This window comes from Lynx canadensis, chromosome A2 (genome assembly GCF_007474595.2).
Source record: "Lynx canadensis isolate LIC74 chromosome A2, mLynCan4.pri.v2, whole genome shotgun sequence".
Lineage (NCBI taxonomy): Eukaryota > Metazoa > Chordata > Mammalia > Carnivora > Felidae > Lynx > Lynx canadensis.
In genome coordinates, this window is record NC_044304.2 from 25,550,231 (window position 1) to 25,661,975 (window position 111,745).

At 38.0% G+C, this 111,745-nt stretch overlaps 1 protein-coding gene and 1 pseudogene across 1 annotated transcript; one reads left to right on the top strand and one right to left on the bottom strand.

Moving 5' to 3' along the window:
* Positions 1-1,349: 1,349 nt before the first annotated feature.
* On the top strand, positions 1,350-1,892 carry LOC115501175 (annotated as a pseudogene).
* Positions 1,893-3,582: 1,690 nt separating this feature from the next.
* Positions 3,583-67,420, bottom strand: DENND6A (DENN domain containing 6A). The gene is given in 25 exon segments (XM_030307086.1): positions 3,583-5,921; positions 6,600-6,674; positions 7,829-7,872; positions 7,875-7,930; positions 8,825-8,906; positions 8,909-8,933; positions 9,037-9,090; positions 10,290-10,379; positions 10,958-10,974; positions 10,977-11,018; positions 11,117-11,155; positions 11,158-11,181; positions 22,736-22,830; positions 24,941-25,033; positions 25,560-25,682; positions 34,109-34,137; positions 34,139-34,165; positions 35,148-35,210; positions 36,264-36,343; positions 37,553-37,658; positions 38,997-39,077; positions 41,086-41,198; positions 52,844-52,886; positions 52,987-53,025; positions 67,166-67,420. Coding segments are annotated over 25 exon segments (1,809 nt in total). The 5' UTR covers positions 67,403-67,420; the 3' UTR covers positions 3,583-5,789.
* Between the last annotated feature and the right edge of the window lie 44,325 nt (positions 67,421-111,745).

Sequence of the window (111,745 nt, forward strand, 5' to 3'; positions counted from 1 at the left end):
AAGAACCCACAGCTAATATCATACTTAATTATTAAAGGCTGAATGCTATCCTTTTAGATCAGGAACAAAACAGTGATGTCCTTTCTCACCAGCACTATTCAACATTGTACTGGAGGTTCTAGCCAGTGCAATCAGGCAAGAAAAATAAAATTCATCTACTGGAAAGAAGTAAAATAGTCAATATTCATAGGTGTAATAATCTTCTAAAAATATGATGGAATCTATAAAAAGAAAGCTACTAGAACTAGTAAATGAATTTATCAAGGTTATGGGATACAATATCACTATACAAAAATCAACTATATAGGAGTATTTTGAACTAAGCTTTTGAATGAAAAACTGAAAATTGAATTTTAAAACTGATATCATTACATCAAAAATAAGACCAGCTTAGTGATAAATGTGACAGATGTAAAACATTTGTACCCTGAAAACCACAAAATATTGCTGAAATTAAAGAAGACATAAGTAATGGACAGATATATTTGTTCATGGATCAAGGGGCAAAATTATTAAGGTATCACTTCTCTACCAATTTATCTATAGATTTAATACAACTGCAATCAAAATCCCATGAAGATTTTGTGTAGAAATTCACAAACTTTTGCTTCTTCAAAAGATGTTGCTATGAAAATGGAAAGACCCGTCACAAAGTAGGGGGATGGGAGGGGAAATGTTTGCAAACCATATATCTGAAAAAGAACTTGTATCAAGAATATAGAGAGAACTCTCAAAACTCAACCATTAGAAATTAAACAACTCATTTTAAAAAGAGCAAAAGAATTTAGCAGAAACTTTACCAGAAAAAAAAAAAAGTATGTAGATGAATAAAAAGAACAAAGATAGATGTTCAATGTCATAGATCATCAGGGAAATGCAAATTAAAATCCCAATGAGATAAGATAAACCAATTAGAATGGCTAAAATTAAAAAGGCTGCCATACTAAGTGCTGGGTAGGATGTGCAGAGAATGGAAATCATACACAGCTGGTGGAAACAAATTGGTACAACCACTTCAGAAAAGTTTGGCAGTTTCTTAAAAAGGTAACCATTCACCTCATCATTCAAGTCCTAGGTGTTTACCCAAGAAGAAAGGATATATATGTCTATACAAAATGCTAATACATGAATGTTTATAGCAGCTTTATTTGAAATAGTCAAAAACTAGAAATGACCCAAATGTCCATCCACAGTTGAGTAGATAAGACTTTTTTGTTAGAGCCATAATAGAATACTACTCCAGCAATAAAAGGAATGAACTATCAATACATGTAACATGAACAAATCTCAAAACAATTATGCTGAGTAAAAGAAGTTAGATCCCTCTCTGCACAAGGAGCAGGTCTCCTGCCACAGCCCCTTACTCTCTGAAAATGTACATACATACCAAATTTGTCTTGACCCCTTCACAAGTCAGGAGCACGTCTCAGCTGCTAAGTTGACCACTTTTTGCAGCAGTGCTAAAACAACCAGAGAAACTGCCAATGAGACTCTCAGGAACTGGGCAGCCTCACTTATCACTAGTCATAAATTCTAAATGAGTGCCATTTCAAGGGACATTGACACAGCAGCTAAATTCAGTGGGGTTGTGGCTGCCACAGCCAGATGGCTGGCTCTGGGGCTGGGATTTGGACTGTGTTCGGGAGCCTTATCACTGGTTATGTCAGGAACTTTTCTTTGAAGCAACAGCTCTTCCCGTATGTCATTTGGGCTTTGCCCTCTCAGAGGCCATGGGGCTCTTTTGCCTGATGGTAGCCTTTTTCATCCTCTTCACCATGTTAAGGAGTCCTCTCCACCACCCAGTTCTTTCTCCCATGTCTCATCTGCTCTGTATATTCCTTTTCCTGTATATCACCAGGCAGGCTGGGGAAAGTGGTTGGCTCAGGGTTTGACAGAGGGAAGACAAATACCGTATTAATACATGTTAAGAAAAAAAATCAGATCAAAAAAAGAAGTACATACTATATAATTCCATTTATATCAAACTCTAGAAATACAAACGAACATATGTGACAGAACACACATCAGTGGTTTGGGGAGAGGGGCAGGAAGGAGTGCGAAGGAGCATGAGGGAATTTTGGGAGGTGATGGGTATGTTCCTATCTCAACTGTGGTGATGGTTTTATGGGTGTATTCAAATGTCAAAACTTATCAAATTGTACACTTTAAATTTTAGTCTTCAGTTTATTATGTCAATTATACTTCAATAAAGCTGTTTTTTTAAAAACACAAATTGCTGGGTTCTATCACCAGAGCCTCTGGCTATAAAAATATTTACCCATTTCATTAGATCAAAATCAATCATTTCAATAGTTTCCTACTGAAGTCTAAAAATCTATTCACTTAATGGCAAGTGTGACAACTCTGGAATGTAAAGTTAACTATTTTTCTAAAGTACCTCAATCATTCTACAAGTAATTTATGCTACAATGTATTCATACTGGTTAGTATGGGGAAACATGAGGAACAGGAAAAAAATGAAGGATCTATGAAGGTTACCTTTCTACTGGCTAAACAGAAATGATATTATGACATAGAGAATGGGGAGGCAAAAACAAACAAACAAACCCAAAAGACAAAAAACAAAACCAGAAGAACCAAAGCCGAGTGGTGACACCAGTAAAATGGAACGAGAGCTCTAATTATTAGAAAACAATAATCTTAATTTGATTAGGCACAGCACAGCATTCAAGTAATGGGTAACAGAGAAAGGCTGGTACTCAAAAGTGGAAGTAAACCTTCAGAACAGGATATAGCTGAATTCTCCTGCCATGCTTTAACTATTTCAAACAAACTGGGAAGTGTAATTGAAAAAAAAATTTAGGAGCTCTATCTTATTAACAAGTACTAACTTCTATTGGCACAATAATAAATACCACAATTCAGCCAAGTTGTAGATGGCATATAAATATTATATCTTGGATACATGGAAAGATATTAAATTCTTAATGATAATTTAGTTACTAATACGAGTTAACATATTTTGTTATTAGATATTTATCCATAGTTAGAGACTTTTTTTGTCTTCCTAAACTGTTTTTAGAAGACTAATATTGGGAAGTTAGTAATTAAGTTTTTCCCCAAGTTCTGTTAAAAGGAGAAAGTTAGTAAAATTCAGTTGTATACAAACAAATGAATTAAGTTATGAGCAAATGAAAACAAAAGGACAGATTTTAATGGAATTTCTTTTAAATGACCTGAAATATTTCATAGTGTACGTTCAAGATATTACCTAGTAACTTCAAAAAAGAGTAACATCCAATATATTTTATTAATAAATTAAAATCCAAAGAATAGTATCATATACTTTAAAAAAGGAGATGAGAAATAAGTATTTGAGATTAAAAAGAAAAGGTAAAAAAAAAAAAGGTAGTAAATAAGGAGAATCTAACAATAACTATGTAGATTACTAAGCTAAAATTTTTTCATCAGAACATTTCATGAAATCAATACACTTACCACGAAGGATATGAAATCACTTAATTATCTGTTATTACACTGGACTGTCCACTTGCTCATAGTAAACAGAAGAAGGTTTTCATTTGAATTTTAAAAATAAGTTAGGAAGTAAAACACATCTCATAATGCACAAGTTTCATTTATTATGTGTTTTTCAAGCATTCCAACCTTACTCAGAAATAACACAAGATATCCAAGTGCTTTAAAATCCAAGGCCTTTAATTCACTTTTCAGTAATGGCCATAAATGCCTTCATAAAACCTCTTTTCCCACTGAAAACAGAAGGCACTAGGCATTACATAACACCCTGAAAGCAGTGATTCCTTCTGATGCTGGTGGAGATAAACATTAAACTGTAGGTTTTAGATCTTAACAATGTCTCCTCAAAAAAAAAAAAAAAAAGGCAACACTGAAAATCACACAAAAATTGTTACTAGTCAGTCTTTCTCAGGTTCCCAATCCAATTTTAAGTTATTTTTACAAATACATAATTTGAAATTAATAGATAAACCAGGTAAGTATGATAATGTTTTCAACATGTGTTACGTTTTAGTTAAATATGAAGATATTGTTATTGTGCTACTTGGCATCCTTTGTTACTCATTAGCTGTGCAAAATAAACTTGAAATGATACATCCTGTAGTGGTAAAATTTAAAAGATCCTTGATATGACACTAAGGACTTCCAAATTCTGGTCACAGACTGTATATAAATTGTAAGATTATTAAAATACCCCTTTTGAAAAATAATAGATGACCATTTATACCTAAATAAGGTTTCCCAGAAAGATATGAAATACTTTAGCATATAAAAGTAGTTGCCCCTTTTCCATAAGACAATGTTGTTTTCACAAAATAACTCATATGGATCCAAGGCAAATGATTTCTTTCAAATGCCATATTCTCTCTATGACTTTGAGGTATGCTTCAAGAGACTGTATCCATGAGAAAAGGGCACATTTGGGTATAAGACCACAGTTACAAACACAAGGAGGCTTTCTGGGTCAGAAGTGTCCTTAAGAGTTGCATTAACAGAAAACAAGAGATAGCTTCTGAAGTCATTCTATTAAAACACATAACAACTAAATTTGGTTACTTAGAGGGTAATTCAAGACACAGCTATTTACATATGTGCTATGTCATGTGTGGCTATTTGAAATAGTGGCTTCTGGAGGACACTCCTACTCAAACACAAACCAACAACTGTACTCTACCAAACCACAATCTTCTATTTTTGGCAAGGTAGCACAGTTTTAAAACAAACAAACAAAAACAACAACACAACACACAACAACACAACAAAACTAGCTCTAACAGCGAGTTAGGCAAAAATTCCCCATGTCTAACAACAGTAGGGAAAGTGTTCAGAGGAAATATGAATCTGGGGGGAGAAAAGTTCCATACTAAACAAATAATGCTGAAAATTAATCTTATAATCACCCAATGACTATAACATAAAGGTTTATGAATGCCTTTGAAATAAGAATAGTTCAGTTTTAAAAATAGCTGATTATGAGTTTTACAATTAGAGTGTCTCTGAAAAAACATACAAGCTAATTACTTAAACAGGTCCACCAGTAAATGACAAGAGGAAATAAACCCTTCCATAATTAATGCCAGATGCTTTCTTGCCTTTGGAGAAAGTGGTAAGATTAAATCTGAAATGGTATAGAATATACTGAAATTAAACTTACATGACCACTGAAAAAAATCACCCACCAGGGCACTAACAATAACATGACGGGAGGCAAGAAATGTATTTTTAAGCAATGATTACGCCAGGAAAGAATGCCTTATAAAATTATGTATCATAATGCAAGAAAAAGCTTCAAGTAGCAGCTGGGCTTGTGAAACATGGACAACAGAAGGCACTACAAAGCATTATCACTTCTAACTACAGTTGGGACAGTTCAGTATTTTCCTTCTTCTTAAGAGAGAGCCAGTGTGAATGTTATTTTTATATATCCCCCTGAGTTTAACATGATTGGGCAAGCACACCAATTTAAAAAAATATCTGCAATGCCAGCACTGCAGTTGGAATCACTTATATTGATGGCCCCACAGGTCTCTCATAAGAGACTTTAGAACATGATGAAAAATAATGAAATGCCTCTCGGTGTTTCAATATTAAAGTGGAACCAACCACCGAAGATGTCCATTTTTAAAAATAATGCACTAAAAAGGTCTGTTTAGTCAGTATAGTCTTTCCACCCTGTAGCTAGCATTCACGGCTATTTTCCACGCTGAGACATCTCCTTTGCGCGTCGGGTTGAAAATGTCAGTATGCTTCATGGGGCACAATCCTTTTCGGCTGGAAAATCCTGGCAAATATCATGTCATGCCCGTTTTGAGCAGTATGCCTTGTAGGTCCTCTGGCAACGCTAAGATAATTGCATCTATGTGTGTCCGTAACTTTTCCATAGTGTCAGGTTTCACAGGTAAATGTTCTCGATCAGCCTGCAACTACATAAGGAACATTTGGAAGCTTTAAATTATCCTCTGAGTCTGTACTAGGACATTATATTCTCTAAATGAACAGTTTTATGATCTAATGATTGGAAGATTCAAACTTATACCAAAGTTATAGAAACTGTAAAAAGCAAAGAATATGCCATTTAAACAATATATTGCTGGCTCAATAAAAGACTTCTATGTAAATTAATAGATAATACCTATAAGTACAATGTGGTATTAAATTATAAATGACAATTTTTTTTTCTTAAGTTTACTTATTTATTGAGAGAGAGAGAGAGAGAGAGAGAGAGAGAGGAGAGAGAGAGAGAATCCCGAGCAGGCTCCATGCTGTCAGCACAGAATCCGATTGTGGGGCTTGATCTCAGAAATTGTGAGATCATGACCTGAGCAGAAATCAAGAGTTGGACGGATGCTTACCAACTGAGCCACCCAGGCGCCCTGACGATGTTTTTTGTAGAGCTCAGTAGACCCCTTATAAATATTTTTAAAATAATATGGCACCATTATGATCTGTTTGAGTGACCAAGTATTTTCACTCAGATCTACCATCAATTGACCAAGCTTAAGTCCTCTCATTTAAAAAGCTACTTCGGCAACGTATCATGAACTATCACCTCAGCTGTGAGAAAAATATCGTCATGGATCTTTGCTGTTTTGGCTACGTACCAGCTTGTTTTTCAGCTTCAATACAAGGTCAACTGTTTCTACCTCTGTGTGTTTCTGGGTCCAGAGAAGTAAGTCCTAGAAGAATAAACAAATCCCAATCAGCAAATAACCAAATGACTTCTCAAACTGCTCTATTTTAACAGGCAAGGCTACTGACAAGGAAGGATAGGAAGGAAAAGGAGACAGAGTATATAAATCAGATACAGCATTACAGTACAAGAATAATTCTGTAGATAATATCTAACAACAGTAATTAGATCATTTTTGGCATTAGCTAGAACAACTGTCTAATACTTGGAAATAAAACAAAATATAAAACTCGTGTCTGAGATAGCCCTTTTAGATCAATAAAGAAAAAACTGCAATTCAAAGTATAATACTAATGGCCCATCCCTACTAAGTAGTGCGTATTTCAATTATAAGGAACAAATTAAGATACTTGTGAACATGAATATATTACTGGATATAAGCTTTATATCTACAAATAAGTTCCTCCTGGGCTTCTCTGTAGTGGTCTTCATGTATTCCTTCTCTCAACCACAGTCACTGGGAGTTCACTCCAAGACTAGCCCACCTCAAGCTAAATAAAAATTAGGCTATCCTTTATATTTTCACAAGTAGCTTAATTTAAAATAGTCTGGTAACAAATTATAAACAGTCAAATACAGGAAAAAATTGTTAATAATAAAAATAAAAATTGTTAATAAGGTGCTCAGATCTGAATCTTGATTCTATCCAGTGGCATGCTAGTAAATATTAACCACCAGTTCTCCAGGAAAAGTCTCTGGTTTGTAGCATTTGCCAGTGTGGTGTAATACTCCCACTATAGCCAGTTTCAATCTACCAACCTGAGATCACCGAATGCAAAGCTGGGAAGAGATGTACACAGTCAGCTCCTGTGGGTCAGTGCAAGTGGACTCTAGCTCACTGCTGACTCCACCACTTAGCAGTGATATGATCTGAAGCAAGTCACTTAACTTATAATCTTTGGGGATCTCATAATGAAGATCATAACACACCCACTTCAATTAATTATTGTGTGGACTAAAAGACATTATCCATATAAAACACCCTATACAGTCCTTGGCACATAGCACATGATCCAGAAAAGTTAGTTATTATTATTTACAAAGTAGTGGATATGGGTATAATCTCCCAGCTTCTAAGGATAATGTTATCTTTATTTTCAATAATTGTTAATCATCACAACAAACATACTGTCTTCTAACCTCTTCACAAAGAACTTCTAAATGGAGTGCCTCCAATTTCTGGTCATTTCCTTCCGCCGGGTCTTGAACCAACCATCAAAATTCGGAGATTTTAGAAAATGCCTAAAAAAAACAATTTTAAAAATGCAAAGTTTGATTATGACTTACTTGTTCTCCTCAATACCTTTCCTAAACTACAGCTTGGATAACTGAAACAATGGAATTTTTTTTTTAATATAAGTTTTAAACCAGTTTTTTGTTTTATTTTTTAATGCTTATTTATTTTGAGAGAGAGAGAGAGAGCGAGAGAAAGTGCATGCAGCAGAGAAGGGGCAGACAGCAAGGGATAGAGAGAATCCCAAGTAGGCTCTGTGCTGACAGCAGAGCTCGATCCATGAACCATGAGATCATGACCTGAGCTTAAATCAAGAGTCAGATGCTTAACTGACTGAGCCACCTCAGGTGCTCCTTTGTTTTGTTTTTATTTAATTTTATTTATTTATTTTTTAACATTTATTTATTTTTGAGAGACAGAGAGAGACCGAGTATGAGCAGGGGAGGGGCAGAGAGACAGGGAGACACAGAATCCGAAGCAGGCTCCAGGCTCCAGGCTCCGAGCTGTTAGCACAGAGCCCGATGCAGGGCTCGGACTCACAAACCACGAGATCATGACCTGAGCTGAAGTTGGACACTTAACCGACTGAGTCACCCAGGCGCCCCTGTTTTGTTTTTAAATAAGGCTCTACAGATGGGTGAAAAGAAGAAAAAAAGGGGCGCCTGGGTGGCGCAGTCGGTTAAGCGTCCGACTTTAGCCAGGTCACGATCTCGCGGTCCGTGAGTTCGAGCCCCGCGTCCAGCTCTGGGCTGATGGCTCAGAGCCTGGAGCCTGTTTCCGATTCTGTGTCTCCCTCTCTCTCTGCCCTCCCCCATTCATGCTCTGTCTCTCTCTGTCCCAAAAATAAATAAACGTTGAAAAAAAAAAAAAATTTAAAAAGAAGAAAAAAAAAAATGACCAACCGGTAAAGTCCAATCCAATCGCCTTTTATTCTAGAGGTCAGCTGAGGTCCTGTTTTCTCAAGTGTTTTCATAAATTCTTCTGAAGGAATTGTCTTAATTGGGGTGGACTCTAGAATTAGGACATACTGATTTAAAAATCAGAAATAGATATATTCACAAAAGTTAATTACAGTTAGAGAACTCAAATAGGAATTTAACTGAATAAGTTATACCTTCCATGGAGAGATGCTTTTCTGCAAAGGCATCAAGCTTGCCACATATCTTTCCTAAAACCAATAAAAAAATTCATCAAAGTTAGGCATTCTTACCTAGAGAGTCTTCAAAACCATTTAAACAGACCGACCTGAAAGAAATGGGGTTTCTAAGTTTTCCATCATGTGCTCTTTCAATGGACAGCAGCAGTGCCATCACAGCCCACGACAGACATAACAAAACTTAGATTGAATTGAGAAGTCAGACTTTCAGTAAGAATTTAACTAAATCTTAGATAATCCAAGGGTCTGCATAATCATTAGCCTTAATGGGGGAGTATGTGCCAGAAAATGTACTCAACATTTTACATGCATGATCTCTTTTAATCCTTGCAAACATCCCATGTGGCAGTAATTACTGGAAAACAGGCTTTGAAAGGCTGAATAACCTGCTCATGGTCACAGAGCCTGAACCTGAATTCGGGTGTATTGACTTTAGGCCCATGCCTTTAAGGACTGCAGTAAAGTTCATTTACTTAGACAGACAGATTTAAATGGAACAAAATTAATTAACACGCATAGAACAAGAAAGACTATTTCATCTCAAAATGTAATAGCAAAGATCTCCATGTTGCTCCCATATAATATTCACAGATAATTATGTTAGTACTACATGACTCTCTCTCTGATGCAGTATCCAGACTAGGACCACATTATGGTACTGTTGGATACTGTGAATCATCTTTTAGTATTTTAATATGTTATTCCATTAAATTTCATAGAATACCCAGTATCATCTAGCCATTTATTCCATATTGAGTGCTATCAGATGCCAGACTGAGGAAAAGATAATGACAAGACAGACAAGGCCCCTGTCATCATGGAGCTACCAGTCTCATGGATATCGTACCAAACTGTGCTCAAGAAAATACATCAGAGAAAGAAGCTCCAGGTTAACTTTCTTTTAAGGTGCAATATGCAATAATCATATAACATTTCACAATTATCTCATTTAAGATTCACAACAACCCTGAAAGATATTTAGGAAAAGTGGAATAGTCACTTTACAGTAAAGAGAAATGAGTGTCAGTGAAAGGAGTGACTTGCCAAAGTCCCAAAGGTTAATATTAGAACAGAGTCCAGGTCTCCTGCAAATCACTCTATTTTTAATCACCAAACACATGAGCAAGCCAAACAACTTAAGGTTTTGTGAATGGGAAAAACATGCATATAGCCTTCAACAAATCATTAAACAAATATATATGTTAACTTACTAATGGAATGATGAAACTTTGTGTCAGTTCCAAAAAATAGCGACGGAGAATAACACTTTGAGCCTCAGAAGGACGTTTCTGTTGTACGCCCTTAAAAGAAAAAGCAATGAGAACATACATTCTAGTATAAGGGAATATAAAACAGTGGATAATATAGTAGCTCGACTGATATGTAAATATGTATTTTACTTGATTAAAAAAAAAACAAAACCAGAACTTCACCTTGAGTAATTTAACCTAAAGTTCATTGTGCAATATCCTGTGGAAAAAAATCCTTAGAGTAAAATATCACATGTTCATCCGGTACTTAAAAGTATCAGTTTACAATGAATGGTCTTTACTTCATACTTGCTGTATTAGTATTATTTACATTTCCCCAAAAAATGGTAACTATCTCCTGTTAGGTGCTAAACTACCTCATGGAAGAAGAGTACATTACTTTTTCACTGTAACTCCCAAGTTTCTAGAAAGACTGGCACTGTTTTGGTAACTGCAGCCCCACATTTCAAGCCCATAACTTTGCTTGCTTAGTCTCCTGATTTTTATGAGCTTTGGTTCAAAAGAAAGACCTCATTTCGTATCATTTACCTAACGCACATGCGTGCCTAACTGGATATTGCATACCTGAACAAGGAAAATTTAAATTAATAATATGAGCAAGTAATTACCTTCTGTAATTGTTTATGATCTCTTCATCTCTATTTAGATATGGCTTATAAGAGTAAACTCCTAAGAAGTAAATGAAAGAAAATAAGGTGAACAGTAAGACCCAGGTACTCATTTAAGTATATATTTAAAAATAATTAAAAAAAAATAAAAATTAATACCAGGTTTAGAATCCAGAGTCTTTAGGTTCTTCAATTTTTCACTTTAACCTGCTTAGGAATTTCACCTGAAGGAAACATCATAAGATTCTTACACTATTCAAGTTTTAACACATTATAAAACTGGAATTTTATCAGATTAAGAATTGTCTCTTTATTACTTAGGGGATCTGTAGCTAAAGCATTCTTTAGAGTTTTATTTTATTATTTATTTATTTTTAAGAGAGTTAGCAAGCAGAGGAGAGGGGCAGAGGGAAAGAAAGAGAGAACCTTAAGCAGGCTCCAAGCTCAGCACAGAGCCCAACACAGGGCTTGATCTTATGAACCCCAGAATCATGACCTGAGTCGAAATCAAGAGTCAGATGCTCACCTCAACTGACTGAGCCACCCAGGCACCCATGAAGTATTCTTAACATCAAATAGTATTGAAGAGTTTATTCCTGGTACTTTAAACTGGATAAAGGGAATGTGGGATTATTATAGTATCACAGAAACAATGTGTGTAAAATTATATAAAATGGGTATTTGATCTTTCATTAATATCTATCATTACTCAAAATTTTTCCTTTGTCACTCACTTATAATTTAAAATCTTTGTGCCAAATACAGAATTGAAAATCTACGTGCAAATATTAATAAAATACCCTTGAAGAGTAATGGAATTATAAGGAACTCCTCAGGTAGTATGCAGATATAGTATTCAAAAGTGTTTTTCAGACACCTCCCCAATTGTTTTTGCACTGCAGAAACTTACACTGCCACCAGGTGGTGACAGTGTATGCCACAACCACAGGTCTGAGGCACAGATGGACAGGACTCCTGAGCGAGACTGCTGTGACACTTGCACAGCATAATGCTGTGGTTCTGGTTTTGGGGTCAAGGGAAGCTGGCAATCTAAATAACCCTCTCATCAGCAGAAAATGCCTCAAGTTAAGCACTTAGAAGAGTCAACAGCACACTAGACTTATCAGACTTTTCTTTTCCTTTCTCTGTCCTCCTCTCTGCCTAAGAGTAAGAAGACCTAAAACTGAAAGACAACCTAGAGATTATCTAATTCAAGGCTCTAAATTGACACAATATTTTGTTTACATTGTTATGTACATCAAACTGCTATCTAAAGTTATCTCTGGGGTTGAAATTACAGGAACACGAGCATTTTCGCTTGTAATGTTACATCATTAAAGAATTTTTAGACCAAGTACTGTGGTAAAACAGGTATTCTATAAACTCTCTACTTTGAAATAATTTCAATTTTACAGAAAAGCTGCAGTATGATAAAGGTGATACTCTAATTTTATCAATTGTCCCAATAATAACTTTAAAACAGACCCTTGTTATAGAAGTCATATCATGGATACACAGGCTAATTTTTTTTCATTGATTCAGTAAATGTCAGTAAACCAAGAGTACTGGAAATAAAAAATAAAACACTAGTTCCTGGCATCAAATATTCACAATCTAATGGCAAAGTAAGACAAATCGACATACATGACCAATACGAAAGGATATACACTTGGATGAAATTATGAACAAGATACGATGGAAACACAAAAGAGTGTTTTGGCCAAACAGAGCGAAAAAATTATCAAGGTTTCCTAAAGGAAGTGATATGTAAGCAGTCTTATAAGAGAAATAAAAAGTTATCCAAGGGAAAAAGACCTTTTTAGGTAGAGTTAAGTCCAGAAGCATAAAGAGCAGGTTGCCTAAAAGAGTTATACATATAGGTAAGGATAGTAATAGCCACCATTTACTCAATCTTATCTGTGCCAGTCCTGGGCTCTGAATACTGTACGAATGATCGCATTTACCTTCACAAAGAAGTATATTTTATCATGCCCATTTCACAGATGAAAAAACTAAGGCATGGATAAACAAACTTGGTAGGCCACCAACACTGGCTCTTTATTGCCATTATCCACCCTCATTGGTCAATGTCCCATTTAGACAGGTTGTTAGCTCTAGAAAACAACTTGTCCAAGGACACACAGATAACATGCTTGACCAGGATTGAAATAAAGCAGTCTAACCCCCTGAGCCTCACTCTTATCCACTACACTACAAGGTAGGAATGGAGAGTATGCTAAGAAGGGCAAGAGATAAAGCTAGAGGGTATTCAAAGGTCAGATAAGAGGAACTATAAAGATGGTCTGACATCTAAGGTGACTGAGAGATTGAAAGCATGGCACGGGGGATGGTGGTTAGGGACATGAGCTAACAGGATCAAATCTGCACTTAATACGCCCTGACCCAGGTGGTGATAATGTAAGCCACACTGCATATCTGAGCCACAGATGACAGAACTCCTGATCAGTGGCTGCTGTGTTGCACAAGGGAGTTTGAGGTGGAAGAGAAAAGCCTATAGGATAAAATAGCATTGTGGAGTACTGCTCCTGGGTAGAAACAGAACCTGAAGCAAGACACGTGCAGCCAGGAAAGAGAAGAGAGGGGAGCTACTAGAGCTCCGTGGAGGAGGTAAAACAAGAGCTATGGGGACAGCCTGAGAGAACAGCACTGTCCAGAAATGCCCAGGTTTCCAGAATATTTTTGATTCATTAGCCCATAGTTTTACTTTGTCAACATATTTATCTATTCCCATGTACTAATTCTTATGAGAATGTCTCTCATCTTGAATCTTGTGGTTGTGCTTTCCAGAGTTCAGAGTAGCTTCTCACCACAAGATCTGTAAAACTGTTCATAGAAGTATTGTTTGCAATAACTCAAAAGTAGAAGTAACCTAAGTGTCCACTGACAGATAAATGGATAAACAAAATGTGGTGTGTATATATATATATATATATATATATATATATATACACAATGGAATATTATTTGGTCTTAAAGAAGTAAATTCGGACACATGCTACAACATGAATGAACCTTGAAGACATTTTGCTAAGTGAAATAAGCCAGTCACAAAAGGACAAGTAAAATTCCACTTACATGAAATACCTGAGTAGTCAAATTCTTATCGACAGAAAGTTACTAAAGGCTGGGGCATGGTGGCAGAGAGAGAAGTGGATGGCAAATTATTGTTTAATGGGTATAGAGTTCACTTTACAAGATAAAAAGGGCATTGAGTAGATGGTGGTGACTACAGTTCAACAATGCGAATGTACTTAATGCCACTAGACTATATACTTAAAAAATGGTTAAGATGGTAAATTTCATGTTATATTCATTTTACTTTTAAAAAAAGAAATGCAATTCTTATGCACACTACAACATAAATGAACCCTGAAACAGTGAAATAGGTCAGACAACCAACGGGCAAAAAGTCAACTTCACAGAAACAGTAATTAGAATAGAAGTTACCAGGGTTTGGGGATGCATTAATTGGGGAGTTATTGTTTAATAGATTTTGTATTTGGGTGAACTAAATCCAAATCCTTCTGTTTGAGATTATGAAGAAGTTCTGGAAATGGACAGTGGCAATGGCTGCACAGTATGAATATACTTAATGCCACTATATTATTTTTAAATGAATTACATACTTAAAAATAGTTACGATTGTAAATTTTATGTTATGTTTGTTTTACCCACAAAAACAACTTTTAGGGTAAGTGGGGGAAAGTATCATAAACACTCTAAACGTAATGAAATTTTGCACTTCTGTTAAGACTTGTGCTCCTATACTGGGGCGCCTGGGTGGCTCAGTTAAGCGTTGACTTTGGTTCAGGTCATGATCTTGTGGTCTGTGGGTTTGAGCCCCGTGTCGGGGCTCAAATAAATAAACATTAAAAAATAAAAATAAAACACAGAAAAGACTTGTGCTCATATAAGACCTGTGAGTCCCAAAACAGTCAGACATTAAAAGTCTTGACCCAATCAGTGAACTACCTCTGGTGTCTTTGTCCACAACATATTTTCTCTACTAATTGAACAAGGACCAAACTGAGGACACTGACAACCTCTAGCATTCACTCCTCACTGACCACTAAGGATCTATAAAGCATAAGTTTTCCACACACTGCCATCACTTTCTACAGAAAAAATGATACCTGATGAAGTGGTCCAAATAAGCTCATGATAGAAATAATGAGAAGAATACATCAGCTCTCTCTAAAGTAGGCTGCTTAAAATGAAGTCTAATATTCCATACCTGCCCTCATCCCCACTTTGAAAAATAAATTCAGAATGTCCCCTCCCCTACCTTGGTCCTAGGTCTTACTTTTATTTTTATTTATTTTAGTTTTTTTAGAAGTTGATAGTTTTTTAAAAATTTTTTTTAAATGTTACTTATTTTGACAGAAACAGAGCATGAGCAGGGGAGGGCAGAGACAGAGAGGGAGACACAGAATCTGAAGCAGGCTCCAGGCTCTGAGCTGTCAGCATAGAGCCCGATGTGGGGCTTGAACTCACGAACTGTGAGATCATGAACTGATCCAAAGTCGGATACTTAACCAACTGAGCCACCCAGGTGCCCAATTTTTTTAATGTTATTTAGTTTTGAGAGAGAGAGAAGGGGGGGTGGCGCAGAGAGAGAGGGAAACAGAATCAGAAGTTGGTTCCAGGTTCTTGGCTGAGGGCACAGAGCCCAATGTGGGGGCTTGAACTCACAATCTGCGAGATCGTGACCTGAGCTGACGTGGGATGCTTAACCAACTGAGGCCACCCATGCACCCTGGTCCTAGATCTCGCTTTTAAAACGGTTAACTTGAGGGGCGCCAGGGTGACTCAGTCGGTTAAAGCATCTGACTTCGGCTCATGTCATGATCTCACGGTTTGTGAGTTTGAGCCTTGCATCAGGCTCTCTGCTCTCAGCACAGAGCCTGCTTCGGATCTTCGTCTCCCTCCCTTTCTCTCTGCCCCTCCCTTACTCGCTCTCCTCTGTCTCAAAAACAAACATTAAAAAAAATTTTTTTAATTAAAAAAAATAGTGACTTCACTTGCCTGAAGAGGATTCTCAGAGTAGCAAGAATATTAGCTGGCAAGATATCACAAGAAAAGAAAACTACAGACTGCTATCCCTCATGACTATAGATGTAAAAATCCTCAACAAAAATGTAAACAAAATCAAATCTATCAACAGAAAAAGGACTAGATAACATAACCAAATGGGTTTTGCCCAAGGAATGTTAAGGTTGGTTTAACATCGAAAATGCAATTAATATGCCATATTAATAACGAACAAAAACCACATGACAATCTCCATAGATACAGGAAAAGCATTTAACAAAATTTAACACCAATTCATGATAACCATTCTCAACAAACTAGGAATTGAAAGGCACTTGTCAATCTAATGAATGACATCTATGAAAAACTACATCTAACATCATAATTAGACCTGTATGTTGAAAACTACAAAACCTTGCTGTGAGAAAAAATTAAAGAAGACCTAAACAATGGAGAGATGTCCCAAGTCCTGGATTGGAAGACACACAAAAAACCCAAACTAACTGCGAATTAACATAATCCCTATCAAAATCCCAGCTAGCTGTCCGCAGAAACTGACAAAGTGATACTAAAATTATATAGAAATGCAAAAGACCAAAGAATAGCCAAAACAACTTTGGATAAGAAGAACAAAATTAGAGGGGCACCTGGTGGTTAACGCTGGTTAAGCATCCAACTCTCTCTCCTCAAAATAAATAAAATAAATAAACTTTAAACAAACAAAAAAAGACTGTATACTTCCTGATATCAAAACCTGCTATAAAACTACAGTAGGGGCAACTGGGTGCTCAGTTGGTTAAGCATCCAACTCTTGATTTCAGCTCAGGTCATGACCCTCATGTTTCGTGGGATAGAGCCCCTGCATTGGGCCTCTGACAGCACAGAGCCTGCTTGGGATTCTCTCTTTCCTTCTCTCTCCTTCCTCCTCTCTGCCTGACTTGTGCACACTTGCATATGCTTGCTCTCAAAATAAATCAACATAAAAAAAAAAAAAAACCTACAGTAATCAGACACTGTATTAGTGTTGATTTTCCACAAAGGTACCAAGGCAATTCAATAGAAAAAAAGACAGTCTTTAATAAATAGTGCTAGAGCAAATGAGTTGTCAACATGCACAAAAAGATTATTTTGGACTCTTAACCCATATCATACACAAAGAATAACTAAGAGTGGTTCATAGACTTAAATGTAGGTGGTAACATAATAAAACTTTTAGAAAAAAACATAGGAAATCTTTGTGACCTTGGGTTGGGCAATGATTTCTTAGACACAACATCAAAAGGTCAATCCATAAAAGAAAAAAACTGATAGGCTAGACTTCACCAAAATCAACATGTTTGTGTTATCAGAGTTAGGAGTAGGAGAAATGGATGAAAGTGGTCAAAAGGTAGAAACTTCTACTTATAAGATAAATTAAGTATTGGGGGATTCAGTGCATAACATGATGACTCTCATTAACACTGTTGTATAGTATATTTGAAAAGTGTTAAGAGGGGTAAATCCCAAGAGTTCTCATTACAAAAAAAAACATTGTTTTCCTTTTTTTCTGGCATCTGTATGAAGTGATAGATATTAACTAAATTTATTGTGGTAATCATTTGACAATATATGTTAAGTCAAGTCATTATGTTGTATACCCTAAACTTACCAGTGCTGTTTGTCAATTATATCTCATAAAACTTGTGGGGAAAAACACTTTCACACTTCAAAGATACCATTAAGAAAACAAAAAAAAGAAGCCAAATACTGTGATAAAACATCTGTAATCATATGTCTAAAAACAGACTTGTGTCCAAAATTACATAAAGATCTCTACAACTAAATAAGACAAGTAACCTAATGAAAAATTGGCAAAAGATTTAAATCAACATTTCAGGGGCGCCTGGGTGGCTCAGTCGGTTAAGCGTCCGACTTCGGCTCAGGTCATGATCTCGCGGTTCGTGAGTTCAAGCCCCGTGTCGGCTCTGTGCTGATGGCTCAGAGCCTGGAGCCTGTTCGGATTCTGTGTCTCCCTCTCTCTCTGACCCTCCCCCGTTCATGCTCTGTCTCCCTCTGTCTCAAAAAAAAATAAAGGTTAAAAAAAATTTTTTTAATCACATTTCATCCAAGAAGATATATGAACGACTAATAAGTAGATGAAAAGATGCTCAGGCACGACTGGGTGGCTTAGTCAGTTAAGCATCTGACTCTTGATCTTGGGCCAGGTCGTGATCTCATAGTTCATGAGATTGAACCTCATGTGGGGCCCTGTGCTAGTGATGTGGAGCCTGCTTGGAATTTACTCTCCCTCTCTCTCTCCTCCCTACCCCACTCGTGCTGTCTCTTTCTCAAAATAAATAAACTTAAAAAAAAATTAAAAAAAATAAAAGATGCTCAACATCAATTATTCACGAGGGCAAAGCAAATGAAAACCACCATTTCAAACCCACTAAATGGTTATATTAAAAAATGGCAGTATCAACTCCTGGGGGGGATATGAAGAAATATGAACCCTCATACACTGTTGGTGAGAATGTAAAATGAGGGGCACCTGGCTGGCTTAGAAGAGTCTGTGGCTCTTGATCTTGGGGTTGTGGGTTCAAGGCCCAAGCTGTGGGTAGAGGAGTACTGTGCTAAGCGAAATAAGTCAGTCAGAGAAAGACAAATACCATATGATTTCATTCATATGTGGACTTTAAGAAACAAAACAAATGACCCACAGGGAAAAAAGAGAGAGAGGCAAACCAACAAACAGACTCTTAACTATAGAGAACATACCGATGGTACGCGAGGGGAGGTGGGTTGGGGATGAGTGAAATAGGTGGTGGGGATTAAAGAGTACACTTGTGATGAGTACCAGGTGTTGTGTTGAATCACGATATTGTACACCCAAAACTAATAGTACACTGAACATTAACTGAACTTAAAAACAAATAAATAACTTAAAAAAATTTTTCTTAATGTAAAATGGTGGGCCACTTTGGAAAACAGTTTGGCAGTGTCTTAAAAAGTTAAACAGGCATTATCAATTCACGCTACTTTACCAATGATTTTATGCAAAAGTTCCTCTACTTAAAGCCCCAACAAAGAGACTTTTTCATTGGAAAAAGACAATAACAGTAGTCAACAATATTACAGTTAATCAAATAGTCTAGATTAATAGGACAAAACCATGAAAATAAATATCAATATTAAATTAAGATTTTAAAAAACTCTGTATCTTCTCAAAGTTAAGACTCTGGTGACTGCTGTGTTCTAAATTATCATTAAATCAGAGAGGACACCAGTGAAATGGCAGGTGACTATGACATTTACAGAGTGCCATGAGTCAGGAACTGTTTAATCTCTCAGCAAACAAAGAATTTGAGGCTTAAATAGTCTGTTCTGCCTAAGAACACTAAGATCTGACTGCCAAGGTAAAGCTATTTACTCTTTCCTCTATTTCTTAAGGCTTCTAAGGATTTCAGTATAAGACTAATATTGTAAATAGTATGATTTGAACTGTTATTGCTTGAGTCTAATATATCTATTTAGATTTAGGTATATCCCCAAAGGCACAGTTCATAAAATAATATTATTAAACAACAGTTCAAATATACCTGTGTAGGGGCACCTGGTGCTTAGTGGGTTAAGAGGCCAACTCTTGATCTCTGCTTAGGTCATGATCTCACAGTTAGTGGGATCAGAGCCCTGCGTCGGGCTCCATGCTGACAGTGCAGAGCCTGCTTGAGATTCTCTCTCTCTCCTTTCTCTCTCTGGCCCTCTCTGCTTTCTCTTGCTCTCCTCTCTCTCAAAATAAATACTAAACTTAAAAAATTAAAAAAAAAAAACACACACCTGTGTATACCAAAAGAAGTCTTTAAAAGTAACACATCATAACATTATTTAAAAATATTTTCAGGCTTTCTCCCTAAGGTCGGGAACAAGACAGGGGATATCCACTCTTGCCACTGTTATTCAACATATTATTGAAGTCTTAGGCTTCAGCAATTAGACAACACAAAGAAATAAAAGGCATCCAAATCAGCCAGGAGGAGGTCAAACTTTCACTCTTTGCAGATGATATGATACTCTATATGGAAAACCCAAAAGATTCACACACCAAAAAATGCTAGAACTGATCATGAATTCAGCAAAAGTTCACAGGATATAAAAATCAATGCACAGAAATCAGTTGCATTCCTATACACCAATAATGAAGCGACAGAAAGAGAAATCAAGGAATTGATCCCCTTTACAATTGCATCCAAAACCATAAATATCTAGGAATAAATCTAACCAAAGAGGTAAAAAATCTATACACTGAAAACTTATGAAAGCTTATAGAAAGCTTATGAAAGAAATTGAAGAGGACCCACAAAAAAAAAAAAAATGGAAAAATATTCCATACTCCTTGATAGGAAGAACAAATGTTAAAGTGTCAATACTACCCGAAGCAATCTACATATTCGATGTAATACCTAGTAAGATAACACCAGCTCCGTTCATGCTCTGTCTCTCTCTGTCCCAAAAATAATAAACGTTGAAAAAAAAAATTTTTAAAAAAAAGATAACACCAGCATTCTTCACAGAGCTAGAACAAACAATCCTAAAATTTGTATGGAACCAGAAAAGACCTCGAACAGCCAAAGCAATCTTGAAAAAGAAAACCAAAGCTGGAGGATCACAATCCTGGACTTCAGGATATATTACAAAGATTTAAATCATCAAGAAGTAAGGTACTGGCACAAAAACAGACACTCAGCTCAATTGAACAGAACAGAGACCCAGAAATGGACCCACAAAGGTATGGCCAACTAATCTTTGACAAACCAGAAGAATATCCAATGGAATAAAGTCAGTCTCTTCAGCAAATGGTGCTGGGAAAACCAGGACAGTGACATGCAGAAAAAAGTGAACTGGACCACTTTCTTACACCATACACAAAAATAATCTCAAAGTGGATGAAAGACCTCAATGTAAGACAGGAAGCCATCAAAATCCTCAAGGAGAAAGCAGGCAAAAAGCCTCTTTGACCTCGGCCGCAGCAACTTCTTACTCAACACATCTCCAGAGGCAAGGGAAACAAAAAGCAAAATGAACTATTGGGACCCTCATCAAAATAAAAAGCTTCTGCACAGCGAAGGAAACAATCAGCAAAACTAAGAGGCAACCAACGGAATGGAGAAGATATTTGCAAACGACATATCAGATAAAGGGTTAGTACCCAAAAATCTATAAAGAACTTATCAAACTCAACATGCAAATAACAAATAATCCAGTGAAGAAATGGGCAAAAGACATGAATAGACACTTCTCCAAGGAAGACATTCAGATGGCCAACCGACACATGAAAAAATGCTCAGCATCACTCATCATCAGGGAAATACAAATCAAAACCACAATGAGATACCACCTCACACCTGTCAGAATGGCTAACATTAACAACTCAGGCAACAACAGATGTTGGTGAGGATGTGAAGAAAGAGGATCTCTTTGGCACTGCTGGTAAGAATGCAAACTGGTGCGGCCACTCTGGAAAACAGTATGGAGTTCCCTCAAAAAATTAAAAATAGAACTACCCTATGACCCAGCAACTGCACTACTAGGTATTTATCCAAGGGATACAGGTATACTGTTTCGAAGGGGCACATGTACTCCAATGTTTATAGCAGTGCAGTCAACAATAGCCAAAGTATGGAAAGAGCCCACATGTCCATCGATGGAAGAATGGATAAAGAAGATGTGGTATATATACACAATGGAGTATTACTTGGCAATCAAAAAGAATGAAATCTTGCCATTCACAGCTACATGGATGGAACTAGACGGTATTATGCCAAGTGAAATTAGTCAGAGAAAGACATCATATGACTTCACTCATCTGAGGACTTTAAGAGACAAAACAGATGAACATAAGGGAAGGGAAGCAAAAATAATTAAAAACAGGGAGAGGGACAAAACATAAGAGACTCTTAAATATAGAGAACAGAGGGTTACTGGAGGGGTTGTGGGAGGAGGATGGGCTAAATGGGCAAGGGGCATTAAGGAATCTACTCCTGAAATCATTGTTGCACCATGTGCTAACTAACTTGGATGTAAATTATAATAAAATAAATTATAGAAAGTTAAAAAAATAAATAAACCTTAAAAAAAAAAAAAAGAGAGACCCAGCTCTCTACTATCAACTCAACATTGGCAATGTAGGTCCAGCTTACACCCTTCCAATAAATTAACACTGTTCCTTTAAAAAATAATAATAAAATAAATACAGTTACTAAATTGTTACCATTAGCAAAATAGTATAATCTTTTCCTCAAGGAAGGCACCTTTGACCACTTCCTTAATTAGTACCAGTGCCACAGAAATTGTATAATACTGGTTTTGAAACCTAGCAGAGAATTTTGTGCCAAGTTGAATAATTCAAGCTTCTACAAGGTTTTATTCAAACAGTATTGGAAATCCCCGTTGAATTGGGTTTACATGTATACAAAAAGTAGCTCAAATTTTTAAGGTTTCATTTTGTTATAATTCATTCCACGTTTATAACACTAGAAGTACATTTGTTAATAGGAGAACATGATGGGTTACATAATTTTAGTGGGAAGTTACTACGCTCTTCTCTTAAGGCCTTTATGCAGTCTGCCTCCAAAAAGGTTACCATAAACATAATTAAAAAGTAATCAAGAGCTTATAAACAAAGGGGAAGAAATTATCCTGCTTAGCCACATTACATAGTAAAAACAGAACACTGAGTTTATACTTTACCTGCAGGTTTAAGGTCTCCTATTCGAATAATGTGTGGCCAATGCTGGAGTGTTTTTGCAAAAAAAGGGTTGGTTACTCCTAATATGACTGAGGGCCTACATAAAAAAAAAACAGAAACAAAGTGAGAAAAAGACAAATGCGCCATCAGTGAAGAATAGTTTATAATTTCTTTAGATTGAACAACAGATTATCTTTTCCTTCACTCCATGCATTACATAACAACTAGAGGCCAGGCACCATGTTTAGCCCTAGACAAGTAAAGATGGAAAGACATGGTCTTCCTAAAACAATACAGGAAGAAACGTATGCATACCCCATCACAATGCCACAGATTAGAAAATGGTGATGGGGTATCAAACATACAATAATTACAAAGGAGAAACTGTATCTATCAAGAGGATTAAAAGACAGCTGCACTAAAGAGATGACATTTGCACAAAGATATGAAAGATGCACAGAAGTTCTTTCCCAAATGGATAAGGGAGGTAAAGGTGATGCAGGAGAATAACTAATATGTGCAAAGCAATGAAATGAGATGGTGGAGTGCCTGAAGAACTACAAATAGCTCAGTATTTCTACAGCACAAAGCAAGAATGATGAGTGAGTGGGAAATGAAGGTAGATGGCTGGATGCTGGCCAGATTATTAAGTACCAAGTTAATATGCTAAGAAGTTTAGAAATCTTGTAGGCAAACAAAAGCTAATAGAGAACCAAGCGGAAGGATGCCACATGAATGAAAATGTAGGAAAATCACTCTAGGAAATCTGGAAGGTGTCCTACAAAGACGGTAAGAGATTTAGGAAAAGCAACAGCAGACATGACAAAGACTGGAGACAGTTAGGCTGAGAATAGATTTTTGGAAGAAGATACAAATGTTATTATGAGAGATATTTTATGGTGTTAAATTGACAGATTTGGTAAAATTTGATGTGGGGCATATAAAGAAGGAGAAATTTATGACAATTTTACCATTCATGAAAATAGGAAGGAGCATGGGTTTAGGGAAGAAAACAAGAAGACAGAAAGAATTCAGTTTGTACATGTTTAGTTTCAGTTGCCATTAATATACCTAGGTGGTAAAGTGATAAAAAACAACAACAAAACCCTGGACATATAGGTCTGCACCTTGCAAAGATCTGGGCTAGGCAGATAAATTTCAGTCATTGGTATACAGGTGTTAACAGAGTCTGTGGGTAGAGATAAGATAGCTCAGAAAGAATCATCAGTGTGAAATCAGATCCCAGAACACAGTGCTGGAGAACACCAACACTTAAGGTGCTGACAGAGACAGAGACATCTGCACAGGGGACTGAGATGCACCACCAGGCAGACAGGTGAGAGTGGTGTCAAAGATTAAAATGCTTTCAAGTTCAACAGCTTAAATGTTATTAAGAAAGGGAAGGCAGGGAAAATAGGACAATAATATGCGCACAGGGTTGGGCAGTGAGAGGGTCTTGATGACTCTGACTTCAGTGGAAGTGGAGAAATCAACCTGTGGGTGCCTGGGTGGCTCAGTCAGTTAAGTGTCTGACTCCTGGTATTGGCTCAAGTCATAATCTCACAGTTGTGAGATCGAGCCCCACATTTGGCTCCACACTGACAGCACAGAGCCTGCTTGGGATTCTTTCTCTCTCCCTCTCTCTCTGTCCCTCTCCCACTCACACAAGCATGTACACTCTCTCTCAAAGTAAATACATAAACTTGAAAAATAAAAAAGAAATCAACCTGCAATGGACTGAGAAGCAACCAGAAAGCCAAGAAGTAGAGACAGTACGTGGAGATTTCTTGTTGTTGTTGTTATTCTAGAAATTTCACTATGAAAAGAAGGTAAGCAATAGAGCAGGAGCTAAGGGGGAAAGGGTAAGATAATTTTTTCCCTTTAATATATTGGGAAGAATTTTGATGTTTCCATGCCAATTCAACGAAGAAGAAGGAAAAGGAAGTTATAGAGCAACAAGAGATAACAGAAGGCAAGAAAACAACTCAAAGTATAATCAGATGGCTATTGATGACAATACATCCTCCACTAATAAATAAAATCATTGAAAAGAAAACAAGTTTGACACTTGACAGGTAGAAGTATTACAAGCAGTTCATCAAACCTTCCTTTACCAAATCAAGATGCCAATAAGTTCAAAATTTAATTTTACATAATTTGGTTATATAGGAAATACTTGGTCAATAAAAATTATTTTGTTTACTCACGGGGCTTGAGTACGAGTATATTCTTTGAATTCGCTATCATGAATAGTGAAGTAAGGTCGGAAGTCACTGAAGTACTTTAATGGAGAAATACAGCTGTGGAGGAAAGAAGAACATTTTAAACAAAGGACACAGAAATTAAAGGCCCTACTCAATAACTATAAAACATCAATAACACACAGTATACCCACATAGGATTACTTATTTCAGTAAACAGCAAACTTATTTCAGGAAATCAGAAAGACAAATGGAAATACATAATAATATGAAATGGAGTATTGAAAGAACACGGGACTTGGGGCAGAAGATGGGTTGAAATTCTGGCATTACCATTCCCTAGTTACATGTCTTTTACTAGACACTGACCATTCATGCAAAGTTGTCAGGTACCAACTTTGCATAAGTGAATGAATGTTTCTTGTTCTATCAATCAAAGCAAAAAAACCCCCCATGGTTCCAGCCCTCTTGGAGCATGAATTACTTATCTCATCCATGAAACGGGGCTATAATGAGCACCCTTCTTATAAGAGAGGTGTTGTCTGGATCAGTGCAATGAGTGTGCAAACATAACACAGATGGAAAAATGCTGCAACTATCACCATCAGGAACCAAATATACTCACTTCACAAGTGCCAATACAGTCTCTGACGACTCTGATGGTGACGGCGCCATGACCACGAGGGGCTCCCCCAACAGGACCAGCTCCCAAAGCATCTGACTATGAAGGAAAACTGGGCAGAAACACCTAAAAGGTGTTTATATGGTAGAAGTATTTTCCAACCCTGTTTTTTAAGTTCTTAATCATTCTAAAAACTTCATACTGATATAAATTCTTCCAGCTATTGTACCTTGTTGTGACATACAAATTCATTTAGAATACGGTGATGCATAAGTCTCTTTAGTCCACATTAAAAAAATATGAATTTGACTCATTCCAAGTTTTAGAAAATGAAACGAGATATATTGACACAGAATGGCTGACAAATAATAAAAGCACATAAAATAATTATTAAATTATACCATATGGTAGATTTATTTCATCATTATTGCTTTCTTACATTTGAATTTCTGTTGTAAAATTTTGAAGGAAACAAGAAAAATCAATTTTCCAAAGGATATTTATTGGATGTAATTAATTTAAGAGCCAAGGCATTCAATGTTAAAAAATGATGGAAACAAATCACAAGGGGGAGTTCGAAGGCCCAACAGAAGGATTTCCTGGGCAGATCCTTCCCTTACAGAAATGCTGCAGATTTTTATAGTAGCCCTGGAACTAGATGGAAGCCTATCAGAACAGAGCTCTGGCACACTGCTTAGCCTCAGACATTTGGTAACTTTTACTTATTTAGTAATTTCTTCCATTAGGTAACAACTTTTCCTACTAGATTGGAGGAAAAATACTTATCTATTTATAAAAATCATAATCAATCTACCCAGTTAAAAACATATATACACACAAGAAACAAAGAAAGGCAGAAAGTAAGTCTCTTTTGTCCACATTAAAAACCATATCAATTTGACTGATTCCAATTTTTAGAAAATGAAATGCAACATATTGACACAGAATGACTGACAATAATAAAAGCATATAAGTAATTATTAAATTGTACCATATGGTAGACCTATTTCATTAATATTGCTTTCTTGCATCTGAATTTCTAGTGTAAATATTTTGAAGAAAACAAGAAAAATTAAACAAGAAGGAAAGAAAGAAAAAGAAAAAAGCTTACATGCAAAAATATAAAACAGATTTGTGGAATGGAAATTAGGGAAATTTAGTTTTAACTATTCAAAAGCAAGAATACAAATGTGAAGGAAGTGCAAAAACACCCAAAGCAAAATAATAAACAGTTCAAGGATAAGACAAACGAGCTCTTCTTCCTCTTCCTTTCCTAAACAATTCAATCCTAAAACAGAACATGGTGCATGGTAGGCATCTCTGCCAGGAGAGAAAGGAAGACATGATGGCTCAGAGCAGGGTGTGAGGGCTTATGTGAGATAAGGGAGACGTTCACATGGAGAAGGTAACTTGCTGTGGGGCTGCTGGAACCCAAACGTGGTGAGGAAGGTGTACATGTGTGAAGGTGATCTGGTTTGAGATGACAGGCCAGAAGTGTGAGGGGCCTGGAGGGGCAGCCTGGTATGAAGTGTCAGAGCCAGAGTGTGTTGAAGTTGTCCACGGTGGAATGTAAGAGCAGGGGGAATAGGGTGTGTGCATGGAGAGGTGGTCTGGGATGAGGTATAGGAGCACTGTAGGGTAAGGAGGGCTTTCCTCTGGGGGTTGGCCTAACATCGGGAGCCAGAGCACAAGCAAGCATATGGATAGGGGGCCTAAATGTGCAATACAGAAGCCTAACTGGGGTAGGAGCATAACCACATGGGGGGAATCTGGCATGGAGCACAGCCTGAGAAGGTTGAGGAAGGGTATCTATGAAGGGCAGGTGGGTGTGGAGTGTCAGAGCCCAAGTTGGGTAAGAAAGTCATCTGCACGGAGGAGAGGGTTTAAGCAGCGATGAGATACTTGTTACTAACAAGGACTGATCAAATAAGTAAATAAATTAAGAATAATAGGAGGTAGTTCCTCAGAAAGGGAAAAGAAATACCAATATAGAAAAAACTAGAGTGAACCTTGTCTTGTAGGATTGGAATTGGGGGTACTGGTGTGACTTTAGGGTTTTCAATAAATACAGATATAGAAATACATATGCAAAAATGTATACGTATTATATGAGTAGGTACATATGCATCCCTTTACAAATATATGTATGTATGTGTATATATATATGTATACTCCCTAGCTCTGTCCACTGAGAGGGCCTAAAATCAGTGATATTCCAATAGCAATGAGCTCAACCAGTACCCAGATTTTGGCTTCTGAATCCTATTCTCCACTAAAAAAAAGTCAAGGCTTTTTGAAGAAATGGGTGATTCCAGGGCTAAGGAAGAAAAATACAAGAAAATCTTGGCACCCAAGAAAACATAGGTCCACGCAAAAGCTTATATACAAATGTTTGTAGTAGCATTATATGTAACAGTCAAAAAGTAGAAACCATCCAAATATCCTTCAGTGAATTAATGGATAAATAAAATGTGGTATCCACACAACAGAACATCATAAAGTGAATCAAATAATGATTCAGGCTACTGCACGGATAAACCATGGAAATGATTTGCTAAGTGTAAGCAGACACAAAAAGCCACATATTTTAGGATTCTATTTATATGATATGCCCCAAAGAGGCAAATCGATGGATGGAGATAGAAAGTAGATTAGTGGTTCCCAGAGGCTGGTAGAGGAGAGAGATGGGGAATAACTGCCACTGGGTACAGGGTTACTTTTTGAAGTGATGAAAATGTTCTAGAACTAGATAGCAGTAATGATTGCACAACTTTGTGAAATACAGTAAAAACCAGTGAATTGTATATTTTAAAAGAGCGAATACTATGGTATGTGAATTATATATCTTTTTTTAATTAAAAAAAAAAGATAAGCTTGGCACATTTTATACTAGAAAGCAAGGAAGTGTTTCAGGGTCCCTAAGTGGCTCAGTCAGTTAAGTGTCCAGCTCTTTGTTTTGGCTCCAGTCACGGTCTCATGGTTCATGAATTTGAGCCTACATCAGGCTCTGTGCTGACAGTGCAGAGCCTGCTTAGGATTTTCTCTCTCTCTCTCTCTCTCTCCCCTCACCCACCCCCCACTCGTGCTCTCTCTCTCTCTCAAAAATAAATGAATAGACTTTAAAAAAAAAAAGAAGGAAGGAAATGCTTAAAGAATGACAAGGATCGGGCGCCTGGGTGGCCCAGTCGGTTGGGCGTCCGACTTCGGCTCAGGTCATGATCTCGCAGTCCGTGAGTTCGAGCCCCGCGTCAGGCTCTGTGCTGACAGCTCAGAGCCTGGAGCCTGTTTCAGATTCGTGTCTCCCTCTCTCTGACCCTCCCCCATTCATGCTCTGTCTCTCTCTGTCTCAAAAATAAATAAACGTTAAAAAAAAATTAAAAAAAAAAAGAATGACAAGGATATGTAAAAAAACAAAACAAAACAAAACAGAGGCCAACTTGAAGACAAGTGTCACTGACCAAATTGGGGACACCTGGAACACCAAATGATAATGGATTTTAATAACCTATTGAATAAAATAGAAAAAAACAACAGCCCATAAAATATACACAATGTAATGATTTAAAATATTTCTACAAATTCTTTGACACTCCTTTTAAACCATGGAAGCCTAGCTCAGTTGGTTAAGTGGTTAAGCATCCAACTTCAGCTCAGGTCATGATCTTGCAGTTCATGGGTTAGAGCCCTGTGTTGGGTTCTGAGCTGACACCTCAGGGCCTGGAGCCTACTTTGAATTCTGTGTCTCCCTCTCTTTCTGCCCCTCCCCCAACCCTGCTCTGTCTCCCTCCCCACCCCCCTCAAAAATAACATTTAAAAAACAACAACAACAACAAAAAAAACCATGGGAGCCCAATCCTCCCCCTCTTAGCTGTGGGCTACGTTATTGGTTTACATGTAACAAACAGAATAAGGTAAAGCAACAGTGTGCAATTTTGAAGGTTGGGTCATAAAAGACATTTTGGCTTCTGCCTTCTCAGATCACCTGCCCAATACTGTGAGAACATTCAACTTGCCCTATGGGCCAGTCCACATGGCTAGAAATGAGGCTCCTGCTAAAATCCACAAGAAATGGTGACCTCCAGCCAGCAGCCAAGTAAGCCTTTTAGGGAAACAGATACTCATGCCCCATTTGTCCAAATGACTAAAAACCCTAGCTGGTATTTTGACTGCAACGTCATAAGAGATTTAGAGCTAGAACCATCTAGCTAAAGCCATTCCCAGATTCCTAACCCTCAGAAAGTGTATGAAGTACTATTTGTTCTCTCAAGCCTCTAAATATTGGGGTAATTTATTACACAGCAATAAATACTCATATACATAGTTTCAAAGTGCCTCCCCACAAAATACTTATTCACAAAAAGAAAACGAGTAACTACCAATCAGAAGCTTGGAGAATACCACAAAGTAAACGTCACCAGTAATAACGCAAGCTACCTCCATGTCAAACATGCAGAGCTTGAATCTAATTTTGAGTAAATCCCAGACAGACCTAAACGCAGGGATTCCTGCAAAATAACTGTCTTGTAACCACAAGAAGCTTAGGTGTATGAAAAGAAGACTTGAAGATCTATTCCAGACTGAAAGAGAGACAGAAGAGACAGGACAAGGAAATGCAACAGAAAATTCTGACTACTGGTGACATCTGAATTAAATAATATTATCAATGTTAACTTCCCGATTTGGATGGCTGCATTATATCCTTATTTGTACGAAATAGACTCTAAAGTATTCAGAGATGATGGGAACATCAGGTCCTTCAAATGACTATCCACTGGTTCAAGGAAAAAAGTTTTCTATATATACTTACTACTTTTCTGTAAATTTATGATTCTTCAACTATCTATATGCATGTATACACATATACATTTACAAATATAAACATATATATATATATATATAATTTTGAAACAATCACAAATTTACAGAAAGTGGTAAGTGTGTGTATGTGGGTAAGTATACATTTAATAGTGGGATGCCCTTAAGGCATTAAAGCTGGAAATTATGTTTTCTCACAAGTATGTAATATATTCTCAGTAAGGGCAAAACAGACAGCAAGTACAGTTATAAGATGAAGCATTCTATGAAATTATAGTACATTAGAAATATCTATTATATAAAGTACTTTTATTAGGGGAGATAAGTATTAAATATTCAAGAAGAAACCTATCTCCAGCTCGAACTTTAACTAAATATTGATGGTATGTGCCTAATTAACTGCAGTGTAAAATTACTAAAATGAGAGTTCTGTAGGAAAATCATAGGATATTTTTTCAGTATTATTTTATATCTCCACTCTGGAGTGGCACGCTTTATGCTAAGCTCTACTGCTCCCCACCCCTGCCAAAAGCCTCCTCTGGCAAAAATGGAGAAACTTACTCCAAATAGATAAATAAATGAATAAATAGATACATACATAAATAACTAGATAAATAAAGGTTTCAACCTTTTTCAGAAAGATATACCATGTTATTATAATCTTGAAAATTAAACTAACATCAAAGAGCATCAGACACATCAGATTTATGTAGTAATAGCAATAGACTTTACACTCTTTGAAACACAAAACACTCATAACTGTTATCTATCCTGCCAGTGGGGGTAGAAAGCCAAGATGGCTCATTCTCAAGATGAGGGCAAAGAGGAAGATGACAACACATCACTGATATGCCTCCTGCTGCGTGAAGAACCAACAGCAAGTATCATTAGGTAAAACGTCCTTGACTCCAGGCAAGAGAATGTCCATTTATTTCAACAGAAAACCATCCCTCAATTCTAAGCCCAACTTAAAAACTGAATGAGAAGACTATGTACATGATTGAGAGGGCTGAAACGAAAGCCAGGTCCATGGATACGTGGTAGCTTAACAAGCCTTGACTTGCTAGAAGGAGGGTGACAAGCCCTTATACTCAACTGCATCTCTGGCACTCAGCTCCAAACATCTTTCCAGGTCTCTTTCCTTTGCTCTCAAGCTAATTGTGGGTATAAAAATTCACCTTCAATATAATGATAAACATTTAAACTCTTATTCACAGATAAATGTACAATGTAAGCTCTCCACAAACAAATGAAGAGTGCCATCATGGACGAAGCACTAATCTGAACATCAGATGTTAAATGCTTGGTGCAATGCTCTCTCTGTGTGGGACTATTATTGTTCAAGTTTCCATTTTCTCACCTCCTGAGCAACAAGAATTAAAAGAACAACACACTAACTTGTACTACTTTAAAAACAATAACATGTCATTCATAATCAGGAGAAAAGATATATGCTAATAAAAAGTGTTAGCGGTAGGAATAATTAATTGCCATGAAAGCAAAGATACTGATAAACTGAAAGGCATTAAGACTTGCACCCAGCAGTTCAAAAGAAAACAAGTCTGGTAATCAAATTCTATATCAACTTGTGCCAGTGCTTCACTTATTCCTAAACGAAGTGAAGTATCAAAACTACTAACAGTATGGATCCTTCTTAGTGTATTTTTCCTGTATAATTATTCATGTATTTGGGGGGGCACTTCTCTTATTCTAAGAATGCTACAACACTTAATTTTTTAAAAGAAAATCAATTTGAGGGGTGCCTGGGTAGCTCAGTTGGTTGAGAGTCCGACTTGTGAGTTCGAGCCCTGGATCCGGGTTTGCGCTGACAGTGCAGAGCCTGCTTTGGATTTTCTGTCTCCCTCTCTCTCTGCCCCTACCCCACTTGCATGTTTTCTCTCTCTCTCTCTCAAAAATAAATAAACATTAAAAATGTTTTAAAAGAAATCAATTTGTTTTTAAGATTTATCATTTACGGGGGTGCCTGGGTGGCTTAGTCGGTTAAGCGCCAGACGTCAGCTCAGGTCATGATCTCACGGTTCGTGAGTTCGAGCCCCGCATCGGGCTCTGTGCTGACAGCTCAGAGCCTGGAGCCTGCTTCAGATTCCTTGTCTCCCTCTCTCTCTGCCCTTCTCACTCTGTCTCTCTCTCTCTCAAAATAAATTAAAAAAAAAAGATTTATCATTTACATACAGAAACATTTACACTTAGCAAAGATATAAAACACTTCCATCACTCCAAAATTCCCTCATCCCTTTTACTCAATTTCCCTCTCCCACCCTCCAGGCAACCACTGAGCTGATTTCTGTCCCTTTTCTAGAATATCTATAAATGGAGTCACTAGTAAGTAGCTCTTTAAAATCTGGTTCCTTTTGCCAAACATAACACTTCTGAGAGTCACCTATGTTGCTGGCTGTATCAATAGTGCTGTCTTTTTTTAACTGCTAAGTAGTATTCCACACACATGTAGAATCACATTTGTTTATCCATTTACCAGCTTATGGACAAATGCAGTTTCTGGGTTTTAGGCTGGTATGAATAGAGCTGCTATAAACATTTGCATATAGGTCTTTGTGAGGAGTATGCTTTCATTTTACAGGATAAATTCCTAGAAGTGGGATTAATAGGCTGTGCTAGGGCCCAAGTGTATAAAACAAATCAAGCATATAGAACTAATCATCCTCTGAAGTAGTATTCCATGTAGTTTAAAGGTCACACATACACAAAATTCCACATACACCCCAAACCAAAAATCCCATTCTAAGCCTTTCACATGACTCCCAATTGCATGTATTACTATTTAATAACTGCTCTGCAACAACAGTGGTTCTCAAGCCAAGGAGATCTACCCAGGAGCTGGAACTTGGGCACTAATCCAGAGATTTCTATTCAGCTGCCCTGGGTAAGGCACAGGCATTGGTACTTTTCCCTGTTCTTTTTTTATGTGCTAGATTCTCTTTTTTTATTTTGCATTTTAAAAAGCTTCAAACATACGAAAAACAAAGGCAGTAGTGTAAGAACCCCCATTTAACCTATCATCTAGAGTTAACAATATTTTACCATTTTTACTTCATTAATTTTTTCTTACGGACGTATTTTAAGTCTTAGGCTCTGCGAACTAAGCTAGCTGGACACTTCTTAGTAAATATTAAAAAAAATTTTTTTTAATGTTTATTTATTGTTTTTGAGAGAGAGAGAGAGAGAGAGAGACAGAGCACGAGCAGGGGGAGGGGCAGAAAGAAGAGTGAGACACAGAATCCGAAGCAGGCTCCAGGCTCCAAGCTGTCATCACAGAGCCCGACACAGGGCTTGAAACCCACAGACCGTGAGATCGTGCCCTGAGCCGAAGTCAGACACTTAACCAACTGAGCCACCCAGGCACCCCTTACTGAAGTATTTTAAAATAAAACACAAACCTCATGACATTTCACTTCAAAATAGTTAAAAATTCATCTTTAAAAATCAAGTCCATTTTCTTACATCATTACAATACCATTCTCACACCAAACCAAACAAAAAATAATTTGTTTCTACCATGTAATAGCCAACCACATCCAAATTTCCCTAATCATCAAATGTCGTAACATGCATTAGGGATGAACCATTGATTTATAACCTGTGAAACACAATATGACTATTTTTTTCCAGTTTTTTCCACATTTAAGAACATTCATTTTCTAAAGAAATTAAAAACAATATCACAAAGCAAAGGAGGAAAGGCACTTAATAAAATTTACCTGAAAAGATCCACCTCATGAACAGTAGGTTAAAATAACAGATATATGTGTGTCTGCCTGAGATAAAGAGAAAAAATACAGAAGATATCACTAAAATTACAGAAATTCATTTTTTAAAAATGCCTATCTATCTTGTGATCAATAAGCCATATTGCCCTATCTTTAAGATTCTCTTCCTCCAGGAGCAGCCACAAAGAGATTGGGCCTTAGCAATCCCTCCTAACACAGCAGAAGGTCAAGGATGACAGATTCCTTGGATAAAACATTAATCTAATAGAGGACAGATTAATTCACAACTGCATTATACCAGTTGATATATGTATATAACAGGAAAAATTAGTTTTCCTACTGCTTTCTATTTTAATTCAATTCAAACAATGGTAGTGTTAATATACCAGTTAAAACATTTCAAATAAAAACTTCAACCGGGGCGCCTGGGTGGCTCAGTCGGTTGAGAGGCTGACTTCAGCTCGGGTCATAATCTCACAATCCGTGAGTTTGAGCCTCACTTCCGGCTCTGTGCTGACAGCTCAGAGCCTGGAGCCTGTTTCAGGTTCTGTGTCTCCCTCTCTCTCTGCCCCTCCCCCTGCTCATGCTCTGTCTCTCTCTGTCTCAAAATAAATAAAAACATTAAAAAAATTTAAAAAAAAAAACCAAAAATTTCAACCCCACCATGAACAGATGTGACTGTGGGGGAAATGAAAAGCAATCATAACTACAGAATCCTTTGACTGAGTTTCCTAAAAACAAAAGCCTGTTGACCATTCTTCTAAGAAGGTAAGAGGTTTTATGTACTTTCCCCTAGTCCTCACAGTTACATTATAAATTGAGTTCTCCAGTGTCTGCTAGATAACAACAAGAAAACAATCTGAGAAACATTAGAAAGTTTATTATCAATTTATTACAAAATTATTTAATGGGATATTTCAGTAATATTCAGAAATATATCATAAACCCAAGAAGCTCTATATTTGCTAGTTTAAGAATTCTGTTAAAGAGACTATATATGCTGGATTATTCTACCACAGTACCACACTACCTGCTGAGTTAACTGCGCTATTTGAGTTGTCCCAGGCTTGTCATGACATGTGGGAATCTGTACCTTGAAGAGACAGAGAAGAAATTAACTTTGGCTATAAAAGAATGTCCTTTATATGGTCTGCGACTCCCACTACAACGAGGGATCAGAAACACTCTTACCACTAAAACAGTACACTCAGCAATGCATAAAAATCCATAAAACAAAGTATTTATATCAGATTTTAAAACTACAGTCTTATTTATCTTTAGTCACAGAAGGTAAGTGAACCAATGTCTCCATATTCCCATACACATGGAAATCACTACTCACTGAGAAGCAAATGTGCTGAAAAACAGAAAAGAGCATCAACTTCATACTGCTTCCTATTTATTGTTCCATTCTTTGCTTCATTAATATACACACACCCAAACACACCCTCTCAAGCTTGCCAAATTATGGGATAAATCTCACAGGAAACCATGAGAACTCACAACCCAGAGCTAGGAGTACCACTTTGATAATCTCCCAGGGAAAAAAACAGAACACATCCTACAGAAGTAAGTACATCTAAAAACACAGCATTGCCAAAAATAAGTCCAATTTGAAAATGAATTGCAAAAGCACTACAGCACATTCATACAAAGCCTGAGAGCAAAATGCTATTCCATTTTTAAAAAAAGAAAAGAAAACTGAATAAAAGCACCATATCCTGGGATGGGCATGTTTGGTCTGACATCACACCATGAAGAAATTATTACTAAGAACCAATGGCTTTCCTAATTTCTTCCCATTTTTACTAATTCATACTTGACTCTACAAGTATTCTGCAATGCCACCCATCTCTGGAGGGCCATGGAGTTGCAGAAGTCTCAAAGGCTGCATTTACAGTCACATGTATTATACAAGAATGACACCCTTGTGTAAAACCCTAAGGATGAAATGGGACAGGTAGCCCCTGGAGTTGTGTAACTAATGGTTCTGTACAGCAGGATGAACTGTGGGATCTCTAACTCCTCACATACAAATGATAGCAATATTGACATTGAACATTATTAGGAAGTTAAAAAGCAAAACTCATCTATGAACTTCCTAGAGTTCTCTAGAAAAGGAGACAAATGAAATAAAAGCTATTACCTTCATTACAACCCCCATAATAGGCAGGTGTAATGTCTTCCCTGGCACTGGGGCAGGCCATCGATCAACATCATTACAAGCTGAAAAAATAATACAATCTTTCCTTAGTATAAGTTTAAATTGCAAAATATGAAAAATGAAACATTAGAAATTAGAACTCCAGGGGCGCCTGTGTGGCTCAGTCATGATCCTAGGGTCGTGGGATCAAGCCCTGTATCACACTCTGCACTGAGCATGGAGCCTGCTTCAATTTCTCTCTCTCTCTTTCTCTCCCTCTATCCCTCTCCCCACTTACATGTTCTTGCTCTAAAATAAAATAAAAACTAAAAAAAGAAAAAATTAAAAAGGTAACAGAAAGTAAAAGTGGTGAAATATCTTGCATTTCACCAGAAATACACCTGTGTTCTTTTTTTTTTTTTTAAGTTTATTTGTTTATTTTGAGAGAGAGAAGAGAGAGGGAGGGACAGAGTGAGAGGGAGAGAGAATCCCCAAGCAGGCTCCGCACTGGCAGCCCAGAGCCCAACATGGGGCTTGAATTCATGAACCATGCATGAGATCATGACCTGAGCCGAAATCAAGAGTCTGACATTTAACCAACTGAGCCACCCAGGCACCCTGAAATATACCTATGATCTAAGATACAAACTAGTTCATAAATTTTTTGAAAGGGAGTTTTCCTATTCACTCATCACTACCCAAATTAGCAACAAAAACATAACACTCAATAGAGGCCTCTGCATTGAGTGACATAAAGATTTGTTTAAACACTACTCTGAGAAGCAGAGCTGTCAACTTCATATTTGTTCATCATTAACCTAATAAATAGGCATCATCTATGCTGCAAAAGGAGATAATAAAAGATACGGTCTTTTGTGTTTGTAGGTAAAGATGAAGAATAGCTTTTCATCTCTCTCCTACCATATAGCCCTTACAATTCTTCTTTTTTAAAACAATTTTTAAGAGATATTATTTAAGTTTATTTATTTATTTTGAGAGAGAGGGAGAGAGAGTGGGTGAGGGGCAGAGAGAAAGGGACAGAGGATCCCAAGCAGGTTCTGTGGTGTCAGCTCAGAGCCCATCATGGGGCTTGAATTCATGAACTGTGAGATCATGACCTGAGGTGAAATCAAGAGTCAGATGCTTAATTGACTGAGCCACCCAGGTGTCCCTAGCCCTTAAAATTCTTAATTAAATTTTTTAGAAAGTCAACTTTATATTTATCAGTCATTTCCAGGAAAATTTTTAAAACTCCTTCATAAAGTATCTAAGTCACACAGTATTTAACTTACCTGCTTCCAAATAAGGTTCGCTCTTTTCAAAATACTCTGGTGCTATCTGTTTGAGCACGGTATGAAAAAAATGAATGTAAGGTAGTTTGCTGATCAAAACCAAGGACTGGAGAGAAAAAAGAAACATGATTTTTTATTTTACTGATGATTATAATTTAAATTTGTCATTTCTTATAAAATCAATTACTAACAAGCTAAATTCAGCAAAAAGTGTGGATTTTGAAAGAAAGTTTTTGCAGTAAACGGTTAAAAGAAAAACTACATAAAACTACAGTAGCAGAATGCAAGAACTTTAACCTTATTATTACACCTTAAGAGCATAAGGGCATATTCACAGATTCTCCTGCTCTCCAGGAAAAAGAATTTCCTATAAAGAGACAAATATTATGGATAATTTCCAAGGCCTCGCTACTACTGTCATTAGCAAAGCAGTTCTACCAGGAATTAGTGAGATGAACTCTTCCTAATATAGGAAGAGCAAATTGTGATGCTTTTTCAAACTAAGACCTATGATTGCTGTTATTTTAGTTTTCAATGATCATAACCATATACTTAGAAACTCTGACTTTATAGTTGGGCCAATTCAGATATGGATTATGCCAATTTTTTCATCTATTTCTCTTGAAAACTACTTTTTACCTTTCCATTCAATATCAATTAGTGGTCAAGGCACATTCTAGTTACAAAAGGTAAAGGTGTGTCCCTGTTAGCTGTAATTAAATCAGAACCAATTATTATTTTTAATGATGATTGGGATTTTTTAATTAACTAATTAATCAATTTAAGTAATTTCTACACTCAATGTGGGGCTCAAACTAACAAACCCAACATCAAGAGTTGCATGCTCTTCTGACTGAGCCAGCCAGGTGCCCCTAATTTTTTTTTTAAAGAAAATAAAATGACTGTACATTTAGAATGGAAATACTAATGATTAAGATGTTGCTAAGATGTAATTTAGTGACTCTTAGCTGTTCAAAAAAAGATACTGCAGACTTTTATTAGTTGTAACGATATTAAAAATCATCTGTTCATTCTTTTCCTCATCCCAAAATGTGGAAATTAAGCAGATTCATTTGGCTTTTAACAATTTCATACAATATGTATAACTGTCAGGAATCTAGCACAGAGATAGCAGAAAGGCAAAATTCAATCCCAGTTAAAAATCTAGGGACAGGGGCATCTGGGTAGCTCAGTCGGTTAAGCATCCAACTCTTGATTCTCAGCTCACATCTTAATCTCAGGGTCCTGGGCATGAGACCTACTTTAAAAAAAAAAAAAAAAAAAAAAATCTAGGGACAGGTATCTATAATCTAAAAAAACAAAAAAAAATGTAAGTTCTAGTATGTTTAAAGATAAAATATCAAAGACTTTAAAGACTATTCAGTTTCTATTTTTCTAGCCACAGTATAAAAACAATTTCCCTATTAGTGCATATGAAATTTACCTTCTGGAAGTAGCCTCTTTTTAGACTTTTATCTCGAACTTGTCGGAAATACACATATCCGTAAAAATAAGCAGGATCCTTCTATGAAAGAAGTGACAAATAAAAAAATACATATTGCCATCCTTGTGTTATTATTAACATCACATTCCTTTACAAACCTGAACTGAGATATGAAATACACACAAAGATCTAGTTATGCTTTTCCACCAACACAATCCTGATAGTAACTGGCAGATATAAACTTGGAGCTTGTCCAAAGGTGAAATAATTTCAACTAAAGTACTAAAATCAGATTTTTCCCATTATAACCTCCTCAGCTTACGTTGTTTATTCATGTCTGTACTAGTTAATAGACGTCAGGAAACAATCAAATTCTACGTTTTCTCCAATGCTACATGTATATTTTTAAATTGTGCCTACAAGTATGAGTTAGGGGTCAGTCTTAATAAAATGAAGTATCCTAATGTAAAATTTTGAGAGAGGAAAAAAAGGAGTTAAATGCCAATCTGAATGTTACATAATCAGTTCTATTTTTACCTAATAAAAATGAAACACTGAAATATTTATCAAAATATAATTTGAAAGTAAATACATTCCAAAAAACATAAGAAGTTTTTACATCCTAATGAAATAAACTTTAACCCAGTTCCTAACTGATTATTCTTTGCACAAATATTTATTGACCATCTACTTTGAACAAGGCATTGTGTTACAGAAGTTAAAAGATGCATCAGATATAGTTCCTTAAGAAGACCACAATCTATGAGGGACAAAAACAAACCTCAAGGTAGGTACTATGAAGAAACCACAAAGTGTTACAGGGAGGCCAAGAGGGAAGAGATTACTTCTGTCTATGGGGATCAGTAAAGATTTCATAGAGGCAGCTGTTTTCGAATGGGGCATTGAAGGATGCATAGGAGTTAAACAAAGACAAAAACATCCCAGGTTTAGAGAGCCAGGAGTTTGAGCAAAAACAAACACACAGAGACTGAAAAATACAAGCTACCTCAGGAAAAAGCACATAGTTCAGTTTGGTTAAAATGTGGCACATGTACAGAAAGGAGATAAAGTTGGAAACTGGAAACGTAAAGGTCTTATCTTGGAAGGCCCAAAAAGTGAGGACAAGGAAATAGCACTATCATTGCCTCTTTATTCATTAAGCAACAGATAGCCATTTTGTATTTATTTTTATATAATATATACATGTACTTTAGCTGACAACTCTGTATACAATACATTACATTGAAAAAAACCAAAAAGATGGGATGCCTAGGCAAAATTATTATCCTCATCAGCCCTCAATTCCCTCATTTACAAAAGAAACTCTCAGAACACTATGAGGACTGATGAGATAACACAAGCTTATTAATACAGTGCCTAGAATATAAGCACCAGTCAATAGTAACTATTATTATCAGTTGAAAGAATATGTTGATAGCGAAAGCAAAAGGTCATGGAAAGGAGTAGATGGCTATAAGACATTTCAAAGGTAATAGCTTTGCTAACTGGGAAAGGGTTCCTGTCATTACTGGAACGAGAGATGTTAACTGTAAATGCTGATTTTAGGCAAATGAGGTCATACTGGATGTGCTGATAGGACATCCAGACGGAAATGTGCCTCACACAGTCAGAGATGTAAATATGGAATACCAAACAGAAGCCTATACTCTGAAATCATCTAAATTATTAAAATTGTTTTTAATAAATAACTGGAAAACAAAGCTCAAAAAGAGACAACTACAATTCTATCATAAAGTAGGGAATCTTCAACTCTAAGTGATATTTACTGGTATGGTACCACCCCAACTCCACATCTAAACAAAGAGGTATTAACAAATGAAAGAAAACCACCTCAACATTCTAATTGATTTCTAAAATTCACAGTGGCATTATATGTTTCAAGAACAGTAACTTTGTAAAGTTTCTTTCTTTCACATGCTGAATCCTTATGAATTAAGACTCACTTAGGAAATCTAACAGTATAATATAGTAATAACACAAAAGTAAAATATTTCTGAATGCTTTAGAGGTAACTGAGTTCTAAAGTTTCCTCTCACATGGACATTTTTTCTATTGCTACTTTTCCAACCTTTAAGTAAACTGGTAAATCTTTGTCATAATGATCCAGGAGACAATGCAGTGACACCCTCCTCCCAGAAGATTGTCGAAATCTAAAACAAAACTGGGTATCTCCAAGACAACCTAATGAAAACAAAAATGAAAGTAATTAAGAATAGCATAGCATAACATTTATTTACCCAGATTCATCAAATGTTAGAGCTAATAAGGTCCTATCAACCGTTTAAACCCATTCTATCATGTTTTAGAAGAGAACAAGGAGATCCTGAGAATTCAAGTGACTTGTCCAAAGCTACCTTTGCTGGTTAGAGGCAAAGCCATTAGCAAAACATACATCTTAACTCCTATGTCTCCTTACTATTTTCCTATTCCATTTTCCCCAAGTAATTAAAAAAAAAATTTTAACTGTTTGCATGTAATGTTGACTCACAGACATAATAATGAGAAAAGGAAGCCAAATGCAAAAGGACGTATACAGTTCAAATCCATTTATATAGTTTTTGTTATTTTTTTTAAAGCAGGCAAAACTAAACTATAGTGTTTAGGGATGCATACTTGGGTGATAAAAGTATAAAGAAAAGCAAGACACTTATCACTGTAAGAATCAGAATTGTGGTTGTATTTGGAGGGAGGAAGGAAACAGTGTTTAGGAGGGGACATGAGGGAATATGAGAGGGCTTTTAAGGCGCTGGCAAGTTCTATTTCTAGACCTTGTATGTGTTTTGTATTTCACAATGAGAAGTTTTTTTTAAAAAGACATAATATAGCAAACTCAGGAAGAGCCCAAGTAATAGATTCACTATTTTCCTCATTTTAATTTAAAAGGTTTTTGATTAGGAACGGCTGGGTGGCTCAGTCAGTTAGGCATCCGGCTCAGGTCACAATCTCGCAGTTCGTGGGTTCGAGCTCTGCATTGGGACCTGTGCTGACAGCTGGGGGCCTAAGCCTGCATTTTGTGTCTCCCTCTCTCTCTGCCCCTCCCATGCTCATGCTCTGTCTCTCTCTCTCTCTCAAAAAATAAACATTAGAAATAAAAATAAAAATAAAATAAAAGGTTTTTGATTAATAAAGTCTTTAAACATTAATCATTTCTACCAAACCTCTTAAAACATGTAAAATTTACCTAAACTATCTGGCAATAATTACAAAAAAAAAAAACATAAATAGTCTAAAAAGTCAAAGACATATTAAGTAGCTTATCACTGAAATTCTTCCTGGTTATTATATTTAAGAACTAATAAGATTATATTAAATATGAAATGTGCTCAAGATTTTATTATTTACTATTACACACTGAAGCACTTATATTTTCTTAGCACGTGAAGTTCTCAACAAAGGAGGTAGAAACTTGTTAATGTTTAAGTTTTTTAAAAAACAACATACCTAAATGCAGTTATAGAAACTAATATTTCTTATTTATTTTTAATTTTTTTTAATGTTTATTTATTTTCAGAGAGAGAGCACACGCGGGGAAAGGGGAGGGTCAAAGGGAGAGGAAGAGAATCCCAAGCAGACTCCACGCTGTCAGCACAGAGCCCGATGTGGAGCTTGATCTCCTAAACCATGAGACCATGACCTAAGCCAAAACCAAGAGTTAGCTGCTTAACTGACTGAGCTACCCAGGCGCCCCTAGAAACTAATATTTCTTTGGTGATGAAGTGGGCAGGGGACTGGAGGATGGGTCAAGTCAATTTCTTTACTTGTTACAATAGATAGTTTAAAAATAAGGAAAACACATGAAACCTGAGATAATGGAAAACACTCCTAGCATTGTTTTAGTTCAAGAGATTTATAAATTGATGGTTCAATTTTTCCCTTTATTAGACATTTAAATATTGTGTTTTTTTTTTAAAAAAAAAGGGAAGAAAGAGCCAACAGACATGAACAGATGCTCAACATCACTCATCATAGCAAAATGCAAATCAAAACTACTATGAGATACCATCTCATTCCTGTCAGAATGGCTAAAATCAAAAATACAAGAAATAAGTGTTGATGAGGATGTGGAAAAAAAGGAACCTTCATGCACTGCTGGGGGGAATGCAAACTGGTACAGTCACTTTGGAAAGCAATATGGAGATGCCTCAAAAAAATTAGAAGTTGATCTACCCTGTGATCTAGTAATCACACTACTGGGTATTTAGCCAAAGAATACAAAACCTAATTCAAAAGAATATATACACCCCTATGTTCATTGCACCATTATTTACAATAGGCAAATTATGGAAGCTGTCCAAAGGTCCATCGATACATGAGTGGATAATATATACACAATATATATACACACAATGGATTATTATTCAGCCATAAAAAAGAATGAAATTTTGCCACATGCAACAACAAAAATGGATCTAGAGAGTACAATGCTAAGTGAAAAAAGTCAGAGAAAGACAAATACTACATGACTTCACTCACACGTGGAATTTAAAAAGCAAAACAAAGGAAAAAGAGAAACACAAACCAAGAAATAGACTCAACGACAGAGAACAAACTGATGGTTGCCAGTGGGGGGTGGGTGAAATAGGTGATAGGGATTAAAGAGTGCACTTGTGATGAGCACTAAGTAATGTATAGAATTGTTTAATCACTATATTGTACACCTGAAACTAATATAACACTGTATGTTAAAACATATTAAAAAAAAAAAAAAGAAAATGCTACTAAGAAGTACACATTAATTTCTCTGAGACACATCATAGGATAGAGCAGGAAAAGATAATGGATTTTAAGAAACAGATACGTAGCATGTGGAAAATGCAAAGAATGCTGAATTTTGTGAAAGGGAAGTAATGAAGCTCCCATAGCCTTAACTCCCTACCCATCCAGCTCCATTCTCAAATCACGGGCATGCTGTGAGAACTTTCCAGTAATCAGCTGCACCCACAAGCTGTACAGAATTGGTCAGGAAGACAGTTCACCAAGTCAAAAAGCTTTAGCCATGTTATCCTTGTCAACTGAGGTAAATGGTTCCTGTTTTATGTTTCAGAGGTCTGTCCCTTCACACACTAAAGGTTACTAAAGAAATATCAACTCTTGGGGCACCTTGGGTGGCTCAGTCAGTTAAGCGTCTGACTCTTGATCTCAGCTCAGGTCTTGATTTCAGGGTCATGAGTTCAAGCCCGTGTGGGGCTCCACGCCAGGCATGAAGCCTGAGAAAGAAAGGAAGAAAGGAAGAAATATCAACTCCTTATCTTGCTAGACCTGTGTTCTCCATTCTGACCTCATCATTATGATGAGAAAGGAGACATTACAGATTGACGATCAGATTTTTTGCATTTGCTATGCAGAAAATGATACCTAGAAAGAGCAAGGAAATCCTGACACCCTACAACCTCATCAAAAATAAATCTCTACTGTTAGTATGAGCCATTCAGTTTGTCAGTGTAACAAGAGACTGCAGCTCTACACAAGCAACATAACAATTACATGTGAAAAACGGTTACATGAATGTGATCGTGGGGGAAAAGTTGGGACCTGAGGACAAAGGCACCATGATCAATGGAATCTAGTCCCAGGTCTGTCAATAATTAGTGTTCTAGAAGTCACTTAACCTAAGATTCTCAATTTCCTTGTCAACAAAAATGGTATCATAAGATACTCTCTAAAGTCACTTCTAGTGGCTATGTTCAATTATTCTAAAATAAAACTCCACAACTGACCTATAATTGTACTGAATTCCAAGCATCCTTTACCCAACATATTCACTAAGCTCTACAAAACTCCAAAAAGACCTAAAAGTTATGCTATTTGCACCACACCTTTCTGATTATTAACATTAAAAATGAGAAAACATTTTAATGGAAATCATTTTTTCCTTATATAAACCAAGGTATAGGGATTAACTTACATAAGTTTTAAGATCAAGTGACAGCTCTCCAAGGAAAATAAACCTTAATATGGGTTCTTGATCAAGAGCAACATAAACCCTTTCCTTTGATAAAATAGCAAGTATTAAGAAAGCAGCAGATTTGCTCAGTAAAACCCCACAGCTTTAAGGTAAGTTCCAGTTTAACTAATCAAGACCATGGTTACTAGCCTAGAAAACAGAACTAATAAACCAACACTCTTTAAACCAAGAAAATTGCTGTGACCTTTCCCCACCATCCTTTTCCAAATAACTAAGTTCTTACAACAGAAATCAAACACAATCCCAGGTCAAAATTATTTTCATTATATTTTGTCACTATTTTGGAAGTGATTTTTCCCTTTCAATATATGAGTTGAACACTACTATTTAATGAGTGCTTATCCTGTTCCAGGCACTGTTCTAAATGCTTTAGATATATTAACTCATTTGGTCTTCATGCTTCTCAGGTACATCCCATTATCATTCCTGTTTATGAAGAGGAAACCAAGGCATAAAAAGGTCATGTAAACACCCAATAAAATAAATCTCCTAAATGGCAGAGCAAGAATTTTTAAAATTTTTTTTTTCAACGTTTTTATTTATTTTTGGGACAGAGAGAGACAGAGCATGAATGGGGGAGGGGCAGAGAGAGAGGGAGACACAGAATCGGAAACAGGCTCCAGGCTCTGAGCCATCAGCCCAGAGCCTGACGCGGGGCTCGAACTCACGGACCGCAAGATCGTGACCTGGCTGAAGTCGGCCGCTTAACCGACTACGCCACCCAGGCGCCCCGGCAGAGCAAGAATTTAAATCCAAGAAGTTTGACTCTGGAGCTGGTACTCCTGACCACTGCATCATACTGGCTCTTTCAAGTCAAGACCTAAAAAACACTCCTATTGATATGAAATATCCAGAGTATATAAATCCATACAGGAAGTAGACAGGTGGTTGCCTAGGACTGGTGGGGGGTGAAGTAGGTGGAAGGGAAATGGAGAATGGAGTTTCTTTCTGGGGGACAAAAGTTTTCTAGAATTGATCGTGGTGATAGTTGCACAACTCTATGGATACACTAAAAATCATTGAATTATACACTTTACATGGGTGAATCATATCTCAATAAAACATTTTTAACGCGACTTTATTGCCAATTGGAGCAGAGATCAAAAGCTTCTTCACTCAAAAAAAAAAAGTCCTTCTTTGGGGCACCTGGGTAGCTCAGTCGGTTGAGCATCCGACGTTGGCTCAGGTCATGATCTCATGGTCTGTGAGTTCGAGCCCCCCGTTGGGCTCTGTGCTGACAGCTCAGTGCCTGGAGCCTGATTCGGATTCTGTGTCTCCCTCTCTCTCTGCCCCTCCCCCGCTCATGCTCTGTCTCTCTCTCTCTGTCAAAAATTAATAAACATTAAAAAAAAAGTCCTTTTGGGCGCCTGGCTGGTTCAGTCTGCACAGTATGCAACTCTTGATGCTGGGAGTTGGGAGTTCAAGCCGCATGTTGGGTACAGAGGTTACTTAAATAAATAAACTTAAAAAAAAAAAAAGGTTAGAAAAAAAGTCCTTCTGAAAAACACCCTTCAGATCACACTTCTTGAACTCACTGGTCTCTGTGCCACACAGTTCATTCAAGTAAGGAGCTGGTTCTTTCAGTCATGGCTCTTCCTACATAAATGTCACATGGAATACCAAGAAGAGCTTTCCCTCCATATGGTCAACTAATCTTCGACAAAGTAGGAAAGACTGTACAATGGAAAAAAGACAGTCTCTTTAACAAATGGTGTTGGGAAAATTGGATGGTGACATGCAGAAGAATGAAGCTGGACCACGTTCTTACACCACACACAAAAATAAATTCTAAATGGATGAAAGACCTAAATATGAGACAGGAAACCATCAAAATCCTAGAGGAGAACACAGGCCGAAACCTCTTTGACCTTGGCTGGAAGCAGCGTAATAGACACGTTGCAGAAGGCAAGGGAAACAAAAGGAAACATGAACTATTGGACTTCATTAAGATAAAAAGCTTCTGCCCAGCAAAGGAAACAATCAACAAAACTAAAAGGCAGCCTACAGAAAAGGTATTTGCAAATGACATATCTGATAAAGGATTAGTATCCAAAATCTATAAATAACTTATCAAACTCAACACCCCCCCCAAAAAACCCAGTTAAGAAATGGGCAGAAGACATGAATAGATAGTTTTCCATAGGAGACATCCAGATGGCTAACAGACACATGAAAAGATGTTCAACATCACTCATTATCAGGGAAATACAAATCAAAACCATGATGAGATATCATCTCCCACCTGTCAGAATGGCTAAAATTAGCAACACAAGAAACAACAGGTGTTGGTGAGGAGGCAGAGAAAGGGGAACCCTACTGCACTGTTGGTGGGAATGCAAACTGGTGCAGTCACTCAGGAGAACAGTATAGAAATTCCTCAAGAAACTAAAAATAGAACTACCCTACAATCCAGCAATTGCACTATTAGGTATTTAGCCAAAGGATATAAAAATACAGATTTGCAGAGAGTCCAAATGTCCATCAACTGATGAATGGGGTAAGGAAGATGTGATACACACACACACACACACACACACACACACACACACACTGGAATATTACTCAGCCATAAAAAAGAATGAAATCTTGCCATTTGCAATGAAATGAATGGAGCTAGAACGTATTATGCTAAGCAAAATAAGTCAACCAGAGAAAGACAAATACTATATGATTTCACTCATATGTGGAATTTAAGAAACAAAAGAGATGAACATATGGGAAGTTGGGGGAAGAGAAGAGAAGGAAACAAACCACAAGAGACTCTTAATGATAGAGAACAAAGTATGGGTAGATGGAGGGAAGTGGGTAGGAAATGGGCTATATGGGTGATGGGAACTAAGGAGGGCACTGGTGATAAGCACTGGGTGTTGTATGTAAGTGATGAATCACTGAATTCTACTCCTGAAACCAATATTGCACCGTATTGTAACTAACTAAAATTTAAATGAAGAAAAAAAAATACCTGGACAAAAAAAGAACTCTCCTCCCATTTTAAATTCTCAAGGGCATAGGGTATTTTCCAAGCCTCTTTCACATCTGCCAATCAAACCAAGACTGCAAAGCTAAACAGAGGACACCTTCTTGTACCAAAAATATCACTTAAAGATTCGAGATAAAAGCTTAAATACTATTCCCACAGGGAACAGACAACTTTAAAGATTATTTCTATATTAGCACAAACACAGCTATAGAGTAGATCAGAATGCATAAGACTAAGATAAAACACAAGACTTCAAGAGCTAGGCTGGCTCTATGTAGTCACTCTCCCTGTGATTAAGAGCGGATGAGTTGGGAGTTGCAGAGAAGCAGGACTTTAGACCAGAGCTTCTCAAAGTATAGTCCACAGACTGATGCCAGTCCACAAACTCTTGTTACTAATCCATGACAAAATAAATATCCAACTTGAGAATAATTATTTAGAAAGTCTTACAGAAATCTGATACTGCCATAACAAATTTGGACTTTTATTTTGCATTTCTTTCATTTTTCTCTCGTTCATTTTTCTAAATATGCATTTAGATTGCATTTCATAAAAGCATGGTCCACAACAGATTGGAATTTTTTAAAAACCCAACTGGCCCTTCAATACAGATAGTGTGTGAAGTACTGCTCTCACCACTGGGAAGGGTAAAATACATGATGATGTCCCTGTTGTTTACAGAGAAGAAATCTGTTGAGACAAATACTGTCTGCATATCTAATCCATCCAGATCAAGAATTAATCTTTCCAACAGCACCTGGGTGGCTTAGTCGGTTAAGTGTCCCAACTCTTGGATTTCCGGCTCAGGTCACAATCTCATGATTGTGAGATCGAATCCTGCATCTGCTGGTGCTGTCTGCTGTCTCCCTCTCTCTCTGCCCCTCCCCTGCTCGCTCGCTCTCTCTCTCTCTCAAAAATAAACATTAAGAAAAAAAAAGAATTAATCTTTCCCTTGGATTCATCCTTATTTGAAACTCCCTCTACTAATACTGAATTTTCACTCTGGACATATTTAAAATATAGTGATTATAGTCCTTGGGTACCCATCATAGCTTAAGCCTCAGAAACACCTACATCCAGATGATATTAATGGTAATCAACACAGAGAAAAAAAATCTGACAAATATTTATGAGAGAGAAGGCACACTTTAAATTTAGGCTCCTAAAGATAAAAGTCACTCAAATGGAACAAAAGAAACTGAAACCTAAAAACAAACTAAACAAAAAATTTTCTTCTAAAGTCACAGGATCTAAGGTATGTGTGGCTGTTAACTAACTTGGATTTAAATTTTATTATTATTAAATATAATTTATTGTAGGGGCGCCTGGGTGGCGCAGTCGGTTAAGCGTCCGACTTCAGCCAGGTCACGATCTCGCGGTCCGTGAGTTCGAGCCCCACGTCAGGCTCTGGGCTGATGGCTCGGAGCCTGGAGCCTGTTTCCGATTCTGTGTCTCCCTCTCTCTCTGCCCCTCCCCCGTTCATGCTCTGTCTCTCTCTGTCCCAAAAATAAATAAACGTTGAAAAAAAAAAAAATTAAAAAAAAAAATATATAATTTATTGTCAAATTGGTTTCCATACAACACCCAGTGCTCATCCCCACAGGTGCCCTCCTCAATGCCCATCACCCACTTCCCCTCTCCCCCAGCCCTGACCAACCCTCAGTTTGTTCTCAGTATTTAAGAGTCTCTTATGGTTTGCCTCCCTCCCTCCCACTCTGTAACTTTTTTTTTCCCCTTCCCCTCACTCATGGTCTTTTGTTAAGTTTCTCAGGATCCACCTATGAGTGAAAACATACAGTATCTGTCTATCTCTGCCAGCCTTATTTCACTTAGCATAATACCCTCCAGTTCCATCCACGTTGCTACAAATGGCCAGATTTCATTCTTTCTCATTGCCAAGTAGTATTCCATTGTATATATAAACTACATCTTCTTTAACTTGGATTTAAATTTTATAAATAAAGAAATAAATAAATCCAAGATGTTACCACTGAGCTTTTATATAAATTAATTTATTATTATAAATTAATATTATAAATTAATAATAAATTATAAATTAATACATATATATTTATATTATCTATTTATATATTATATAAAATTATAAAAATATGTATAATATATATTATATACTTATATATTATATAAAATTATAAGAATATATATGCATTTTATATATAACGTATATATATTTATGTATATTAATAAATTAAAATAAAAATAAATTATAAATAATTTATTTATATAAATATAAATTATATTTAATATAATTAAAAATAAATAAATGTATTAATATTGTCAAAAAATAAGGTATGTATGGATAGCAGCTGGAGGAAGTGGAGGAATGGCAAATCATTCCTTTGGGAATCCCAAAAGCACTCTTCTTTACCTATACACCCTTGATTCTGAATCTTGTTTCACTGTTTTTAAGTGTGCACGATGGAAACAAAACTTAGATTATGATTCTTTCCTAAAGACTGTTCTGTGCCTGGATTTCCTTCCAAAACAATAAAAGCTATTTTGAGAAAAATTCAAATCCATTTCAAAGTTAGCACAGCAATCCCAACTTGCATTTCATAAACATGTAAGTGAAACAAATTGTTTGGATAATCACAACTGAGAATAGAACTCTCAAATACATAAAAACTCACAGCCTATTGCTATCTAGATTAATATTCATCTCTTAGGATGACAAGGTGTCTCCTTTTAAGACCTTTTGTCAATTTCACTTCTAAGTATCAACCGTACTTTAACGTTTTATTTATTTTTGAGACAGAGAGAGACAGAGCATGAACGGGGGAGGGGCAAAGAGAGAGGGAGACACAGAATCGGAAGCAGGCTCCAGGCTCCAAGCTGTCATCACAGAACCCGACGCGGGGCTTGAACTCACGGACCGCGAGATCGTGACCTGAGCTGAAGTCGGACGTTTAACCGACTGAGCCACCCAGGCGTCCCTCAACCGTACTTTAAATAAAACAAACCCTACTTCATTTGATGTGCAGCTTTTAAAAAAGGCATTACAAAACACCTGTAGGTCACTCAAGTGACTAAAATACTGAACAAATTCTGATTTACATTTGAGTTTAACTTCTAACAAGACAGGGATACATGGAGTGACTGACTAAAAGAAAAACTATAATAAAAACTAAAAATAGGGACACCTGGGTGGCGCAGTCGGTTAAGCGTCCGACTTCAGCCAGGTCACGATCTCGCGGTCCGTGAGTTCAAGCCCCGCGTCAGGCTCTGGGCTGATGGCTCAGAGCCTGGAGCCTGTTTCCGATTCTGTGTCTCCCTCTCTGTCTGCCCCTCCCCCGTTCATGCTCTGTCTCTCTCTGTCCCAAAAATAAATAAACGTTGAAAAAAAAATTAAAAAAAAAAAAAAAACTAAAAATAAAAAAGGCTATCCAAATTATCTTCTTAGCCTTGAAACTCATGCAGAAAGGTGAAAAAGAGAGCCATGAAAACCAGCTATAATCTCAAAAAGAAGAGTGTGCAGTGTAATGCACCAGGACTCCAATAACAACAAGTCAGTTTATCCTGTAATGCAGCTTACCCTGAGACCTGGAAATCCAATCCCACACTCACCACATTCAGAACTGCATGTGTAGACTTTGTAAGGAAAATGTTAACTGAAATGAGGAAAAATCCTATAAGACCCCTCTATCATTTATTTCATTAGTGGACAAACATACTAAGAAATTCCAATAATTCCAAGTTAGAACAAAAGTCCTACTGGGATTTCTCAAAAGCATTTTCTTTTAACCAAGATACCATTTCTTTTTTATACAATTCATGAAGGCTGACTTGCAAATGCATAGGAAAGAACTCTGGAAACATTTATAAGGAAAGGAGAAAATGCTTTTACAAATTAAAATGTCAAATCTCCCAAATCAGATTAACTAAACTAAATTAAAAGGATATTAGAAGTAACCACTAAAGGAAAGGGAATAATGGAGTGCCTTTGCTTCATAGGGTTCTAACTGTGTGTGGTCTCAGATGTTGAATGTTCTGGTCACTACAAGTCTGAAAAGCTGTTTTGAAAGTGAAACAAAAGAGGCAACCTGAAAAATTTCAACAATTAGGACCACACAAAGGGAGAGTTTGAAAGAGACCAGAAAAACCAAATTTAATAATAATAGCAAACACTTATATGTGTTTACTATACACCAGGCACTATTCCAAGTCTTTACATATATTAACTCACACAAACTATTACAAGTAATTGATGGCCATGCTTCATAACCAGATTCACTCTATTGTATTTTTTTTTTAAGTCACTGCTTTTACAGTTCTTGGTAAGCTTTCAAATCCCAAACTGAAAGTAAACTACTTACTATAAATCCCCAAACATACCAACATTGCTGGTTTTCACTCTCTTCACTATTTCAACAGTTTATTGCTCCTTGATGTTTTACCTCATTACAACATAACAGTTATTTTATTTTTTATATATTTTTTTTAAATTTTTTAATGCTTATTTATTTTCGAGACAGGGATAGACAGAGCATGAACGGGGGAGGGTCAGAGAGAGAGAGGAAGACACAGAATCCAAAACAGGCTCCAGGCTCTGAGCTGTCAGCACAGAACCCGACGCGGGGCTCGAACTCACGGGCCACGAGATCATGACCTGAGCTGAAGTCGGACGCCCAACCAACTGAGCCACCCAGGCGCCCCCGTAACAGTTATTTTAAAAATTGAACCAACTAAAATCAAAAAAGACATGGCTGGCGTCGCAAAACTAAGAATCACAATCACTGACTTGCTAGGCTGAAACTGAGTTTGCATTCTAAAATTCTATTTCAATCCATTTTCATAAATTAAGAGTATAATCAATATTCTCAGTATAAAATTCAACAAAAACACCACATGAAAAATAGTTACCTGAATTTGAATCTGGAAAAGACAAATAGCAAATATTGGTTTTCTGAAAAAGAAAACAAAAGCTATATATGTTGATACACATACACCAATAAAAACAAACAGAAACACCATAGTAGACTATACAGAGCAACATTGTTACTTACTTCCTTATCAGTAAGTTTGGAATGTTGAGGATAAATTACCTGGAAGAAAAAGAATAAAATTTTGTTAGACAAATATATTGAGTGTATATTATAAACATTAGCAGGTACTTCTATTACTAGTTGGCTATGGTCAAATAGTTTTAAGACATAGTTCACAGGGGCACCTGGGTGGCTCAGTCGGTTAAGCGTCCAAACCTTGATTTTGGCTCAGGTCATGATCTCACACTTCATGAGATCAAGCGTCTCACATCGGGCTCTGTGCTGAAAGTGCAAAGCCTGCTTGGGATTCTCTCTTGCCCTCTTTTTGCTCCTCTTCTGCTTGCTCCCACTCTCTCTCTCAAAATAAATAAATAAACATTAAAGAAATAGTTCACAAACTCCAATAATGAAACATGAAAGAAGCTTGGGAGAATTGAGTAGGATTTACACTAGGGAAAAAAAAAAGTTCTGAGTCAAAGTTATCTCTAACAGATTGGTGAAGTCTTGGGTTATCAAGAATAATTTAGGGGCAACTGGATGGCTCAGTTGGTTAAGTATCTGACTTCAGCTCAGGTCATGATGTCACAGTTCGTGAGTTCGAGCCCCACGTTGGGTTCGGTGCTGACAGCTCGGAGCCTGGAGCCTGCTTTGGATTCTGTGTCTCCCTCTCCCTCTGCCCCTCCCATACTCATGCTCTGTCTCTCTCGCTCTCAAAAATAAATAAACATTAAAATTTTTTTTTTAAAAAAAAGAAGAATTTACCAACTGAATTACTAATAACTCAAAGCTTACTGAGTCTTTTCTTTGGAAGCCTAAAATCTAAAAAGAATTGGATCTATCAGCTGGTAACGACTTCAAGAAGTAATGATTTTCAGTCAATTCCAAGAAGTACTGCAAATCACCAGATACCAAAGAAAAATGAAAGGAGAAAATAATTATCCACAGTTTAAGAAATCTCAAAGACCATCTCCCACCATAAAGTCTATCCTAATTTCCTTCAATCCCTTTAAATAATCATTGCATTTCTTAGGATAGGTCAGTTTAGTGTCTGCAGTGATCACAGCCACCTTCTGAGGGAAACTCCTGCCCTATAGCCACTGCAAAGAAAGCAAGAATAAGCCAAAACAGCTACTGTCAGAATAAGCACTAGTGAACACCAGATCCAAGAACAACTCTGCAGGCCAATCAACTGCCTAGATGTGGCTGGGTGTGAAAATTCTGCCCAAAAGAATACCAGTGCTCAAGTGGGCCTATTCACACTCTCTTGGGAATGTGAAGAAGAGATGAGATTAGGAGCAGCAGGTTAGCTAGTGGCTGATAACAAAAAGAAGAGAAAACAACACAGAGTAAATTATGTTAATGTTGGGCTGCTAATGTGGGGATCCAAGACTTCCCACTTCTGGAAGAATTCATGAATTCTTCCATTCCCCAGCTGCCGCCCAAAAGCCTAAAAATCTTCCATTTCCAGATAAAACATCCATTTCCAGATATCACATTATAAACCATATTAAAGTGGTTTCACATATTTACTCCACTGATTTAGTTCTCATAGTGACAGACAAGCCCAGTATCCCCACTGTAGATATAAGAAAACTAAGGTAAGAAAAAAGATGGGGAGAACCAGTATTTTATGAGTATCTTCCAGAGTTTTTAACTTTCACAATAATTCTGTCAATTCTGCCTATCTTTACAGAAGAAGAGACAAGTTCATAGCAGTTAAAATAACTCTTCTAAAATTTACTTGTTTACTAAGTGCCAGAGGTAGGGGCTGAATTTCGGCCTGATTCCAAAGTACACAAGCCACCATCCTCACTCCATGCCTAGAAGCGATCGTTGTATGCAATCACAGCCCTCTTTCCCCCCTAGCAAGAATGTGGCATATAATCCTTCTCAATCCAGGGTTAAGGGAAGGGTCTAGAGAGCTGGTATACTACATGAAAACCACGCACCATTCCTGGATAGAGAATGATACCAAAGCCAATATTTCTCTCTACATACTCTACTTTGTATCCCACATTTTGACCAATCTGATTTAACCCCTGTCTCCATAATTCATGAAGGCAAGAATCTGGTCTGTTTTGTTCACAACTCTATCTTTACACCTAGAACAGTCTCTGCTGCATAGTAAACACTAAAAATATACTTCTTCAACCAGTGGATATACCTTCAAATTAGTTCTATCCAACAACCTAGTATTTAATTTGTACTTTTTTATGCATACATAGATCTCCCTTGCTTAACCCTGAAACCATTTTGCTCGTTACTTTTAAAGCAGAAATGGCAAACTTATAACCAAGTTAGCCCTATTTTATGAAAATCTCATTACATATAAATTATACCAGAGTTATCATACTGGTAAATTTAGTGGTCCATAATAGCTTTATCTTAGACTTTAAACTCAGTTTTATGTGAGTGCCCTTCAGATTTTTATTTCCTGCAATTAAAATATAAATGCAAAACCAAATATACATAGTGGTTTCTTAGAACTTTGGTTTCCTATGGTTTAAAACACCATCATGACAATATAGAAAAAAATGTTGGTATGTTTTACCCATATATATGAGTACCTTAAATATACATGTGTGTATATATCTCTGTGTGTGTATGTGTATTTCAGGGGCTTATGTATGCTATATATATTTAAGTAAACTAAAAAGATGTAAGAACTACATAAACTATCAAGTGTACCTTTTAAAAACTCTGACTGTACTAGTCAAATATTCTAGAATTTCATTTTAATGTATTCTGTTACGACTACCCAGTGTTATATCATACTGGAATAGATATGATATTCAAAAAAAATAATGCATGTTTATATGCTATAGGTATCCAATGTCTACTATGTACTTAAGATCAAAATATAGAAAAAAATTTAATTTTAAAACCTCAATTAAACTCCATAAAAATCAAGAAAAGTAACCATTGCCAAGTATCTCAAACTGCACTAATTGCCACAGTTACTAGATTATCCTTGTACATACTTTATCTTGTAAAAAAAAAAAAAAAAGTATAAATATAAGCTTGGGCAATCACTGTTAGTCAGTTAGCTCCTGATAACTATACAGGCATTAATCAACTGTGGATTGGCCCCAGTACCTGGAGACGCCTCTCTCTTGAAGTTTCCTCTCTCCACAGCTCAAGTCCAGGCATCTCTGTCCCCCAGGCCACTGGCATTCCTGGGAGGCATCAAAGGGGGACAGAGAGCATCAGCTAATGTCACCCTGGTTCTGTTACCTATGTTAAGATCTTCCATGTTATAAGAAATAAGGGAGAGATGGCCAGGTGATAAGCCAAGAAAAACATAAATTTTATTTGATATAATTACTAAGGCCTAAAAATGATGGTATAGCATAAATATTTCACATCATGATGTAATAGGAAAAATGCACCCCAGAAAAAATATTAATATATATACTGGAAAATAGTATTACAAAATGTTTTAAATCAGGTTATTCTCTTCAAAGGTATATCTATCTACCACTTGCCCCTGCACACCCTAATGGGGATGACATTCCCGTATCAGTGTGGGAGTAATTATGGTCCCAGGAGAAAGAAAATTAGGAACACCAGTTAACTTATTGCTAGTAACACTTGGACATGGGAAAAATTCATGCCTGCCATGAATCTCAGTGATCTGTGAACAGGCGTCTGCCTGTTGCCATGTCACTCAGTATCTATCTCCATTTCATAATCCTACCTAGCATCTCAGGCCTGGTAGAGATTACATCCTAGGCCATCCCAGGCCTGCCTTGACCTACATAAACATTAATTCACATACAAACATCACCAAAACCTTAAAAAGAGGATCAATTCTAAACTCAGTAAGAGTTATGTCTTCAGGGGCACCTGGGTGGCTCGGTTGAGTGTCCGACTTTGGCTCAGGTCATGACCTCACGCTTTGTGGGTTCAAGCCCCGCATCAGGCTCTGTGCTGACAGCTCAGAGCCTGGAGCCTGCTTCAGATTCTGTGTCTCCCTCTCTCTCTGCCCCTCCCCTGCTCATGCTCTTTGTCTCTCTGTCAAAAATAAACAAACATTAGGGGCGCCTGGGTGGCGCAGTCGGTTAAGCGTCCGACTTCAGCCAGGTCACGATCTCGCGGTCCGTGAGTTCGAGCCCCGCGTCGGGCTCTGGGCTGATGGCTCAGAGCCTGGAGCCTGTTTCCGACTCTGTGACTCCCTCTCTCTCTGCCCCTCCCCCGTTCATGCTCTGTCTCTCTCTGTCCCAAAAATAAATAAACGTTAAAAAAAAAAAAATTAAAAAAAAAAAAAAAATAAACAAACATTAAAAAAAAAAAAAAGTTATGTCTTCAGAGGCACCTGACTGGCTCGGATGGTGGAGCATGTAACTCTTGATCTCGGGGTTGTAAGTATGAGCCCTGCGTTGGGTGCAGAGATTATGTAAAATAAAATCTTTAAAAAAAATTATGTCTTCAATATTAGACAATAACATTTATTCAAAACCGAAATGAAAACTGCTTACAGGCAAAAAACAAGTCTACCTTTTTCATGTAATTTTTAAAAACTAGCTGGAAAATAGTTTAAGATCTATTAAATACTATATAATGTCTCCTTTAAAAGGCCTTTAAATGTGAAAAAATAAAGCAATGACACCTCAGTAGCAGTGAGTACACCTAACACCGAGATGTTGATTGTTAAATACTATTCTGCAATAAAAAAGAATCAGGGCTTCTTAGGGAGGTAGCTGATTACAGGGCTAGCACAGGAAAAATGCAAGATGAGCATGGGGCATCTTGTGATGCCAGAAAGGAAGTGCTCAAAAGAAGGGTGGGGGTGGGGGGGCATGTCTAAAGGACATAGGAGCCAACCTAAAAAGGCACCAATGCTCAAATTTGTAATGATTTGGTTAATAAAGTAAATAATGATAGTACTAGATTATAACCCAAATAATAAGTATCCTTGAGTTCCCATTGATATAGATAGGTGGATGGATGAGCAAGAAGGGACAACTTTTCCTTATAAAAGAATTCTAATACAGAAGGAGTGAGGAAAATGAAAAATCACTATTAGAACACCAGAATAATTGCTGCAGGTAAGATACACTTATGGATGCTAAATTAGCAGGCAAAGTATGGAAAACAAGATACTGTACAGTCTCAGTCTCTAACAAAATAAACACTTACTTATTAATTACAAAGAGAAAAATAGTAACTTTATAGTGGATTAGCCTGGGAGACATCATCTTAACCAAGTGATCAAGGTTTAAATCACCAATAATGCGACATTTTAATTTTAACATCCTGTACTCCCTAATGTGATATACTGAGAAGGATGCGTCATATCTGGTGTATTCTTCCCAGTAATTCATAACCTCAGACTAATTATGATAACACACCAGAAAAAACAAAATTGAAAGGCATACTACAAAATATATGAACAGTATTCTTCCAAAGTATCAAGGACATGAAATACAAGAAAAGATTGAGGAACTTCCACAGATTGAAGAGGACTATGGAGATATGATATCTACATGCAACGTAGAAACTGGATTGGATCTTGAAACAGAAAAAGCACATTAGTAGAAAAACTGGTGAATCCCAATAAACTCTGTGGTCTAGTAAATAGTATCATACCAATATCTATTCTTGTTTTGGATTATTGTACTATGTTTATGTAAAATGTTAACTTTTGACAAAGCTAAATGAATGACTTTTGTAACTATGTAAGCCAAAAAATGTATCAAAATAAGGTTAAAAAAGTAACATCTCTACTTCATATCATATATAAAAAGTAACCCAAAGTGGACTAAAGACCTAAGTGTAAAAGTTAAAACTACAAGTCTTTTTTTTTTTTTTGTTTATTTATTTTGAAAGTTCACAGGAGTGGGGGAGTGGCACAGAGGAGGAGAGAATCCAAAGCAGGCTCCACACCTTCAGCTCGACGACATGGGGCTTGATCTAACAAACCATGAGATTATGACCTGAGCTGAAACCAAGAGTCAGATGCTTAACCGACTGAGCCACCCAAGCACCCAAAAACTACAAAAGTCTTAGAAGAACACATAGGAATAAATCTTTATGACTGTGCATTAGCCAATGGTTTCTCAGATATAACAAAAGCATAAGCAACCAAAGAAACATAAAGTGGACTTCATCAAAATTTAAAACTTTTGTGCTTCAGGGCACCTGGGTGGCTCAGTCAGTTAAGCATCCAACACTTGATTTTGGCTCAGGTCACAATTTCACAGTCATGAGACTGAGCCCTATAATGGGCTCTGTGCTGGGCGTGGAGCCTGCTTAAGATTCTTTCTTTCAATCTCTCCCTCTGCCCCTCCCCCTCTCACATGCATGTGCTCTCTCTAAATGAATGAATGAATGAATGAATAAAAATAGAGAACTAAAACATAAAAAACAAAACAAAAACTAAAAAACTTTTGTGCTTCAAAGAACACTACCAAGAAAGTGAAGGCAACCCACAAAATGGAAGGAACTACTTGCAAACATGTATCTGATAAGGATCTAATATACAGACTATATAAAGAATTCTTACAATTCAACAAAAAAGTCAAATAACCCAATTTTTTAAATGGATAAAGGATCTAATTAGACATTTCTCCAAAAAGATATACAAATGGCCAATAAGCACATAAAAGGCCACTCGACACCGTTAGTCATCAGGGAAATGCAAATAAAATTAAAATAAGATACCACCTCAAATCCACTAGGATGGCTGTAATCACAGACAGACAGTAACAAGTGCTTACAAGATATGGAGAAATTAGAACCCTCACACATTACTAATGGAAATGTGAAAATACAGTCACCCTGGAAAACAGCTTAGTAGTTTCTCAAAAAAGTAAACATAGAGAGTTACTTTATGACACAGCAATTTCACTTCACTCCAAGACAAGTGAAAGCATATGTTCATACAAAAACTTACAAGTGAATATTCATAGCAGCATTATTTATAATAGCCAAAACTGGAAAAAAAAATCCAAATTTCCATTGAATGATGAATGGATAAACCAAATGTTATATTTCCATATACTGATATAAAATTCAAAAAATGATAGAAAATTCAGCCATAAAAGGAATGAAATACTGATATATACTACAACATGGATGAACCTTGAAAAAATTATACTAAGTGAAAGAAGCCAGACAAAAATGCCATAGGTTGTGATTCCATGCATATGAAATGTACAGAATAGGAGAATCCAGAGAGACAGAAAGTAGATTAGTGGTTGCCAGGGTCTGGGGCGGGGCGGGGGGGGGGGGGGGGGGGAGTGGCAATAGATCATGACTGAAAGAGGACATAAGGGAAATTTCTGGGGCAGTGATAATATTTCTATTTCTTGATCTCTATGGTAGTGAATGGTATGCTCACTTAATGTAAATTCACAGAACTTAGGATTTATATGCTTTCCTACATGTATGTTATACTGCAATAAAAAATGTTTACTTATTTTAAAAAGTAGAAAAAATGGCCTGACATCACAGTATCAGAACAGGATGGACCTAAGCCTAAGATTCCAGCTCATTCAAGACCTAAACTATGCTACTGGAAATGTGATCAGTTTGCCCATGGAATAGACAGTGAAGCATTTCTCTCTAATAAGAGTAAAGTTAGATACAATTGTTCATGTTTCACATCATTCATCACCAAGTTCTTGTGAATGGACTAGATGGCATGGGAACATCCCAGATAATCTCCATATTGAAATTATACAATTTCATAACAGAACCAGAGCTTAGTAACACTGAAGAAGCCTCTGTAAAATCTGGGAGCCTAAGCTCAGGACGCCACTAAAGCTTTAACTCTCAAACCAGAGACCTACATCAAGCTACTATGAAGTGCTACAAGTTCACAAGGAAATGTACAGGCCATTATTGGTACCTGAAAACCATCCTATTACAACCCTCACTGTTTAATGGCCTACTATCCATGATACACTGTAAGCTAGTTGAGGGAGGGTTGATCAAGGTTTTATCTCCAGAACACAATGGTGTCTGGATGTGGTAGTTGCCCAATATCTGATGAATAGACAGTTCAATGAGACGGTCCAGCAACATACAATTAAACGTAACACCCATTTTTATTAAAACAGTAAACTTGCTGAGGATCAAATACTGAGGTTATGGAACACCCAGTTTAAGAGGGAAAGAAAGGAAACAACCCTTCACACAACTGCCTTTCACTCTTCTCACAAAAATAAACAAGAAACTTTGCTAGGATAAAGTAAACTATGGTGACTACTTCTGGCTCCACCTTGCTAAGGCATAAAGGGGAATAACTCAAAAAAGCAGAAGTGAAAAAGAAAGGGGAGTCAATTCTTTCACTGCTTTTAAAAAAAATGACATAGAAGTTTGCCTTCACTCCAGAGCAGAGCTTTATCTTCAATGTGTTTTTTTAAAAATTTGGTGCAGGGGGCACCTGGGTGGCTCAGTCAGCTGAGCGTCCAACTTCAGCTCAGGTCATGATCTCGCGGTTTGTGAGTTCAAGAGTTTGAGCCTCACATCAGGTTTGCTGCTATCAGTGCAGAGCCCACTTCAGATCTTTTGTCCCCCTCTCTCTGACCCACCCCTATTTGCGCTCTCTCAAAAGTAAATAAACATTTTTTTTAATCTTTCAAAAAGATTGGGGTTCCTGGGTGGCTCAGTCAGTTGAGCAATTAACTCTTGATTTCAGCTCAGGTCATGATTTCACAGTTCATGAATTGAAGCCACACATTGGGCTCTGGACTGATGGTGCAGAGCCTGCTTGGGATTCTGTCTCTCCTCTCTGCCCCTTCCCAGCTTGTGCTCCCATGCATGCATGCACTCTCTCTCTCTCTCTCTCTCTCAAAATAATAAACTTAATTTACAAAATTAAAAAAAAAAAGAGTTGCATGCTCTTCAACTAAGCCAGCCTGGTGCCCCCCTACAAAGTGCTTTAAATACTTGTGATACACATCCAAAACCATGAGGTTTTCTTTTTTAAATCAATTTAAGGCAAAATAAGAGGTGTGAGAGAACAGCCAAAAATAGTCCTACACTGATTATTGAATATGCAAGGACACTAACTATAAAAAGGGATCAACATTTGGGCATGCATTAAATGACAGGCATTAATTCTTACATGCATTATCTCTCTTCGTATTTCCAACAACACTCTTGGATATTATTTTTCCACTTAAATTGAAGAAACTGGCCAAAAATCAGACAACTAGCAGATGTTCAAAACCCCAAAGCTTGTGCTCTTTTCACTAGTTTAAAATTGTCCAGAGAGTTCATAAGTAAAGCCTTCAAGGGGGGAAAACCACCAAGGATGCCTCAATTCTTATAAAATCAGAAACTAGAGAGCTTGAGGAAGTGACTTCAAATAATAGAAATGCAACTTCCTAGGACATTCTAGAAGTTCACATGAGTTAAAGGCTCTCAAAAATGCAAAACATCTCTAAGATGTATGTACAGGCAATACGTAGCTTTCTACAGTGTGAAGAAAAAAGAAACTACTAAATATCCAAATTAAGGAAAATGGTTAAATAAATTATGGTTCATAAAATTGTATTTATGAAGAGTCTTTAATGATCTGGCAAATCGTTTATGAGAATGTTTATCAATAAAAGCAGACTCTTGCAGTAGACCTGTTTGGGGGACTGCTGTCCAGCCCATGCTTTGGAAATTGTCCCCTCCTCCTTTTACAAGGGTGAGCCTAAGTGGTCACTACTGTTACAGAAACCCTGTCTCCTAACACAGCTGACTGAACAAAAGGGAGCATCTGACCCATGCTGAGCCAATCAGATACTCCGTATTTGTATTAAGCTTCAGTCTGGTTCCAGAATACAAAAGTAGAGTTTGGCCAAAATCAGAACTACAATAGTCCAAAGTCAAGAGAAATGGGGGAGCAGAAACTGCGACCCTTGCAGGAGAAACCAGCCTCAGCACGGAAAATGGAACAGAATTGCAAAGAGAAGCAGAGACAAAAGACCACACAGCTCCCAAGAAACAAAGACAAAAAAGCCTAGGGCTTTCCAGATCCCAGGAGGTTCGTTCCCCTTCCAGCAACTGGGTTCCAAGAGACTCCTTACAATCATTTTTCTTAAACTTTTTTGAGAGAGTTTCTGTTCCTAACAAATTAATTCTTGACAGATATGAAATTATGTAAAGAAGAAAAAGCATTAACAAAAATGTCAAATATTAATAGCACTTGTTTCTCAATATAATTATGAGTGATGCTTCTAGTGTTCATAATTTTCTTTCTTGCCAAGTTTTCAACAATGAGCATATTATTACTCAATCAGGGAAAAATTCTGAATAAATGAGGCAATTCTGGATTCAGATAATTAAGGCTTTACTACATAATCAGGTAATTTCAGAGCTAGAAGTGATATAAAGTATATAAAATCCAGAGGATTTCAAACCTTGTTCCAGAGGACACTGGGATTCTGTGGTGATGTTTCAGGGCCACTTCAAAGGAAAAAGAAGAAGCTGAGCATACCTCCTATAGTCAACACATTTTACAGTCTCTTTCCAACTTAAAAGATACCCTTCCCTGTCCCCTTTACTTGATAATAGGACCAAACAGACATTTTATGCAACATGGACCACTCCCCTAACCACACAGGTCTTCAGCTCATTGTTTGCCCCAAACCAGGCCTGAGTACATTCCTCTGGTGTGTCTCTTCATTAAAGTGGCTGAAAAGCACAACTTGTCCACCAAAGCGATTATAGAAGCAGAGGATAGAAGTTGCAGGGAGCATTATCCCAAATATGGGATTTATGAACAAATCCCATAAAACAAGAGCATAAGTCAGAGGCTTCCCAGTTCCAGGCTCAGCCATTTCATGAAGCCCCACTAGGTTTGTACCTTGGAGACGTTGGAAAATCTGTTGCCTTACAGCAAGTTCCTTTTCTGCTTGAGCTATAGCTTAGTTTCTGCTGTCTGCAACCAAATATACACAACACAGGCCCCATCTCAACCAAGTCAGCCACTGAGGTCCTATATTAGATTTTTATTTATACAGGGAAAAAAGTTTCCCTGCTTTAAAATAAAAGTACTGATTCTACTTCCTCAACTTCATATTACTACTGAGAAAATTAAGGTTCAAAGGCCTCATGTTTACAATCAAGTTAAGGATTCTCTCCATTGAAAATTAAAAAGGTGGGGGGGATACTTGGGTGGCTCAGTCAGTTAAGCATCAGACTCTTGCTTTCTGCTGAGGTCATGATCTCACAGTTTGTGAGATCAAGCCCTGTGTCAGGTTCTGCATGGTTGGCATGGAGCCTGCTTGGGATTCTCTCTCTCTCTCCCTCCTTCTCCCCCACTCTCTCTCTGAAAATAAATATTAAAAAAAAAAAAAAAAAAAGGATTTCAATACTTCCCAAATACACACTGACATAGGTCTGAGTCACAGGTACTGTTCCAAATGTTTCACCAACATTATCTAATTATCACAACAATGCCATGATGCAGATTGTTAACAGAGAAGTGTAAGGCAAGCTAACATGCCCCAAATCGCAGACTCAAACCTAGGCAGTCCAGCTCTGGAGTCTGAGTCCTTGATTGATGTCCTATATATGTTGTCTCTTTGTTAAGGATTTAAGCTTAACTAAGTGGCACTGTTTATGCATTTGTAAATGGTACTTTCTGTCATGGCACAACAGATTCTTACATCTCTTTCAACTGTACAGTTCAAAGATGGTGATGTCACAGGTGGCTTCTAGGACTAAGTTTTTACCTATTCTTTAATTTTTACCTACTCTTTAATTGATTTCCCTTTTGAGTCTTCATGGTTGTGCATCATAGGAATTAGGGCTGGAGCTACTATATTCACTTCTCCAACATGATTCTACGTTCACTTTCTTGTCCTATTTTTGGCCTGGATATGGTCAAAATACACAAGTGAACTACATTTCTCAACTATTTCATTATATTCATCACTAATTTGTGTTCCTTTTTCTTCTTTTAAAAGTGGCAAGGTGCAATATTCTACATTTCTTAGGAAAACAAAACAAAATTAAGTTGTGTTGCAATTCATTTAATGTATTTATCTTTCTTTGGATCGTTTATTAGAGAATCTTCCCCACCCTCATCCTATGCCTTCTAAAATCAGTGATTCTTGGGGCACCTGGATGGCTCAGTCAGTTAAGCGTCCAACTTCGGCTCTCATCATGATCTTGTGGTTCGTGAGTTTGAGCTCTGTGTCAGGCTCTGTGCCGGACAACTCAAGAGCCTGGAGCCTGCTTCGGATTGTGTGTGTCTCTCTCTCCCTCCCACTCCCCCACTCGCACTGTCTCTCTCTCTCTCTCTCTGTCAAAAATAAATAAACATTAAAAACGTTTTTTTATAAAATGAGTGATTCTTAATCTGGGGACAATGAAATAGAAGATCCACAGATGACCCCCAGATAGTCCACAGAAGCATATACCTAATTTTGTATCAGTAAGCATTTTTGTAATGGAGTTCATATTTTTTTTAATTTAAAAAATTTTTTTAATGTTCATTTATTTTTGAGATAGAGACAGAGCATGAATGAGGGAGGGTCAGAGAGAGAGCAGAATCTGAAGCAGGCTCCAGGCTCCAAGCTGTCAGCACAGAGCCCAACATGGGGCTCAAACCCACAGACTGTGAGATCATGACCTGAGCTGAAGTCAGATGCTTAACCGACTGAGCCACCCAGGTGTCCCTGGAGTTCATATTTTTTAAAAGGTCCAGGATGCAAAAAAAGAACCACTGACCTAAAGAAAACTCTGTTGAGTAGCATATCCCATTGGAAATGAAATTCAAAATAAGTCCTTTAATTCACATTTTTGTAGCACCTCAATTACGCTAAATGTTGCTTATTTGGTCAAAAAAAATCCTTAAAGATAATGTCCCAAATGACGAGAGTCCACAAGGATCTCATTTAGCTATTTTAAAATGCAATCAACTATAACAACCCAATCCTACACTTTCTGGTTAAATTGTATTTTGCTACACATACAACTTCAGGTTAACATGTCAATGTAAACAATAGATGACTTCTAAATCTCTGAAGTCTTTGGAAACTGTTGTTTCTGTCATAGTAAGATACAGAATTGCTCATGTATCCGCTCATTCCATCAACAAGTATGTATGGAACACCACTATGTGCCAGGCATGGCATTTGGCCCTATCTCCTGCTGTGATTAATTCTTGGTTCCCCTCTAAATTGTAGTCTAAACCTACAAATATAGGTTGAAGCATTTGGTTCGTATCTGGATGCCCAGCAACCAGCATAATGCCTAGATCTTAGCGGAAACTTAATGTGTGTATTGAACTGTGTAATGATAAAACAGAGAAGATAGGTTGAATACAAAAGCAGTAGCTTTGCTTTAAGAAAAACCTCCCTGGCCAGTTTTCATAGCCAACTCATTCCACTAAAGTCTGAATGAGATGGTTTGTTAAAATCTGCCATCGTCACCAAAACAAACAGACAAAAATTTTCTAAACATACCTCCTTCTGATAACGTTTTCCTTGTACACAAAGACAAGCAATGTCTTATGCTACAAAAGGGATCCTAAACAATGTCAAGAATAAATAACACTGGAAGGCCTTTCAATAAGGTGACATATAAATGGAAAACTTGACAGATTCACAAGCAAAGGATTTTCCCTATGTTCATCTTGATAGTAGCTTTCAAGCCAACTGTTTCAGAAGCAACATCAAGAAAGAACAGTAAAGGGGAAAAAAAACCACAAATAATAGAAATGAGGAACAAAAGGGGGAAATGGAGAAAATCCTGCTGAAATAAGCATTTCGGCTCAAGTTGGGTGGTCTAAAGTAACTATCAGAGTTACTGGAAATGACCGAAACGTCTAGGAGTCTAAAAAAAGTTGGCTGTGTGAGGTTTGGCTATTATAGTTCACCCTATGTCAGGGGCATTGTTCGTTTCTTCAAAAAGTCGCCAACATCCTGCCTGCAGCCTTCTCGGGGTGCCGCTACCCATTTTAGTCACTCCTGTGACACCGGGTTAAAAACACAAACAAACAAAAACGAACCTCAGCAAGTATTTAGGAGGGGCCTAGAAAGAACTTTTCACCCCTAGCCGCAGCCCACGATCCTCCCACGGGAACTGCCAATGGACCGCAGCCCGGCCGACCGGCGGAGGGACGGCCAGCCACGCCCGGATGCGCGGCGGCCGGGGTCCAGACCCGTCGGCCCGTGGGCCACACGCCCTGCTGGAGCCGCCCGGGAGCGGGAACCCGAACGAGGCGCGGGGGCAAGGTGCGGCCGGGCCTCACCTCCACGGCTTGGCCCAGCTCCAGGTCGAAGCCCACCACACACACGCAGTGCAGCCAGGCCGAGAAGCCGTCCCAGCGCAGCAGGCCCCGGCCGCGGCCCTCATCTTCTTCATCGTCCTCCGGCGCGCCTCCCGTCGCCAGCACGGCCGGCGCCCCGCGCTCCTCGGCCGCCGCCACGGCCTCGTCCAACGGCCCGCGGGAGCTGGGCCCCGAGGCTGCCAGGCCCCGCAGAGCCATCCGCCGCCCCCTTGCTGTTCGCGCCGCCTCCACTGCGGACCGCGCAACAGAGCGCGCCCAGCCCCGCGCAGGCGCAGCCGCCGCTACCGCAGCGGCGGAGGACGGGCTCGGCCGGGGCGGGGCCATGGCCCACGTGACCCTGGGAGCTGGGCTCGGAGCTGGTTCTCCCTTGCCACCGCGCAGACGTGGAGTCGTAGTGCTTAGCTGGAATTGTGAATACCGCCCTGGCATTCTTGCCTTAAAGCTCTTCAAGAGTAGTTTATGAATCCTGACACTCTTCTTCGCAGTTCAACGATCTGGGGAGGAATTATGCTTGGCATGACAAGGTTCATAACTATAAGGTATTATTAAAATTATTACACATAATGATTACGGTGGCTAACATTTACTGAACACTTACTCTGTGCCAGTTGATGTGCCAGCAAGTACTTTACAAACATTACTCCATTGAATCTTCACATCATGACTAGTAGGTAGACTTCATTATTTATTTCTTTTCACGAATAAGGAAATTGAGATTCTGAGAAGTTACATGACTAGACCAACAAGTATTACTACAATTCAAATGCCGGCTTTCAGTTCGCTCTCTGCTCTCTCGCCTCCTGATTAAGAGATCTGTTCCCTTCACTTAACTGTTCCCTTTCACCAAGGTCCCACCCACCTTTCTTGGCCTGGTTGCCTGTGACTCATTCAACACTCACACAACATCTGCAGTGCTTTCTGAAACACCAGGTTGGCCTCCACAGCAACCTGTGGATCACTCTCTCTTAGCAAGGGTCTAGTCTCAGGCAGCTTTATTGTTGTTTAGATTTTATTTTTAAGTAATCTCTACACTGGACATGGGGCTCAAACTCACAACCCTGAGATCAAGAGTTGCATGCTTTAGGGACTGAGCCAGCCAGGCACCCCAAGCCGCTTTGCATCCGTGCCAAGAAGGCACTTGATCTATTGAATTATTACTGATTATTGGCCCAGTGGGATACTACTGATTAGGATTTATTCAGCACCCTGAGTATAAACAACACAGTGAAAGTAAATAGGAAACACACAACAATACTCTAATAGAAAAATGAGTAAAAGACAATGGATAATAACTCACAACAAACATTTTTAAAAAACAACAACACAGTTTTCATGCTTTTACACACATTGTCTCATCTGATCCTCCTAGCAACCCAAAAAGGCAGGTCTTATTATTATTCCCATTTTTCCAGTAAGGATTCTGAGGCTCCATGAGATGATAATGATGTCACAGCCAATAATAGGTGGCAGAACAAAGATTTAAACCCAGATCTCTGACTCAGCCAAAGCTCCTAAGCATTTTGCTGCACTACCCAGTCAAATCTACCCTAGTTGACAAACATTGTTCTGTATACATTCTTATGATTTTTATTTAGAGTGTTAGCATCAATACTTCAAGGAAAGGGTCAACTATCATCAGACATCAATAGTGATGTTTGCTAAAGACTATTTTTAGGAAGTAAGATGAACTAGGGACAGCATTCAAGTTAAAAGCCAACTTTGTGGCCAAATCAATCTGCCCTCCTACTCGAGAGAACCACTGTAGTTAAGAGAGAAAAACAATGTTCTGCATTTAAGTAAGTCTCTAAACCCACTATTAGGAAAGCACAATAGCCTTTATTATTAAAAACAGAATTACAAAGAGCACTGGACTAGCAGTCAGAAGTTCTGGATTCTAGTGCCAGCTCCACCCATGATCATGGTAGGCAAGCTGCTCTAAGACTCAGTTTCTGCATTGATGAAATAAGAATGATCAGTCCCAGCCTACTCACCTCACTGATTGTGGGGAAGAGCCAAGCTATCTCAACGCACACATTTTACTGGGTGCTACCACATTATTAATGATTAATAAGTTCTAAACACCAGTTGTTCCACAGGGCTGGTTCTTTGACATGTGGACACAGGCTGCCATTCCCTGAAATTCTGCTTCATAATTTGAATTAAAAGTAACTGCAAAATATAGTATCCTGAAAACAACATACTTAGAAGACTGTAAGTTTGATGAGAAAGAAAGCACACCAGGGCTCTAAAGAATCTTAAAGGTAGAAAAAATAATCATTTGGTTAGCTTTGGAAAAAACTAACCAACACTACAAAACTTTTTTTTTTTTTAATATTTATATATTTTTGAGAGAGAGAGGCAGAGCACAAATGGGGGAGGGGCAGAGAGAGAGGGAGACACCAAACTGGAAGCAGGCTTCAGGCTCTGTGCTGACAGCTCAGAGCCCCCAACACGGGGCTCAAACTCACAAATGGAGAGATCATGACCTGAGCCAAAGCTGTATGCTTAACTGACTGAGCCACCCAGGCGCCCCTAACAAACACTACTAAATTTTTTTTCACAAAATCCACAACCACTAGGAAAACAGAATGTTCCTATGGTTTTCTTTTTTCACCCTCGTAGCTTTGATTTTTGGCCTTAGCTCCAATTTTAACCTAGTTTCTGTGGCGAATACTTATATGGGTGCTAGGGGAAAAGTACTAATAATACTTCCTTTCTTCTTAAGGTTCTGTCATTAGAACCTTTGAATCTGAAAGGATCTTGGATCAGCTCATCTCTCCAAACTTCTCATCCTATTCATGAATCTTCTGATGTTTGGTCAGCCAGCTGCCATTCTAACACCCCGTATTAAGGTAAAGTATCTTGCAAAGCTGCTATGTTCTGGATGTTTATAAGGGCTAGGAAATTCTTCCTTTTATGGAGACAAGATCAGCCACTTTGTAATGTATACCCTTTGGTCTAAGTTGTGCTTGCTGAGATTACACAGAAGTGTTCAACTCTTCTACACAATAGCCCTCCATATATTTGAAAATGGTTATCCCACATCCACATGTCTTCTAGTTTCCAGGGTAAACTACCCCAGTTCCTCCTACTATTCCTCAAAGGATGTAGTTTGTAGGCCATTCATCAACCTGTTGCACAACTGGGGCATACTCCAATTTATCGACATCACTCTTAGAATGTGGTGCCCAGGAGGAAACACCATCCTCCAGGTATGATCTGACTACTGCCTAGTGTACTCTGGGACTATTACCTTACTTGTCCCAGCCACCAGCCTTCTATTAATGCTGGTTCAGATCACATTTGCTTCTTTTGGCAGCCAGGTCATATCGCTGGCTCAGGTTGCATTCACTGTCAACTAATGTGAGGAGTACGTAAGTCAGGGTAGGCTGCTTTAGCCAAGAGTATGACTGTATTCATGGCTCTGCTGCTCTTCTAATATTACCAACAACACTGAGGACAGGATTAAAAACATTCCAAACTTCTCTATTTACCCCAACCAAACTCTTGGCATTTCAGCAATTTTATAGTTAAAAAAAAAAAAAAGAAAGAAAGAAAGAAAAAGAAGAAGAAGAAAGAAAAAAATGAAAAGAAAGCGTGAGCTTTAGATAATGGTGTAAATTGCAATGCCAAATATCTGGACTTAATTTTACTAAAAGGGAGGGAGCCCAAATGCCCCAGATATCCACCTACGTAGGCAGCTAGAGGACTTCCCTCTTGCTTTTGAGCTAAATACTGCTGCAGCTGCCACAGGATAATTCCACTTGTGGTGGTAAGAAAATACACGGAGAAATACAGAGGCTCAAGTGCCAGTGTGTTACCGACAGAGAATGGAGTTTATTGCCACACATCTCTGGGAGACAAAATGCTTAACTGCAGGTTTATAAAGGAGAATCCAGGCAAAGAAGACAATGAAATACACTGTTGGGTGCTTCCTAAATAGTATTTATGAAAGCTTAAAGAGAAGATGAAGAGCTTTTGGCTTTCATCTTTACATTCCCAATATCTCTATGATGTCTTGTATATGACAGGCACTCAGTAAATATTTACTGAATGGATGAATGCACTTTAAAAAATCTCTAATTGATCATCTCCTATTTTAGAGTTTTCCTTTCATGGTCAGTTGTAGGAACACATGAAAAGTTAATATGAAAATGTTTCTTTTTTAAATTTATTTTATATATTTGCTTTGAGAGAGAGAATGAGCTGGAGAGGGGCAGAAAGAGAGACAGAGAGAGAATCCCAAGCAGGCTCCACACTGCCAGCATGGAGCCCACTGCGGGGCTTAAACTCACGAACTGCAAGATCATGACCTGAGCCTGAATCTAGAGTTGGACGCTTAACTGCCTGAGCCACACAGGTGCCCCAATATAAAAATGTTTTTTTAAATGTGGCTTCCTCTTAGTTTATGAGAAGCAAAGATAGTAACACCTCACTTATTTGAAAATTTACTTTTCCAACTGCCTGACCCAGTTTGTACCAGGAGACAGGTTTGGAGGCCTATTAGCAGTCCACATGCAAATCAGAAAATAACCCATAAATTTCATGCTCTTTAATCAGAGGTGTGAGGCCTTCACTTGCAAATTATTTTGTCTAAATTCACACATAATTCTAAAGATATGCTTGTCTGGCTTCCCAGGCAGGGTAAGCAGCAAATAAGGAAAGTGGGGAGGCTTGAGGCTGAGCATGAAAAGAACAGAAAACAAAAGGCTGCAGGTTAATAGAATGGAAGGAAAAGGAAAAAAGGAATCAGAGAACAGAGGAGTTCAGAAGGACATAGGGAACAGTTAATAGTGGTTGCCTCATGGGGAATAGGAATGGTGGGAAATAGAAGCACTGGTGAATAGAAATGGGGAACTTTGCTTTCTATTTTACACAAGTCTGTATTGTTTTAGTTATTGAGAGAGAGCATATATTGCTTTGTAACTAAACATTAAGAAATAACAAGAGTGTAATAAGAGTTGCTTACAATAGTGAAAAAATGGAAACCACCTAAACGTCCAACAATAGGGGATTGACTGAAAAATATCCTATATCCAGTCAACAGACTATTATACAGTCATTTAAAATGTCATAGAAGAATATTTTGTAGCATAAAGATGTTCAACATACATATTTTAAGTAAAAAAGTAGATCACAAAATAACATATAGTGAATAATCCTGTTTTAAAACAAATTTTTTTAAATGTTTATTTATTTTTGAGACAGAGAGAGACAGAGCATGAATGGGGGAAGGGCAGAGAGAGAGGGAGACACAGAATCGGAAGCAGGCTCCAGGCTCTGAGCCATCAGCCCAGAGCCTGACGCGGGGCTTGAACTCAGGAAACGTGAGATCGTGACCTGAGCCGAAGTTGGACGCTCAACCGACTGAGCCACCCAGGTGCCCCTGAATAATCCTGTTTTAATGGACTATATGCAAAAACAAAAGGCACTAGGGATGATACAAAATATCTTGATGTAGAAATTTTTTGTTTGGAATTAAACATTTTATTCTTCATCTGTGTAATATCTATATAACTAAAAGCTATTCTTTTAAGTTTATTTATTTTGAGAGACAGAGAGAGAGAGAGCGTGTTCACATGAGCATGCACATGGGGGAGGGGCAGAGAGAGAGAGAGAGAGAGAGAGAGAGAGAATCCTAAGCAGGCTCTGTGCTGTCAGCTCAGAGCCAGACATGGGGCTCAAACCAATGAACTGTGAGATCATGACCTGAGCCAAAACAAGGAGTCAACTGCTTAACCAACTGAGCCATCCACACACCCCTAAATGCTTTTTTAAAATATGTATAATGAGAAATCAGCTAAAATACAAGGGAAAGAAATTAAATTACAATGTTTTCACTTATATCTTTGTGGCAGAAACTGCTATGCCACTGTGATGATTAATTGTATGTGTTAAACTTGACTGGGCCATGAATGTCCAGATATTTGGTTAAATATTATTCTGGGTGTGTCTATGAGGGTGTTTCTAGATGAGATTAACATTTCAAGTGGTAGACTTGAGTAAAGCAGAGTGCCCTTCCCAGTATGGGTGGGCCTCATCCAATCCATTAACAGGCTGAGTAGGGAAGAATTTGCTCTCTGCATCACTGTCTTTGACTTGGGACATCAGTCTTCTCTTGCCTTCTGACTCAGACTGAAATTGGAACTTATAGCATCAACTCTCCTGGTGCTTAGGTCTTTGACTAGGATAGACACTATACCACTGACTTTCCTGGGTTTCCAGCTGGCCACTGCAGATGTTGGGACTTCTCAGCCTACACAACCACACAAGCCAATCCTATATAATAAATACACCCCCTCTCCCCCTCCCACCCCATCCACCCATCCAGTATAATTCTCCATCTTACTGGGTCTGTTTCTCTGGAGCCTAATACAGACTTTGGTACTGAGAGTGGAATGCTACTATAACAAATACCTAAAAATATGGAATGGCTTTGGAACTGAATACTGGGGTTGAGGCTAGAGGAGTTTTGCTGTTCATAGAACTATGGCTGGTAAGGGGAATGATTCTGGTGAGGACTCACAAAGAAAAATGGAGAACTGGAGAAGAAGCTTCTGTCTTTTTAGAGAATACATAAATAATCATCAAAAGAATGTTAATAAAATATGCATGGTAAAGGCCATTCTGGTGACATCTCAGAAGGAAATGAGGAACATGATTTTGGACAATGAAGGAAGGTGATCCTTCTTATAAAATGACAAGCGAACTTGGCTGAACTATATTTTTAGTGTTTTGTGGAAGGTAAAACTTGCAAGCTATGAATTGGATAGTTACTGAGGAGATTTCTGAGCAAAGTATTTAAGGGGATGTTTGGTTCCTCCTAACTGCTTACAGTAAAATCCAAGAGAGAAATGAGTCAAAGAAGGAATTATTAAGCAAAAATTAACCAGAAAATTGTCAGCCTATTCATAATGAAAAAATAAAGAGAGAGAGAGAGAGAGAGAGAGAGAGAGAGAGAGATTGGTCTGAAGAGAACACTAGGATGTGGCCAAACAACCGTTTGATGAGGAGATTAGCATGAATGTGAATCACAGAACTAATAGCCACCCCAACACAAAATGTAGGAAGGCTGTCAGACTTCTTAGATCCCACAGGGCTAGACCATGGAGCTATGCAGGTGCGAACTTGCGCTATTCTTCAAGACAAAGGAAGAATAACCACAGAGGTGATTCAGAGGTCATCAGGGCTGTCTCCTCAGTTCAGTGTGTGTGTGTTGTTGGGGGTGGCGGGTGTGGGAGTAGTAGCTGTTGTTTCCGTTCATTGTTCCAGACAGCAGCCACCTGGAGCCTGGGCGCCAGGGCCACCCAGAACTTAGGGAGTGTGACCCCCCACCTGGCAAAGCTGCAGAAGCAGGACTACCACCTCACTGAGTCCAAAAGCAGAGCATCCAACAAAAAAAAAAGGATTATTCTCAAGCCTCAAGATCTAATGTTATCTGCCTTACTGGGTTTCCAAAGTACTTGGTATCTGACACCCTTTTCTTCCTTCCAATTTCTCTCTTTTAGAATGGGAATGCCTATCCTATGCCTGTCCCACTGTCATATTTTCGAAGCATTATAACTTATCTGGTTTTGTATGTTGACAGCTAGAGAGGAAGAGGAATTTTACCTCAAGATGAATCATATCTCACCCATATCTGATTTAGATGATATGTAAATGCATCTTTGAAGTTTAGACTTTAGGATTGATGCTAGAATAAGTTATGACCTTGGGGACTATTAAGATTGAATAAGCAGATTTTGCACGCAAGAAGAACATGAATTTGGGGGCACGGCTGAGGGTAGAATATTATGGGCTGAATGTCTGTGTGTCCCCAAAATTCATATATTAAAGCTCTAATTACCAGTGTAATGGTATTTGGAGCTGGAAGATAATTAGGTTTAGAAGAGGTCATGAGGCGGGGGCCCCATGATTTGATAAGTGTCCTTATAAGAAGAGACCAGAGCTCTCTCTCTGCCACGTGAGAACGCAACAAGAAGGGGGGCATGTACACGCCCTGAAGGGAGCCCTCACCAGGGAACTAAATCATTCAGCATCTTGATCTTGGACTTCTCAGCATCCAGTACTGTGAGAAGTAAAAAACTACTGTTTAAGCCACCCAGGCTATGGTATTTTGTTATAGCAGCCCAAGGTGACTAACATAGCTATCCAATATCCATTATCCCCCTTTTCGTTAGTAATGTGGCCTGTTTTAATTTGGGGTGGCACTGAACACAAGTCAAATGCTGTATTTCTCAGCCTCCATAGAAAAATATATGTGACCATGTGATGAATAAAATGTTTGCAAAAGTGGTCATTGGTACATCTGGTTATACTCTTTAAAAAGCACGCAGAAAAAAGTAAATAAACACAGCAAGCAGTTCTTGTCCTTTTGTACTCTTTACCTTCCTCCTCCTGCCAACCTAGATATAAAGGTCAAAATTCCAGCAGCCATTTTGGGACTGTGAAGAAAATATCAAGAGACTCGTATCCATAAGGAACGAAACCAATGCCAGCAATAACCTACCTCTGGACTTCTTAAAAATTAACCCTTATCCATTTAAGCCTCTGTAGTTAGAACTATCACTTGCAACTAAATGTAATTAATAACTGACATGAGTCAGAGTTTACATCAGAAAACTCAAATGGTAGGCAGAAGTTAGAACAAATTTGTACTTAGAGTTCACTTCTCAGTTAATTACTTTTATACAAAAACAGATCGAAAAAAAAGTTTTGTTTTGCAGAACTAGGATTTGGTTTTTGTTAGCTTTTTTTTTTGTTTTCTGAATTCCCACTGCTCTTATTTGCCCATCATCCATTGTATCTTCTTCTGCCTAAGAGTCCTCGGTTTTTCAACAGGAAGTCACCCTCCCATCATTCTCAGTCCATGAGATTCAGGAGGAGGTAAATGCTATCTCTGAACTCCAGTGTGGGCACCTGAGTCCTAGCCAGTCAGTGTATTCCATATACCTAGAACAATGATGGGTACAGATACATCCTCAGCATGACCCAATCAAAGAGTGCAACTTAACTCTGGAAGTCATTTGAACTATTCTGAAAGAGGCACTGTCCTAACATCAGGATTGCAGACAGGATAGAATGTAAGCTTGGAGCTCTTTGCAGCCTTATCACTATAAAGGAAGAGCTAGACCCAGAATGGAGCCAACAGAGAAAAAAACAAGAAATGCAAAGAGTAAGATTAAGTCCTAATGACATCATTCAGTACTGGATTCAGCCAAGTCTGAACTTTTCAGATACATGAGTCAAATATACTTTCTTTTTTGGTTGAACCAGTTTGAGCTAGATCTTCTGACATTTGCAACTATGAGAGTCCTGACTAATATAGTTACACATGGTAAATAATCTGGATTCGTCATATTAGCCTTTTACCATATCAAGTGCTCGTGGGAAATCTTCCCTGAGAGTTTATTTACCAAAAAAGCAGTATTATAGAATGCTAATATAATGCATTGCTTATAGGTCTTTATATTATAAAATAACCCACAAATTATTTTTAATTCGAAAAAAATATTATCATTAGTATGATATAGTCATTATACCCTCGCCAAAGGATATTTATCTCACTAAAAAGTAAAAAAAAAAAAAGAAAGAAAAAGAAAAAGAAAAGAAAAGAAAGAATTATCATTGGCAAGTGACCTTCAAACAAAAAAAGAAAACTCATTCTCCCTTCCTTCTTCAAATATTTATTTAATTTATGAAACTTATAGTGCTGAATTGTAAGGGATAGCAAACTGAATGTGATTTCTAAGACCTTATAATTTAGCAGAGCAGACAAAACATTAATGCTAATGACAGTTATATACAACATTCTCTGAAAATTAGAGAATATTAAGAAATAATATCTAGGGAGGTAAAAAAAAATTTGTAATATTATTATAGCCACTAGAGTTCTTAGAGATCCAAGAATTCTTTCAACACATGGTTGAGGAAACTGAAACTCAAAGAGCCAGTGACTTAGTTCCCATGGCAAAATCCCTCTAGAAGCCAGACCTCCTCAGACACAGTCCAACATTCTTTCTTACCACCCCACCCTACCTCTGTTAGGAGAACAGCAAAACACCAAGAAGTTTCTCCAACTGTAATTTTTCTTCTGTTTAACTTAAAATGGAGAATCTTAAAGACCACACTGAAATAAGTTTGACTCTCTTTTTATCATTTACAGAGGCAAAATAGTAAAGCTGTGCCTCAGTTATCAGAGATTGCCTTCAATTTCTGTAATGGTGTTTGTCCCATTGACTTTTGTTTTTTATTAGACTAACCTTGAATGTGTAGCATCCCTGCCTGGAAAAAAACCCCAAACAGCTTGTTTTGAACAAGCTAGACAAGCTAATGGAGTCTGATAGCCCAAACTAAACGAGTTAGCTAAGTTAAACTTAATACAGAAAGTCTTCCTGGCTGATTTCCCAAAGAGGCAGTGCCAGCCTGCAGAAAATACTAGAACACTGCAAATTCTAATTCTGTTGTGAGTAAGACTTGTGTCTAAGGAAATAAAGGAAATGCAATGATTCCAAGCTGGTACTGCTGTTCCTAGATGCCTTGATGTTAAGTATTTACAAAGACTAGTTCTCATTTGAAATAATTGCTATGAAGAGCACCTGGGTGGCTGAGTCAGTTAAGCATCTGACTCTTGATTTCAGCTTAGGTCATGATCTCCTGGTTCGTGAGATTGAGTGTCAGTCTCTGTGCTGACAGCACAGATAAATAAATAAATAAACATTGTAAAAAAAAAAAAAAAAGAAAGAAAGAATTGCTATGAAGTATGTATTTTTGCAGTGTCACTGAGGTGGGAACCCCCATGAATAATCTGAGAAAGTGGATTAAAAATTTTGTTACAAAGAAGAACAAAGTCAGAGGGCACACTTTCTGATTACAAACCTTGCTGTAAAGCTGTAGTTACGTCAACAGTATAGTACTGACTTAAGGACAGACAAGTAGACCAATGGAATAGAATAGAGAGCCTTGAAATAAACCGTTGGGTGTATGGTCAAGTGATTTTTCCATGTGGAAAGAATGGTCTTTTCGACAAATGGTGCTTGAAAAATTGGATACCCATATGCAAAAAGATGACATTGTACCCTTATACCATATACAAAAATACAGCTGACCCTTGAACAACACAGGCTTGAGCTGCATGGGTCCATTTATGTGTGGATTTTTTTTTTATAAATACAGTACACTACTATAAATGTATTTTCCTTAAGATTTTATTAATAACATTTTCTTTAGCTTATTTTATTGTAAGAATACAGTATATAATGCATATAACATACAAAATATGTGTTAACTGTTTATGTTATTTGTAAAGCTTCTGGTCAACAGTAGGCTATTAGTAGTTAAGTTTTGGGGGAGTCAAAAGTTACATGTGGATTTTCAACTGTGCCAGGGACTGGTGCTCCTAATCCCTGTGTTGTTCAAAAGCCAATTGTAATTCAAGATGAATCAAAGACTTAAGCATAAGAGCTAAACCCTATAAAGCTCTTCGAAGAAAACACAAGAGAAAAGGCTTCATGACATTGCATTTGGCAATGATTTTTTTTGATATGACATCAAAAGCACAGGTAACAAAAGAAAAAAATAAGTAAATTGGGCTTCATCAAAATTGAGAACTTTTGCGCATCAAAGGACACCATCTACAGAGTGAAAAGGCAACCTACAGAATGAGAGGAAATGTTTGCAAATAATTTACCTGATGCGAGATTAATATCTAAGAATAAATATATGAAGAAGAACTCCCACAACTTGAACAATGACAAAAAAACAACACAATTCAAAAATGCACCAAGGACTTGAATAGACATTTCTCCAAATAAAATGTACAGATGGCCAATAAGCACATGAAAAGATGCTCAGGGGCACCTGGGTGGCTCAGTCGGTTAAGCGTCCGACTTCGGCTCAGGTCACGATCTCACGGTCCGTGAGTTCGAGCCCCGCGTCGGGCTCTGGGCTGATGGCTCAGAGCCTGGAGCTTGCTTCCGATTCTGTGTCTCCCTCTCTCTCTGCCCCTCCCCCGTTCATGCTCTGTCTCTCTCTGTCTCAAAAATAAATAAAAATTAAAAAAAAAATTTAAAAAAAAGATGCTCAAAAACATCTTTTTTAGGGGAATTTCTATACTCTTTTCTACAGCAGCTATAGAATTAGGGGAATGCAAATAAAAAACAGTGAGAAACCACTTCACACTCATTAGGATAGCTATTATGAAAAACAAACAAAACCCAGAAAATAACAAGTGTTAGTTTTGGAACCCTTGTATGGTGCTAGTGGGAATGTAAAATGATACAGCCACGGTAGAAATATATAGAAATTCCTCAAAAAAATTAAATATAGCATTACCAGATAACCCAGCAGCCCCATTTCTGGATATACACTCAAAAGAATTGAAAGCAGGACTCAAACAAATATTTGTCCTTCAGTATTCAGAGCAGCATTATTCACAATAGCCAAAATGTGGAAGCAACCCAAAATTCCATCTATATGTGGATATGTAAAATGTGTTTATACACACACACACACACACACACACACTGAAATATTATTCAGCCTTAAAAGAATAAAATTCTGGGACATGTTACAGCATAGATGAACCTTGAAGATATTATGCTAAGTGAAATTAAGCTAGACACAAAAAGCAATGATTGTATGATTTCACTTAATATGAGGTACCTAGATTCATGGGGTCACAAAGTAGAGGCTGGGAGAAGGAGGGAACAAGGAAGTTGTTGTTCAGTGGGCACAAAGTTTCAGTTTGGGATGATGAAAAAGTTCTAGACATAGATAGGAATAGGTTGCACAACAACGTGAATGGACTTAACGGCACTGAACTGTAGGCTTAAAAATGGTTAAAGGGTAAGGTTTATGTTATGTGTATTTTACCACAATAAAAGAAATTAGGGCTTTAGGCATATAAGTACATGAAAATAATTTTTAAGAGCCAGACTTGCTGATTTGTACAATTTTTTTTTTTTTGGTCAAACATTAATATGTTCTTTGGAGTTTCATTCATTCATTTTCAGCATGAGCTCTGACGTTCCACTTATAAATATTCATTGACACCTTGCTGAGGTTACAAAAATGAGCAAAACAGACATTGTTACAGCCATAGCAAGCTTACAGTTTATTGGGGAAAACAGGTTCAAGCAAATAATTAAAATAATGATGAGTTATGTTAAGTGTGAAGAAGTAAATATCATAGTAAGAAGCAGATTAACAGGAGCAGGGAAGACTTACTTTAGATGGATCTGGTAGATGGTGTATTTGCCTGCTAGTGCTGAGTAATATAATGAAAGTAAGCATGTGGTCTTTGTCCCGAGTTCCTGGCACACTGCTCCTAAAACCCTTGGAATCTCTGGAGAGATAAGAGGATCTTTTGTGTGCTAATGAGATGACTGGTGGCTGGGGTCCCTAGATAGCTTCAGGATGGGGGCTGGTTGCCAGAAAGAAGGAGGCATGATTACAGGGTTGAACTTTCAGTCCCACTCCATGACCTCCCAGAGAGAAGAATATTGGGTTAACTACCAATGGCCAGTGATCTAATCAACCATGCCTCCATAATGAAACCTCCATAAAAACTCCTACATTGTGGAATTTGGAGAGTGTCTGAGTTGGTGAACACAGGAGATAATGAGAGGGTGGTGCACCCAGAGAGAGCATGGAATCTCTACTCTTCCCCTGTACTTTGCCCTATGCCTCTCTTCCATGTGGCTGTTCCTATGATGTATCTTTTTTTTTAATGTTTATTTACTTATTTCGGGAGAGAGAAAGACAGAGAGGGTGTGAGCAGGAGAGGAGCAGAGAGAGAGAGAGAGAGAGAGAGAGAGAGAGAGAGAGAGAGAGAGAATACCAGTCAACCTCTGCATTCACAGCATGGAGCTCGATTTCATGAACTGTGAGATCATGACCTGAGCTGCAATCAAGAGTCTGAGGCTTAACCAACTGAACCACCCAGATGCCATGTTGTATCTTTTATAATAAAATGGGAAGAGTAAATAAAGGGTTTCCTTGAGTTCTGTGAACTGTTCTAGCAAATTATTAAACCTGAGGAAAGGGTTGTAGGAACCCCTGATTTATCACCAGTCAGAAGTGCAGGTGGCAGCCTGGGACTTCCAAATGACATCTGAAGACAGGGCAGTCTTATGGGACTGAGCCCTTTAATTTGAGGGATCTGATGCTAACTCTAGGTAGATAGTGTCAAAATTGAATTGTTGAACACACAGTTGATATCTGGAGAGTTGGAGAATAGGTTGATGTAATGAAAAAACCCACACGTTTGGTGTCGAAAGTATTAGTAAAAACAGTTCAAAGGCTGACTTAACAAAATACCATAGACCAGAAGTATCTGGCATCTCTTCTTCCTTTAAGGATACCAAGTATTCCTATAGGACTATGACTCCACACTTGTGACCTCATTTAACCATAATTACCTTTCTAAAGACTCTGTCACCAAAAATAGCCACATTAGGTTTAGGACTTCAGCTATGAATATGGCCAGGGGTGTGGGGGGCACAATTCAGTCTCTAACAGAAGGGTGATCAGAGAAGGCCTTTCAGAGAGGTTGACATTTCCACTGAGACCTAAAGGCTATAGGAGCCTGTTATGGGATGAGCCAGAGGAAGGTCACTCTACAAAGAAGAAACATGCAGAGGTATAATGTGCATTTGTTATACTGTTAGAGAATATTGACTTATGATACAGAGGAAAAGAAAAAACACAGGATAGATGAAACTCATGAGATGTGTTAAATATAGAGAAGTAGCCAGTGGGTAGAACACATGTGTGTTAAATGTGGATAGAGATTAAAGGACCATGAGTAATACTTGAGAGGCACTAAATATACATGAAGCACCTAAGCACTAAATATTCATGACAAATTAAATATATACGAGATATTTAATGTCCAGAATGCACTAAATATACATGAGCACTTAATATTTATGAGGTCATAATCCAGTAACTCATTGGTAATATCTATTCTGGTCCATGTGTCCTCTGCCTAAAACACATAAACCCTTGGCTCAAATAAAACCCATAGCTGTTTAGCAGGTTAACTGGCAAGCTACAGCTATTGGCAAGGTATACTTGGCCCCATGTCTTGCTGGTAGAGCAAATGTATGTCATTGGCCTAGGACACCTTCTGTCTGTGGGCTCCCTTGCTTGAACTTCAACTCTGGTTGAAGTTAGCAGAGAAGGCTAATGCAGCAGAGAGATGTAGGACATACAAATATTATGTAATCTAGGATTTAGGTAGCAAGATCTTTTGCTTCTTTTGCACCCTTTCCTAATAATGTGTTAACTTAACCCTGCATCTCTTTTCCATTGGTTTTCACTGTATTTTAAATAAATAAACTGTGTGACTCAAGCATTTTTTTACGTTTTTTTTTTTTAAGTTTATTGTCACTGAAGCATTTTAATTTGATCTGTGAGTACTTCTGTTCTATAATATTTGGGATACCCTGCCTAATAATATAATTGATGTTTACCATTGCTATCAAGGTAATTTCCCATACAACAAAAGGCCTTAAAATGGGAAAAGCTCAGTGTGTTCTAGAACTGCACTGCTCAATATTGTGGCCACTAGCCACATGTGGCTATTTAAATTTAAAATAAGTAAAATAAAATAAAATTTAAAATTCATTTCCTTAGTTACACCAGCCATATTTCAAGTGCTCAATAGCTACATGTAGTCCAACAGCAACTGGACATTGCAGAACATTTCCAGTATCATAGAATGTTCTGTTGGGTGGTAATGCTTTAGAAACTTAGAGGAGGCTAATAAGGTCAGAGGGTGATGATGAGGAAGGTAGCTGGAGATGAATTTGTGGGGGAAGGAGCTGTCAACATCATGCAGGGTCTTATGGATCATGTTAGAACTTGAACTGTAGTCTAAGTACAATATACATAATTTGGTTTATATTTTAAGAAGATTCCTTCTGGCTATTGACTAGAGAATGGGTTGGAAGATGTGCAGAAGAGAGTTAGCATAGCTGGCCTGACTGCTATCTTTTGAAAGTCTGGCTTACAAGATTGGTGTTTAGCTCATGTTTGGCAACTCAGATTTTGGAAGGGTTCTCACCACGCAAATGTATGAATTGCTCACTTTCTCAAACTGAACACCTGCATAAAGTTGAACACCTGCCTTCCTTTGAGGACTCTGGAATTTTGGTACCTGCTAGGCAGAGGATGCCTGTATGACTAACCCCCTATAAAATCCTTGGTTACTGGGGCGCCTGGGTGGCGCAGTCGGTTAAGCGTCCGACTTCAGCCAGGTCACGATCTCGCGGTCCGTGAGTTCGAGCCCCCCGTCGGGCTCTGGGCTGATGGCTCAGAGCCTGGAGACTGTTTCCGATTCTGTGTCTCCCTCTCTCTCTGCCCCTCCCCCGTTCATGCTCTGTCTCTCTCTGTCCCAAAAATAAAAAAAAAAAATAATAATAAAATAAAATAAAATAAAATCCTTGGTTACTGAGTTTTAAACAAGCTTCTCTGATTAACATTTCACATGTGTTGTCATAACCCATTGCTAGGGGGAATTAACCACATCCTGTATGACTACAATGGGAGAAGACTCTTAGAAGCTTGGGTCTGGTTTCCCCTGGACTTTGCCCCATGTGCCTTTTCCCATTGGAGATTGCTTTGACTTTTTTGCTGTAATAAATTATGGATAGCCATGAGTACACTATACTCTGAGTCCTGTGAGTCTTCCTAGCATATCATTGAATATGGGGGTGCGTAGTCTTAGGGACCCCTAACAAAGAGGAGGCAGAGATAACAATGAAGGGGGAAAACCATTTAAGGAGCAATTTCAATCATCCAACCAGGTGAGACCTAATGATGACTTGGACTGGAACAGTGGCAATTAAGATGGAGAGAGACAAATCAAAATTTTCAAAATAGTGTCTTCACTGCAGACATACAGACTTATTTTTTTTTTTTTTAATTTTTTTTTTTTCAACGTTTATTCATTTTTGGGACAGAGAGAGACAGAGCATGAACGCGGGAGGGGCAGAGAGAGAGGGAGACACAGAATCGGAAACAGGCTCCAGGCTCTGAGCCATCAGCCCAGAGCCCGACGCGGGGCTCGAACCCACAGACCGCGAGATCGTGACCTGGCTGAAGTCGGACGCTTAACCGACTGCGCCACCCAGGCGCCCCAAGACATACAGACTTAAAGAGGGAATCCTAGGCTGATATAGTGTTGGGAAATTTGGTCTTTCTCCCAAGTTCCCCACTTCTTTTTGTGTTTTAACTTGGATTCAAGATGTATGTATATATCTGCCTATAACTTTCAGAGAGTGAAAGCAGCTATATGTAACTCATGCAGGTTTTTCATTATCCATGTGCTCCAAAATTTGTAAGTTTTTCCCTTTAAACAGATTTCATTTCTGTCCCTTCTGTCTCTGCTTTCCCATTGCTGATCTCACCATTGTACCTCTTGATTCCGTATTAACGCATCAACTTATGGAATCATTCTTCCTTAATGTTTATTTATTTTTGAGAGAGAGAGAGAGAGAGAGAGCAAGAGAGGGGGGAAGGGGCAGATGGAGACACAGAATCCAAAACAGCCTCCAGGCTCTGAGCTGTCAGCACAGAGCCTGATGCAGGGCTCAAACCCATGAGTGGTGAGATCATGACCTGAGCCTAAGTCAGACACTTAACCAATGGAGCCACCCGGGGGCCCTAGGGAATCAGTCTTCTTAATATCAGGTTCACCCACATAATCTAATCTTCCTTAATCACCAACCCTTCCCTAGTCTCATTACATTAAATTCCTTTATCTCAGTTTTATAACTCCCATAACCTATCCCCACACTATCTGGCTTAACTTCCCATCCAGATCCTCTCTGACACTTGTCCTCCTCTCCTTAGGGCTCCAGTGGCCCAATGTGCTCATTTCTAGTCCAAGGCTTTAGTTAGGCACTTTCTCTATTTTCTCTCTCCTTATCTCTTTCAGTCATAAAGACTTCCCTGATTGGCCCTGCCCCAATTGTACTTCTTAGTCCCTCTCAACCAAAACATTACGGGGTACCCCGTAATTTAGAATGTATGTATATATCAATTAGGACCTTTTTGTTTGGAAGTGACAGAAAACCCAACTCAGGCGGATTTATTAAACAATAAAAGAAAATTTAGTAATTCATGTCACTTAAGTTTTAGGGTATATCTTCCTTTATTGGAGTTCTATCCAAAGATTCCAACAATGTCATCAGGATTTGGTTGTTCTCCATTTTTGGGTTCCACCTCCCATTATGTTGGCTTTATTCTTGAGCTTTATCTATGTAATTTAATCTCATCCCCCAACACACCTCAAACCTCCAACTTCGCATCTTCCCAGGTTCAAGTCCAATGGAAACATAGCATTTCTTCCTGGAAATTTTTAAGCAACTCTTGGAACTCACCTTCTCTGTCTTGAATTGGTCATACCCATCCCAGTACCAACATTGTGGTAAATAGAATTCTGGGTGGTGGCTGGTCAGACCTGGGTCACATGTTCCACCCCCTGAACTAGGAGGAGAGCCCTATCTGAATCAAGTGGACTCAGAATGAAATAAGGAGCATTTCTAAAGGAAAGTTAAGATAGGGTTATCAGAAGGGACACTGGGAGGCAAAACCAACAATTATGATCACCATAATTCATGTAATCTTATGAACTGCTTCATAACTTGCAGAAATTTCACCCTTTTTATTTTTCTAAATTGAATTAAATTTGGCACTGGCTAATATTAATGACCAATCTTCATGTGTCCTTCCCCACTTGAACATAATAAATCCTGGAAATTATGGAATTCAGGAAAATTGAACCAAGAGCTTTGGCCTAGGTTCATCATATTAGATAATAGCTTGGAGATATTCACTGCCCTCATTTTCCATTTGTTTTTTGTTTTATTTTGAGAGAGAGAGCAATAGAGAGCACGTGAGCAGGGGAGAAGGACAGAGGAGGGGAGAGAGAGGGATAGAGGGAGAGACAATCCCAAACAGTCTCCATGCTCAGCACAGAGCCTGATGCTGCAGGACTCTAAACCCATGACCCTGGGATCATGACCTGAGCCGAAATCAAGAGTCGGATGCTCAACCAACTGAGCCATCCAGGTGTCCTCATTTTCCATTTAAATATAAGCAGCTCTACTGAGGTCCTCTACTCTTTCTAGACCACTGGGATTTTTAGTGTAGATCCTAAGGCTAAACTGCATAGTGTTGGACATCCATACTCCTCTTCAGTGGTTTTTGCACCTCCCTAGACAGACCTGTATGGTATCAAAACTCACATCTCTATTAGTCATATACTTATATGCTTTCAGAGTAATTGCTACAGTTTTACATAGGTAATATTTTTCTTCCAGGCTAAACTATTTGTTTTCTAATTTATGCTTTTGTGTGCCTCACTTTGCTGAGCATAGAGAACACAGCAAATACTTGTTGATAGGTACAAAGAGGAAAATACATAGTTTTTCCTAAGAGAATTTACAACTGGCCAAGGGGATACAACCCAGAAGAAGAAACCCAGATAAGACCACAAATCAAGGAAGAATAGGAGATTTAGAAAATGAGAAATGGAAGCACTATAGGGACTCTAGGAGTATAAGATTAGATCTTGCTGGGGGTTTAGGACAGGTTACATAAAGATAGACTCATTAAAGAATGCTTCTGAAGTCTTGAACCCTTTTGAGAGAGGAAAGAGACTTTTGTTTTTGATTTTCTAATATTTTGAAAGAAGAATTTTTTTAAATCTAAAACAACACTGTTGGAGATGGATGCAGAAGTCTGGAATACAAATTATTCTCTCTGTCTCTCTGTCTCTGTCTCCAGATCCCTCTTCATTAAGATTCAGACTTCATTTAAATTTAATTTGCAAGAGGTGTCATTTTTATTAATTTAATATTTAATATCTATTGGTGTGGATTCAATCTGTGTAATTTGATTTCATAATGGTTATGCAACTAGTGCTACCATTCTTTCACCCGCTCTTTTCAACTTTCATGTCAGTGGCAGGAGCCCTTGACCTGGTCTGGAGGGATAAGAAGGTCGACCAGCAAACTGCAGGCACTGTTGTAGCATTTGTCTGCCCCTCAACTCCTAGGCCCTAAAGAGTAGTATAGTGTTTAGGTATATAATAACACTAACTGGTGAAAAATATATCTGATATTCCCCTCTTGCTTTTCCCAGACACTTTTCTAATAGACTTGACAATGAAACTAGCTGGCCTAATATAAGATATTGGTGAAGAGGAACACAGTGACTTAAAGCATCAGACACAAGAAAAACATCCTCTTTTATTATAAGAAAATGCTAAGAAGCAGAGAAATAAACATTAAGTTTTTTAATAGGAATATCTACATCTCATTTGTCTGTGAGTGACTGATAACCAATAAAAAATGAGGGCCGCCTGGGTGGCTCAGTCAGTTGAGTGTCCAACTTTGGCTCAGGTCATGATCTCATGGTTGATGGGTGCAAGCCCTGTGTTGAGCTTTGTGCTGACAGCTCAGAGCCTGGAGCCTGCTTCAGATTCTGTCTCCCTCTCTTTCTGCTCCTCCCCTGTTCACGCTTTGTCTCTCTCTCAAAAATAAATAAATATTTTTAAAAAATGAAATTCTGGAATGCTTTTTGCATACTTTTGAAAAAAGAGGTACCAGAATAACATTTGTGTGTGCTCTTTTACAAAATAGTACTAACAATAGGGTCATTACTGTATTTCAAATAACCCACTACAGGACTGGATAAGAGAGTGGGGTCAAAGCTGGAAAGATAATTCAGTATGGAGAAGGGGGAGCTAGTATACTCAGAAACCGCTTTTGTTTCTGCCACCAGAGTTCTCTAATTGTTCTTTGATGGTTATTATGTATCAGATGTTAGATGAAAAAGTGGTTTGCACTTCCCTTAAAGAGTCCCTTAAAGATGGGGGCAGGAATCTGCATTTTTAACAAACCCTGTAGGATTCAAATGTAGGTGATCTGAGGATTGTACCTTGAGAAACACTGCACATTCAGAGCATTCGGTGCTTCAAATTCCTATACAGAAAGTAAAGTGTAGAAAGCTCTCTAGTTGGAGAGAGTGGTTAGGGGGACTCATCCAGAAAGTTTGTTTAGAAGACAAACACCCTGGGGACACCTAGGTGGCTCAGACTGTTAAGTGATTCTTGATTTTGGCGCAGGTCATGATCTCATGGCTTGATTCATGAAATTGAGCCCCGAGTCAGGATCTGCACTGACAGCTGGAACCTGCTTGGGATTCTTTTTCTCCCTATCTCTCTGCCTCTCCCCCACCTGCATGCTTGTTTTCTCTCTCTCTCTCTTTCTCTCTCTCAAAATAAATAAATAGACTTCAAAAAAAAAAAGAAAGAAAAAGAAAACAGACACCTTGTATGTTTATTTAAGATAATGGGGGGCTCTTGAGGGACACTGGTGCAGGCGTTGGTTAAGAAATGCTTAAGATGAGCGCTTCTTAAACTTCAATGTGCACACAAATCACCAGGGATCTTATTAAAATGTGGATTCTAATTCAATGGGACTGGGTGGGTCCTGAGGATTCTGTATGTCTAACAAGCTCCCAGGTGATGCCAATGCTGATGGTCCCAGGACCGCCCTTTGGTAAGATTTTAACTGAAAGTGGGGTAATGTAATGGAGAGAGGCATGGTCAGAAATTGTATGCGAAGTGGAAAACTAAGATATGAAACATAGCCAAGGTCTGAAGAAGACTTAATAACCAAAGGTTAAACAAATCAGAATCAGGAAAGAGGAGGTAGCTGGTTAATTCAGACAGGCTAAGAGTGAATCACCAAGGTTTTTTTTCTCCTACATGGAGCATGTTTTACGTGTACACGAAAAAAGGGTGGTCACAGATAGGGTCACAGACCAGGTCTAATCAGCCTATACCCAAAAAAATCCAGCCAAGTTTCTTAAAGAAACTTCATTGTTCTCTCTGATTAAAAAACCCACCTCCCACAAGCTAGAAAATGCAACTTTGCAACACAGGATAACTGATCATCACCACAGAAGTTTCAAAAACCAAGATCTCATATCTTTCTTTGCTGAAAATCTTGGATGGTTTCCCCTGTTAGGACAAATCTAGGCTTCTGAGCTCTTAGTTCAGTTTCTTCCACTTCCTTTTAAAAAAAAAAAATTAATGTTTATTCATTTTTGAGAGAGAGACAGAGACAGAGGGTGAGTGGGGGAGGGGCAGAGAGAAAGGGAGACACAGAATCTGAAGCAGGCTCCAGGCTCTGAGCTGTCAGCACAGAGCCTGACACGGAGCTCGAACTCACAGACCAGGAGATCATGACCTGAGCCAAAGTCGGATGCTTAACCGACTGAGTCACCCAGGCGCCCCTAATTTCTTCCACTTCTGCCCTAGCCCTGCATTTCCAGCCCTATATCTCACCAATATCCAGTTTTCTCCAGGGTATTTCCTACTTGTAGGCCTCTGCTCTAGTCAGTTTTTTGTTTGTTTTTGTTTTTGTTTTTTTGCTGGAATGCCTTTTTTCTAATATATTATTCAAAGCTTTGTTTAAACATAATGATGATGATTATGTTTAACAATCTCTATTTGTCTGCTCTGTACTGTTTGGTAGGCACTACATTATCAGAATGAATTCCTACTATGACTCTGAAAGGTAATGATGATTATGATTGTCCATTCATTCACTCAGCAAATATTTATTGTGCCCCTGAGGTGTTCCAGGAACTTAAAACTAAATAGACAACTCCCTTCCTTCAACAGGTTTACATTGCAGTTTAAGAGACAGATAATAGACACAGTGATAAACGCTATGGGAAAAAAAAAATGAAGCAGAGTATGGGGATACTGGTAAAGGGAATGATTTGAGCCTGAATAACAACAACTGCTACCCTAAAGGATTACTGGAGGCAGAGAAAAAAATAAATGCAAAAGGTCTGCTTGACATGTTTTGGCAAGGAGAGGGTGACTGAAGAAGAAGATGGTTGGAATTGAGGGGAGGTGGGGCTAAATCCTTAGGAGGGCCATATAAGGTAAGGCCTCTCCCTCTAAGTTAGATGTGAAGCCACAGTCCTTTTTAAAGGAGTTAGGAGTGATTGCCTTGACAATTGATTATAGGGGAACAAGAGCAGAGTCGGAGATGTGTTAGGAGTCTGCTGCAAAGATCCAGGTGAGACATGATGGAGGCATGGCCCAAGTTAGAAGCAGTGGAGTCAGGGAGTAGTGGTCAGACTCTGCATCTATTTAGAAGGTTCAGGAGGCAGGATGTAGGTGGCAGTGAGAGGATGAGAATAGCTAAAGACAGCTGAGTGTTTTGGCCTCTACAATTAGTGGGATGGAGTTGTTATTTGTTGTTATCTTATAGATAAAGAATTTGAGGTTTAAGATGGTGTCATAACTCCTCCAAAGTCAACTGTCTAGTTGTCTGTTACAGGTTTATCTGGAAAGATTGAGTAGTAGTTTGCCTTTTTCCCATCTCCTCAAGAAATAGCCTTCTTATGTAAAGACAGCACTTTACATCCAGGAAGAGTTTGTGGTTTTTTAGGACTTCCAAGTGTCTCCCTCTCCCAGAGCATCCAGCAAAGGACAGTTCCTAGGTTGGGATGGCTGCAGGATGCTTGCAAAACAGGTTACTAAGCACTAAGACCGTAAGTGCCATAAGAGTGCTGGGCTGTTTTGCTCCCCAGAATGGAGAAGACCTCTGGGGTCTTCTGAGGACTGTCTCTGGCCAGACAAAGGAGAATCAATAGCATAACCGCAATTCAGAGTCTCAGGACCACTCAAACCCTAGAGGTTTTGTACAGTTCGCTGCAATGGGTAAAAGAGTCCCAGAAATAATTCTTGCCCACATCAATGAGTGGGAGCTCTGAGCCACATTTTATTTGAAGGAAGGAAGGGAAAGAAGGAGGGAAGGAGGAAAGGAAGGAAGAAAGGAAGGAAGGAAGGAAGGAAGGAAGGAAGGAAGGAAAGCTTGGGAATGCAAACTGGTGCAGCCACTCTGGAAAACAGTATGGAGGTTCCTCAAAAAATTAAAAATAGAACTACCCTATGACCCAGCAATTGCACTACTAGGTATTTATCCAAGGGATACAGGTATACTGTTTTGAAGGAGCACATGCACCCCCATGTTTATAGCAGCGCTATCAACAATAGCCAAGTATGGAAAGAGCCATATGTCCATTGATGGATGAATGGATAAAGAAGATGTGGTATATATATACAATGGAGTATTACTTGGCAATCAAAAAGAATGAAATCTTGCCATTTGTAACCATGTGGATGGAACTAGAGAGTATTATGCTAAGTGAAACTAGTCAGAGAAAGACAAATATATGATTTCACTTCTATGAGGACCTTAAGATAGTAAACAGATGAACATAAGGGAAGGGAAGCAAAAATAATATCAAACAGGGAGGGGGACAAAACATAAGAGGCTCTTAAATATGGAGAACAAACAGAGGGTTACTGGAGGGGTTGTGGAAGGGGGGATGGGTTAAATGAGCAAGGGGCATTAAGGAATCTACTCCTGAAATCATTGTTGCACCATGTGCTAACTAACTTGGATGTAAATTAAAAAATAAATAAATAATTTTTAAAAAAAGAAAGAAAGCTGATAGCAGTGTTCATTATGGCATTGCTAATTAAAGGAAAACCTTGGGAACAAACTAAATGTTCAACAATGTGGGAATAACTGATTAAATTATGGTATTTATATAGAGTATAATACTATGTATCTGTTTAGAAAGCTGGAGCAGATTCTGTATTTATAGATATGGAAAGGTGTCCACAATGTGTTACAGAATGAAAGGATCAATTTACAGAACAGAATGTAGAGTATGATTCTGTGCAAGTGAAACCATGTGCATATGTATGCATATACAAATATATATGTGAAGAGACAGTTGGAAGCAAGTTCACAAAATGTTAATAATGCTTATCTGTGGCTAGTCAGGTTTATGTAATTTAACTTATTTCCTGCTTTTCTGGATTAACTGAATTTTTTAAATGAGCATGTCTCAATTATGTAATCAGAAAAAAACATTTTCATCTTAGGAAAAACATCTATTAGAATTTTGCAATTTTGTCTTTAATTGTGCTATAAAACAGTTTTATCTAAAGCTAAATTTAAAATATTAGACATTTGTGCCTTAGAAAATTTTTATTAAGCCTCCATTTTTATCAATTAAATGTTGAAACATTAGGTACATTAAGTGGTGTCTCTTTATGCTAACCGCTAAGCACTTTGGTAAAAACACTCAGCTCCATTTACTAATTTTTAGCATTACTTTCCTTGGGCTTTCTTCCTAACAAAAATTAAGTGGTTATTTTTTTTAAACCACAGTTATTTCCACCAATAAGATGACGTGAATTCCACTGATACTCATTTTTTTACTGAGGCAAAATTAGTTTTGAAACAACCAAAGAAAAAAGTACTGTTCAAAGGCTGGGATTTTAGCACATTTTTCACAATAATTCTTTCTTTCCAGTTGATTACAAGACTATATGATCTGCAAGTTACTTTTTCTATAATCATTAAAATGCTAATGCTATGGACACTGCATTTATCTTTATGATATTTCTAAATACATGGTTCTTGGATAAGTAGATGAAGTCAAATCAGGTAATAGGTTAAATTCCAACTCTTGGAGTGTTAGGTTTAAGACCATTATTAGGTATTAAAGATGAAAATCACCAAATTAGTTGAAAGACAATTTCAAAGAATTAGAAGGCCATTGACAATGACATCAAGACCTGTACCATGCCTGGAAAATACTGAATAAAGGAAATCAAGCTAGACTTGTTTTATATTCAAGAAAAGGAGACATCTTATTTTCTTTTGTTCACTAAAAAGTAGGAACGGGAAAAAGAGAAAAAGAAAAATGAAGTAGAAGATCATGAAACATACAAATTTGCCAGAAAATAGGCAAAGTAAACAGAAGCATAATTAAATTTGAAAAAAGTAGATCAGTGATAATAGAAATGGGGCATAGACCATAAGATGTTAGAGGTGATGAAACAAGTAGATCTAAATAAAAAGGAAACTTATTTGGATGGGTGAATAATAATTTATTAGACTTTGCCCTATCCTTCATTTCTATATCTAATCAGTCACCAGGTTCTGCTGATGCTTGAATTCCCAGAAAAACTGGTAGATATTAAAAAATGGTCTTCAAGTGGCACCTGGCTTGCTCACTCGGTAGAGCATGTGACTCTTGATCTTGGGGTCATGAGTTTGAGTCCCACGTTGGGTGAAGAGTTCTCTTAAAAAAATAATGGTCTTTGGGGTGCCTGGGTGGCCCAGTCGGTTAAGCGTCCGACTTCAGTTCAGGTCATGATCTCACAGTTCTTGAGTTCGAGCCCTGTGTTGGGCTCTGTGCTGACAGCTCAGAGCCTGGAGCCTGTTTCAGATTCTGTGTCTCCCTCTGTCTCTGCCCCTCCCCTGTTCATGCTCTGTCTCTGTCTCAAAACTAAGTAAACATTAAAAATAATAATAATAAGGGGCGCCTGGGTGGCTCAGTTGGTTAAGCGTCCAACTTCGAATCAGGTCATGATCGCGGTTTGTGAGTTCGAGCCCCGTGTCAGGCTCTGTGCTCACAGCTCAGAGCCTGGAGCCGGCTTTGGATTCTGTGTCTCCTTCTCTCTCTGCCCCTTCCCAGCTCATGCTCTCTGTCTCAAAAATACATTAAAGAAAAAAAATTTTTTTTAAAAATTAAAAAAAAATAATAATGGTCTTTGAGTTAACTCACTACCTGTTCCTAGTTCTAATTCTCTTCCTTCAATCCTATCCCAGGTTCTTTCTGTAAATCTGGTTTCTAAACAGCTTTACTATCAGTGAAAGATAAACCTAAAACTCTAAACCTTATTCAGATTTTATTCCACCCATGAGCTTATTTACATTTTTATTAAGGGATGCTTGCATGAAATAGCCTTCAAAACGTGTGTCCATCTTCAGCCTGACCTTGCCCTCTTTTGGGTTCCATGCCAGACAGTGTTTTTAGTGGCCCACAATACATGCTGGACTACGGACCACTCAAACGCACTGCCTCAAAACTTGCTCCTCCTCCTGGATTCCACATCTTCCCTTTCCCTCATCCCTCACATTCTAAAAATTGGTCCTCCTAAAAGCCCTCTGAATCAATTCCCCCTTCTCTGTTCACAATGCTAAGACCTTAGTTCAGGCTCTAATCACTTAGCGACTGGACTTGCAATAGCTTTTTAAATGGCCTTTCTGTAAATATAAAAACAGGGAGGGGGACAAAGCATAAGAGACCTTAAATATGGAGAGCAAACAAAGTGTTACTGGAGGGGTTGTAGGAGGGGGGATGGGCTAAATGAGTAAGGGGCATTAAGCAATCTACTCCTGAAATCATTGTTGCACTATACGCTAACTAATTTGGTTGTAAATTAAAAAAATAAAATTAAAATTAAAAAAATAGTAAAAAAATATAAAGAAAAAATAATAATAAATGGCCTTTCTACCTCCAATCCACTTTCCATTTGGCCATCACTCTAAAATGTACAATTAAGAATTGTAAATTTAGGGGCACCTGGGTCGCTCAGTCAGTTAGGCATCTGACTTTGGCTCTGGTCATGATCTCATGGTTCGTGAGTTTGAGCCCTGTGTCAGGCCCTGTGCTGACAGCTCAGAGCCTGGAGCCTGCTTCGGATTCTGTGTCTCCCTGTCTCTGATCTTCCCCTGCTCATGCTGTGTCTCTTTCTACCTCTCTCAAAATAAAGAAACATTAAAAAAAAGTTTATACTTCTAAAAAAAAAAAAGAATTGTAAATTTAAAAGTGATCATGTCAGTTGCCTGCTAAAAAAATTCTTCAATGGCCCTTCATTGCTTTCAGGATTAAAAAAACAAACACCTGGGCATAGCATATAAAATTTTTTGTGAACTGGTTGCTGTCTACTCTTCTAATCTCTCTCTGCCTCATTCTTTAAACACACTGCACCCCATTCATGCTGAACCGATTGTTGTTTTTCAAACAAGTCATGTCCTCTTACTTCTGGCCCTGTAGTCAAGCTGTTCCTTCAGCCTGAAATGACTCCCCTTGACCCTACATCCATCTGCAAGCTCCTACTCGTGCTTGAAGACTCACCTCATGTTCCCTTTTCTGAAGACTTTTCTGACCTATTTAGGCAGAGTTTCAGATAGACATTTATTCTATAGAATCTATGGTAGTATAGTGTTTTATTTATTGTTGCACAACAAATTATTCCAAAACTTAGTGGCTTAAAAAATAATAAACATTTATTATCTTTCATAGTTTTTATGGGTCAGGAATATGGAAGCCACTTGACTGGGAAGATCTGGTGAGGGGTTTCTCATGAGGTTCAGTCAGATGTCAGCTGAGGCTGCAGTCACCTGAGGGCTTGAAAGGGGCTGGAATATCCACTTCCAATGCCTTACTCACATGGCTGGCAAGTTGGTGCTGGATGTCAGTGGAGGCCTCAGTGTCTCCTCTTGTGGGCCACTCCACAGAGCTGCTTAAGAGTCTTCATATGATGATTGCTGGCTTCCCCCGAATCAGGCAATCCAAGAGGCCAAAGCAGAAGTTACAAGTCCTTTATGACTTACTCTTAGAAGTCACCTACTATAACTTCTGCCATAGTCTGTTGTTTACATAGACCAGCCCCGATTCACTGTGGGAGGAGACCACATAAGGACATGAATACAAAAAAGTGAGGATCATTGGGAGCCATCTTGGAGACTGGCTAAGACATACAGAGTAACAAATATACATCATATCTCACTAGCCAGTGATGACAAAATATCATACATACTTTAGTGTTCAAATTATGATGGCATAAGCCTTCCAGGCCTATTTCCTAGAACTAGAAACCTCTTTCTCTTCTGTATTTCTCATGTGGTTCTTACTACAGGATCTTTCTCAGGATCAATCCCTTTCATTCTTATGCCCCAACTTTCTGATCTGGTCTAGCCCTGCCATCTCTCACCCTTATGAGGATGCAGCCCCACTGGGTACCACTGTCTTGCACAGATGACTGTCACCACTGTTTCTACACTGACTTTAGCAAGTACTTGATATTCCTCCAAGAAAGTGGAACAAGCTCAGGAGCACAACTAAGGCCAGGATGTGACATTAACACACCTTTTTAGAAGGCTTAGGAAATACTTGAAATGTAATAGAGTAACTTACACTGCTATTAGCCGTGGTTACTCTGAGAGGTCCACTGTCTGCACTTACCCTCAAATAGCATAAACATAGGTCCTCTGGAAACTCCATCACTGCCAGATGATATTCTTTTGTTGTATGTCCTACAAAAGACAAAGTACAACATAATCTGTCATCACTCCAATTCCTAAGGTCTTGGATTTTCAGTCTTTAAATAACACCACAGATGGAACTCAACAATCCACACCACAGCATGCTGGGCCAAGCACTCTTTATTTTTTGTTCACAGCCTCTCCCCTAGCACTGGCTAAAGGAAGTAAGCCTGTGCTCTCTCCCAGTGTTCCTTCCCATCCCACTTCCATGATGCTTACAAACAATTACCCAAAGAGTAGTTCCTCAGCTCTGCAAATATATTGTGATGCATAAGCATAGGACAGTCTAAATTCACACTTATAGTACTAATTATCCATAGTGGCAGAAAACTACTAAGAGATGTTTTATTAACATCTCAAAGCATCTCCATTTGCTTTACCTTAATTATTTGGGGCCTTCTCCAAGAACTAGAGATGGGTGATTGCTTTACATTTACATAGCCCAAGAGATCATTTCAAGGTGTTTCCCAGAGCTAAAGAAGAGTTAGTACCAAAAGGAAATTGGATCCTTTGCTTTTAGATGGTAGTGTTTCCAGCTGCTTTACTCACCAAGGTTAAAAAATAAAACCCTGGCTACAGCCAGCCTGGTTATGTCACCTGCTGTAATTACTTCTTGGAAAGCATGCCTCCCTTCATTAGAGAGCCCCGAGGTCAGACGGCAAAAATAGGAGCTGAAAGAGATACTAAAGGAATAAGTGGTGCCTAGAGATGGAAAATAATGTTGAGCAGATTGTCATGTGGAAACAGTGGGCTGCAGTGAAGTGACCGGAGATTTTGGAATCAGGCAAATGTTGGGCACAGTGATGCTTTCCCTGTAGGGGTAACTCAGACTTCACTTCTTTGGCCTTGGTTTCTTCTCCTGTAAAATGATGGTAATAATCTATACCTCATAGGATTGAAGATTAAATGAGAAACTAAATAACAAGAAAGAAAGAAAGAAAGAAAGAAAGAAAGAAAGAAAGAAAGAAGAAAACGTATAATCAAAATCAAACTTTGGCAGGTAGTTAGGCTGTGCTCCAGGTACAGCAGTGGGTGCTGGGGATAGAGTGGTGAACACACAAAAATGAGCCACTGTCTTCACTTAGATTCCAGTTCCAGAAGCGAAAACCAGCATTAGTTAAACCAAGAACTACCTAATTACATGTGTGGTGAATGCTATAAAGAAGAAGGCTTGGGTATTATAAAAGGATACCTGACCTAAATTAGGGTGTCAGTGAATGTGGCCTTGAGGTAGTATTGCCAAAGATGGGGACTGTGGGGTAGGGAAGAACATGTCAGGTTTCAGTAAGAGCAATCTAGGCTCAATAAATGGAAACCATTATTAGTATTATTTATTCAATAAATATTGAACATCTACCATGTGTACTGCACTACTATGCATCATGAAGGTACAATAAATCTGTGAACTTGAGCAAATAGCTTAATTTCTTTGAGCCTCAGTATGTTCATCTATAAAATGGGGATATTAATATTATCTACCTCCTTAGTCCTTTTTTGAGGATTCAATGAGATAATGTATGTAAAGTGATTAACACAGTAGTTGGCATAGGAATAAGATAATTTGTGTTAATGATATTATTTTTGTTCATTAGTCAAGACTGGCTACATAATTTGCAGGGCCCAGTGCAAAATGAAAATGTAAGGCCTGATGTTAAAAAATTATTAAGAATTCTGGGGCGCCTGGGTGGCGCAGTCGGTTAAGCGTCCGACTTCAGCCAGGTCACGATCTCGCGGTCCGTGAGTTCGAGCCCCGCGTCGGGCTCTGGGCTGATGGCTCAGAGCCTGGAGCCTGTTTCCGATTCTGTGTCTCCCTCTCTCTCTGCCCCTCCCCCGTTCATGCTCTGTCTCTCTCTGTCCCAAAAATAAATAAACGTTGAAAAAAAAAAAAAAAAAAGAATTCCAAAACAGCAATAGCACACAGCATTAAACTAAGTGTGGGGCCCTGGGTAACTGTGCAGTGAACACACTCACAAAAATAGTCCTATCACTAATTATGTCATATGTACACGTATGTGTTTATATAGCTTATCTATCCAAAAAGGTTGAGTTTTTCTTGGGGGCAACTTCCAGAACTCAAATTGCTGAATTTACTTTACAAGGATAAAATATATACGTATTCAGTATATCAATGGATGATTGGTGCTTACATTTTTCTCAACTTTTTATTATGAAAAATGTTCAAACAGCAAAATTATAAGAATTTTATTATGAACACATGTATACACCCCACCTAGATTCTACAACTAATGTTCTATTGTATTTGCTTTATTACCATCCATTCTTCAAATCATCTATTAATCTGTCTTGTTTTTAGTGCATTTCAAACTAAATTCCAGACATCAATATCACTAACTAAAATCCAATTTAGTTTTTTTCTTTTGATGTAAAATTGACATACAGAGGAGTGTACAGTTCTGAAGAGTGAATTTGCTAAGTTTCGACAAATGCATATACCTCTGTAAACCAGACCTCTAGAACATCACCATTACCCTAACACGTTCCTTCATAACCCTTCCCAATCAGTCTCCATCCCAACCTCCCTCAGAGATAGCTATTATTCTGATTTTTTTTCTGATCCTTAAGTTTTTAAAACTTAAAGCTAAGTTTAATAAGTACTTAACTTCAGTGTTTTCTCACAGGGGCACATAGAAAATTCTGCAGACTGTAAAATAAGAGAGATAAAGCTAGGATACTCTGATGTACTCAACAAATATTTGTTGAAACAAAGAGTAAAACTAGGGAAATCACTAGAGTACTTTTTGTTTTTAATAGTTTCAGTTTTTGGTAAAAGTGATACAATGTGTACTCCAGAAAAAATGTAAGTGATATTAAAAAATACAGAGAGAAAATTAAAAATCACTCATCATACAGGGATAAACATTTTTAATATTTTGATAGAATTTCTCCCATGTATTTATTTATATATACATATTGTGATCTATGTAATTTGATAAAAATGGGGTCATACACATATACAATCTGTTTCTGTCACTTAACAATATGCTATAGATATCTTTCCTCATCGATATAGAGTGGAATCCTCATTTTTAATGGGCAGAGTAGATGGACATATCATTCTTTAATTAGCCACTTATCTACCCATGAACATGTAAGATTGTTTCCAAGTTTTCAATATTATCAGCAACACTGCAATGGACATCCTTGTACATACATCTTTTTCTGAATTATGTAATTATTTCCTTAGGATAAATTGCTAAGGATGGGATTACTAGGGTAAGGATGGGATTACTAGGGATTACTAGGGTTACAACCTGAACATGTTTTACATTCTGGTTTATGATACCAAAATGCCTGCCAGAAAGGAGGCAGAAATTTACATCTATTGACTGGCTAAGCTTTAAATTTTTAAGAATACAAAATGAATATTTTATCTTTTTTCCTTTAGGATAGAAAAGAGGGAAACACACGAAGGATTAATATACCTAGACGTAAAGCAGCAAATGAGAATGTATACAGAAGTGCCTCTAAAAGTGGCCTGGCTGGCTCAGTCGGTAGAACATGGGACTCCTGATGTCAAGGTTGTGAGTTCAAGCCCTGTGATGGGTGTGGAGCCTACTTAGAAAAAAAAAAAAAAAAAAAGGTGGGGCACGTGTGTGTGGTTCAGTTGGTTAAGCGGCCGACTTCGACTCAGATCCTGATGTCACAGTTTAAGTTCATGAGTTTGAGCCCCCTGTCGGGGACTTGTGTTGACAAGCACAGAGCTTGGAGCCTGCTTCGGAATCTGTGTTTCCGTCTCTCTCTGCCCCTCCTCCACTCATGCTCTGTCTCTGTCTCTGTTTCTCTCTCAAAAATAAATAAATGTTAAAAAAAGTTAAAAAAAAAAAACAAAACAAGTGCCCCTAAAGGCACTGCAGATCAATCCAGTTGATCTCAATTCAGAAAAAAAAAAAAAAAAAAAAAAAAAAAAAAATTAAGTGACTACCACGTGCAAAGATAAGGCTAGCTGGTAGGAGCAAAAAGATGAGAAGCCATGAACTCAGTATCCAGAATACTCACACCCTAATAGCACAAATTCCTCAGCTACAGTGATTTATCTTTTACTTAAGCTTATATGATAAGAAAGGACCCTGAGGATTTACTCTTAAAGAGGCAATGACTCCTGCTTTAAATTTGGTAAAAAACTCAAAAGATTTAAGTGAAAAGTAAGTCTCTCTCTCAGCCTTGTTCCCCAGCTCTGTACCTTCACCGATTGCTCCACTCTCTAGAGGTCACCACTGCTACTTATTTCCTGTATATCTTCCCAGAAAATGCTTTGCATATGTGTATACAGGCATATGCTGAGCAGGCAAAAAATTGTCCACTCATGGCTTACTCATACAAGCAGTTTTTAAATACAATAGTTTTATACTTACACATGATTTCACACGTTGCTTTTAAAATTATGCCTTGGGGATTATTCCATATGTATTCATATAGAGTTGCTTCATTTATTTTTAACTTGGAGATTGTTCCATAGCCGTTTTAGGAAGCTGCTTCATTCTTTTTTACCATCTACACAATTTTTCATTGCGTGAATGTATTTAACCAGTATTCTGTTAATGGACCACTAGGTTGTTTCCAACATTTTGCTAATGTAATGCTGCAGTGAATACCCCTCTAGATACTGAAATCATTTTGGAGTAAGAAATGACTTGGGGCGCCTAGGTGGCTCAGTCGGTTGAGCGTCCGACTTCGGCTCAGGTCATGATCTCACAGTCTGCGGGTTTGAGCCCCGCGACGGGCTCTGTGCTGACAGCTCAGAGCCTGGAGCCTGTTTCCAATCCTGTGTCTCCCTCTCTCTCTGCCCCTCCCCCAGTCTCACTTTGTCTCACTCTGTCTCTCAAAAATAAATAAATATAAAAAAAAATTAAAAAAAAAAGAAATGACTGTGGGAAGGTAGTCATATTTGGCTTCAAGTCAAATTAGTAAGTACTTGGTAGAGACATTTGTTGGCTTATAGATGAGCACTAAAAGAACAAATCATTAAAGATGCTGTGTCTGAAATACGTTCTCCCAAACAACCATTAAAACAAAAGAAAAGCATAAAAGCCAACAGGAAGTCTCCACCCACTTAGTCAGACTCCTCAGGAGGAGTAAATAGGCCTTATCCAGTGTCTTCCAGGTCCACAGTGGAGCTTTGTCACACTAATAGTGAGAACGCATTGTAGAATCCATGCCTTGGCACTAACAACTTCCCCTAGAGAATTTGGATCTAGCAATCTGGACATACAAATATTCATTTGTCACACAAATATTCATCAAAAGGCCTTTGGACATGCAAGTGAAGGAGCAGATTTCCTTTTGCCCTTCCTTTTGACTTTTTGTTTTTAACTTATTTTTAAATAATTACAGTTAGAGAAAAGTTTCAAGAATAGCACAAAGAACTCCCACTTTATTCAAGTTTACTATTTTTACTTTCTATTATGATTTTTTGATTTTTTTAACATTTATTCATTTTTGAGAGACAGAGGATGACAGAGTGCGAGTGGGGGAGGGGCAGAGAGAGAGGGAGACACAGAATCTGAAGCAAGCTCCAGGCTCTGAGCTGTCAGCACAGAGCCCCATGGGGGGCTCTAACTCAGGGACTGAGAGATCATGACCTGAGCCAAAGTTGGACATCCAATCAATTGAGCCACCCAGACCCCCCTCAAATTTACTATTTTTAAAAGGTTTGGCCACATTTTCCTCTTTTTACATATATATGGGTTTTTTTCTGAATTATTTAAAAGTAGGTTACATATATCATGCTCCTTTACCCCTTAATACTTCAGTGTGTGTTTCTTGAAAACAAAGGTATCCCATTGATTTTGGGGTGGGGGAAACTGACCTGGCTACTTCCATCTAAGAGCTAGAAGGAAGCTTAAGGTGTCTACTTTATTTTACACAGGGAAACCCAGAATTTGGCAAGTGAGTCAGCCAAGGTCACATTGCCAGTATCTGAGATGAGATCCTCTCTTCTGGCTTTTTCCACTCTATAAGCCATTAGGAATCATCTGGTCCAAACAGTTCAATAAATTTTAAAAAGTTTTTTTTTTTCTTTAAGTTTATTGATTTTTGAGAGAGACAGAGAGAGAGAGAGACAGAGAGAGAGAGAGAGAGCGTGTGAGTTGGGGAGGGGCAGAGAGAGGGGGAGATAGAAAATCCCAAGCAGGCTCCACATAGTCAGCATGGAGCCTGATGTGGGGCTTGAACTCACAGACCGTGAGGTCATGATGTTAGCCAAAATCTAGAGTCAGACGTTTAACCAAATGAGCCACCCAGGTACTCCCAAACTGCTCAATAAATTTTATAAATGAGGAAAGTACAGCTCAGAGAGGGTTTGTGATTTGTCTAAGGTCACATAGAAGGTTCTTGGCCTGGATTCCATAGGTAGCTAAACCTCTTTGCTAAGGTGCTCAAGGAGAAGACGAATTTTCCTGAATGCACACTCGGTGAGTAAGCTGATAAGTGGACATCTAGAGCTTTTGCCTGCCCAGAAATAACTTCCCCTTCTCCTGAAAACAGCTTTGGAAAACCATCCCTCTTTCATTGCATACAGAGTTAGTGGGATGGTCCTTCAAAGTGCCCTGCCCTTCTGGCCATGAAATGGACATGTAACCCAACCTAGGTCAGTGGTCTCTGTGGCATTTGAATCTCAAGGAGAGGGACTCAGGACTGAAAAAGGGTGAGGTGATTTCTCCTGAAGTTGGTGCTGAAGAGGCCTCCTGAAGAGGCTGCTTATGGGCTCTTGTTGCCCATCAGCTTTGCTTCCCATCCTTCCTGAGATTTGCTTCTTCAGCATTTATTTCCATTCTCTGAGCTACCCCCATATCTTTCCAATGATTTCCATAGGCTTAGGTTGGCCGGGTTAGTTAACAGCTGACTAAAAAAAAAGAAAAAAATGTTGCTTTCAGAAACACTTGCCCAAACAGAACTGTGACTTAGGTTGCATTAAAAAAAAGTTGGGCCTGGGTATACCCTTCCTTCCTCAAAGCTCAGTGTGGAAGTGCTTTCCAGGCTCATCACACTGCTGTTCAGTCTAATGATGCTTTACTTTCACAGCTCCCAGAAATGAGTTCCTGGAAAAACAGAGCAACCTTTTTGTTAGGTGTGGCTCTTAGAAATGTCCCTGGCAAGGGGCACCTCTTAGTCAGTAGTTATTTTAACTCCATTGCCCCCAAACTGCTCCATATGGGTGTTTAGAATGGTAAAATACAATCTGATTTGAGCACAATAGTCCAGGGTGGGCTCCCTGCCTGATTGACCCTAGGGCCTGCTGCCAGCCGGAAGTGAAGGCATCGCTCTTTGTCTTTCCTGACAATCTGTTCCTGACCTCCTGAAAGAACTTTTGGAAGGAACTCACACATATACAAGAACACATTGATGTCTCCAGAATGACATTCAGATATTGTAGTCTGAATCTGTATCCAGGAAAGAAGTCTCCTTAAAAGCATAGTCATCTGCAAAGAAGTTCCCAAGCTCTTGTTTAAACACGACATTTTTGGGGCGCCTGGGTGGCTCAGTCGGTTAGGCATCTGACTTCAGCTCAGGTCATGATCTTGCCATCCGTGAGTTTGAGCCCCGTGTCAGGCTCTGTGCTGATGGTTCAGTGCCTGGAGCCTGTTTCAGATTCTGTGTCTCCCTCTCTCTCTGACCCTCCCCCCATTTATGCTCTGTCTCTCTCTGTCTCAAAAATAAATAAATGTTAAAAAAAATTTTTTTTAAACACAGCTTTTTCTTTCTTTCTTAAAAAAAAGTTATTTTAATGTTATATATAATTTAACGTTATTTTAAATATTATTATGTTGCACAGTTTAGTTTCTCAATAGCCACTCAAGAACTAGATCTTTGCATGGCCAAAGATCCAATCATTTCACAAATATTTTCATGCTACTATGTGCCAGGCACTGTGCTAGGTCCTGAAGAAACAAGAGAAAGCAAAACCAGACAGATCCTTACTCTTAAAATGCTTACAGTCCAGAGGAAAAGAGAACATTAATGAAGATGTTATAGTCATACCACATTACAAATTGTTACAAGTGCTATGAAAGACAAATACAAAGATCCATGAAAGAGATTAAGAGTAAACTGTTTTCCTCAAAATAAAGTTTCCATAATTCCAAGTGATTTTTTTTTTTTAAGTTAACTATCTACCCAATGTGGGGTTTGGACTCACAAGTGTGAGGTCAAGAGTCACATGCTCTACCAACTGAGCCGGCCAGGTGCCCCTCCAAGTGAATTTCTTCAAAGGACTATAGGGCAATCCCTCCCCCTACTGCATTAGTCTGTAAATGTACCAGCCCAGCCCTAGTCAGAAAGACAATAGGAGATCTAGTGGTTTTCTCAGAGCAAAACCAAGAGGTTCTGCCTTTATTTTTCCATTGTGTTCATCGTTATCATTTTCAAAGCTAAATGGAAGAGGAAAATCATTCAGACAAAAACATCCTAAAGAGTAAAAGATGACCATTTGAAAAGCAAATACAAATGTGGATGTATTCCTTTCCTACTGCTGCTATAACGAATTACCACAAGTTCAGTGGCTTAAATCAACACAAATTTATTATCTTAAATTCTGTAGGTCAGAAGTCCACCTGTGTCTCGCTAGGCTAAAGCACAGTGTTGGCAGAACTGAGTTCCCTTCTGGGGGCTCTAGGAGAGTATCCATTTCCTTGTCTTTTTCCAGCTCCTTGAGGCTTCCTTCATTCCTCGGTTCATGGCCCCCCTTTCTCCGTCTTCAAAGCCAGCAAGAGGGTTACTTCTCATGTCACATCTCTCTCACCTACTCTCTGCCTCCCTCTCTACTTTTAGGACTCATGTGATTAAAAGTAGATCCACCCAGATAATCCAGAATAATCTCCCCAGCTCAAGTTCTGTACCCTTCATCATACCTGCAAAGTCTCCTTTGCCATGTACTGTAACATATTCATAAATTCTGGGGACTAGGACATGGATATCTTTGAAGGGCCATTATACTGCCTACTACAGAAAGCATGAAAAATGTTCTTGTTAAGGATGAAAAAAAAATAGAGGTGCTTCATTCTGTGTGGACAAAGCAATGGGTACAAGATGATGCTATTTTTTCTGGGTAGTACCAAATTGCTTATGGTAGTTATCTCTGGGCACTGGAATTATGGGTGGTTTTTCTTTATGCTTATCTGTTTTCCAACTTTTCTACATTAAAAATAAGATGCTAAAAAAAAAACAACAACAACAAAAACCACAACCCAAACCCAACCTCATATATTGTGATTATTTAGGAGAATGTCTGAATTGTTAGGAAAGGCATGCTGATCTGTTTCGGAGTAAAGTATATTGGTGGCTGCAACTTAACTGCCAAAAAGTCCAGAAAACACGTAAATAGATATGGCTAAATGGTAACAACTTTGAATCAAGAAGAGGTATATATGTGTGTTCATTGCAATTTTATTTCAATTTTCCTGTACATTTGAAAATTTTTATAATAAAAAGTTATAATAAAATGCAAAATTTTAATGGGAAGAGATTCTATATTGATTCTATATTATTCTCGTTATCATTTCCAAGAATAACTTCAAAGTCTAATCTAGAGTGAGAAGATGTTACGAAATCAAGGCAAGTTCTCTTCTGCAACCATCTTTGCCACTGATACCAAGTTAAATAATTAGATCTCAGGAAATGGGGAAATGGACCTGTCTGGTTTCACCTAACAAGATCTCATTTCCATACAGATGCCTTTTCACTAATTTCTCCTACAGCATTTCATGTGTTGTGCTTGTCAACATACTAGACTCGTACAGAAGAGATTGGGAAGAGGACCAGCTCCATAATGTGAAGGGCCTAGTGCAAAATGAAAATGAAGGCCCCTTTGTTAAAAAAAAAAAGAAAAAAAAAGTATGAAGAATTTCAAGACTGCAGAGTCCTTCCAAGTGCTGTCCCCATGTAAGGCTACACCAACCATGAAATTGGCCTTGTACAAAGCTCAGCAGACTCCACCAATGACCTCCCCACCAAGCCTCATACCTGGGCATGCTTGGTGGAGTTGAGAGTGGAAGAGGAGCAGGCACTTCAGACTCATCTTACTGCGTAGGTCTCTTCACTCCATTTCAACCAGTCTTCATAGGGATGCTGAAGACCAAAGATCCCTGGGAAATCTATCAATTCTCCAAATGATAGCCATTTGGTAAGATGCTATTGACTATTATCTGTGACAGTGTTGTACAGTAGCAGGAACAATGTATTTATCTAAAACAAAAGCTCTAATGGAATTTGTTAAAAGGAAACACAAATAATTATGTTAAAAAATGATTCAAAATGTCATAGTTTTCCCAGAATAAAGGTATACTTAAGCCATTTTCTTTTTAAATCACTAGATGTGGGCTTTGGTGGCTCAGTTGGTTACATATCCAACTTCAGCTTACGTCATGATCTCGTGGTTTGTGAATTTGAGCCCCACGTTGGGCTCTGTGCTGACAGCTCAGAGCCTGGAGCCTGTTTCAGAGTCTGTGTCTCCCTCTCTTTCTGCCCTTCCCCTACTCACACTCTGTCTCTGTCTCTCTCTCAAAAGTAAATAAACATTAAAATTTTTTTTTAAGAAATCAATAGATGAAATAAACCACCACATAGAAACAATATCTGATATTTTAATTGGTAATTAAGTTATTTAAAAACAAACCCAAATATACGAATAAAAAAAATCATAAAAAATGCCTTATGTGGCTTTCTGACCCATCTCTTTTATTCTTAAGCATTTGCTGCATTCCAAGTAATGTTCTTAAGTTGATTATAAAAAACAAGAGAACACTTGAAGTAATCAAAAGGGAACTGACACAGGATTGACAAAAATGAACATAATTTCTTCCCCTCCTTACCCCCCTCTCCCCAATAGAGGCTTTTTGCTATTGATAAAGTATTGATCACTTTTAGGGATAAGGCTTCTGGTGTTGATTTTCCCATTTCTAGTAAATTATATGGTACTTTTAAAAGGGCATGCCTCATGTGGCTTAGAAGAACATCTGGAAGGATATAGCTAACAAACCGTTAACAGTAGTTGGCTATAGACTGAAGATTTGTGATGAGGCTGGAAAGGATTTTATTTTCCTTACTTCGCCTATTTGAATATATGCAATGAATATGTATCAGTTTTATATAGCCAAAAAAATCAGTAAAGATATTTTTAAAAAGAAGGAAAAAAACCCAGCATGTACTTTACATCTAGTATGCTGATTTAGGATCAGTCACTTAATCTTTTTGAGCCTCAGTTTCCCTATTTATAAAATGGGATTAGTATCACACAAAGATGTCATAAGGAAAATGCCTTCCCACGTGGTAAATACATACTCAATAAAAGTCCCTTTTCTGAGCCTCAGGTTCTTTGCCTGCAAAATGAGGGAGCTGGATTAGTTGTCCGTGATCCTTTTTAGAGTTAATATTCTGATTCCCTCTATTTATGTTCACAGAAAAAGATTGCTAAATGAAAAATAAATGTCTTTACTTGTCTTCAGGTAATTAGTTTTCCCCTATTTCCTGAAGAACCAGGAAACCAAAAACAGATGAGTAGTTCCTCTGGAATGTCTGAGCCACTCCACCCTGGGCACCTGGGAAATGATAGGGTATTTCCACTCATTAGCATCTCCCTAATGAGGAGAGGCTTCTTTATTGAAAAGAGGATGAAACTTTAGTTTTAATAAGCTATTGTGTGTCATAAAAAATATTATATACTCTCAATTTTAATTTTTGACTACTGCAGACCTCTTTAATTAGTTTGCTTACCGATATTTGCAATCCAGATACTCTGCTTAAGCAGTTATGCAAAATTTCCATAATTCATTATAAACTATGTCATTGGTTAAAGTCCAATTAAATCAGTATCACTTAGGGGGGTTGTATATTAAGTGTGAGTTTACAGAGTTGTCTCCTACACATCTGAAATATTAATAATGGCCTATCTTTCATGGTACCAGGGTACTGATTTTACAGTTCTCTCTTTGCTTTTCTGAGATTGAAAACAAGCATGGATCATAACAGTGGTAGTAGTTATCAGTCTACTAAAAAGGTAAACATTTTAAAAAGGAGAGAAAGTTACAACAGTGGGAATATTACCATTGTAAATTTCTCAAAATGTGACACATATACATACATATATTTTTTTTTAAGTAGGCTCCATGCCCAAGATGGGGCTTGAACTCACAACTCTGAGATCAAGGGTTGTATGCTCTACCAACTGAGCCAGCCAAGCACCCCAAAACATGCCACATTTTTTTATTTAATTAAAATATTGTATGGATACAGAATCATAGAGAGGAACACCCACATGGCTTAGAATTCAAAATATCTCATGTATGAGATTTCTTAATTTAAGCCTTTTCTGTGCCTGCCGAATACCAGTGGGTGAAGAATGCCTTCAGTGCCATTTTGGCATTTCTAGCACCCCGCATAACTTGGTCGGATTCTTTACCCTTCCAGGTTATAGCAATCCCAGATTTTCTCACAGAAAAAAAAAAAAAAAAAGCCTTATTCTGTTTGTTTTAAGAGATAGTGTAGTAAAACTCAACATAAGGAGATACTTTTTATTTCCACATTTATGAACAAATTTCTCCATATATGAATTAGGATAACACAACTTGCTCTTTACTGTGGAAGGCTGAGGGAATTCTTACTGTTAGTAAGAACAAAAAAACCTAACATTGAGTATCTACTATTTTTGGGGCATCATGGAAGGAAGGCACTTTGTCTTGCATTATATTACTTAATCCTAACAAAACTCTGTGAGGTATTATCTACTTTTTTCAAATAAGGAAACAGACTTAGAGAAGCTAAATAATTTACTGTTTACAGTGTTGGTAAATGGTGATGCAATGTCTGATTCTGACACCTTGATTTTCATTACTCTGATCTTCTAGGAGGAAGATGAAAATGTTCTGAAGTCTGTTGTTTGCCCTCAAGTCTTTCAGCCATTGAAACTCATTTCTGTGCCCCTCTCCTTGACCAACTCCTACCCTTATGTTTCATTCAGTAACATAGGCCTACTTATAATTGTCTTAAAGTCTTGTTCTCTCAACTTTTTTGGTCTTTGTTTATGATGTTTTCTTGGCCTAAAATTTCATTATCCCACTACTACCAGACTAACTGCTCTACTTCTACTCATTTTTCAAGTCTCAGTTTAAATTACTCCACAGTGTTGTATGGTCAATTAAGCTTCGACAAAGGAGGCCAGAATATGCAATGGGAAAAAGCCTCTTCAATAAATGGTGTTGGGAAAACTGGACAGTTACATGCAAAAGAATGAAACTGGACCACTCTCTTATATCATATAAAAAAAACCCCAAAACTTCAAATGGATTAAGACCTAACTGTGAGACCTGAAACCATAAAAATCCTAGAAGAAAGTGCAGGCAGAATTTCTCCGACATCAGCCTTAGCAACATTTTTCTAGATATATCTCCTGAGGCAAGGGAGACAAAAGCAAACAAACTGTTGGGACCACATCAAAATAAAAAGCTTCTGCACAACAAAGGAAACAATTAACAAAACTAAAAGACAACCTATTGAATGGGAGAAGATATTTGCAAACGACATAGCCAATACAAATTTAAGCATTTAAAATGTATAAATAACATATAATTCAACACCACAAAAACAAATAATTCAATTAAAAAATGGGGAGACGATATGGACAGACATTTTTCCAAAGAAGACATACAGGTGGCCAACAGATACATGAAGAGATGCTCAGCATCACTCATCTTCAGGGAAATGCAAATTGAAACCACAATGAGATATCATTGCACACTTGTCAGAATGGCTAAAATAAAAAACACAAGAAACAAATATTGATGAGGATGAGGAGAAAAAGGAACCCTCGTGCACTATTGGTAGGAATGCAAACTGGTACAACCACTGTGGAAAACAGAATAGAGATTCCTCAAAAAATTAAAATAGAATTACCCTACAATCCAGTAATCGTACTACTGGGTATTTACCCAAAGCAAAGGAAAACACTAATTCGTAGGGATATGTGCACCCCTATGTTTATTGCAGCATTATTTATAATGGCCAAATTATGGAAGCAGCCCAAGTTCCATCAATTTATGGATGAATGGATAAAGAAGAGGTGGTGTACATATATACAACAGAATATTATTCAGCCATAAAAAAAGAATAGAATCTTGACATTTGCAACAACATGGATGGATCTAGAGAGTATAATGCTGAGCAAAATAGTCAGAGAAAGACAAATACCATATGATTTCACTCATCTCTGGAATTTAAGAAATAAACAAAGAAAGGAGACAAGCTAAAAACCAGACATTTAACTATAAAGAACAAACAGATGGTTACCAGAAGGGAGGTGGTGGGTGGGGCGGATGGGTGAAATAGGTGAAGGGGATTAAAGAGCACACTTATCATGATAAGCACTGAGTAATATGTAGAATTATTGAATCATATTGTATGCCTGAAACATATTAATATAACACTGTGTGTTAACTACACTGGAATTAAATTTTTTTAAATTTATTTATATTTTTAAATTTATTTTTAAAGTTTATTTATTTATTTTGAGAGAGAGAGAGAGAGACAAGCAGGGGAGGGGCAGAGAGAAAGGGAGAGAGAGAATCCCAAGCAGGCTCTGCACTATCACGTCATGGGCTCGAGCTCACAAACTGTAAGATCATGACCTGAACTGAAACCAAGAGTTGGATACTTAACTGACTGAGCCACCCAGGTGCCCCTGGAATTAAAAATTTTTAAATAAAATAAAATAAACTACTCTGCCATGTTCCCATTACTCTTGATATACTCTTGATATACTTATAACAGCAAGTTTCTTACTATATCATCATCTGCATTATGAGCAGCTTGAGGGAGTCGGGTTTTTTTTTTTCACTGTTGTAGGGCTTTTCAAAGTAGCTATTTCCCAGTAGGCGGTCAATTAAATATTTCTAGAATGAACTAATGAAATCATGTACAAATAACTTATAAATTCATGCCCAGAACGCATCAGAGATTTGTGGAGGGACCTGTATTACTTTATTCCACATAAGCCTAAAAGTTACCAGAAATGAAAACTTTTTACCCTCTTATATTAAAACTTTTCAACATATCTTTATTTTTTCCCAGAATAAAGTACCTGGAACGCTGTAGTAGTTCAATACATATTTGCTGAATTAGTGAAGAGTCCTAGAAAAGTACACAAATACCCAGTATCTTTATAATCTAATGCATATTCTTTTCTCCAGACTCATTTTGTGCCACTCCTTCTTTATCCTGTAATAATGAGTAACAGTATGTAATTTTCATTCATGCATCAAATATTTATTTCACTATTATGCGCCAGGCACATTGGTCCACT